The following is a 144,179-nucleotide window of genomic DNA, read 5'->3' as shown; positions in this document are numbered from 1 at the left end:
CTCCATAGGAGTTTTTCTTTCTAATGCAGATGATGGCAAACGATTAACAAGATGGCCTGCGTATGTCACAGCCTCAGCCCAAAATTGCTTGCCCAACCCAGCATTGGACAACATACATCGAACTTTCTCCAGCAATGTTCGATTCATACGCTCTGCCACTCCATTCTGTTGTGGTGTATCCCTAACTGTGAAGTGTCGAACAATACCATACTCTTGGCACACATCGAAGAACGGATCACTTTTATATTCCCCTCCATTGTCCGTCCTAAGCCGCCTGATTTTCTTGCCAGTCTGGTTTTCGATCATAGTTTTCTATTTAAGAAAAACTCCAAGCACTTCATCTTTAGTTTTCATGGTATACACCCAAACTCTTCTGGAAAAGTCATCAACAAAAGTAATAAAGTAGTGTTTTCCTCCCAACGAAGGTGTTTTGGAAGGCCCCCACACATCTGAGTGAATATATTCCAAAATACCTTTTGTATTATGGATAGCAGTGCCGAATTTCACTCTCTTTTGCTTTCCCAGAACACAGTGCTCACAAAATTTTAATTTGCAAGCCTTTGCACCTTTCAACAATCCTTGCTTTGCCAGAATTTGCAAGGATTTTTCGCTGGCATGTCCCAACTTCATATGCCACAACTGCATTGAGTCCAATTCTTTGTTACCGGAAGCTGTAGCGACTGCTCCAATAACTGTACTACCTTGGTAGTAATACAAGTTATTTTTCCTGATGCCCTTCAATATCACAAGTGCGCCAGATGTCACTTTCAAAATCCCATCTCTCATAGTAACAACTGAACCATTGGATTCCAAGGCTCCCAATGAGATAAGATTTTTCTTCAAACTGGGCACGTACCGAACATCAGTCAGAACTCTGGTTGATCCATCTTGATTCTTTAATTGGATTGAACCTATCCCAACAGTTTTACAGGCATTGTCATTGCCCATATAAACAACTCCTCCATTTAGTTCTACTAAATCAGAGAACCACTCCCGGTTAGGGGACATATGAAAGGTACAACCCGAATCCAATATCCACTCATCTGAATGGAACGACGATGATGATGCAACCAGTGATAGTTCAGAGTCACTAGTATCATGCTTTGCAACACAAGCATCTACAGCAGCTTTTCCCTTATTCTTCAGCTTTGGACAATTTTTCTTCCAGTGGCCTTTCTCATGACAAAAGGCACATTCATCTTTCCCGAGTCTAGACTTTGACTTTGATCTCCCCTTTTGAGTTTTCTTCCGAGTGTATGAACGACCTCGGACTACTAAAGCTTCTGTATCTCTGATTGAGTTTTTCTGTTTGTCCTTCTTTCTCTGTTCATAACTGTATAAGGCCGCACAGACTTCGCTCAGAGATATATCACTCCTGCCATGAAGTAGAGTAGTTTCTAGGAACTCAAACTCCTCAGGAAGTGACCCCAACAGCATCAAAGCCAAATCTTCATCTTTGAATGTCTCATCCATATTCAGCAAATCAGTGACTAACTGATTAAATTTGGTGATGTGATCATTCATTATGGTACTTGGGACGTATGTGAAGCGAAACAGTCTTTTCTTCAAGTGGAGCTTATTTTGACTGTTTTTCTTCAAAAATTTTTCTTCAAGTGCCACCCACAACTTATTTGCAGAAGTCTCCTTTGAAAAAGCATACCTCTGCTCTCGAGAAAGGCATGATCGAATTGTGCCACATGCCAACCGATTGATCGCCTTCCAATCTTTCTCCTGTACATCATCTGGTTTCTCTTCATCAATGGCAATGTCTAGACCCTGCTGAAAAAGGGCATCTAGAACCTCACTTTGCCACATACCAAAATGGCCCGTGCCATCAAAGATCTCCACGGCCAATCTTGCATTTGCAATTGTCGGTCTTGTCCACATGGACGATGTTGAAGCTCCTACACCGACCGTTTTCTCCATAATCTTTCAATATACCTAAGGAAATCTTTTCTGATGTGGAAGATCAGTTTAAACTGCAACCACAGAGCATACTACGATTAACCTTCGGCTCTGATACCACTTGTTGTTCCAATAGGGTCGGAAGCGTGTAAATTATTGTACTAAAAAATCACACAAAGTTCAATTCCCAGGGAAGAGAGGTGGATCACATGGATCTCTTAAATACCAAGTCTTTCCTTAGACAGAATATCCCTTCTATAGTAATTTAATAGCACAATTAAATACTACTATTATACCCTCAAATATTGAAAGAAAAATAGGACAAGAAAGAACACAAGAGATTTAACGAGGTTCGGTAAATTATACCTACGTCCTCGGGCACTAACACCAGATGATAACTTTACTATCTCCAAAGTATTACAAACAAATAGAATTCCTTAAGAATTCTCAAATGGGAGAAGAGAGAAAACTAAGAGAGAAAGATTGGTTGGGATGATTGAAATGAGAAATGAGAAGGCCTATTTATAGTTGAGGTTCAAAGACCAAACAATAAATAGCCCATTATCTCAAGGACCAAAAAAAAATTATCCCATGCCACTTTTTCAAAGTCAACTTTAGGGTGCTAAACTTGCACCACTTTGTATTGTTTGCCATTAATGTTGTCTCCCATTAATGTTAACAACCAGAACACATTGTTCTACTTGGTTGAAAATTGAACAATATGATTATTCTACAACTAAGAAAAAAATAAAGGATTATTCTGCGAAGCAATAAATAAAATGGATTATAATGGACAAGTTTGCATACGTTGGGATTTCGAATTTTATAATTTTTCCTTTCTTGATAGGCTCTTCATGTCACCTTCCTCCTCCATTTATAGTAAAATTTAACTCAACAGTGGTAATTTCCTACTTGACATTGGCTTCCATGTTGCGTGACGCTACAGCCATTTCCATTTTTTTCTATAATAACGAAAGCGAAAGTTGTTGTTTATGCTAAGATTCTAATATTGGATTTCCTGTTAAGATACATGAGCAAAACAATTATCCTAATGATATTGGAAGACTCAAAAGATTCTTCTTCTTCCAATATATCATTTCTGGGTTCAATAGAATTCTTAAGTATAGAAAAAAGTCCTATCAAATAAATTTTTTTCTTTCGATTGTTAATATGATATATAAGGACCGCTACTACAAATAATACTACACACTTGATCGTGATATATCGATTGTTTGCTGAATTCTGTGGCTTGCGTAAAAATAGGATACTCCAAATTCGGAAGTTCAAGAGTTTTATAAAACGTTTTTAGTGGAAAAAATGTGAATGAAAGATCCTACTGAATTGAATTGGGTCCATGAATATATGAACAAAACTTGAATTTACTATAGATATATATACAAAACACTTTCCTTTACTTGTTCAGTTTTCCATTCATGCAGCAGGTAAAACGAGGATATAAGAAACATATTATGTAGTTTTGACCCTTTTCCTTGATTGTGAAAACTCAAGCACACCGTGCTCGTATAACAGTCGATTTCGAAAAATCAATATCATTGTCTATCATTTAAACCCTCCGTTTGGGCAGGGCGAAACCGCATGGATCCAGACAGCTCGAAAGAAAATCGGTGTTAAACTTGTGGACTGGTTCAATATGCCTTCCATGTTGTCATTTAATGGTCTTATGGACAATAATAGGATGTAGGAATTCATGTGCTTTCATTTATAAAGAATTGACAGCTCCTTAGCTGTATAAAGCAATTTTTATCTAACACTCTTCAAATCATTTAAAGATTGCCTAACGTATGTAGAACGTATGTAGATTGAGAGCTTACAAAAATTGTTCCGAGTACCTAACAGATTAGCTCTCTGTAAATTTGTGATGAATCATGTTAGAAAATCAAACTGAATGTTCAATGCTCGATCGATCCTCGGAACACGAAAAAAGAAGAAACTAATTCACTTTTCCTTCATCCGGAAGCTTCTCATCAGCAACATCACTTGGAAGATCAAGGCCACTAGGGATTTTTCCAGGATAGTTAGTAGTTGCAGGATCTGATCCCATCATACTGCAATGAAGAAAAAAAGACCAAAGATATTAGAAAAGTAAGTTTTCAACAATGGCCCCACAGTGATGAAACGAATTCCATTTCAAGCTCTAAAACCATCACGAATACCTTCTATCGATGATAACTGCGGACCGGAGCTCACAATTCTTGAAGCTGCAAAAGATATACCGAAATTTCTAGTTAACCAGTGAAAAAAATTCAAGGTTTTAGGTTATCCCTACTGAAATACGTTTCCCTCATATTAACATATAATTGCCTACACGCCCTTGAATTAAAAATTAACGATTTTGAGGAACTCACTGTTTGCATATTTCGTCTTTCACCGATGGATGACAATCACTACCAAAAGCACTTAACGTATGGTACAAGAATCCGCTGTGCGTAACAATTGCAATTTCCTTCTCCTTACGCGTCCACAACCTGGGCAAATATTATATGATCTAGTCATGGGGGCAGTTCAATTTGAGCATACATTTCCATTTCTTTGCTATGCTGGTCTAAAATATAGGTATAATTTGTACAGCAGAAAGAGAAACGGGTCACTTACCAGCTGAGAAACTTCATTCCTCTGGCTGCAACCTCTTCGTTCTTTTCTCTGGTGTCAGCTTTCCATAAAACGTCATCGTCATTTTCGATCTGAAGAGGAGAAAATAAAACAAGAAAGCTTGCAATCAGCCATCATCGAAATTGAAACTATATAATCATCGCTGGTATCAGCAAAATGAGCAAGAATTGACATCAACTACTTGCCAGAGAAAAATCAATTGCAGGAAAGAGAGACCGATACTCGTTGATGCTTCTTCTTCTATCACATGGATGGACTCCCTGTGGTTCAATGGTTCGATGAGGAAACAATGAAAATGAGACTAAAAAGGCATAATATCTTTAGGCAATTGGTATTAACTGCAAATTCTACAACATGAACCTACTCTTTTAAGTAAACATATAATATATATCAACTTATGGTTGGTTCTTACATACTACACCAGAATCTAAATAACAATTATTCTCTGAGTACAGAATTTCAGAAGTAAGCAATCTAAAAGATGAATTCCAATGATAATACTAAACCATTAACATTTTTTTAATGATAAAGACTGAACCATCAATTTTTTTATGCTCTATCATAACCTTGATTTCTCCTTCCAATCTTGACATCTATGAGTCTGTGACTAATACTAAGCATCTTCAAATGCATGTTTAAGTGTTCATGCATAATTCAGATATCTACAATGGATATATAGCAACATGTTATACATTTTGGGAGCTAGATCTCCCTTAGGACATAGGGGAAAATACATTAATACAGACATGAAATTGAACATTGGAGCATCAGAAGTTCATATTTTAAAAGCAGAAAAGTGGGAAGTGAACTTGCAGCAAGGAAGAATAATAGAATGGATGATTATAAGATATTGGTTATTCCGAAAGCATAGGAGTTCGATCAAGCTTGTAAGTATATTGATGGATATTGAATATCCATGTTAAATATACTGTTACTCCTTTTCATTCTCAATGGAGAAAACAGATTTCCGTATGATAGCAATCGGTGCATGAAATTGGCTATCATATCCCTTGTATGCAACAGCACATGAAAATATAAGCAGTAACATATTAACTTGCAAATGAATTTTTTTGTATGGTGCATTAGTGTCAAGCAGAAACACGTTAAGTTGCAGGGCATACCAAATGTTCTCGACAAAGTTCAACAGCTACAAATGGTGGGCAATTCAAGCTTGAAATCTCAGGACGGTCACTTTGCCCTGCATTTGCCACCATTAGTGGAGGAACTTCTATCCCATCCTTATACCCCTCACCACCAAAGACTCCCACCGCAGTTTGCATAGTCCTATAATCCCAAAACATACAACTCAAGCATGAGAAATCTGAGGAAAACCAGAAGCATAAACTAGGTATACATTAATAAAAACATCATGAATATATATGCATTTTCTGGGCAATGAAAAATCACTATTAAACAATAACAATGATTCTTACATACATACAAAAAATTGTTTTCATTTTCCCTTTGGATTAGTTCCTAGTCCTTTTCTTTTCCTAGTGTTCAAATTTAGAAAAACAGATTGTTGAATTTGCACTGACCTATTAAGTGAAGCAGACACTTGTTCTTAGGATAGGAGTCTGAACAAATATGCCTAGGCAAGTAGGGTATGACCAAGGTAGTCAATACCGGATGTAACGTTTTTGCTTTGATACTGGTATGTACCGGTATGTTTTGGAGTATCATTTCAGGTTTATCATGTTTTTTAATATTTTTCACATATATATATTTATAGTCTAATTTTTAATTTCTTGATAAATTATATATTTAAATATTTTTCCACATAATAAATTATAGATTATGTTGGTAAAATATAAATTACATTTTCTATATATATAAATATATCTCAATTATATCCACATAAATACATTTATATGTAAATACAAGTTTTAAAATTATTAATTAGATTCAACAATTCAATTTAATGACCACTAATTGTAAATAAAATTATAGAAAAGTTAAAATAATTAAAAGTAAAAAAAATTAAAAATTAATTTAAAATATCAAAATTTTGTCTCAACCAATATGGGCCATTGCATACGGATACAAGTCGATATGAATCAAAAAGGACAGGAACACATTCAAATAACTGAAACTTATTGAAATTTTAATGGGGCGAAATATATATTAATTGGTACTGGTTTAAGACTGAAATATTTAGTACCTGCCAGCACCACCTATACCAACTACATGGTATAAACTTCAATTTTTTACTACTATAAAATATGATTTTTCATATGAAAAGCAAATGGAAATTTAAATAATTTGACAAAAGAAACACTACAATAAAGGAGATGTCAAAAAGTTCTCTTTTCTCTAGAAGTAGTAGTACTAGTAAAAGAAAAAGGAGGGGAAGGACAAAAAGAAAGTACCGAAACGAGAAACAAACAAAAGTAATTGAAAAGTTATAATACCTGAGCAAAGGGGAAACAATGACCAAATCCACTTTCTTAGAAAGTCCAGTTTCATGAACATGGTTGCGCAGATGATCAACCTGATATGATATCGGTTACAAAAGTAATTATACTAAAGCAATAATGTTCCCACCAAAACCAAACAACAGCATTGTTCAAAAGTATATTCTAAAGAATAAAACTCTCTAAAAACTAACTTTAATACACCAGATTTTAGCAATCGAAAAGGAAAACACAAATCCAAAATAAACCCAATCGTTTCTGTTTGGAGGAAAAAACAGAATGATATAACCGATCATTTTGCTTTATAAACCTGTTGCCAGCCCAGAGGAGTGAGATGGGCATCGAAATATTCTTCAGATGAATAAGCAGCGTGATCTATTTCCCCTGCTACATTATGAACCCCCTGAGCATGCCTCACCTGCAAGAAAAAAAAAACATTTATTTAAAAACCAAATTGGCCAATCGACTTTTAAATCCAAATCAATCAAAACAGAAATGAATTTTTTGCAGCAACGACACGAACCAGATGGAGAGTTTTACAACGGTGCAAAGGGTATAATCCAGGACTGATCGTTGCATCCATTTCTGCAATCACCCAAAACAACAAAATATAAAAAAACGAAACACGTTTACAATGGGAAGAGAGAGAAAAGAGAAAGAGGTTACCGCGAGTTGAGAGACACACAGAGGAAAAAAATGTATTGGTTTTGGGGCTTTGAAAAGGGGAATGGGCCAATGGAAGAGAGGTATGCAGCGTGGAAGAATAACAGAGAATAAGATTTACTGAATGAAAAAAAGAATGAAACTTTATATGAATGGGGGAAAAGGGTGATGTCAAAATTTGTAGCATTTTAAGATGCTTTGATGAGTGCCCCACTTTTTAGAAGCCATTGTTTTGGACCAGAGATTCTATTTTACATCACCGACCACGCCCACATGGCCAATTGGCAGCTTCCCCCATTGCTTTGCTTCCTTATTAAAGTTTGGATTAAAATTTTTTTAGGAAAATTATGTCTGTAAAAAAATTATATAAAAAATAAATTTAAAGGTATAGATGACAATTGAGTACAAAAAATAATAGTTTTTCTATCTTTTCCTTTTCGCCAGTAAAAATAGTATCCACTTATCACAGACCATAAATAGTAATTACTGATCGTATTATATAAGCTAACTTTCAAAGGCCTGGGCCCCAAATTAGGCATGTCTTGAGCCCCCTTGTTTGATCCATAATACATTCTATCTTCTTGTCAAAAGGTCCTCATATTTTTTATTTACAAAAACAAATAGTAAATGGTATGGAAAACTTTTATCCTGGATTTCAGAATTTCCGTATGAAAAATAATAATAATATATTATTGCAGCCTTTTGCCTGTCGGCCCGGCTGACAAATTTAGCAAAATCCATTTTCAACTTTTTGACCTTTCTTGGTCAAAATAAAACTAAAAATGAATTTTTACTTGTCATTTTTTAAATATAATTTCTTTTTGGGCTTTTTTCTAAAATGGACTCAAAAACTCAAATTGATTTCATTTCATAATAGACAGAAGGTATCAATATCTTATTGTAACTATTAATATAAAGTAGAAGGTATTGATACCTTATAAGAGGTAACGATATTTTTTATGTTCTTTTTTAGCGAATTTCAGTAATGGTGATGACGTTTCTTCTTTATCTTCATATTTTTTCGCTCGACGATAAAACCACATTCAAACAAATAGTATCCATAGATAATTAAAATCTTAAATTAGCAGTACAAAATAGACTGAGAATATATAATACTTAAACCTTCTTATTTTAAAAAACCGAGTTTAGCACCATGAGAGACCAGATAAAAAGCTCAATAGGAAGCACAAATTTAAAGAAAAAGCTAGAGATAGGAAAAATAAGAGGAAAGATGAGAAAAGAAGTAAACATGGCAAGCAAAGTAGTAAAGCGTGGTGCTGGTACAGAGCTTTCAGCTGCAAGGGAATTTAGCTGGAGTTGGCAATGGTGTTGCCATGGCATTTTGATTCAATCAATGGAATGTGGCCTTAGTAAGAAAGTTGATGTCGGGAAAGTTTATCATGGAAATCAAACAGTGGAAAGCAAGAAGATTGGGGAAGAAACGCCGGTCACCATTACTAAAATGCTTAAAAATGTATTTAAAATATCAATATTTTCTATAAGATATTGATATTGTGATTTAAATATCGAAATTTTTTGTTTAGTATCAATACCAATATTGACACTAGTGTCGCTATATAATCCGATGGCATCAAAAAATAAATCTCATGAAATTATAGAGGCAAAAATTTTCAAGTGATTAATATTATGATGTAAAATAAATTTATGATTAAATGAATAAAGATTTAACTTTTTTAAATATGTTTTGAGAAAACAATTACAAAGCTTTTGTTTGTTCGGTGAATTATATTTCCTTATTCTTGCTAATTATTTAGAAAAAACACACACACACACAACGGAAAGCCTAAACAGTACATGTTTGACTGGATCTGTAAGCAGCAAACTGCACTCAAATCTTTACTTCAATTTGTCAAAATTTTACGCGCCTTCAACTGAATTTCTACCAGCAATTTATTGCATAAATGGGATTTTTATTAGTGACTATAAAAAAAATTTATTTTGATCACTCAAAATAAAATGTTTACTTACATTATATAATTTGATTCTTTTAGTTACTCCCACTAAAATTATAAACTACAAATTAATATGACAGTTAAAAAATGATTATAGTAACATCTTGAGCCCTAAAATTTTACATATTATATTAATTTAATCATAATTTTAAAAAAAATTAAAGAAATATATAAATATTTTTAAAAATATATAAAAATAAAAATATTGTTAGCAATAAATAATATATACAATTTAAAAATATATAAAAATAAATAAATGTTTTCAGAAAAATAATTTTAATGTTAAATAAAATAAAAATCTCCCATCCCCTTCCCTCTACCTCTCGGCTTCCCATTTTCCTGCGCTTACTGGTTTGATTTAGCAAAGTGCTCTTTCGTATGCTTCCTTTAGAATGGCAAAAACTTATCCACTTGTTTTTTCATGACCGAAAACAAGCCGATGGAAAAAAACTTATCCCATTTTCCTATGATTTTCGAAACTAGAACTCCAGTATTATATTGTTAACGTGTGTTTAATCGTGGGGTTAATTGAAATTTAATATCAGAAACAGAATACCATATATATTGAGGATCAAATTGATACTGTATTATTAAATTGAATTTCCTGCTGCAATTTGAGGTATAATAAAATTGCAGCAGCAGCCAGCAGAGAGGGAGAGAGACGGGTGGTAGGGGAGGGGTGGGTCCGTTGGGGGAGGGATGAGAGTGGGGTTTTTATTTTATTTTATTTAATATTACTATAAAATATAATTTTTTAAAAATATTTATTTATTTTTACATATTTTTAAAATTTTATATATTATTATATCTTGGCAACAATATTTTATATATTTTTTAAACTTATTATATCATATATATTTTAAATATTGATGTATTTTTATACATTGTTTGAAAATTTTAGAATTAGAATCATATTAAAATCATTTATAAATTTTGAAGATTAATTTTTTGAAAGTATGACTAAATTAATATAATCTATAAAAATCGAGGGTTAAATGTATTATTTTACTAAATTTTTTAATTACCACACCAGTTTTTAGTTTGTGATTTTAATGTGAGTGGCCAAAATAATAAAACTATGTAACTAGGTGTTTAAATTGCAAAACTTTTATTTTAAGTGCTTAAAATGAAATTTTTTTATAATTTGATGACTATTTATATAGTTTACCCATTTTTAATCTCCATAACCCTTCCTTCTTTTGAACATGTCTGTAGCAACGTAAAAATTTTAACTTGGCTTGGTCGCTAATTGTGGCGATTTATTGAAAACTTGGAAACTGAATTTTTATTTTAGAATAAACAATGAGTCGCCACCGATCCTTTTTCCTAGGTGTGATCGGACACCTATTAGATCTCTTTATTTTTAAAATAAAAAGAAGGCTAAGTTTAGGTCCACGTCAAAATCCATAGACAAAGTAGGGCTCGGGAGTCAGTTACGCGCGAGGAAGGTATTAGCACCCTCGCGACGCCCAAAATTGGTATCTTTTAAACATGTGTTGTCTTAATTTTCAAAAATGCTAATTCAATTTAAATTCTAATCGTGATCCGATTTAAAAGACGAGAACTTTCAATTTTTTATTTTTGAGAAGGATATACCGTTTTAACACGAGCCGACAAATTCCATCCAACATAGCGATGAAATTTACGACTTAATGTTAAATCGATATATTGCCTCGATTAGTAATTAAAACATAAAAAAATATTCACGAAATAAGAATTTAAAATAAATCAAAGATGCAAACAATGACATTATCAATGAAAAATGTTAACATAATACTAGAGCATTAGCAAAACAATAATAATAATATTTAAAAGAGAAATAAAAACCAAACATGAACGAATATAAAGTACATTTAGTAATAATAATATAAGGTAATATATACATAAGATAATATGCAAAAATATAATATATGACATATATACATGATGTATGAAAATATAATGCCTAATAGACATATATGTGCAATATTACTAAATATATACGTACTAGATACAAGTACACATAGTATAATTGAACATATGCAATAATATTAGGAATACTATGGACAAGGAAAATACATTTATACTAATAATAGTAAAAGATGTATGTACACCAAATAATAATTTAATAAGTAGCAATAGGGAAAATAATAAATACAAAATCAATAATACGACATACACAAATAATACAAATAAGAAAGGTATATATATACGTATGATAAAATAAATGTATTAAAATTAATAATAAATACAATATGGGTAAAAATAAATATATACATGATATATACGTAATGTGGTACTAAGAAAATATATATATATACACAATATAGTATTTAAAAATATATACATAAGATGGTATAAAAATATGTACATGGAAATGTATAAGAACTATATATAACTAGTAATATTAAAAATATATATAACATATATAGAACATATACAATACATACATACCTTAGAAATGATAATAATAATAAGAAAACTATTTTATACACTACACACATACTTACACATATATATATAAATAATAGTATTAGAAATATACAATATAATATTAGAAATATACATATAATAGTATAAAAAATATATAACTAATAATATTAAAATATATATAATAATATATATAATATAATATTAAAATTTTATTTACATAACATATATGAAAAACATATATAATATAATATTAAAACATTTACATAATATATACACATATGATTTCAAAGTTAAATACATATTAAAAATATATATATATATTACAGAAAGATATACTTATATATATATTAAAGCTATGTACATATATAGTAAAATACATGGACAATACAGCATTCAACATATACATAATATATAATAAAATGATAATATACATAATATATAAATTACATATATAACAAAACATGTACTATGATAATAATAATAATAATAATAATAATATTGATATATAAAGACAAATATAGCATTAAAATATTAAAATAAAATAATTAAAAGACTAAATACAAATACATACATACACATGCATATATGAATAATTATACATTAAGACATGCAATAAATACATTTAATATAATAAATATAAATATTAAAATCAATAAATAACAGAAAATGAAAGCGGGTAGATTGAAAATAAAACAATAAATCGACAAAGAGGACTAAATTGAACATAAAATGCCATTTTGGGGTAAAATTTAAAAAATAAGTAAACAGGGAAGGACTTATTAGAACACGCGAGGAACGTGAAAGGACCAAAACAGCAATATTACCTGATCCTCAAAACGCAGCGTGGCAGTAAGGACTAAATTGAAAAACGGGTAAGATTCCAGGGCCGAATTAAAATAACGAAAAACTTAATTGCAAGATGTTTAAAAAGCGGAGGGGTTAAACGCGAAATAACCCCTCTCTAAAAAACACGCGGATCCTGTTGGAGAGAAAAAAGAAAGAGAAAGAAAGGAAGAGAGAGGAGGGGGGAGGGGAGAAATTCGGCCAGGGGGAAGGGGACCGTCCGGTCACCGAAGGCTCGCCGGCGCCGGCGCCAGCCACCGTACACGGTGGCAGGAGTAGGTAATTTCTCTCTCTCTCTCTCTTTTTTAAATTTTTTCTTTATTTCTTTTATACGTTTTAATATATGTATTTGCGTATAATTACTGATACAAATGAAATCTTTATGTATGCGGTGTATAGATGTAAGTATGGGAAAGAAAGGACATTGACTACCTTAGATTCGGTTTGATTACTGCTTACTGTTCCCTCTGAGTTAAATCTGCTCTGCTATTGCTAAAAAATCCCTAATTTCTATCGTTTCTTGTATTGAGAATGCCGAAAATCAGAAAAGAAAAGAGGAACCCTATTACACTCTTTCCTTCGGGTTTTTATAACCCTTCGACAAATACTTGTTTATTATTTGCGTGTGCTTGTCTGATTGCAGGGTATGGCCAGTGCTGATGGTGGCAGAGCAGGTGGCAGACGTGACCGGTGGGTGGGGTGGTTGTGGCGCTGCTAATGGGATTTGGGGTTAGGGTTGTTTTGGGCTTAGGGTTAGGTTAATCGTGGGCTAGTAGGATTTGGGTTGGTGTTGGGTTGTAAGTGGGTTAAGGGTAAGGAATTGGGTTAGTTAGTTGGGTTTGGGTAGTAAATGGGTTTGATGGGTTTGTAAGGGTAGTGTTGTAAATGTATTTGGGTCAAATTTGGGCTTCTACAATTTCCAATGCTATTTTTTGTTTTTTCATTATAAACATAAATAATTAAAATTTTCTGATTCCTTTATTTTATTAAATTACATATAAATGATGATATTTAAATTTTAGTCTTTATATTACACTCAAATTTAAGATTTAATATTCATAATTTATCTTTTTACATTATTTGATACCTCAGTGCTTATAAATTCATTAATTATTTATATAAAATAAGGTTCAAAGCGACTTTGTCATATTTTTTTCTTTTCTTTCTTTTTTTCATATAAGAGAACAGTAAAATTTTAGTATTGATCCCTCTAAATTGCTAAATTTTAAGATTTAGTTTATATTTTAATTTGACATAATTTGGTCATCTATTTTATCAAAGACATTATTTGGTCTAATTAACATCTTTAACTATTCCGGTTAAAATGTTGTCGTGAATTTTTCTTAAAAACACTTTTCCAATACATACCAAAAATATATATTTTAGTATGATAAGTACACATTTCTAACACATAAAAAAAGTTTATTTTGATATGGTAAGTTTGGAATGAGTATTTTCAAGAGAAACTTCAGCCTAAGCATTCTAATCGAAATAATAAATTATTTGGACTAACTAAAAACAGAAGAACCAAATTAAGTCAAATTAAAGTATATATATAAAATCCTAAAAATATAGTAGAGAGACCATAATCATAATTTGACCTGTCATTTGTTTTAATAAAAATGTTTACTTTATAAAAATATTTTTAATCAAAATAAAGATAATTACAATAATAATTTTTTAATAAATGTATATAAAAATTGAATAAGTATTTAATAAATAATTATAAATATAATTAAAAAATTGAAGCCCAACCATAGCGGGGAAAACATTCTAGTTTAAATTCAAATTACCAGCAGCTTACAATGTTTTTATGGCTGTTTTGGATTAACATTTAAAACGTCAGAGTTTTCAAAGGCGTCCATGTCTTTGGCTTCTAGGATGATGCCTTCTTGAAGGGCCAAGATTTTATCAAGCCCGAACTCTAAACTAGTAATAAAAACGCTTAAAACCAAGTTCTTTTTTGGATAAATTTTCATAACTAACTTTTAATAATAAGAAAAATAAATTAATTCATCTTTCAATAAAATATTATTTCAAACCTATTAAATATAGGTTTATTTTAATTTCTACGTATAAACGAATGACAAAATTTATTTCTTATCATTAATTTTTCTAAAAAAAAAAGTATTCACATATTCAAGAAAATTGCTAATGTTTTCAACCTGATTTTTTTATAAATAAAAATATATTCACAAATATAAATATACATATAAATAATCTAAATTAAAATCAAATCAATATAAAATATAACTAATGAAAAAATAAAAATAATAGGACAAATCTCACACATGTTAGAATTTGGTCTTAACCAATGCTAAAGCATCATTGGCAAACTAAAAGTGTCATTTTTTGTTCATATAACTACACTTAAAAATAGCAATTTTTTTTTATTTTACGATTTTTAGTGTGTATATAGTTTTCCTTCGGGAGAATATCACATGAAATGAAAAGGGTCCAGATATTGATGTCGGCAGATTTTCAAGTAAATTCTTTCTATTAAGGTTGAGTTTAGATGGGTGGTGTGTTTACCTGCGGTTAATTTAAAAACGGCAGTGGTGGTGAGATTAGATATTATAGCGTGAGATAAAAAGTAAGTTAAACGCACCGCCGCCTCAAACGAAGCCTAAGTTTCCTTGTCAGGGAAGCGGTGAGCAGTTATATGTATATAAGAAGAAGAATGGTATGGAATAAGTATATTGTTTATTTTTAATAGTTTAATGTAACACAAATAATTTCATTCTGAATTTTAAGATTTTCATTTTGATTTGATTTTTTTAAAAATGAGAATATTAATGTGACAGTAAACTATTTAAAAAGAATATTGTTTCATACAATCCTTTTTTATGTAAATAGATTTAAAATATATTTTTATTTATACGTTATGATTGTATTTATGAGATTTGATTTCGTTTATTTTTCTCTCTTTGTTTCAACAATGAATGATAAACTAAAAAAATAAATGTTGAATGATATTAAACTTTATAACTGTTAAATTGATATAAAAAAAATTATTTAATAAATGAGTAAGGATTAAGTATAAAATATAATCATGTTATTCAAGAAAAGTAAATCTTGAAATTAAAGATTATTTATTTCTTCATTTTAATATTATCAATGTAATATTTTATATTATTTTGGTTGAAAGTTAAATAGGAAATATAAAATTTTCATCATTTTGTCTTGGTCGTTAAGCATTTAATACAAGTTTAAATCGTGTGACCTTTTATCTCTTATTCTCGATAAAAAAAGTAGATAATTTATGATTAATATAATTAAAAAATAATCAAATCAATTTGACAAATTCAACCTGTTAAATATGAAATGAAAATTAATATAATTATCAAATATAAATTATTAAATTAATTTTTTTAATAAATTATCAAACATACCTCAATAGGTGGAATATATGCAACAAAAAAGAATTTGCTTTTGTTCGTTAATTAAGCAAGATACCGATATTGGATTAACAACGTAAACAACATTGTAATCTTTGTAAAATAATACTTACGGCCTCAAGAGTTGAAATTTTAAAATTCCTTCAACTATTTCATCAGTTTTGTTTTAATTGCACCCAGACGATGGTTATTCTTTGATTAATTTTTAATTAAGTCAAAGCTCCATTGACATAGTTGATAAAGGCAAAAATTTTCGGTCTTGTTAAGCCTCGTTATTATGTGAGTTTTAGCCCAAATCATTAGTTTTACTTTTATTTTTCCTTTGCACAACGAAAATAAAATTTATTAATATCCAACGGGTTGAAAACTCACTAGCAGGTTAATAGAATAGGAAAAATCCAAATGTAGCCATTTCATTTTACTTAGTGATTGTGCCTAAATAGTTTTATTCTACTTAGTGATTACACAGAAAGTCTATTTATATTATAATAAATTGATATTTGGGATTACTTAGATATGTACTTGTATTTGTACAAATTAAGGTAGTTTGATTCATGGAACCTAAAATTATTTTTGGTGATAAAATTTTTACAATATAAGATTACTTATTAAATTATCGGTATGTTACATTATCTTATTTGTTTCATTTGACTGAACTGTAAAATTCTATTATTTAGTTGATAAAATAAAAAATTTAACTAAAAGAATATTTTACTATTTTTTAAAAGAAGCACATTTTACTAAGTTGAACTTATGGAATTTAATAAAATAAGGTTTTATTATTATTATGATTAAAACTTGTTATTTTGATAAGATTTAAGCTCAAATTTAATCAAAATGATATAGAAGAATGGTAAGATTGGTGTAAAATTAATATTCCAAGAAGAATATAGTAGACAAAATGTTAAGTTAGTTGAAATATTATTTGAAGAATATATTAAAAAATTTAATTTAATTTTTGTTATTTTATTTTGGTTTAAGAAAAATAAATTAAAATTATTAAAAAAATATATATTACCTAAGGAAGCTGTTTTTTTTTATACAAATTAAAGCCCAAGATATCATTTTGCTATAAACTTTTATATATATATATATATTACGATTAATATTTTAATGATTCCAACTATCATATTTCATATTCTATTTATATAGATTTGGTATGTTAAATTTGATATAAATTTAAACTTTCTAACTATTTGCTTATATAAAAAACTTTCCAACTTAAATAAATATTAATATATATGATATTTTGGATTGATGTAATAGAAATATTAAATAAGTTTAAAAATTTACATGTATAACAAGTACAATTATATCGATAATTTTAACGATTAAATTATTAAAATATTAAACCTAAAAAATATAAAAAAAATAAAACTAAAATAATTTTACTCGGATGTAAATGAAAAACTCTCATTACATAAATACATATATATATTGATGTATTTTATGGCTAAACAAAATCAGTCCCTTGATTAGTCAAACAATTAAATCGTTTCGTATCCTGTATCTCCAAATAACGTGGGGGGAATTTGTATATATGTTTAAGACAGCTAATACCATATCTTAAGCTCATAATTAGTCTTCTAGAAATGGAAATTGAAGTCGCCAAATAACATTTAGCTTCAAATCCCTTTTTCTTTTTTGCTTTTGAAAGTTCTACTATTATAAATAGAGTAGATTTTACAAGTATGATACAAAAGTAAATATATGCTGAATTAATTTATATAACAGTACAAAATATAACTAATAAAGAATTGAATAACATGGACAGACTATCAATTCAATATTTCATCTGCATTCTCTCTTTTTTAGTTTATAGATATATTTTGTGGGTATTTTTGTTGTTTTCCTAAATTGTGATGAACAGATTACAACGTTTGTTGGTTGCTAAAACTCCACCAGCCACCAGTAATTTTTCTTGGAAAGTGAGTGACTCTTTGTCAGCTTCTTAATATGTTTCTGTTCTGGGAGTGTTTCAAAATAATAAATGATTTCACGAGTTGATTTGGACCCTCGTTGTCTTATTTTATATATATATTTTTTATTTGTTTTTCCATTGTTTGACAAGTTTTAAGTTTTAGAAGTTTTTGTTTGCTCTTGTAGCACGTTTTTAGTCTTGCTTATGCATGCAACATTAGTTTTATGGGTGGTTTTAGGGATGGTTTTGTTATCATCCTTTCTAATTTGGTGAATGCTCGATTCTTTTGTCGATTTAGACTGTCCAGAGTTGATTTTCTTATTGAATTAAGTGCTTGTAATCACTCCAGATATATTATGCTTGAGCTGTGACGAAGCCAATTATCAATGTGTCATGATATTCTATTGATGCTCAGACTAAAGCCTTTGTTATGTTGATGGAGCTTGTCCTTCACCATCTATGACGAGTGTTTATTGTTATTTTTCCTTAAATTATATGATTTCATTCATTGAACGAATTAATGAATTTATCTTTTTTAAAAAAAGAAATAAATAACATTAACATATGATGAAACTGACCTAATATGATGGTAAAAGTAAAAATATATATTTAAATTCTCTCAAACACTATACTTTAGGAAACCTATCAACAACATTATGTTATCAAAACGATACTGAATTGCCAAGATATCCATCTTTAACTAAACGACATTATTAAAAGAAAAATACAAATTAATGAACTTAATCATTAGATATATATAGTCATAGTCAGATATTCAAAGTTGAATTTAGCCAGCTGTGCAAATCAAATTACGAGACAGTCTAGCAAATCGGATTTTGGGGCTAAAATTTAATTTTATGAAACAATTAGGACGTCAAGTTGCAATTTTTTTAGACTTTGGACCGGATTTTGTTCGATAAAGTTGGTGGACGTAAACAACTATAATAAGATTTTCATATATGACAAAAACATATATATGCTATAATATATATATATATATAAGAGGAATCATTAATATTAGCTTTGTTTTTTATTTTCAAAAAAGTTTATGTATTTAATTAAATCAAACCAAACTAATTACAAATTAAATCTATATTTGTAGAATTAATATTTTCAATCTTTGAACGGACAAAAAGATAGATTTCATGTAGTGCGACTCCCAAACATAGAACCAATTGATTTTTTTTTATTGGTTTAAAAGTTAATGGATTCCTTAAGAAACATATAGTATGCTTAGATATTATTACAATTGAATAACATCCCATTTTATTTATAAATATAGTTTTCTAGTGAGTCGTTTCAATCTTCAAGCAGTCCACACATATAATTGATCTTTCTTTATATATAAATTTTAATTATTATACGAAAAGGAAAAAAAAAATAAAAGATTGCTAAGATTATCCACAACTCGTACATAGAGAGGGTATGATTTTGTCTTTATTCCGGGTCTTTTTATGTTTCTTGAAAAGCTATATAAGAAATCTAGATGCGAGTAGCTTTCCAAGATTCTTGAAATATAATATGTTTGTAATTAAGGTTAGAGGTTAATAAACATCTATAGTAAAATATTTAGAAAATAGATATTAAAAAAAAGGACACGTGTCAATTTTAGAAAATAGAGCACTAGTTTTATTATAAATTATTATCATATATATTCTTTTTTATACAATGTTTAGTATTATTCATACCCTTTTTCAGCCCTTAAATAAGAGGATATTGCACTTCAACGCACTTGAACTTACAACCTCCTATACTAGCAACAATGACAATGGTAATCGAACTAAGACTCAATCAACATACACTACTAATATACTAAATATTCTACCTTTTTAAATATAATGTCGATGATTTTGAAAAAAACACATGTAAATCGATGGGATTAACGTAAAAAAAAAAAAGACAGAAGTAAACTAAATAAAAAGTAAAAAGACTTGCTCAAGTATCAAGATTTGGATTTTACCAATAATTCTAATTTTTAAATTGGAGTGTTAGTAATTTCTGAAATTGTGTATATATCTTACCACTAAACAGGATGAAACACACACCAATATTTATTATTATTTGTTATTTTTAACAAATTTAAAACAGATTTTATGATTTGTAGTCAATGTAGACTCAACCAACTAGTATTCGCGATCTTTGATTTTTGTTGGTTTATGGGTTAATTCATAATTATATTCCTTAAAAGCTAATTAATTAAATCATCTATTTTGGCCAAAAAAGACAAAAATATAATATCTCAAATCATTTATATTTTTAGTTCTAATTCATTTATATACGCAAACACAAAAAACGAAATTATTTTAAAATTTACCTTTATGATCTGTTAAAATTCTTATCTCATTTTTGGTTACCCTTCTAATAATAATGTTATTTTTAAAGGGTCGAATTTAGATCATAAATTTTTTGAGAGATCAAAGTGTCATGTATTAACTTATGATTTCATCATTTTTAAAATAACTAAATAGAAATCTTTTTATTTTAGGAGGGCTAAAGTTCAATTTTATCATATGTAAATTTTTAATTTCATATATCATAAAGGGAGTATAAAAAATATTTTTCTATTTTTGAGACTAAAACCTTATCTATCTTTTGTATTTACATCTACATATACTTTATTACTGCATCCAATATTTATCGATAAATCTATCGGATTTAAATTATATATGCCCATTAAATTAAAAATGTAAAAGAAAACCCCATAAATTTGAAATAATCCTAAGCCAATTGGAACATGACAACCAAGTGAAGCCAATACGATAGAAAAGATGGTGCGGTGACTGATGAGAGAGGTCGGTGGAGTTAACGTAAGATTGCCATTCATGATGTACTTAATAATTAAGATTTCAACTCATCATTGTGCAAACGACTGATTCAACACCGAGTGCTAAGAACAAATTTCGTAATGTCTTAAGATAAATTCAACATTAATTGGTTTTTGCCCCAACAATGAGGCAACTCAAATGATACTAATTTTCTTTTTTACTTTGATTATGCAAAAGAGTATAAGGTAGGCCGATCCACTGGTACTACAAAATTAAATACCCTTTATTATAATTATTTTTTTCCAAGTTTTTATCAAAAGATAGCTTAAACGTCAAATAGGGCTACATTTTATGTGGGCACAAAATAACTCAACATTCAAACAAGTTAGCCAGGCAGGATGATGGGCAAATAGGACCTTCAATTTTGGTCAACAGTCACATGTTAGATATAGCTAAGAGTGGTGGGTAAGTAAAAAACTAAGAAGAGGATAAGAATTGTAGCTAGACTTGGCTAACAAATTTAAAGCCTTTATTAGCAGCTTTCGAAGATTGTCTAAATTTCAGCATTTCTTAATTATTTGCAACAATTAATCTACTATCTCGATAAAATTAAATTTAGATCTGAATTTACATTGAGCGCAAAATTTTTAGCCAACCACACTATCGTTTCAATAATAAATTTGTGTAGGTTTCGAATTGATTAATATGAAGTTCAAGAATCGATATTTGTGTTTGTAAATTCTTTCGTACTTTTCATTTACGATATACTTGTTTACAAGTATAAAAAAAAACTTTTACTATACCTTCAATTATTCTTTCTTATTTAAACAATTGTTAGAAATTAATAAAATTTTACTAAAATCAGTAAATGAATATTATTTTAACCGGGTATTTTTCATCAAACCTAACCAAGGGGTTTGGTTTTTTTTTTAGTAACTTTCCCCCAACTTAATTTGTATGGTAGATGAGAGTTTGATATTGACACGTCTTTTAATAAGTGTGGTTTGTGGGGTTGTGGTAAGCCCCAGTTTTTAATTTGCCTTAGCTACAAAATGACTCGTGAAACCAATTGAATTAACCCTCCCTTTTCAAACCTCCTAATCATATCTTTCCATTTTTATGTTCAAAAGCAAAAATTATGTAGCCCCCCAATATTTAATAATATTTATTTATGTGAAAAAATAAAATGGAATCTCTCTTTCTTTCACATGCAATTCAATGAGAGTCCCATACATTGTATAAACGTTACACAAACCCTAAATAGAAAAAAGAAGAAGCTTAAAAACAAATAGATAACCATATGTGTATTGAATGATCAAAAGCCTGTATTTGGCAGCACTGTTTAGGATTTTCTTTGGATCCCTTCCCCATTGAATATCCCACTACCCAACAAATCACTACCTGACAAATTCCACCATCATAAGTAGAAGAAGAAGATGATGAAGGGAAATAAATAATTAATTAAATAATTTTTTTTTTTGAGTTTAGAGCTGAAAATAACAAAACCCTAAATGAAGATATCGTGGGCTGTCAAGTTGAAAGTGAGGGAGGAATTAAAACTGGTATGGTATATTTTGCTGTTAGGAAACCGCTTAGTGTCGGGGCGGTAGGGAGAAACTGCCCGTGGTTTTCTCATTTTACCACCATTTTTTCCCACTTCGTTTCACTTTTTTTTTCCCTCTATTATGTATCTCGTGGATGTGAGTCGTTGTCAATTTTAAATAATAAATATTGCTCTCTTTTTTTAATTTTATTTTCGTCCCATTCTAAGGTTTGTTTCCAATTAAATCTTTTGTTAATTATCATATTAGTTGTTCTTAGTGACAATTTTTTTTTACAAATATAATTTGAAATTTAGTATCAAATGATAAATTATTATGAATATCGATATATGTTAAATTGAATGATAAAAATGTTCAATGTCTTTTAAGTAAGATTTTAAGTTTAAATTTTGTGAATAAAGTACATAATATAAAAAGAACTTTGCCCAAAGAAAGAAAATGATAATTTGAAAGTTGAAATTACTAATAATATTGGTTAAGATAGTGTATAATAGGAGGTTAGAGATCCATAACAATGGGAAAGAAATCCAATATATATTCTACAATTAGCTACTTGGACAAATTAATTAAAGAGTGTCAAAAAAAAAAACGAAAGATGAATAGTATTTCGTCATTTTACAATTAGGTTTATATTATTAAGATTATAGATTGATAATTTTGATATTATTTAGTTATTTTACAAGATATGCATCAAAAGTTAATTAGTGGAATCGATTAAGATAATGCACATTCGATAAGACTATGATCTACTTGTGGAAAATTAAGTAATATCGTATTCATAGTTGTACGATTTATTCATAAAATATCAAAGCACAATCTCTAAAGCAACCTCAATTATACATAAGTATATATACCTCAATCATGGATGCATAATAACCCATAAAAAGCAATGATATCACCTGCTTTTTATTTATTTATTCCGATGTATAAATTATGCTGGGTTGTTTCGAGAAAAATCATCCATAATTATTAGTGATATTATTTGAAAAGAAGAAGAAGAAGAAGAATGGATTTAACATGATGACTAGCAGCTTATATAGTTAAATTTTAATTATGGGAATATTAATAATTTGACAAGCTAATATTTTATATGTATATTTATAATGTTGTCGCATTAAACAAATTCAGTTTGAGTTTTCTTTGTGTATGTCAAAGTTATCGATGGTGAGATGATTGATGGAGAGATGAAACACTTCCATATATGTTGATACAAAGAATCAAAAAGATGGAGGTCTTAAAATGAGAGAAAATGGTCCCTTTGGGATTTAAGGTTTTCTTTTATTATATCGAGTCAGACTCGAGGTCGGGTTATTTTTATTTTATTATAATTATATAATAATATATATGTTAAGAAGTTAATAAATCATAATTACAATAACCAATTAATTAGCTATTAGCAAAGGGCGAGGAATAGCAGCCACAACTTATAGTACGACCATGCACGTGTACATGTCTTGAACGATACCATGATGCCATGAAACAAGTAAACAATCATTTGTTGTATACAAAGTCAAGTTCAAAGCTCTACTTATTCAACCAAATAAAATGAAATCATCCTAGCAACAACTCCATATATAATATTTGAGTGGACAAACAATTTATTTTAAGTAAAATTTTAACAGATTAAAGTGAAATAATAATGTTCCATCCGTGATGATGTCTGATAGATAAAAATGACATTTCCAACATGAGAAAACTATATATGCCGTATCATGCACATGAAAGAACAAGTTAATTCCATCATACATCTACGTAAAATTAAATAATTTGATAATTAAAAATAATTCAATACATGCATGTTAAGATTAAAAACTCTATATAAAAATTATACATAATAAATTTTGAACTTAAGTAGACTTTTAATCTTTAACAATACGAAAGCCTCGTTAGCATTTATATAACTTATGTAATCACATTTATGTTAAGAGTAGTGATTTGATATATATTTTTTTAAAATTTTACAAACCAATGTTTTATTTATGTTAATATTCAAAATATAGAAAATAGAAAAAGGTTAATTTGGTTTATATTCCTTTTAAGTAGGCTAGACTATTAGCCAAGCTTCCTTTCTAAAGAGATTCCTTCACTTAACAGGTGGGGATTTGACAATAGGCCACACGTCTATTGGTGAATTTCACTTGAGGGGGCTTCTCCTTGTGTATTATTATAGCTACTTTCAATCTCCCTCCAATTATTAGTATAGTAAAAAGGATATAATTAAATTAAAATGAATTACTTATTAAGAAATTGAAAAGTAAACAACATTTTTATCAAAATTCTTATAATTTATAATTTATAATTACATGGTTCAAGACTATATCCAAGGTCATTTAAATATTCGAAAACTTTCACTTAAGTCACTGGATTGTTAAAATCGTTGTTGTAGAGTCTTCTCTATTCACACCATCTACACCATCAAAAGTCCTTCTTTTTATATATTCTCTTCTACATTTCAGTTTTTTTTAGTGAAATAACTTTAAACATCACGAATCTGTGAACCAAAATTCAAACAATTTTATTCTTCGATCTTTGACATCGACTTGGATCTAAGTTATGTTCTTCAACTCATCGATGGGTATTGATCTACTGTGCCGATCATCAAATCATCACTTGGAGCTCTTTAGTCAAACTTAATAGTCTAGTGACTTAAATAAAAACTTTCGACTAGTTCAATGACTTAAATAAAAAATTTTGAATAGTTCAATGATTGTTTTGTAACTTATAAAAATTGAGTGACCAAAATGTAAACTTATTAATAATTTAGTAACCTTAAGTGTTATTTACCCTAAATTAAAATACATTTGAACAATTTATCAAAAAAAATTTAAAACTAAACTTAAACGTTTCCAACGCCGTTCTTTACTATTAAATATTTAAAGTTATGATTGATTCTTAACTCGAATGACACGGATATTATTTTCATTGCTATCCTTACTTTGCCAAACATCTTCTAGCATGGCAATAATAACCTCGGTTATCATATGATATAGGATTCAGAGTTTGTCCTTTTTCGTAAACTGGGAACAACAATGTTTCGTACAATTCATGCAAAGCATACGGGGGGTTTGGATATATTAATTTGTGCAACCCTAAATAATTAGTACAAACTTTATCCTTAAACGACTAACCTCTTACTATATATTATCTTACAAAACAGTAACATAAGAGCAATAATTGTTAACTAATAGTAATGAAAATAAACCTACCTCTAATGATTTGATGAGAATTACTGTTTTTCTATGATTATAATTAGGTATAATTACAGTTACCCCATCTTGTTCTTGTGGGGTTTATGTTATCTTGTCAAGGATCCAGAATGGGGTTTGATTTATTTATATATTTAGATGGCTGAACCCCTGGTTAATTGGGATAATTTCAATTCTAACCCTTGTTAATAATTAATTATGCAATTTAAGTTTTTTTAACATTTTGATTAATGAAAATAATATTCTTTCATCTTTCAAAAACAAATTTAAATCCTTTTAACAATTCTTTTTTTGGGGTTTCTCTCTTAAATTTTAATAATTTTATTTCAATTACCTTAAGAAATTTTTTACTTTCCCATATTTATGGATCTTAAATTTTCACTTATCACAACCATTTAATTTTAAAAAAAAAATTACAGCACATAGATTCATTTCATGTGCAAAGGAAAAAAAAAGGGTTTTGACTTGGCAGTATAAAGAAGAAGAAGCATCGGAACTTTAAATAAAACCCTACCAACTTACTACAAACATAATAAAATATTGCAATTTCATAGCCTCAGCCTCAGGTTTGGAAAAAACAAAGAGGTGTTCTAGCTTTGCCAAATGCATTGTTATTTTATAATTTACATATATACACATTTACATTGTATTGTATTTATTATGGGTTTTTTCCCCTCGCCTTTAAGTTCCAATAAAAACCTGCAGTTCGTGATTCTCTGCCATCATATAATTAAGTGAAGCCTGCAGAGTCAAACATCAAGTTCCTTCACTTGACAGCTTCCTAAAAAAAATAAAAACTGGTACCATTAATAGATAATCAAAAAGTAATAATAATGAATATATTTAACGCAATTTTTTTAAAAAATTATAAATTTGTTCGATGTTTCAATCGAAATACAAACAGGATATTATAAAAAAGAAAAAAGAAAAATCCAAATAACAATGATAGAATTAGGAAGGGGACACGCATATAAATGCCACATTCAAGTTAAGCCAATCCTGGTAGACCAGACAGATGAGCCTAAATTATAGAAGAAAAAAAAACAGCAGACATAATAAAATTAGTGTAGACTATGGAGTATAGAGTGAGTCTACATGTTCATGCACTGAGTAAAGCCATATGAATGTGCCAAAACAACCCCTTTATCACTTGTAGACACTACATTGGTCGGGTTCTTAATCATGTAATTTTTTATAGAAAATACTGGTGTTTAGTTAAGGCAAGTGAGAAGGTGAGAATGGGATAAGATGCCACCATTCCTTTTTGGAAAATGAGAAATATGGTAGATGTGTAGGTCTAAGTTATATAACAAAATGGGGGATAATAATTCCAAAATGAGTGATTAGGAAAAGATTAGGAAACAACAAAAGAATAAGGCCCTACCAACTAATTATGAAGTATGAAAATTTGAGCTGAGGTAACCCCAACAATTCTAGAGGCGGAAAGAAATGGGACCCCGTTGCAGCATTCTTTTCTGTGCATATCAGAGACTGGAGCTCAGTGAGTATAATGAAATGGATTTTATTGCTAATCAAATTTTTATTCGAATGAAAAAAGAAATTGGAGACGAGTTAAATAAATTTTAACAGGGATACACATTTAATTATACTTAATATGTAACCAAGAAAGAATTTTTAATAATTAAGTTAAGTATATATGTAGGTCAAAGTTTTGAGTGGAATTTATACTTGAATATATTATGTGTTTCATAAAAACAATAATTGGAGAGATTTCGGTGAAAAAGACTTGAAATCATCCCTCTTTGAAAGTGACTCCTCCATCAATTGGACTGTTTTCTTTTCAAACCTTAATTTTTGGTATAAGGCTCTAAGATTATTCCAAAAACCAATTTTATTTTTCTGTAATAATATTAAAAAATATATATCGAACCAATTAAGTGAAAAATAGTGATTTGAAAGTGCTTAAAATACAATATATTGCAGTGGAGAAGTTGCCAGCTGCGAGAGAAAAAGGCCAAAGCAGATTCCATCTCAATCTTAGGCTTCTTAAAAGACTAATAATAAATACGATTTAGTTTCATACAATAATCATATACTCAATATTTTATTATCAACTATACTCCCACTTCTAATGTGTTTGTAGCTATAAATTGTGAGACTTGGATTTTCTCAAGGCATTCACCCCCATAGAGAAAACACAAGAGAAACTAACGGAAAAGGAAAAAGAAATATACATATAGAGAGATGGAGCTGGATATTAATGAACAAAGTTTCTTAGAGGAATTATTGGCTCTGAGAAGAGACAACTGGGACACAGTTCCACCACAAATGAATGACATTTTCTCTAATGCCTTCGACTTCGATTGCTTTGATGATGCTTCAGCAGCTGCCAGTTTTCTTCCTCAGTCTTTCTGCCAAGATTTCTCACTGCCGTTGGAGCAAGATTTAAGTTTCAACTTCAATGAAGCCTACGGATCATTTGGCGATGAATTCTCTGCAGCGCCACAAATGACTGATACATCGAGTAACACGTTCGATACACCGCCGTTCCCGGTTCAAGACGATCATCATCACTGGATGAATATGGTGGAGGAAGAAGAATGGGGGACCCTTGTAGATGAACTCAACATGTTGGATCCACAAGCACCCGCTTGCAAAGTAGAGCCTATTCGATCACCCGAAGCACCGGTTTTCAACGTTGGCAGCTGCAGTGTAGACCGCAGCAATCGAGCCAAGAGATTAAAGGGTCAGCCATCGAAGAATCTAATGGCCGAGAGAAGGAGACGAAAGCGGCTAAATGACCGCCTTTCGATGTTACGATCAATTGTTCCTAAGATAAGCAAGGTAAAAAAAAAAATCAAGGAGATTGACAGTTCTTTAGTGCCAAAATGCAAGTTCTTACAGAGGACTAATCTGGGTTTGTGTTTATTTAACAGATGGATAGGACATCCATACTTGTAGATACCATAGATTACACGAAGGAGCTCCTTGAGAGGATCAAGAGTTTGCAGCAAGAAATGGAAGCAGGTCCAAATGAGTTAAACATGTCTCACATTTTCAAAGATGTAAAACCAAATGAAATATTGGTGAGAAAGACACCAAAGGTATGTTCTGATTCTGCTGCAACATTCTTAGAGGTGTATATAATTTCAAAAATACCATGAACTAAAAATAAATTCCATTGTTAAACTGGTTCTTGCAGTTCGAAGTGGAAAGGAGAAATGTGGATACGAGGGTTGAGATTTGTTGCACGGGGAAACCAGGATTGTTGTTGTCGACACTAACGACGTTGGAAGCATTAGGCCTTGATATTCAACAATGTGTTATTAGCTGTTTCAATGATTTTGCAATGCAAGCATCTTGCTCAGAGGTAACCAAAACGTCAGACAGAAATTGTTGATTGTCTCTGCTTTTAACTTGCAATAATCTTACAGACATTTTGGTCATCATTGCAGGACTTGGAACAGAGAACATTGATAAGTTCTGAAGACATAAAGCAAACGTTGTTTAGAAATGCTGGATATGCAGGAAGATGTTTGTAGGAACAAAACTGAATGACTACAAAAGAAGCAATTTTCTAGTGATTATTATTATTATTATTATTATTTTTGGGTTCTAAATTCTCTGTTTTATTTCTAAAATGAGCTTTTGAATTGATTGGATTGTTAGTAAATTTTGCCCTCTTAAACTGGAGTTGTTTATTAATGAAAATTCTTTATTACAAAATTCTTCTCTTCGGTGTGTTAGTAATGTTTTGGCCTTCCAAAAAAAAATATAAAAATAAAATTCAGCATTGATGTAAAAACAGAAGCAACATGAACAAGTCCAAGAGAGTGGTCTGTTCTGCAAATCCCATGAATTGGAGAACATCGACAATTATCATAATGCTTTTCAGGGTTCAGTTGCAGATGTCTCCAATCCATGGTTTCTTCATGCAGGAGACACCTCTGCATACACACAAGTTGACTTTTAATGGTTATTGGTTTTTAAAAAAAAAAATTGTTGTAAATTATTACATGGCAGAATGGTGTTGACATATGGTGATAAATGACAAGAAATAGAGTTCCAAAAAATGGAAAATCATTGAGTTTGAAATAATGAAGCTCTGCAGATTTTCTTGCAAGCAATTCTATCTGGGAATGTGAGCCAAACCCATCAAATATAATATATACACATATTTATTTATAGATGCAAACAAAATTTACAGGCCTTTTGTACCAACAATTAAATTCCATTCATGGTGTATATAGATTCTTAATGAAGTCATCACTTTGCGGAAAGGCACAATAATGAAATCCCATGTACAGCAGGAAGAAGGTGCTGAGTTATTTCGTAGGAAGAAGAAAACAAGAATGAATGAGGAGGTTTCAATTTCACGTGCCGAAAAAGGGATTTAAGGATATTTCTTTATGCTTTTAGAATACCCTCTAATAATTACTACTGTTTATCAAAGCCTCAAAAATAGGGGTATTTATTATTTAGTCTCTCAAAAAGTTACATTTTTTGATTAAATGCCTTTTTTCTAGCAAGGAGTAGTGTAGTGGAGGTAGCTGAAGCCGAGTGATGATGGAGCACTAAAATTTGGAAGTACGGTAAGTAAATTATTCAGAGCTTTGTTCTAAAGCTTGGGGGCATCCACTATTTCATGTTAGCCTAATTTAGCGCTTTCGTTTTGGATGGACCTGCTAGTGACTGATTGATGAACTATCACTTGTATGTTGTTTATGGGTCGAATATTGAACCGCTAAGACTTGATTTTGGATAAACCATGCATGTCGTTTGTTTGATTGAGATGGGAAAGGTGATGGTGGTGTTTGCTTTCCTCTGATCTATACTGTCTTTGATCCTTCATTGTTAGATTCACATTGAGCCTTACTTGTTGCAGTACGAGGTGTTGCGGCTTTCTTTAGAGCCGATTTTTATTTATTTTTATTCTTTATGTTTATTTGATAGTTTATTTTCAATATTCGTGGTTGTCCTCTTAATAATGTCGTCTTTAAGATTTAAACTTATATCTCATTTTGAAAATACAATGTGCTTTACCATTTCACCCGTCACTTGTTGGTAAAATCAATTTTACTTTAAGTTTTAATCCATCTATACTTTATATTGAATAATTCAATTTTTTATGATTGCTCCAACTATGCTACAATCTACCTCTACTCACTGTTGATTTTGAATTATTTTACCTACCTTAGTTCAATTATTTCAAATATCCAAACCAAAGAAAAATGAGTAAGAGAATATTCAATGCACTGTGGATTTATAAATTTCATATAAATAATAACATGTTATTAACCCATCATTATTAAAATTAACATTCGATCATTTAATATTAAAAAAATAAAAAATAATCAAAATTAGCACTAAGGTCATTTAATTAAAAAAAGAACTCCACTAACAACATAGCAAATAATTTTTCTAAGGAAAATATATTTGTTAAATTTTTAATAAAGCTTAAATTCTAAGAATAGTTTAGTGTCTCTATTTTTTTTTTTTGCTGCTCAAATTGGGCATTCTACTTTTTTTGAATTGTTCATTTTCAGTCCAAATTGGGTATAATAACAACTTGTGTAATTTGATTTCAGAAAATGTGAAATTGAATGGCAAAAATTGTGATTATACCTATTTTTAATAAAATTGATGGAAATTAAATAGAACGAAAAGATTGAAAATGAACCGTTGGAAAATAGAGGGACTAAGTATGAGCAAGGGAGAGATTAAATCTGCATAAATTGATAATGTTACAATAATAAACTGTTTGATAGTACGTTAAACATTTTTAAAGTAAAGACTAGATCGATGAAGAAATTTGCTAAACGTGAAAACCGTGACAGAGAATAGTTTGCATTCCACTAAATCTTTTATGTTAAAATTACTATGTTTGGCATAAATTTATTGCGGAGACATTCATGACATTCTTTATTTCTTACCGTCTCTCAGCTGCTAGGGAGAGACACTAGTCCTTGCAAAATAATTACTTTGCCTTTACTCCATTTCAGACAACTGTTGGTCATTTAACAGAGCCTGTTTTCCATATATCTCTCCACACTAGATTTGTACTCGAATCCAAATTAAATTAAATAGTTTTTAATAATTTGTTTAAATTTAATAAATATTAGCATAGAATTATTGTTTGTAATCAGTGAAATAGTTATTGGAGGTTGAGTTTGGAATTTTTTTTTTTAAATTGAACTATAGTTTGGGTCCGATCAATTCACAAATATTTTTGGATCCAAATTTAAGATTATAACATGAAAACGGATGTTATATATATGGGGGGAGAGAGAGAGAGAGAGAAGAATTAAGAGAGGGACATTGAATGATTGCACATTCCACTTTGGGATGAGAGTGGAATGTAGAAGCAGCCGAATTGGTTGGTGCTTAGGCAATGAAAAAGACTAGCACCTAAATATGTTTACAATTAAGGAACAAAGGGATCCAATTCGAAGCTCTATTTTATATATTATCACTAAACGTTATGTAAATTCCATCTTCCACTGGGAAGTTTGAAATCAAAATAACATACTATAATTTACATTTAAATTTCTCTGCCAGGACTGGTGCAGCCACCCTCGAGGCCTGAACTTCGTCTTTATATACAGGTCGATACGAAGATTATAGTATAAAAAAAATTGCATGCATATAGAGGAATACGAGGACCGAAATTTCATATCTGTAGTCATTGCTTTAATAGGAATAAAAGTCAACGAGATCAATTTATGAAGTGCTTTTTGGAGCTGTAGAGCACCCATATATATATATGATGATGATGATGAAACTGAAGTGATCTGTAAGATTATAAGTACACTGAAAGGCTATGATTACTTAGGAAGAATGAATGGGATTGAAAAATGTGACAATAAGTTTGAGAGAAATGCGTAAAAATCCAGGTAATAATGGGACTCCTGGAGTTTATTAATTTGTAGGTATTAAAAATGGTGGGGCTAAAGCATCTTCATTTTGTTTCCAGAAACACAGTGGATATAATTACGTCTAAACTTATAACTGTTTGACATGTGATGCTAAAACTAAAGTCAACAATCAATTTCGGATTAAATTCGAGTTAAATTGCATGATTTGATATTCGAATCGTAACATTTACAAATTAATCCAATGAACGAAGAGAGGTATAACAAGTCCTTTTTTGTTTAAGTAAAAATTAAGTAATTGCTACTTCCCAAACACCCAGCAACCCCATTAAAACTCTTTATCAATTTTAATCCAACTCACCCATTTAAAAAAAAAAACAAAACAAAAAAAACTATATATCACTATCTACGACTACTATTGATATATATCTTGCACCACCTAGCTTTACCTATTTTGCCTTTGTACGTATCATTTTTTATAGAAGAACAAGAATGATGAAGAATGAAGAAATGCTATCGTCAACTAGGCCATTGACTATAGGGTTCCCACTAGGCTTCGCCTTCCTTTTGATCTTATTGTTTTGCATAAGCGGGCTTGTTATCGGTTGCGTCAACTGGGACAAGCTTCGTGCCCTTATCTTCCAATCTTCCGGTCACGACCACGATGACAACGACGATACTCGACCAGATATCGATCGCTCACCCGTAGTTGGACCTGCACCCCTTCTCAAGGTTTGTATTTTCCTCTCTTATCTTTTTATTGTATATCGTAATTGTTTTGGTTATGGCTAATGGCATAATGTATGAAAAGGCGGCAAGGCCAAAAATTGTAGGGCAAAGCCTACCGGTTTTAATGCCAGGGGATGAGGTTCCAAGGTTCGTAGCAATGGCTTGTCCATGTGAAGCACCCACAATGGAAAAGATTAAGGACACCGTACAAAAGCCGCCACCTCTTCCGGTGCCGTTTCATTACTCATAGTGATTTTTTGATCGGATGTTTTTTAAATTGCGCTGATTAATGAAATTAAGAACCCCAACATATTACTCGTCACTGTTTTCCATCGTTATACATCTGCTGCTCCTATTCAACGTTTTATTATTTAGGATAATTATGGTAGTGATTAGAAGTGAAAGTAAATGCGTAGGGATATTAGGGGGCAGAGCAATATTTGCGTGTTTCATGCTTTGCAGTTGAGTGTTGGTATGGACTATTGATTAGGACAATGCATTAATGTTTTGAAGCTCAGACTGTAGTTTGGAGACAACAACTATGTTTGTCGTATTTTGGTTCTCGTGTTCCTTCTTACCAGAATATATGTAGTTAGTATTTAAAACTTCTTTTCTGAGCAGATTATGCTTTCACCTGTTAAACGGTTGAATGCCATTTTTACCTTTCTTCTATCGATCTCAGTGGATTGCTACTAAGTTATTTGATTTGGGCTAAAAAAATTTAAATTTAGTTTCAATCATGTATCTCTTTCATTAAACTTTAATTGAGTTCTTTTAATTTTAATTACTATTAAATATTTTAGTTTAAATTCAAAATTTTAAAAATAAATTTAAATTGATGAGTTTAAATACTTATATTCGAGTTTAAAAATAGAAAAATGGTTCAACCGACTTTTAGTCTAATTTGCAATTCAATCAATTTGATACCTCTCTTCAAAGCCGTATTCTAACGAATTTATGTTCAAACACATGCTCGAATTTTGTTTCCTGTTGAATAAATCGTCGGAGTGCATGGAGCTTACCACTATCAATTTTCATCTTCATCGGCTTTCCATTGTCGTTTGGTGCTAATTCTAAGAGCATTTAAAAGCATTTAGGATTCCGTGGGAGACGTCACTATAGAGATAGTTTGTAGAGCGTTCTAGAGATTTTTTTAAAGCTTGCACAAAGGCCGACCACATATTATTGGGCAGCCAGTTGCCACCTTCACTCGTCACCTTGCCTTTTTTGTTGGCCACCCACCATTTATTCGGTGTGAAGAGGCTCGATCGGAATAATTATGTTGTGGTCTTGGGTTAGATAGTTGCTTTCTTTGTTGGAGGTTCTTTTCGCGTAGTGTTGACTAGCTTGCTTCATTCACTTTTTCTCTGGTTTGTTTTCTTGGATAGTGGTCTTCAACTGAGGGTGACGATTGGGGCTTTTCGCCGAGTCAATGGTAGCTCGTTTTATTGTTCTTTGAGCTCTCTTCATAATCGTTGCTCTATATTATCAGTGATGTTCCTTTTGCCACAGAAGTGAGACATGGAAAAAAAGCATATTTTCGCATCAAGGTGATTATGCTTGCTTTGATGGTTGTTGTTATTCAGTTTTAGGATTACTAACCTATTGTGCAAAATGCTTTAATTTTTTTTATTGCTTATAATCTTCTCTTTTTTTTCCTATCTATGGAATATTTTATTTTTATTTAAAAAAATTAATGGTATAATTTTTTTTGATAGAAGCATTAGTTAGAAGCATAATATCATCTCTTAAAAATAATAATACAAATGTTATTTCTGACCGAAATTCCCACCAAAGCAATCAAGACGAAACCTCTCAAGGAAACCCTTCTCGACTAATAACTTGCACGATAAGCAAGGCAATTCATTAACAGTCGCAACAAAAGACTATAGAGTTAAGTAGAAGTACTTAAGACACAAATGGTATCACTTAGGACCCTCGTAATACCATCTACTTAGCCTTGTAATATTTGGTTACTTGCTTTTAACCTCTTACTCGTTAATATCAACTTATTATATAATTTTTCATATAACAGAAATAATTTATATATGTAAGACTCAAAACTTGAAAAAAAAAGAAGAATGAAAACAATTTTAATAAAAATTGAATAAATTTGATCTATCAATCAAATCCTTTAGAAAAAATAGTTCCATGATCTTATTATAACCTTTAATTATAATGTCCCATGAACTTTTCGGTTCTCAGTCTTAGGAATTTCATCATTCATGCAAACGTAAAACTGTCCGAAATGGATCACTAGCCTTACAGATTCGGCCCATCTACCCCCATGTCCTTTTTCTAACAGAACATTATCGTTTTTTAAATATTTGGTGCCTAAAAATACAACGCAACCAAGAAGACATTGAAGACAACCTCAATTCTCAGTTACTGACCTTTTAACGCACTGATCAGGGGTGAAAGAAAACATAAAAATCGGATCATTTATTAAAAAAATTGAAAATAAAAATGAATTTAAATGAACAGCTAAGCATGATAAAGTACGATTAGTTTACCTTTTATTATACGTTATAATATTTAATTACATCGTTATTATTATTTTTATAATAACTTCTATCTAAATTTATTTTAAATGTTTAAAAGTATCATAAATTTACATTGAAATAAAAAAAATAAAAACATTGAAATCAAATGATGTTGGAAATTATAACAACAAAAACAATAAATATAGTTCAGAGTATAGCTTTTTGGAACAATAATATTATCCATTTCTGCTTTGACCCGTTTTGGGACTCACGACTGACTGCCTGCCTGCCATGCAATAAAAGACTGTTTAATTTTTTTCTGACTTAAGTTAAATGGTTTGAAACCCAAAATATATATATTATTTCATTTTCTTAGAAATTTTATAGTTTTTTATTTTATTGATTATTTAAGAGTTAATATGAAAATCTAGAGCTGATTTGTCAACTTAATTACCGAAAGTTGATTAATTAATAATAACTGACCAATGGAATCTCTGTTATGTAGCATGACCATATGATGATGCCGTGCAAATGACGTGGAGCAAATCGTAAGGAGATGCTGATGATGATGTGGCGAGATACCATACATGACTGGTGATATCCAAATGTATGTATGTAATGTAGGGATTAAAGGGCAAAGCGTGCAACTGATAGTGGTAGCTAAATTATGGTTAAGGATTAATAAAATAATTACGCTTGAGATTTTTTAATGTAAACACTCTTAATAATTTATTAATAAAATAATTATATTCCACACACAAAATGATTAAAATATCCCCCAAAAAGAAAATTCACATGAACGCGCGTGCCTTCCCCTGCCTGCGAAACACCCATGATCCAACTTCCGCCACCATGTCACTCACAGATCTCACTTGCTGCAGAGTGGAGGTCAGTGATTGGTGCGTGAATTTCATTTCCAGAGCATGGAGAGTATAGCCTGAGAAAGGAAGTTGGCTAAACTACATCACAAGTCATCTAACTATTTCCCTTTTTTCTTTCTGGTGACCAAACTATCAATTTTTTTAATTTAGTCATCCAACTATCAACTTTTTTAACTTGATCACCAAATTAATGGAGATTATTTTTTTGGGTCCATTTTTCTTTAAGGATATTAAATCGTGATATGGTAGTTAAAAATAGGTATAATAACAAATTTAAACCTTAATTTTTACATATTATATCAATTTAATTATAATCTAGAAAATTCAACTCTCAAAATTTACAAATAAAAAATAAAAAATCTCAATTTGATTCTTCAAATTTACCTTTCTCCCCCGTTTCCCTCACCACCACTAACATCGTTCCCTCCACCTCCACCTTCTGCTTTCTCCAAAAACAAGCAAAAACTTCAACACTAAAACAAGTACAGATCTCAAAGACGAAACACAAATTAAAATAATCATTGTTAAAAAATAAAAATGCTCGAGCAATATAGCTTCTGATTCCATCTTGTTTCCTCAACCAAAAAAAAAAAGGTTTTTATATTGCAGACAGTTTACCCATTAGTTCATAGTGAAATACGAAGCTTTTGATATTTTTCCCATTATTCAAAAGCTTCTAAAAACATATAATACATAAATGATTCATTGACTTTTGCATTGACTCTTTGTATAGGCAGCAACTTCGGGAATTGAAGATGGATGGGATTACAGTTCTCATCATGAGTATGATGTTCTTTATATGCTTTATTGCGTGGGGATTTGTAATTGCATTTTCATATGGAAATATGAAAGGTGATGATGAGCAGAAGGAAGATGGTGTAAAAAAGGAACCTGAAGATGGCAGCGATGCAGATGAAGTTTTGGAAGCCACCAAAGTTATTGTTGAAGTCAACAACAATATTGCTGAAGCCATTGGTGATATTGATGGTGATGAAACTGTAGATGTTGGCGTGCAGGTCTGTTGTATCTTTTGTTCATGATATTTGGGGTGAAGGTGGAGGTGGAGGCAACGATGCCAATGGTGGTAGGGAAAGTGGAAGAGGAAAGTAAATTTTGAGGATCAAACTGAGATTCTTTGTAAATTTTGAGGGTTAATTTTAAAAATTATGATTAAATCTATTAAGGGCTAAATTTATTATTATATCTATTTTTTAATTGTCAAGTCACCATTGTAGATTTAATGGCACTTAACCTTACTTGAATGACCAAATTAAAAAATTGATAGTTGAGTGAGCAAAAAAGAAAAAATGTAATAATTAAGTGATTATTTTAAAAGAACTGATAGTTGAGTGACAAAAAATAAAATAGCAATAGTTGGATGACCAGTGATGTAGTTCATCCAAGGAAGTTATATGTCTCGTTCTGTGGCCGGCAAACCAAAATTAAAAGCCGCTTTCTTGTCCCCCCAACACATCATATCACTTCACTCTGTTTTTCTTTGCCTCCTCGTTAATGCTCTCCCTACGTAACTTACACTCTTTTTATGTCTTCCATTTTCTTTTTGCCCGGTTAGTGTTTCCGTTTTTAATTAATTGATTAAATTTTGTAATTTAATAAACTATTATATATTTTTAATTTATATTTAAAAGTTAATAAATAAATAAAATAATGATAGTTTCTTTTTCCCACTTATATATTAAGAAAAAACATTAATATTCAGTATAAATTACTATTTTCAAACTTTCCTGTTATTGATATTTAAAAAAATAATAAATAAAATGTTTTTGATTTTAACATAACTTTTCTTTCTTCTAGCCTAACAATAGCATAAGAGAGCAATGCTTAAGTTTTTTTATTGGCACCCAACAACTAAGGTTTAAACCCTTTTTTGTTAACCCCTTTCTCTAATTTGTAATATGTACTAAAAAAATCCTTTTGGACTCATCTTTAACTTTTATTTTCTGATTTTGTTTTACATTGAAAAAAATATATTACATAATTGGAAATACAATTATTTATACTCATGAAATCATATTATTTTAAATATATTAAAATATTTTTTGTGTCATTGAAAATCGAATAATTTTTTATATGAATGAAAATCATATATATATTTTTGTTCTTTTTTATATAATGCTTAGAGTTGTCTATAGTCTATTCTTTTAATCTTTAACTAGGAGAATAATACTCTACGATACACTAGAATCTATATCTTCTCATACCGGTAACAATATCGATACCAATCAAACTAAAACTCAATCCATCATTTATATATATATATATATATATTCTTAAACTAAATTATATTTTTCTGGCGTTAATAACTTTGACAATAGTTAAACATATTTTAAATACGTAATTAGAAAAAAATGAAAGCCAGGGTTGAAGTGTAGTTTCCTAAGGGAAGGCAATAGGAATGGCATACTCCTTGCGCGTGCCTTTGAATGAATAGATTTAACAAATTTCAAAGTAAATATATAAATTCAACGAGATACGACCAATAATATTAAAAATATAAATTATAGAAGAGTTTTAGTTAAAATAAAAAAGCTGGGTAAACTAAAAATATAACAAACATTAGTTTCACTGGAAAATCGAAAAGTGGATCACTTGATTAACCAGGCCACTACTTGCGATCTTGCGGGAAACATAATAATGAGAAGGATAGATTATATTGGTACAAGAATATATTAATTTATAATTGTGTCACGAATTTAAAAAATTAAATAAATTGAGGATTTTTATGTTTCCATCACTACTTTATATCACATACATTGCTATTTTTGTTGTTTTAAATTTGTTTTTAGGAATTAATTTTGAGATTTTAATTAATCTATAATGTAAAATTTAATTTTTATTTTTTAGTTAAATTTGATTACCAATGTTTTTAAAAAATTTAAATTGTCCTTTTTAAAAAGATTATTAACTAAAATTTTATAATTCATATGTAATTCATGTTATTTTTTAAAAAATTTATTAATTTTTATAATTTTTAAATTTTAAATTTTTATCATTTGAATATTTTTATAAATTTTAAATTATTTATTGATGCGACATATAATATAAATAATGTCACGTCAGAATGAATTATATATTACCACATGAATAGAGTTAAATAATTATTTTTTTAATCAATATTTTTGTAAAATAATTATTTAACTCTTTTGAAAGGTTGAAAAATTAAATTTAACTAAAAAAATTACATTAATCTAGGTAAAAAAAAATCTCAGATTTAGTTCTTCTTTTCTTTTGATTCGGGTTCCTTTGGCGTTCTTCGCCCTTTCTTTCAGTTTTTGACTTAGATCATTTAATTTATCCGGAAGATCTTTCTCATTCAATAACTATTCCTATTTAATTTGATCTTCAAAGTCTTTTTTTCAACACCTAATTTGCGTTGAAATGGAATAGAAATTCTCCGGACAGTGATTCGAAAATCTATGATTTAAATGTGAAATTGAGTTAAATAAAAACTATGATCAATGTGACTATGATTTATATATCTTATATAAATGACTTTTATGTTATTATATGTCAAAATAATTAATTTAAAAAAAACTACCTTAAATTTTAAAAAATGGGAAAAAATGAAGATTAAAGAGAAGGGATATTTTGTAAATAAATTTTTTATTCCTAGCACTGATCTAGGAACTGAAAAGAAAATATCAACGCCTGTGATGGAATCAATTAGTAATCCATAGCCATTGATTTGCTTTCCCTCGAAAGTTTTGGCGGACAATTAAAATAAACAAAACAGAATAATAATAGAGCAAAAAGCAGGGACAGAAAGTAGGGGAAAAAAAGCAAGGAAAAAAAGGAATAATATATTTTTAAAAAGTTATTTTTTTTTTGAGACAAAATGATTTTTTTATATTTTTTGAGTTTATATTTATTTTAATGCATGGAGTTTCACATCGGACAGCAAATAAACTTTTGTTACTTTGTGACAAATGGAGGGTCCTTAGCTTTCTCTCTCTATGCAAAAAAAAAAAAAGGAAAAAAAAGTTTCTCTTCTTTGCTTTCTTTCAAGTAAAAATCAAACGAAAAACAACTTAAATAATATTAAAAGATATTGATTTTGATCATCAAATTTTCTGTTTCTGATCCACCAATCCAATCAGGTAAATTTGTTTTTGATCTCATCCCCATTTCTCCTTTTTTTTTCTTTTTCTTTTTTTGCTCTTCTGTTTTTTTATTCTTTCTATTTTTGTTGTTATTTTAGTTATTGCTTTATTGTTTCCTGGTGTTTGTTTCCTGAGAAAACTGAGGAAAATATGTGAAAGATAAAAAGTGCAGGAATCTCGCTTCTGTTGGTAGTTCTCCGTACAGTGTAAGAGTGCAGGCTGCGCCTGCTAGCTCACCTCTTGACTGTTGGTCTTAGTGTAAGCTTTTGGAAAAAAAAGCTTAGCTTTAAATCCCGATTTTCTAGCCATTTTCTCAGTAACCAAACAAGCTACAACTATTTGCTTTTTTTTTTCTTTTTTTTTTGTATACTTCCATATTCTTCTTTTAAAAAAATTCTTAACACTTTCTTCTCTTCTTTTGGCGCGTGCATGCGGTTTTGTAGTTCTATTTTTTGCACGCATTTACAGTTGAGCTGTCAACACTTAACAGAACAGAAAATACTTGAAATGGCAGCTAAATAATTTTCAGTAATATAACAATTTCGTTTGATGTTACACGGTTTAATTTATCATTGTTTCACTTGCAAGGATGTTCGAAGTCTCTTCAGCTTTCGCTTGTTTTGGGGGGTTTTTTTTAAACGTTGATTCTTTCTTGGATAAGCCAATTATTTTATAATTGTTTTTTTCGGCTCATAGTTGTTTAATAAGATTGTTTTTCATTTAAGAAAAGAGAAGGTGATGTTTCAAATCCTTAAGGCTTTCTCTGTTTTACTTTGATTTATCCCTTAATTTCTCATATTTCTTAAGGAATTATTTAAAACATTCTGCTGTTTTTATATGATTGGGGATAGTTTATAATGTCAATCAAAGGTTCCTCTTTTTAAGATAGTTGTATATATGCAGCTTGGCTTCTTTAATTTGTAGGATATTATATTTGATTAGCTTTAAATTTTGCAGAGTGTTGAAGTATTGAAGCTGTCTGTGTTCTGTTTGTTTTTTGAAATCTGATGTCTCCGCCGCTTCTTGGCGTGGAGGAAGGGGGTCAGAACAATGTGACTTTACTGGGTTCTTCTGGCTCTATGGATAGTGTGTGCCAGAATAATGCTGAATTGAAGGAACGCAATTACATGGGCTTGTCTGATTGTTCTTCTATTGATAGCTCTGTTGTCACCCCTGGTTCTGACGATGGCAACGTAAGTACGAATCTGAAGGCAACAGAGCTCAGGCTTGGGCTTCCTGGATCACAGTCTCCTGAAAGAAATCCTGAGCTTTGCTTGTTAAGCTCTGCTCAACTTGATGAGAAACCCCTTTTCCCTTTGCATCCTTCAAGTGATGGTCACTGCTTTCCATCTCAAAAGACTGTAGTTTCAGGCAACAAAAGAGGCTTCTCTGATGCAATGGATGGTTTCTCAGAGGTAGTGACTATTATTAGTGAATAGTGAGACTAATTAATAAGTCTAACATGCAACTAACCTAATGTATGTTGCAGGGGAATTTCCTTTCTAATTCGAAAGTAGATGTGATGTTGACACCCAGGCCTTCGTCAAACTTGGGACTGAAATCTGGTTCTATGCTTGAGAACCTTGGGGTTCAACCAACAAGGGCCAAAGAGGTCACGAACCAGAAGGTGGTAAAGGACTCGTCTCATGCTGCTAATGAGACGAGGCCCAATCATAATGCATCTGCAAACAATAACAGTGGAGCACCTGCTTCCAAGTAAGTGTACATGGTTTTCTTTTTGCTATAAGTTTTATTTTATGTTAACCATGAGAAGATTCTATGATCCTCTTCCATTTGTAGGGCACAGGTTGTAGGTTGGCCTCCTATTAGATCGTTTAGAAAGAACTCATTGGCCACCTCTTCCAAGAACACTGATGAAGTAGATGGAAAGACAGGGCCTGATGCTCTTTTTGTTAAGGTCAGCATGGATGGTGCTCCTTATCTGAGGAAAGTGGACTTGAAAAACTACTCTAAATATCAGGATCTGTCTTCTGCACTTGAAAAGATGTTCAGCTGTTTTACCATAGGTGAGCTATTTCAATATAAAGATTTTAGGATGCAGGCTTTACATGTATGTAATTCAAGCTACTGCGATTTGTTTTCATGGTTCAAGTTACTGCTATTTTATCACGATTTCAGGTCAATGTGGTTCTCATGGAACCCTGGGTAGGGAGCTGCTGAGCGAAAGCAAGCTGAACGATCTTCTGCATGGATCAGAATATGTTCTCACTTATGAGGATAAAGATGGTGATTGGATGCTTGTGGGTGATGTCCCATGGGAGTAAGCTCTAAACCCCTTTTTGTATATGTTTGCTTCTAATGCTGTGCTTCCCACCATACGATTATTATGATATTTTTCGTAGTTTAGCAATTGAGTTGCTGCTATAAGAATATATTTTCAGGTTATTAGCTAAATGTCAGCCATTTTACTTCTGAAGAAATAAAAACCTTCTTAATGAAGGTATGCTTATACAAAATGAACTCATTGCAGTCGATTAAACCAAAGGAACACACGAAACAGATATTGTTTCTGCCATAATACTTTAGCAATCTGTTGTTAAGCTTTCTGGTCTGTCTTGAGCTTTTGCAGAAATGCTATAAGTAAGAAAATGTTTTGAATTAATAAAAATAATTACCATGTTTAAACGGTTCCTCATATAGTATCTTTAAGAGTTTTTATAAGCCCTTGAAAAATGGAAAGGAGCCCTGGTCATTAGCTGTGGAAAAAAAAAGTGCATAAATGTGCAGAAATGCATAATTATTACATGCATGCATAATTATGCTATTGCTATCTGTAGATAGGAAAAAATTAAAATTCGTGTTGCTTAGACCTGCAATTATCTTCCCAATAGTTTCCAAATTTTGGCATAATGGTTCTTTTGTTTGCGTCAATCTGAGTCAGAACAAATTGGTACATTATGCAGTTAAGCTTCTTAGTATTTTATTGCTCAATTTTCTACTCAAATAATGGCAGTTCACTGCAACCTAATTCAAAGTTTATGCTTGTTTCAGGATGTTTACTGATACCTGCAAAAGGCTGAGGATCATGAAAAGCTCTGATGCTATTGGACTCGGTAAATAATTTTATGTTTTTATTATGCATGAGATGAAGCTAATACAGGAACCAGTTTCTGTATTTTCATTTTTCTAAAAAAAAAGCCTAAAATACATGCTAATAGTATAGAGAATGCTTCTCTTGACAAAAGCCTTCTTATGTGCTTCAATCTTCTTGCTGGACATCTAAATTTCTAAACCGATGCATAAATTTGGCTCTATTTTATGGCATTTAAATTTCATGGGGGTGTTCAAGCTTTTAAGATTGAGGAACTCAAAATGATACATGAATATAACGTCATCATAATTTCTTGCCCCTTCTGTTTTCAACTTTTCTTTTCATGGTGCTTTTGTTTTTGCGTACAGCTCCAAGGGCCGTGGAAAAATGCCGGAACCGGAACTAGCTAGTTTAATACATGATTTTTGCTATCCGAAGCAGTTCTTTCTGAAGAAATAAGAGGATGTTGGAGCGGGCAGGAGATCACAGGGTATCTGCTTTCACATGGTGCTACTTTTTATCTTCTATTTGCATGGGAATTTATATCATGTACGCTTGTTTTTATCTACTAAAATTATAAAACCATCAAGGTCTAGTGTTTTAGAGTCTCTGAACGAATCGCTGTTCCCAATCCTTTTTTAAGCTTGTAAAGTGCATTGTTTCTTGAACTTTCATCGTGTGTGTGTTTTGTATGTTGAAAGACCCCCGACATTATCTGTAAACCCCTGACTTTGATTGTATTAATCCTGTGTGCTGCTGCTTTGCGTGTTATTCTGCATAACCATTATTTTTTTCAAGCATTATATATGTGTGTGTCTGGTATGCCGGCTTGTCTGAATTCTGTTTGGTTTCAAGTTTTATAATAAGTAAAAAACTATAGAGATGGTTTCAGCCCTTGGGATGTGTTTGTCGGGGAGTAGGCTTAACAAGCATGTGAGGGACTGCATTATTGTTATGCACTTGCTCAGAATAAATAATGTAAGGCTAGGGGAAGTGAGTAGGGTGAGGGACCATAGACTAGGTTAGGTTGAAGGCTGGTTTTAACTGTGTATTGTAGGGGCACAAATTGTTGGGTATTAGAGCATTGACCAAGAGAAAGGAGCTCCTGGTACCACAAATGCCCCTTTTTTTTTTAATTCAGATTGTCCTTTAACCATGTTTTATAGTAACAATACTTCAGCTTATGCACGTGGACGATATAGGATTTTCTTCAACTAGGGAAATATATACATATAGTTACAAAAAAAAAAAAGAGGGGGGGGTCCGGATAAAGATTATGTACATTAATTGAGGTATTGCAGTAAAAACAGAGTAAAGTAAAGCAAAGATTCTGAAAAAGTAAAAATTACTTTGATAGGGGTGTGAGAAGTGATGGAGAGGAATTGAAAGAGAAGTGGAAACTGATAAGATGATGGATCTTGTCTTTATCCGATATTTATTGCAATAAAGAAAATGGTAAAAATGAAATTTGTCTGCTTTTGTGGCTTAGCTTCTGGGTGTTGCTGGATGGGGTCCTTCCTGGCTCCTGAAATTGACATTGTTGGTTTATTTTGCGAGCGCCCGTTCATGTTTCTCCGCTCCCCGTCTGTATCAAAAATACTAATCCTACAGTCATGGCGTTTTTTTTTTCAAGATCACTCACATACGAGAGTAGTCTTACATTAAATTTTGGTTTGATTGAGCTGGACTGGATTTTTAATGGGAGTTCTTCTATCTACAAGACTTGAAATCCAAAACCTTCATCAAGTTCATTATCACTTGGCAAGTATTGGTCGAGGCTAAAACCATGCTTTTTGCTTCGTTGATGAAAATTTCATACTTTGAAGTTGCTAACTCTCTAAGTTTTATAAAGCATTTTTACTTAGAATCGAGTTGGGCTAGTTAGATTGAAAATTGACTGATGTATTTATTCGGATTGAAGAATTGAATTGACTTTTGAGCTTTGAAACTGATAAAAAAAACAAAAAATGATGGCAGAATAGGTTTATAATTTTATTTATGAATTTTTAAATTATTTATTTAATTATTATTGGATCGATAGTTGAACTATTGAAATCGAAGTAGGTTAATTGACTGGTTTGACTATTAATTTTGTTTTTAAAACATTGATTTTTAATGAAGTCAAATTTTTATTGTTTTCTTTATATTTTATTTTTCACATGTTATTTTTATTTTTATTTTTAAATCATATTTTAAAAATCTAATTTATGCATGTTTTCTTGTGATTTTTCATTTTTCAATTAGATGAAAACGAGTCATGTTTCTAAAATCAAATGAGGAACATATCTTTAAACTATTAAAAAATTAATAAGTGACAAAAAATGTTTTATTTCTCTTTTAATAAGAAAATGGTACAGCCCAAACAATAAATATCTTAGCAATTCTAAAAGGTGTTTTATTTTTTATTGGTTCCTCTCTGAAAAATATGTTCAGTCATTGGAAGTAACAAATAGCTCTCAGGATAAGTGAAACCCTGAAGTAAGGATGGTATTATTCTTGCAATTCCTTTTATTATTCTTGATTTCCTCAACCTAAATAATCAAGGTAGTAAAAATCCAATGCATCTGTTACTAAACTATTAAATTACAAATAATTTATGGGAGAGCAAAGCTGTCTCAAGTCATGAGCTTTGTCAATTCCAAACATCTTATCCAAACTGCTCTGCCAGTGCCAATGGCCCTCACTCAATTTCGAGGTTTTCATTTCCCCTGTATTTTTCAGGAACTGTTTTCCTTTTGAACCCTACTTTCAATCTTTGCATATTGTAAACATGAGATTCTGATTTTACAACTTTTAGGACTGTGTATCCTTGGAAATGAATGTCCCTCTCTTCTATAATTGAAGTTCATTCCATATTTTTTAATTCATTCCTAATTACATTTAATTATTTATTTCTTGCTGGATTATGTTGGGGTGTTTTTTTTTTAATCATTTCTCTCTACAAAACTAGTTCAATTTCAATCTCAAGTTTAAAAGGGTATTTGGAGATTTCATCATTTTTAGTCAAAATTCTCACTCATTGCAGGACTTGACTGTTGTTGGGATGACAGGCAAAGAGCAATGATACTGCAAATTTGTCTTTGCACAAAAACTGTGTGAAAAACCTTATAGAACAAAATGGTTCTTGTCCTAACTACCCTACAATGGATGCTGCTGCTGAGATTTCCACATTATTAGTACATTTGTATTGTGAGGGCCCATTTTTGTTGTATTTTGTTTACTACCTTTCCCACCCCCACCCTACCACTAACTTTTCAGAATAAATGTAGGCCTCTTTGTCACTTTGTTATCCACTCTTCTTCACCTTTATCATCTCATTATTAACCACTTCAGTGTGTAATGCATCTTGGTTTTTAGAATCACATGAATAAAATCATTACGTTTTGTCTCTATGAATAAAATAATGCCAAATCCTCATGCAAATATTAGCAGACGACTGAGAGAGGTTGCCAAAGACAGAGAAAACACTCGTTGATGTTTGGTTCGAGTGAATAACGTCGGTATCTATTGTGTAAAAAGATTCCATTCCCATTCACTGTTACTTCCCAAAGTATTGATAATAATTTGACAGAGAAATGAATGGAAAGTGGGGGCAACTGAAAGGCTCTTTCTTCTTTACTATTTTGTATACAGCAACTGGTAGCTTTTCTAAAAGTTTGGAAATCAATGTTTTTCTTTTTTCTTCATTTTCCGATTTGCCATTCATTTGTAAATCATTACAAGGAAAAGAGCATAAGCTGTGGTAGATTAGAAATAAAGCTCTCGGAAAACGATATGAAAGTCAATTTATACCCCAAAAACTGTCCATTTCAGAGGCTCCTGCACCATCATTACACATTAGCTGCTAAAAACAATCACATTAATCTTGTTTATTTTTAAAATCCTTCAAAACCTCAGAGATAGGCATAACAAGCCGGTCTGGACTCAAGAAGAGCATAAAAAAAAATCCTACATAAAACTTTCTCTCCGGGCTGATGGATGTGGTGGCCACATTCTTCTTCTTCCATAATGCTGATTTTTACTCTTTTAAAACAAAATTATTTGTCAAATTTCTTATCTAAAAATCGAATTATTTGTCTGAACCCAAGTCTTGTGAAAGGTTTGGAAAAGAAAACATTTAAACTTTAGAATGGGCCTTGAGTAATAAAATTAAGCCCATTTTAAAAAAGCCCAAGAGCACAACATGTAGGACATGAACTTGGTGTAGATTGAATACTTAACATATTAAAAAAATAATATATAATATTGTAATAAAAACATTAAAAAATATTTTTTTTAATATTGAAAGTAGTGGTAAAGCAAATATGTTCAAACCTCAAAAATAGATAACACGAATCTCTACCCAAAAAATAATGATATGTTTTGTGTGTAAAATTTTAATAAAAGAAAATACATAAAATTACTAAAAACCAAATAAGAGAATAACATTTTGGCTTTTTTTTAACCTCTTTTTATTTTTTAAAAAGAAAATTGATGGAATTTGAAGTCTATATCCCGAGTGAAACCAAGGTCATACATAGACCAGAACTCCACTAACAGAAGTGTATACTCCTTTCAATTTCAAGCCTACCCTTTGGTTTTGGGCTGCAACTTTTTTCTTTTTCTAAAAGTTATTATAACTACACGACGGTAATCAATTATAAAATAGGATTCAACTCACACAGGAATTGAATACAAAAGGATGACATACGCACGTATTAGCCTCATCCACTTTGAACTGCAACCTTTAGAGTTAGACATGAAATTCTGTACAAGTACAAGGACATAACACTAATATATATATATAGCTAGACACAGATCCACACCAATATGTTTATGGTGTCCACTCCATCCACAACCAACATGGGAGTTATTGAGTTTACCAGTTTTGCTCCTCTCTTTGACACTGATATCAAATCTCACTCAATACTATTTGTTTAAAAGTCTTATCTAAAACAATCCCACATGCCTTGTTTTGTTCATTGTCAAACTACTTTCCCACCATATCCCATTCTTCCAACCTTTTCAAACCCACCTTAACCTCCTCATTCCCATGACTTCAAAGGTTGCTGTTAGAAGATTGGAAACGCAATCCCAAAGAGAATATTAAATAATGTAAACTAAAGTGAAATAAAGTGGTAGCTACATAGATTCACTGGGATTTGGAAGGTAAAAAGCAAAGACGTTTGTAACTAAACTATAGGGTATTGTTCGTTACGTTGCGGTTCATTCAACTTCATAGTTATTTGGTTCATAAAAAGATTTTCACGAGTTGAAAATGGTGTGAAAGCTTTTATATATATATAAAGAAATACAGCTTTGTGTTTGCATGCAATAATGAACTTGGTTTGAAAAGTAGGTACCAAAACTGCTTAAGAAATATGAATACTTTTTTTTTTTTCAAAAGGTAATTTCAAGGTCTTCATCGGTTAAAGGCAATGATAATTTAGATTATCTTATGGTTTGGTTTTCCATTATTTTAATCATCTAACTTTACCTATATATACCACTTTTAAAAAAAAAGAGAGAGCTACATTTACCTGTCCTTGTGACTTTTTACAAACCCAATTACTGGGGGCATAATTTTCTTTGGTTTTGATCCACTTTTTTAACATCTAGAAGATTATGACAACACCATGCTCATTAATAGAAAAAGAAAGCCAGAAAAAACAAATGTTTAATACTAGCTTATTAGATAGCTTTAGCAGCTTTTATTGTAGAAAGACAGCAACATACCAAAAAAAAGGGTTATCTATTTGGCCAGGTTGCTCTACCGGAGCTAAAGAAAGGAATCTCTGCAGAGAGAGTTTTGGACCCAAATTTTGTTGGTGCAAGCTTCTAGAGTGCCCCAATCATGGAAGGACTCCTTGGTAGGGTACAAGTACTCAATGGCTATCAGAATCTAAATGGGGCCAAACATTATTTATATCCCAATGATTACGATTTTAAGCAACTAAGCTCCTGCCAGTTGTATATCATGGGTGACAACTGAAATGCTTGTTGTATATATGATAACACCAGTCAATTGTATCCCATCTCTGTTAGGTGATAGCCAGAATTTTCATCAAAAAGGGTTATTTTGAAGCTAGCTATTCCACTTTTATTAAGTGATATTGAACTAGTTTAGTATATGTAACTCCTTGCTTTATCCTCTTTTAATAAAAAAAACCACCTAGTAGAGTAAATGGCAAAGGGTAAAATCAGAGGAAGTCTTAGAAATTAAGTACAGTGGTAGGTGGTAACGATGGAGGTTGGTGAAAGCTTTGGTGATTGTAGAAATAAATAATAGCGAAGAAAGTTGCACAGGAAAATTTTAGCATACTTCAGTTTGCCAAAAAATTTCAAAAAAAAGTTATAAATGAAATGTTTAAGTATTTATTTATAGGCTTAAAAATTATTAAAAATTGGTTATAATAATTTTTTTAAAAAAATGTGTGCTAAAATAGTGAATTCCGAATAGTGGAAATGGTAGAATTACATAATGAAAGATAAATTATAGGCATAATGACTTGTTAAGTGTTTCAACTTTACAAATAAAATTAATTTAATTTTCTGTCTTTTTTAACTCTTATATTTATATTATTTGTTAAATTATCTCAAAATAAACGAAAAAAATTAACTCCTAATGTTTCTTACCAATATTAATTGTTCTAGACATAATCTTATTACTAAAGTTAATTAATCCCAAGATAGTTTTGTTTCCAAAGTTAATCCCATAACTTTTTCAGTATGAAAAGCTGTTTCCAAAAATTAATCTACTAACAGTAATTTGTGCAATAGAATGATGTTTGGAGCTGGAGTATGATATGAAAACTACTTTCTTAGTCCAAATTATCTGCCTACTTCCAGTCCAAATTATCTGCCTACTTCCTTCCCCATGACGAATATATATAATATTAACAATCTATCATCTACCCATTTTGGCATCACGTTTTGAGACATCACTGCATTAATTCAAGTTGGTACATATCTGCTGCACTCTGAATTATAAACTTGATTCACTGTCTTGGTTGATGAAGCCAAAATTTCCATGATCCTAGCAAATCCAAGTCCTTAATAACAAAATCCCACCTTCCTTTTAGATGCAAGTAAATGTTTGTTTCAGCTCCATCTCTTCACCAGATTTTCAGAAAAAAAATAAAAAAAATAATGCCAACAAGTATTGCACTGAATCCCAGCAGCCCCAGACATTTTTATAATTCCAAGAAGTGTAGCCATGCTGGTCAACCCAAAAGAAAAAAAGTGTATGATTGATCGTTGAGGGATCCCAGCTAGTAGTTATAGTAGTTTATTTATATATATAAATAGCCCATAACATGTGCCCCAATAATGACAACAATCTCAACAACCAAACAGCTCAAAGGGAAGAAAAGAAAATAAATAAGAGTTTTCAGTTTCTATTTCATGCAAATTGAACCTACTTTTTATTCATGAAATAAACATTAAAATCAACTAGTCAATTTGCAGAATATTCTGTCAGAAATTAATCAAATGTTAATTCACCAAATCGTCCTTGGATACATGGTATCACCATCTTCCTATTTTGTTTTCTATCATCGCAAAATGTGGTCTACAAACTGTTTTGTTTATAGTAGTTTTTATGATGATGGTAGGCTGGTTGCCAACGCCTCATGACAAGGCCACGCCGTCGCCAGCGCACTAGTTTTTCCACCATATACTCGGTCACAAGGAAGAAAGGGAATGTCCCTTTTTTTTTTTTTTTAACCATGAAGATTCTATTCTATTACAGTAAAGGAATGGTTACACGGTAGTCTAAAGACCAAAAGAAACTATCAGAATGCATAAAAGCATAAGGGAAGCCCAGTGAAAACACAGGCTAAAGCCATTATAATGCTAAAAAGAAAAGAAAAAAGAGTGGAAGAGGAGAGACGGTGAAGGTGGAGGAGAAGGGGTAGCTAGTGGTCGGCTACCAGCCCGAAGGCCAGTATCGTTGCCAACAAGGCAGAAAGAGAAGAGGTTAGGGTTTCTGTTGTGAAAAGTTGAGAGTGTTTTGCTTCATAATATTGCCAATTGCATATAACATGAAATCTGAGAAATCAATAGTTGTGTGTTACTAAAATTTTACAAAAATATATTTTGAAATATTATTGTTATTGTCAAAGACATGTGTACAAGATTTGGTCAATGATTTGAAGTACACATCTTCCATATATGATTTCCATTAAGTTAGGTTGTATTTTATTACTTTATAAGATTGCATCTCTAACTAGTTGCAGATGCTGATTAATTAATTTTAATCCAAAATTACCCCTCATCGAATCAATCAGCCAAATGAGACCCTAAAACTTTACTCAAGAAATGGGTAATGTCTTAGGTAGAATCAAGGACTTGCTAACCTTCTTTATTATATATTTTCTCTTCAAAATATCCACTTTTCTATGTAACTGAACATGGGTGACCCAATACAGGTGGTCTAAATAATTTTTGGTCAAAACCATCAATTATTTTATTATGATGCCTTTTTCAACCTTTTTAATATCTGCGAATGAAGTTTTAATTTGTAATTTGATTTAAGTTAAATTATTTAATTCTAAAATAATTGCTTGTTACTTAAAAATATAATAAGCGTAAGCAACCATCCTCAACTTGGGGGTTTAGGAAATGATGGGATCTTTCCCATATGGGTTGTCCAGTTTGTTCATGTGATATGATGGCCATTTCCCCCATTTTCTAATATCAACTTCATCACCCAAATACAAAAATTTAAATAAATAAATCTAAGTTTGCTAATTTTCACCTACTTACTATGCATATAGAATACTTACTCTTGTTGACCAGCATTTAAATCTATTAACCTTTTGTAAAAAAAAAAGAAAAGAATATATCATTTACCCTGTGATGTAAGAGCAATGAATTTTTACTGAACTCAAATTGTATTTTGACATAAAATAATCTTAAAGTTCATCCTTTACATTCTCCTCTTATTAAAAAGAAGAAAACTATCCATCATTTGCATGAAATAACGCGAGGGAACTTAATTAAGCTTAACCTTGATAAGTTTCTACATTTAATCTTTTTATCAACTTATCAAGTTTTTGGATATGCATACTAAAAAACTTCAAAATCACCTTCTCAAAACATTTTTCTTTTCTTTTTTTCAAGCTGTGCAGGAAAATAGAGAAGCTTTTTCTTTCAATTTCTTAATTTGTTATGGATTAATATACTATTTAGTTACTAAGTTTAGTTTCAATCTCCAATTCAACACCTCAATTTTTTTTTGTCTTAATTTAGTATTTAAGTTTAACTTCGATATTCAATTTGATACTTAAACCAAATGACATCATGTTGCCTAATGAAGACTTGACACATGTGCTCTAGTAAAATAAATATAAGTATTTACTTGGGACAAAAAAAAGAAGCCAAACTTAAATACTTTACTAGGAAAAAAAAATTCAAGTATTAATTTAAAAAAATTCAGATACTAAATTGAACATGATAGTCAAATTTAGATATCAAATAGCATATTAAACCATTTTTTATTTATGTTATTATTAATTAAAGCAAGATGTTATGAAAGTAGGTACATGATCTTCTAATAAAGAATATATATAATGTTGTCTTCTCAAATGATAAGTTTCTAATGCATTCACATTCTAAAAATTTAACACGCGGCAAGGAAAGAAAGTAAGCATTGGTGGAGGGGAAAATCCAACATAAACCCCTCCCCTTTATAGGTTATTTTTAATAGTTGTTCTGTAAATTATATTTTCATAATATTTTTTAAATTTATTTATTTTAAATAATTAAATTAACAATTTTACATTTGTCAAACATTTCATTTTAGGGTACATAAGTTTATTTATTTGGTAAATAAATAGATAAAAATAAGAGTTAATTTATTATTTGGTACATAAGTTTGGCTTCAATATTTAATTTGAGATTTCAGTTTTTTTTTTCTTCAATTAAGTATCTAAAGTTGGCTTCAATGTTCACTTTGATACTTGAGGTTTTATTTTCCAATTTGATAGTTGAGTTTTTTTTTGTCTCGGTTAAGTATTTTTAAGTTTGATTTCAATATTCAATTTGATACCTAAGTGTTTTTTGTGTCCTAATTAAGTACTTATATTTTTTTACTAAAGTACACATGTCAAAACATTCATTGAGCCACATGATGTCATTTGGTTTGGATACCAAATTAAACATTGAAACCAAATTTAGGTACTAAATGATATATTATCCCTAAAAATAACTATATTTTACTTTTATAAAAATAGATGAATGTAAAAAAGATAGTGTAAGTAGGGTAAAAAAGAACCATTCATTTTTATTTAAATTGTTAATAAAGACAACTTTGGTATTTTGATTGAATTGATAAGTAATATTAATATTTTAAATGATTTTTTCAATAAATAGTGTTGATATTATGTTAGCAAGGGAAGAGACAAAGAGGAAACTGGTTCACCTAAAAAGATAAAAAGTGAAAAAAGTGTGAGGTATGGAGGGAGAAGGAAATTGTATGTTGAGGAAGATATAGGATTAGAGTGGGTAGGAGAGTCCAAGACTTGATTGCTTCTTCCTCGTTCTTCAGGGTATTTATAGGTGGGAGGTCTTTGTCCACTTATACCATGTCATCAGTTAGGTGGTAGGTTGATTACACATTGATTGTCGTCAAGCATGATACTACACTGACATCCTCCTTGTTGAGGTAATACAAGATTTTTATGCTTCAGTGATTTCCAAGTGACCCCTCTTAGAGATAAGGATATTCCTACTAAAAGCAGGTGGCTTGATAATAAGTGGCAAGATAGCGTACGATCTACTCGAGTGATGGCTCACCCAGTGACCATCTAGGTAATGCGAGATAGAGAGTTGTTTGCATGTCATTTTCAAGTAATTCCTCGTGATTTCATGCTTCTAGGCCAGATAAGAGAATAACAAATACCATATTCTGTATAAGAGAATAATAAATACCATATTCTATCTCTCTCTATAATTGTATTTTCGAATTTTTCTAAATCGATTTAAATAAAATAAAGTTGAAAGAGACTAATCCATATAATTTTAGTTAGTTCTGTAGCAAAGTAAACGGGAGATGCTAAACTTTGAGAATTAAATGAAAACCCTAAATTTATTAAATAATTAGAAAAAAAATTATTTTGTTTTAACAACATTTAGAAATAAAAGAACGCAGTTATATGTCAAAATTGAAGAGCATGTTGATCATGTTAGTTTGTTCAACCATTATTATTTTATTAATTTCCACTCTATGATTACAAACCCAAAACAATATTTAATCAATACTTTTTCAAAAAAAGAAAACCTTTGATTGAACTAAATAATATATATAGATATATCTTATTCCAAACCTAACCTCTTCTATGATAAAAATCATGTGCTTTGTCAGAAATATATATAATTGAGAAATAAACCTAATTAAATCAATTATGAACCTAAAAGTAAATTAGAAAAATAAAATTGAAAGTAGGGGTTTGGATTTTTCTTACTAAAGACAGGAAATTAAGACCATGAAAACTTATGATCTGGATCAATCATTATGTGTTTTTTTCTAATTTTTGGTTTTATGTTATCTCCAAAAATTAAATAATTAAATAATCCATTAAATTGTATGTAGTAAACCATTATGCCCTCGGAAAATGAATAACTAATGATAGTCTTACATATATCGAACGAAACCCATAAGTCAGACATGGGTTCATGACCAAATGGTTTGGACTCACACGTACATAAAAATAAAAAATAAAAAAATAGGGTCCCTATTGAGAGATAAAACTAAATCGAACTAAATTAAAAAAAACAAAAAAAAATAAATGACCCATTATTTATTATGATTTGATATTTATCTCTTTGAATTTTTTAATTCAAAGTTGGCTCAAATTTAGTATTTAAAAATAATAAAATTTATTTTATAATAAAAATTGAATAAAAAATGGAGCTAAATTGAATTGTGACTTTTTTTTATTCAAGATTCGGTCATATAAATTGAGAGATAATTCAACCTAAAAAAAATAGTTATTAAAAAAAGAGAAGAAAAAGGCCTTTTCAGCCTCATCTTTTAGCTTTTATCAACATATATAAACGATTCAATTGTGAAATTTTATTAAAATTTCAGTAAATGACAATGTTTAAAAATGCTACCCATCATTTTAATTTACAAGAATAATTTTTTTTTGAAATTTAAGATTATATTTTTTTTAAATAAATAAAAATAGAAAAGATGAATTAGAAAATGTTTTGTCAAAAAATGGGATAATAACTTTGCTTGGCGACGAAGAAGAGGATCAGATCAACAAACAGATACAAATACAGCTGATAGTCAAAATATCTTTGACTCAGACACGTGTAAGCTTAAGACGAAATGGACAACCCACATGACATGATAGTGCCACGTGGGATTAAAAAGGAGTGGGTCCGCAAGCTTTTTTTACTACCTCGGTACTCACAGTAACCTACTTATTTTTAGTTCTATGCAATAAATATTTTTATTTTTATTCTAATACCCTCAATAATTTTTTTTTATTCTAATACTTTCTATATTTTATTAGTATATTTATATATTTTTTATTTTATTAATATTTTATTTTTTAATCTCAAATCTAATGTCTAAAAACGATAAATGAAAAATAATAATAAATTGACGCTAGCAGAAATTTTAAATTAAGATTAACTGCATCGAAATAGAGAATTAATTTTAGGTTTTATTTAGTGGAAACCTTTTTACTATTTATTTATTTATGTTTATTCTTGAATAATTTTAGATTATAAAATTTTAATAAATAAAAATATCTACATGCATGCATGCATTCCCTGGGGATATTATTGAAAAGGTGAGTGATGGTGAAATGGAGATGTATTAATTCATCAAATCTTCTATTTGTCCAATCCAATCTCAAATGTAACATCAAGCATCAATTTGTCAAAACCTCATACTATCTCCTTTTTAATTGTATTAGAGTATTGCATTAAAGTCCAGTTATTACATGAGTTTTTATATAATAAATATTTTATATAAATTTAAACTCAACCAAAATTTTATTAAAAAAAAAAACTCGTAAAAACTTCTATCCAGTGGCCTTGATTGTATAATTGCCTTTAAGTCCTTAAACAAATTGTAAGATTATATTTAATATGTTGATAGAATTGTAATTTGGCTCTTTTAACATTTATAGTTTACTTTTGATTTCACGAGAAATTTTTTGGCTTCAACTTTTATTTGAGTGTCAAAAATTACTAAAGGGATTTAATTTATTACTAATTTATATATTAAAATATTTTTAAAAAATAATACACTAACTTATTCATATTATTTTATTATATTACTATATATAAAATGTTAATTATTTATTTGAATTCCAACGTATTAATATTTCATGTTGTATAAATTTTATATAATGGTAAATTCGTGACTTTTCAAAAATTATTTTTATTTTTCTTACAGTATAAATATTGTTGTATTTAAATGAGGAAATCTACTTCAAAAGCATGCGATTTTAACTAAAACACATAACTTTTTTTTTGGGTGATATATAAGTTCGCAATGCCTAGAATTAAATATTGTTTAAAGAAATTTGCAGAAATGTATTGGTTTCTGCTTTTCTATTTATGGCAGTGAAACGTGACTAGAAGTTGAGTGTTGTCCCCCTAAACTAAACCTAAGCATTTTAAATATAATTAAGATATTAAATAACTATTGGATGGCAATGAAGCGAGACAGGACAAGTAACATGTTATTAAATTTATGACCACTCCGTAATCGACATTATATGTTTTATCACCTATCCCGCTTCATTATGAATATATAATATTTAAAACCATTGCCAATTTCATGCATGTTTGTTACATTCATCCTCGCCCCACTTGGTCCATTTCAATTTAAATTTTGCTATTTATCTTTAAGGGTGAGTATTTGGTACACTAATAGTGTATTTTTTTTATTTCACATGCAACTTTAAAAAGTTGACATATATCTCCTTTTTTAAAATATTTATTTGTTAATATTTTACTATATTTTTATAGAACACATATCGACCCCTTAAAATTGCTTATGAAATTTAAAAACTCTACTAATAGTGTACCAAATAAATTCCCTATCTTTAACGTTTTCAAATTTTAAAATTAAATAAATATTTAAACATGAATCTTAATAAAATAAACATAAATATATGAATTTTTCTATTTTACATTTTTACCCTTTTAACATTTTATATATGTAAGGATAAGATTGTAATTTAATATGGTGGAACGAGTCGGGATAGGGCAAGCAATTGTTATAACTAACTCCATGCCCATTATCCAAAAAAAAAAAACCTCCATTTAGAGCTAATAAGTTTAAAATCCATCTAGTGATTTAGGATTTTCTCATCTCTAACTCCTACGATGACATCTATTATATTTTTATGAACAAGGTAAATATAATATATATATAATATATAAATTATTAAAGATAGATGAAACAAAGTATATTTGAGAAAGTGTTGTAAATTATGGTTTAATAATTTTATGAAATTAAATATAATTTTTTTAATTTAAAAAGATGTTAAATTAGTCGATTGAGCATTAGTTTGATTAACATGAGTCTTGTTGTTAATACAAGAAAATGTGAGTTTAAATGTGTTAAAGCTTATTATTCTCTGAGTTATAAGTAGTTTTAAGTATTATGTTAAAAAAATAAATATAATCAAAATTTATAATTAAAAAATTAAAAAAAATAAAATCGCAAACCGACCTCATTCCTTAAAAGCATAAACATTTGAGATGTAGCGTTATTTTGGAAACCAAGCTTTCGTCAACTAACTTTTAACTAAAGGAATGAATCATTTTAATCGTATTTTTTTTATAATAAATGTAATTTCTAAATTTATCTTTAGTCTAATAACTGAAGCAAGCGAAAAGGAACTTATTTTCTTTTTATTCACTTATTTTTAATTGAAGGCAGTAAAGAAAAAAAAAAGTGAGATTATTTAATTACTTTGCCTAACATTGATTATTTAATTACTTATAGATGCATGTATTTACTATGTAAAGCACTCTAAACCTTTTATAACTAAAAAGATATACTCTAAAACTGACGTATTTTTAAACAATAATAAATTTAAATGGTAATGATATTATTATTTTTGGATAAATTGGAAGAGGGAAAGGACCCTAATCTAGAACATTAACAATTATACTAAGAATTGTCAAAAAAAAAAAAACACTAATTATACTAAGAAAAGAAATAGTCATGGCATCAGCTAACAACAAACTAGCAATGGCTCTAGGAGGTACAACCTATTCCCTAACGATAATCGGTTTTTGAACAACCAATCATCAACAAATTTATTTATTTATTTTATCTTTTGGGATGTGATTAAATTTTCAACATTGATCATATTGCTTCCGTATAAACTATAGTGAGGATGTAGCAGATTAACTCCTTTAGTGATCATTTGCACCGCAGTAAATGAATTGGATTGAATATGTACTTTTTACAAATCTCTGCATTAAATATATTTAAGTAGTGTGTATATATACATATTAAAATTTTTATTCTTGTATTTTAAATGAAAAAAATTGAAAGATTTGGAAAATTAGTCCTAATTTAAAAATCATTAATTATTTAGCCAATAAAATTCAATGTTTGTATTTGGTTCAAATGTTTTACTCTCTGAGTGTGATGCTGTTTTTGGGAAGGTAACAAAATCTGTGATTCGAATTTAATTTTCATTGTTGGGATTTGGTTTGCTAACTTCGATATCTCATTTATTATGCAGTCAGAGTTGTTTTAAATTCTACAATATTTTTACTTTTTTTTTTTCGGGTATTGATGTAAAGGAATTCATCAGCCTCCATCAAATAGCAAAGCTAAAAGTTAACAATAATAATAATATAGGCATTAGTTATGGGGGGTATTAAAGGACGAGAGCCTATGCATTCACGTGCTTCATGACTTCGTTATCTGATGATGACGATCATCAAATTAATGCATAAAATCGTTGAATCCCATTATTATTTAAATTTTAAAAAAATAAAGGCAAATTAATTCACAAGCATGGCCTGATACCGAGCACCACCCCCACCAAGGGGCAAAGCAATTAGGTTGAGAATCCCATAAGGTCGAAGCACCCTAAGCCATCCAAAGGGCCAATGGGGGACCTTCTAGGCCATGGTCTCTAAACCACAGACACCCACACCATCATACAAAAGGACCCAACATGTGGGTGTCTAAGCCAACCCCACCTTTCCCCGGCCCCTACCCTTTACCCCTAAAGTCCCAGATGGTTTTTTCTGATTGCTTTTCAGTTGCAATCAATGTGTTTCACTATCCTACTGTGATACAGTAATTAATATTCAAAGATTTGCCATTGCCATAGGCTGCTCTTTGTTGACATCAACCTTGTTTATTTTTTACCACTAAGATTTACTTACTCTAGCCTGCCTCCTAGGCTCCTACTTAAATCATGATTAGCACTTTAGCACTTTTGGTTTGATACTTGTTGGTTTCAAACCCCCCCCCAAAAAAAAAAAATTGAAAACTTGGGGGTTCAATGATGAGGTGGTATTGGTTAAGACTTGAGATCATATGTGATGAAATGATCATCATTAAATTCATTTAGCCTCATCAACGGCTGAGATGAATCGAATAAAAGGACTGATGAAAAGTATGATGAGCTGCAGAACATGCAAAAATAATAAGGGATGATATAATATAATATCCCCTGGCGCCTACCGGGGATATATGAATCATGCATGAATAACAGATAAACCCCCAAAGGTGGTTTGTTTTTTTCAACTCTGAAAAACATTAATACTCTCGAGGGACGCGGAGGAAGAGCACGTACTTTAAGAAACCACCTTGATTCCAGTTCACGCATCAATATGGCGCGTGAAGGTAGCTGTATACAAACTGCATGGAGCCATGAAAGGGGCATGATGTGAGATAACAGGTCGGTGGGATAACGTGGTGGAGACAGAAAGGAGAAGGGAGGTGATCGTTGACCGGTAACGTGAAAAATCAACCAACACGTGCCGGTTAAACAGGTTAAAATTCCTTCGAATTACCATTTCCAATGGATATAAATATTCAGTGGAAGAAAAGCTTAGCTCTGGGTTTCTCAAAGAGAGAGAGAAAGAGAGAAAGAGAGAAGGAGCAGTAGATCTCAAGCCTTGCACAGATCTTTTTGGGGTGTTATTAATGGAAAATGGAAATGGAAAAAGGGCAGAGAAAGGAGCTAAATACCACTAATTTGTCGTATTTGATCCCATGCTCTTCGTATCTTTAAAGCTTTGATCCCTACCCTTTTGTCCTCTGTCGCAACCTTAGATCGATCAAAACAAAACCCTTCATTCCTATTCCTTTTTTCTTCATCTTGTGGGTAAAAGATAAATAAAGGTGGAATTAGATAAAGAGATAAAAGAGCAACGAGAAACGAGAAAGAAAAGGGAAAGGAGAGTGAGTGTCTTTGTTACATATTTTTCTCTTTTTGGAGTGCACTGAAACATGGGTACGGGTTGGAGAAGAGCCTTTTGCACTACAATCCCTAGAGACCCTGAAAACACTGTTATAGATAAGCAACAACATCAGAGTCCAAGTCCTAGCCCCAGGAATTGTGCCAAGCTGAGCTTTTTTTCTACTGGAAGTAACCCTTCTACGCCCCGTTTCCAATCTCAACCGGTTTCTAGCCCCAGTCTTCGTTGCCGCACTACTGTTGAACCGGCTTCCATAAATGAAAGCCCCACTCTCCATTGCAAAACCACCCCTAGAGCAGCCACTAAAAGTCCTAAACCAATTCTATCCTCCAATCCTTCCTCTCCTCGTTCCCCTCTCAAGCTCTCGCTTTTCCGTAACAGCTTCAAGTTCAGGGTAAGCAATATCAAAATTCTGACAGTTAAAATGTCGTTAAATATTAAATATTTTGATGGCTTAAAGGCTGATGTTTCGGGTTTTTTTTTTGTTTGTTTGTTTGAATTTGGCAGAGTAGCTGTGGTATCTGTTTGAACAGCGTGAAGACAGGTCAAGGAACTGCCATTTACACAGCTGAATGTGCACATGCCTTTCATTTCCCATGCATCGCTGCTCATGTTCGTAAACATGATTCCCTCGTTTGCCCAGTGTGTAATACCACCTGGAAAGATGTTCCTCTTCTCTCCATCCACAGAAGCTCAGCTCCTCAAAACGACACACCTCTGATCGAAAACACCACCTCTAGAATTGAAGAGAAAAAAATCATTGAATCTTGTTCGCCCAGAATTGTCAACCAGCCGGAACCAAAACCCAAACAGAAACCCAAAGCCAAACCGTCCGATTTAAGATCCTACGATGACGATGAGCCATTGCTATCCCCAACCGCCGGTGCTCGTTTTATTCCCATCCCAGAAGCTGATGAAAACATCGAACAAGAAGAAGACGACGACGACGACGTCGAGGAGTTCCAAGGGTTCTTCGTTAATCCCAAATCTTCATCCGCCGTCAAATCCGATGACGTACTCTCATTCAACGGCCGTGATTTTAGGAATGTCCAGGTCAGATTATCTCCCGAAACGGCGGTCGTTTCAGTGGGCCGTGGATACGAAACTTATGCTGTGGCTTTAAAAATCAAGGCCCCACCTCCCCCCGCTAAAACATTGGCTCCTTCGAGGAATAGTAGCAATTCAGCGTCGCATTTGGACCCTTCGCATCGTGCGCCTATCGATTTGGTTACGGTTCTTGACGTCAGCGGTAGCATGACCGGCGCTAAGCTCCAGATGTTGAAACGCGCCATGCGTTTAGTCATTTCGTCGCTCGGCTCGGCTGATAGGCTTTCCATCGTGGCTTTCTCGGCTACTTCGAAACGGTTATTGCCTTTGCGGAGGATGACGGCTCAGGGTCAACGAGCTGCTCGGCGCATTATTGACCGGCTGGCCTGCGGTCAAGGAACCAGCGTTGGCGATGCGTTGAGGAAGGCAACCAAAGTTCTTGAGGATCGGAGGGAAAGAAATCCAGTTGCTAGCATAATGTTGTTGTCCGACGGTCAGGATGAAAGAGTCCAATCCAACGCTTCCAATCAACGGCACCATTCAAGCCACGCCTCGTCCACTCGTTTCGCCCACATTGAAATCCCGGTCCACGCGTTCGGGTTCGGGCAGAGCGGCGGGTACAGTCATGAGCCAGCAGAGGATGCGTTTGCCAAATGCGTTGGTGGGTTATTGAGCGTTGTGGTCCAAGATTTGAGAATTCAGCTCAGCTTCGCATCCGGCTCTGCACCAGCTGAAATAACAGCCGTTTATTCATGTAACGGGAAGCCTACTGTTTTAACTTCCGGCTCCGTCCGGCTAGGCGATTTATACGCGGAGGAAGAAAGGGAATTGCTCGTGGAACTGAAAGTCCCAACTTCGGCGGTTGGATCCAGCCACGTGATGTGCGTTCGCTGTCTTTACAAGGATCCCGCCACACAAGAAGTCGTGTACGGCAGAGATCAAGCGCTTCTCGTACCTCGGCCCAACGACGTTCGATCATCGGCTCCTAAAATCGAACAGTTGAGATTCTTTTTCATCTCGACTCGAGCCATAGCCGAGGCGAGAAGGCTGATAGAGTGCAGTAACGACTTGACAAGCGCTTACCATTTGTTGGGCTCGGCTCGAGCCTTGTTGATGCAGTCGAATTCGCAGTCGGCCGAAGAGTATGCCAGAGGGTTAGAAGTTGAGTTGGCGGAATTGCATTGGAGGAAACAGCAGATGATGGAAATCCAACGACGGAGGGTGAACGAAAGGGAAAGGGAAAGGGGAAGGGAGTCGATGACAGTGGTGATGGATGAAAACGGGGAGCCACTTACGCCGTCTTCGGCTTGGAGAGCGGCTGAGAAGTTGGCTAAAGTGGCCATGATGAAGAAGTCGTTGAATAGAGTCAGCGATTTACACGGCTTCGAAAATGCTAGATTTTAGTTTCTTTTTTCCTTTTAAATATTATTAAAAAAAATCTAGTTATAGGGGAACATGCTGGTGGCAGCAGACGGCGGGGGCCTTTCTGCCATGAACTATAAACTAAAAATTCAAGCATTTGATTGATGAGTGGCTTTAAATGGAAAATACTCTTCTGTTTTTGGTTCTAAATTAAAATCCCCATTTTAATTTGTTTAGGGAAATGTATGTATCGTCATCATCAGCTTACAAAGTTGTAAATGCTTAGTATTATAATTGGGTTGCTGTTTTCTTGGCTTTTTTAATGGAGTTATTAGTGGGGTTTTAATCCTTTATTATTTTGATGTAGTTTAAAAAGTTATCCTTTGGGAAAAAGGGAAAAAGTGGGAAATGGTGTTAGAATGATAAATGATGAATGAATCATTTTCTTCTTTTTATATTCTCTTTGTTTTATTTTTATATTTTTACTTTTGGATCCCTGAATTATAACCACAACTGAACCTTCTTTCTTGTGTTTCAGAGTTCTGACATATATATGATGGGCTTCACCTCCTCATTATTATTTTTCCTGACAATTGGAGTATCTTATATATACCATGTGATAACCATATATTATATTAATACAGCTTGGAAATAAAAATGGTCTGTCCAAAACATGAGAAATTGACCCTGAAACTATATGTTTTTTAAAATACAAAATTGATGGTTTTGTGGTTGATTTTCATAAGCTTGTTGAGTGTGCATTATCACAGATCGGAGTCTCCATCAACACTTTCACAATCACAAACCAACCAACGCCGGGGATTTATCTGATCAGACATGGTAACCGGCATAGATGTAGATGTTATAGTGTCCAGCCTTAAGTAGGGTCCATTTCCACAACGCTTTTCCTTTCTTTTTGCTTAGCCTTGGGCAGTAGCAGAAATAAAAGAGTTCTTTTACCTGAAATACCTTATCCTATCAACCTGTGGGCAGCCTCTGAGGAAGGGAAGGTCCACGTTTGCTTCGCTTTGTGAACATGGGTCTTACTTGTTATTGTTATAAAGTACACACATTTGTTACGTGTTTTCGAGAGGAAAAAAATAGAAAAATTTGTGAGCTTTTGTTGAATTTTGGAACTAAGAAAAAATGGGTTTTCTGGTTTTCCATATGTTGAAAAAAAGCCCCTCATTTCGCAGCTTAGGGTGCTTAGCTTTGAAGGGAGAGAGCCCTTTAAGTCCAGTTTTGTTGGAGGGGATCTAACTCTTAGAAATGGGGAAGGAGTAGGGACCCAAAAACATTTTCATGTTTTTCAATTTTGGGTCCCTTTGCAAATCCCCCAAATTCCTAAAGATTCTTGCAGGAAAGTTCCAAACTCCTAGCCAAGGTTAAAACATAATCCAGTATATAGTCCTGTAGATGGCCATATAATTGGAAAAAGGCTTGTATCAAGGAGTTTACGTTGTGCTGTTTATTTAGTATGACATGTTAACAGAATTTGGCAGTGTATTTCGTTTCAAACTGATAGATGATGTTCATGCAATTTAAACCAAAATGCCAAACCAATCACAATTTGTCTTAGCTTGCAAGTCTTCTTAGTAGCGCAATTAGCGCTATTCTTTGTCCAAAAACGTATTCAAAACATCATGGACCCAAAACATTGCAGGAATTATAATGACGGACAAGGGAACCGGTGGTTACAAAAACCTGCACGTCTTCTCATTTTCTAGCTCGGTTGTCCTTGGATTCCAAGCTCATAGCTGGTTTGTCCTGGGTGATAATATCAATTGGTGCCAAATGACAAAAATAAATGGTCCTATGTGTGAAGTCTCTGTCAGCATTATTGGTGAATAACGATAGCTGGGAGGGGGGGTCTAACCATAATTGGTTGGTCTCTCATCTGATATTTGATGAACCATGTGGTTTTCATGGACCTTAATGTACAGTCAGGGTTTCCTTTTGGAGTCTTACTGTTGTCAGTGTGATTCCAAAGGCTATAACGATGTATATCGACCATTAGACTATCTTAGTTAGCAGGCAAGGTGTACCCTCCCTAGTTTGTATGTCTTCTTCCTTTTGGTTTTGAAAGAAATTCATTGGTCATAAAATTGTCTGCCATGGAGGCACCTGTTGCACCCAATCCTCCACATATTGCTTCATTTGTCCTCTGGTGCAAGCCATGGACAACTGCAGCTCAGCTCAGCTTGGTTCCCAATCAACCTTTTCAAAAGGATTATAACTAAACTTCAAGTTTGAGGACACAAAGGCAGAGTGTTTTAGGCTGTAACTTCAGGTTTGCCCATAGATCATAGCCCATATGAATAGAAATACTTAGTATAGCCCAGAATTCAACTTCCATTGCTGCCACTGATAGTAAGATTCCCAACCTCCACTATCCTGTAATGATAAACAAAATGAATTAAGCCCATACATGTGTATAGAGTGATTCCATTTATGGCTTTTTTTAACATTTCCCGGGAATCAGACAAATACTTTATACCAAGTCTGTCACAAATTGCAGGCCAAGTAGAACAGCCAAGGTGTACATCTAGCCAATACATATTCATATTGCCGGTTCTACGGTCCACTTTCCCATGTAGTTCGTCGGTGAAACCAACGATTCTCTAAGAAATAGAGGAATGTTTTGTTTCTAGATAGATTTCTATCAATGCAATGAAAGAACCATCCCTTCCCTGTTTCACTTTTGGGTTGGCTGTTTATAGACTGTACCTATCATTTTTTGGGGGTCATAATCAGCAATGCAGTTCACTTAACAAAAAAGAAAAAATAATTTTGAATAAATAATTTCACAGAAAATTCCAGCTTGATATTAAAACAAGTAGTGAATTAATTACAATGATTTATATTGTTCAAATAGGTATCTTACATTCTATAGATGAATGATACAGGGATCAAACTCACTTCATACTGCACACTACAAAGCCGAAAGACCACTAACAATCATGTTGTAGGACTGTGAAGTCAAATGAGATTCAAGCACAAGCGTCTGAATTGCACAAATTAATGAATTGAAAGACGACCCCACAAGGACCCTAAATAGATTAGTTACTCCACTAGAAACTCATGACAATGTGAGGAAAATTTCCTCTTATTTGACTGTGAGGGAGTGTAATTGGTTGTAACGCGAGAGATTCTATATTGACACTTACTTTTGGCTTTGTTCCACCTTGGCTCGAATTTTCTGCTCGAAAAGTGATATATCTGACTCGAGGCCAAACATTCTGTTAAGTGCATGCATGTTCTCAAGGGTCTCACTGAGAGTTCGATCGTCGCTACCATCACACCTCAGGTGCTGCATTGGACCATGGAGAAGTTTATTCACAATTCCCCGGCTGAGATCATCCACAGCCCTCCTTGTTTTCTTAGGGATATCTTCACCCATCTTTGATAAGCATTTCTCCAACTCTGCAACTCGAATTCTCTCTGCATAGGCTCTCAACTTCTTGATGGTTGGAACAGTTTCCAGTGAATCCCTCCATGCTTCAAACTGTTTTGATTCCTCAGCAATAATGGCCTGAGCTTCCATTGCTTTTCGTAGCCGGTCCTCTTTATTCGCAGCTACAACCTCCTTCAGGTCATCAACATTGTAGAGACGTGCACCTTCAACATCTGAGACACATGATCCCACATTTCGTGGAACAGAGATATCAACGAAGAGCCTTAAACCGCCAACTTCAGAACTGACAGGGGGGAGATCCTTGACATGCTCTTTCAGAAACAATGGGGTTTCTGATGCGGTACTGGTGAAGACCACATCAGCTTCAGCTGAACAAGCGAGCATGTCTGTCAAGGGCCTGTAAATAATTTCAACACCTTGCATCTCCTCGCGGATTGCTGCAACTTTCTCCTCACTTCTGTTAACAACAACCATCTTGGTGCAACCTTTTGCCACCAAGTGCTTGATCACAAGCTTCCCCATCTTTCCTGCACCAATAACCAACATTCGAGCAGTAGCATGCGAGGACTCAGGCAGCTTCATTAAAGCCAGTTCAACAGCAGCAGAGCTAACAGAAACAGCCCCAGCAGCAATGTTAGTCTCTGTTCTAACACGCTTCCCAACAGTAATTGCGTGCTTGAACAGCCCACTAATGTTCCTTCCAAAGCCAACAACACCTTGCCCAACTTTGACAACTTGTTTAACTTGTGCAAGGATTTGACCTTCTCCAAGAACAAGAGAGTCAAGACCAGCAGATACTTCAAAGATGTGCTGTGTAGCATCCTTGTTGTACAACAAAAACCGGTGCTCGCAAATCTCTGAAACTGGGATACCACTAGTCTGCAACCAATTTGCAGTTACTTAAACTACTGCCAATTTGGAGTTTTCGTAGAGGTAAATATCACAAACTATAGAGTCCAACGAATAATGTACCTTTGACATCCATTCAGTTACTTCTTTGACTCCACGATGCTGTGATAGAGCCACAACATATATTTCCATCCTGTTGCAGGTGCTGAGAACAGCAGCCTCTTCTATGTGATTCAAACCACATAATTCGGCAATGGCTCGTGGCCATTCTGCTTCAGGAATGGCAAGTTTCTCACGCATCTCCACCGGCGCAGTGTGAACACTAAGTCCTATGACCACAATGCTGCTCCTTTCCTTTGTATACCCTGGTATGGACCAATAGCAAGATTTTCAGGAATATTAACAAGTATATTCTGCAGAAAGGATTATACAATGTACATTTGATTAAAATACCTGAAAAAGGGCCTTAAATACAGTGAATTCTAAGTTAGAGATAAAAGGGTCCCATATCAAAATTTTGTTCTTAAAATCTAGAAGTTTCCAGACCGTACAGGCATAAAATAGGGAACCATCAGTATTAGGAGTTTGTTCATGGAGACAATTTCCTTCTATGTTACTCCGACTCTTCAGTTCTTGTGATAGTACCATGTCCCACACATTCTCAGACGAGAGTATCGGGATATGATCCTCCAAGGACCCTCCAATTACATGAAGACTTCAGTAAAAAATTAAATACCCGTGCTGGACATATATCCATATTTGACACCCCTGAGTTCAACCAACATACCTTTCCTCCCTCTTCTTCAAAGCAAATTCAAGAAAAATGAGATTGATTATGGTTTTATTCATACAATTCCAAGGTATATATAAAGTAAAGAATAGGTTCTATATTTCAAGGCATAGCAAAAAGTTTGAAATTTTTCCCCATTCAACCACCTAAAAGAAGCAAATGCATGCTTAGTAGGTTGAAATAAAGCAATTCTTTTGCATAATATTTCTGTTTAGCTCATAAAGTATAAAACTATACAAATATACCAAATACAGAAATAAAACAATTTTATTTTGTGGGTATCTTAATCTCAATTACCATTCCTAGTTAATTGATGCTCTAAAAAATCTAAATATTATAACTGGTCAAACATGTCTGCTTCTAAAAATTGAAAATTTTCAGTCTAATCACATTATTAAGCAGCAATTCATCCAATTACAAATTCACAATTCAATCTAAAACTGAATAACACAAAATTCAGCCAAAACAAGTGAAGGAGGAAGAAAAAAAAAAGGAAAATTTAGCAGAAATTAAGGGTAAACGTACTGTCAGCAGCGGAAGTCTTGAGCTGTTCAAGAGCGGAGAGTGCAGAAGCCTTGGAAGGATCCAGTTTTTCGCCTTCGTTAATGGCGTCGGATTGAGCAACTTCACATCTAACTCCACCAGTCCTCTGAGCCAGAGCTTTTCTGCCACGATTAGGCTTGGAAAAGGCCTTCATTTGCTGGTGAGAAAGAGAACAAGCCCGCAAAGAAGAAGCCGAGGGCGATGAGCAAGAATTGATCAACAAACGCTCCAATTTAGCACCGGAAAAAGTCGAAGAAACCGCCATTGTTTTGGAGAGAGAAAAAAACCCGAAAGCTCACGATCCGAAAACCCAAATTAAAGGGAGGAACAGAGCGTGAACTCAAGTATTTGTTTTTGTCCAAGAAAAAGGATGAAAAAGGGCCTCAGGGTAAAGGCTGGAGGTGAACTTAGTTTAATGGGTATGAAATTATAAGCAGAAAATTCAGAATTGACGGGTCGGGTCAATTCAAGCTTTCTGTTTGGGAAAAAGAACAAAAAAAAAAAGTGGGAAAATTCGAGTTATTAACTTACGAAATAAAAATGGAAGATTGGGATTGAGATTGGAGGATTCTGATTTTGTTTTCTGAAATATGATTGGCTGATGAAACACACGTTTTATCCACACTCCTTTTGCCTTTGATTTTCATCCTTTTATAGGGTCCCCATCTCCTCACCCTACTAATTATTACTTGTTTGGAGGGCAAGAATTTTTAATTTTCCTCTCAAACGTTTTTCTTATTGCAATTTGTTAAAACCAGATGTGGTTTGGATTGACGTTTCATTAATCAAGCAAGATTATAGTTTTTTGTTTTAAAATTTTCTTTAGAGGTTGCAACTTGGAAAATCTGTAAATCTTAAAATTAGAACCTCAATTTTACAATATACTGCATTTCTAATTATAACTGTATAAACTAATCATATTTGATCCTAAGTTCTAACTGTATTAACTTTTAATTAGTTATGAACCAATTCTATTTTTTTTCTTTTCTATAAAATTAGACCTCAATTTCAAGTAAAATAATATACATTTGAAAGCAGGTAAAATATAATCTAGTACTCAAACATCAAAGTGGTTTTTAATGCTTTAATTGGTAAACTTTGTGACCTAAAATTTTAATTTTTATACTTCAATAAATAATTGTACATATAAATATTATTTTATACATTTAATTTAACTTTAACTAAATTGACAGAGTAGGGCTACTATTGTAATAACAAGAAAAATATGAATTTGAGTATAATACAAATAGATGTATAATTACAAGTGTTTTTATCCGTTTTATGGAATCAACAATGTCGCTTACTAGATTTAAGCTTAATTCAAATGTGGAATCCGCTCCCACTGTGTGTATAATAATACTTTAATTGCATATCAATATATCACTATTATTTAAATAAAAAATGGATTATATAATACTGTAATTCTACCTCATTTTATTCATTTTCAATAAGAGAATAATAAATTAATTTTTTCTTCTGATTTTTAGTATTTTTAATTGAATTTGTTTAAATAAAATTTTCTTTTATTTTACCCTTTGCCTAACTTTATTATAGGTAAAAAGAGAAGGGAAAAAAATATCAAAAGGAGAGTATCAAAGCATCGTTATAAATACGATCTTCGAAATTGTCTACATTTACATTATCGTCGTCTAGCTGATGCTAACTAAAGATTGACAGCTTCACATCGTGGACCTCTTCTGGCCATTAAGTTCTTCTTTCCACATAGGCTATATGTATGCATATATTTAATAAATAGAAAGATAAAATGAAGAGAAGAGATAAGATGGGGGGAGCGGCCATTTGTGGTGGACATTGGGTTTCCAAGATTTCAGTTCAACAGGGATCTCTGGTCGCCACAACTTTTTTTTTTCTTACAAGTACTGACTACTGAACTGCCAACCATTTAATGATTTGCTTGTACAAATTTTTCAGTTCACTCTTCAAACTTCAACTCTTAAATGTTACATGAATGAATGATCATGTTACTCATCCAACATGACCCACATTTAAGATGGTACCATACATAATCCTATACAACTTCTCAATATATTCATTGACAAATCACATAAAATTAAGTTATGTGAGATTAAACACTGATACAAGTTTATTCAGAATCACTTAAGTAATGGATTATGATTTTAGCTTGAAAAAAAATTAATAAATTAAATTAGGAATACATATTTCAATTATATCTTGAAATATCGTATACAAAAAGTTTTAAAATATAAATTAATGTATATAGTATCCGTTTTGATTACGGTTTTTATTTAAAGTTACTTAAAAGTTATGATGGATATTCAAATATTTCCGTACGCACAATTGTGATTGATTGATACTCATAATCAATAATCAAGTGGAAAAATGGGCAGTAGGCACAACTTGGAGAATGTTCCAACCAACTTGAGGCAAATAGTTTTAACAACTCTATCGAATATCAAGGATTTATTAGCCTATCTAAATCTAATCCGACAATCTTGCCTTGATGCTAAAGGATATGCCTATATAATATATATAATTAAATAGATTTTAATATGGAAATGCTTTCTTCATCTTGTTTGTCTTAAAAACTCCCATGGCACAAGACAAAGCACCTGCAATTTTGTGTTCTACAAAAGCAAAAACAGATGTCCAATTAAGAGTCAGACTCGTGCAAGTGCTTAACATGGTGTTATTGGGAAGGTTTTGCTTGGTGTGAAGATTAGGGTTTTCCCAAATACTAATAAAGGAAAGCTTTAGCTTGAAAAGGTTTGTTTTTTGTTTTCATTTCAGGTACAAGGTTGTAGTGCATTCCAAGAATCTTACACAAGTTGTCGCTCATAGATTTTAGTTCCATGAGTTCTGCTTTTTGCAACACTGTTCAAGAAAAAAAAAACCAGGACTCGGTATTTGGTAAAACAAAATGAAAACCAGCCTATCTTTTTTGATGTATAAAAGTATCTTTATAAGAACTTTTTCCACAAGCTTGGAGCACGGGTCCCGACAAAGCTGATTAAACTATGTGTACAGATTTGAATGAAGTTAAATAGTAATAAAAGGTTTAAAACCTCTAGTCGACAGTAATTAGCATCCATATCAGGTTGTTGGATTCTTCTCACTCTTCCCAGCCAGTTAATGGAATGACGAGTACTAGTTCAGCTGCATATACTTCTAACTGGCTACATCTCTTTGGTACTCTCGGATTCGTCGTATACATGAGTACGAGGTATACAAGAAGTAAGCTAATAATAATGATAAGGGAGGCCGAAATTAGAGGCATTTACAAACCATATTGCTATCCATATTTAGAAAACATTTTACCCAAATTTGACTTAGGTTTTGGTTAACCATCAAAATAAAATTTATTAGTGGTGTGTCTGTTTCACTGAATCTTAAATTATGTTTCGTAATAAAATTATGAAAATATTAAACTATTAGTGAAATGCGAAATTATTTTATTTGATTCATTTGATTAAAATATAATATTCAAATATCGGTTGATTGAAGGTAAGATTACCTAGAAACACAGTTTACTCAACTATCGTTGTTATAGAATTTAGTTTTTTTAACAAGTATAGTTTTTTAACAATTTTAATTCCTCAAATATTTTGTAATTTCAATTTTCAAAAAATTATGATAAATTATTACATTTTTTTTTACTTTTTATTACTGATAATTAAATATATGATATAGAAAGGAATTCATAAATCATACTTACAACAATTCATAAAAAGTGACACCAACCATAATTAATAAATTATTAAGGAAAATAAAATAATTATAATTGTAATGTATGAGATTGGTTCCCTATTAAAAAATTTATTTTTTAATTAGTTTTAAACTTTATTTTATAAAATGTTTAATTAATTAAAATAATAAAATAAAAATAAAAGACAAATTGATCTAAAATTTAAAATTATGGTCATAATTTATATAACTTGAAGAATGAGCCGTAATAAAATTACAACTTATATTACAGTAATAATTCTGTAATGTAAGATTTACTTGATGATCAGAATATTAACAATTTAAGCATATTAATCTTATTTTGAAATGTAATATTGAGAATCGTAATAATAGATTGAATGAATAAATGTTTTTTCAAGTGAGAGAATAGCATTTAACTGCAAAGGCTTAATGGCCGAAAACATATATATACAACGGCCCAAAGGCAATAGAAACAGAAAACAAAAAAGAACCATAAGATGATAGGGAAACCTCAGCGAAAAACCATGCAAAAATAAGAGATTCATGATTAGATGAGACAGGGATCTAAACTTAAAAGTCTTGCCTTGATTTAGGCTCTGCTATTAAAATCTTTTTGATGCGTTGAAGGTGTTTGGATTTGAGAGTCTAGAAAGGTGAATCTCCCTTCCGGCAGCTAGCGCAAACAAAAAAGGAGGAGCTAGCCCTACCCAAACCATAAGCAGGTAGAAAAATGACGCTCCCAACTGAAGTAGGTATTGCCCCTTACCTTAGATGAAATCATTGCCATTAATGGAAATGGTAATAGAGGGTGGTATTACCCCCAGTCCTTGGATGATGAAATCGCAAGAAACACAAGTAATGGTTAGCAACAAAAAACATTTGTAACACTATGATCTGTCGTTAGAAAGGCAATCAAGGTAACGTTCCCTCCCTTGACTGCGAAAAATCCAATCAACCAATTGTAATACCCAACCAATAAAGCCCAATCATATTTGTAAGAGTTTTGACAAAAAGCCCATGAGTAAATAATATGCGAGGGTTTAAAAGAAAAGGAAACTTAATATTACTAGATTTTTATCTATAGAAAATGATAAATGATGATATATAAAATTAATTCCTAATAATATGTCTCCATGCATTTCAGGAAAACACAATATTTTAGGAATTACAAATCTTACATTATTTATGTAAATTGGTATATTTCTAGCTTTAAATTGGATTAAGGTTTCTTTACCATCAATTCCTATAGCTCTAATTAGATTTTTCATTAATTCCCATTTTTCTACAGGAATGGCATTTTCTCTACAATTACTTGTGGTAGCTCCAATATCTAATAAAGCATGCAAAGAATATGTTTTATATTCTCTAAATTGAAATGTAATTTCTATATATGTATAATATTTCCTGAGTTGGAAATTTGAAAATGTAATAATTTCATTTTTTCCCATTTTCATTTGTTGAATAATAGTAGTAGACTGTATTTCTTCCATTCTAGTATTTCTAGAATTTCTGCTAGGTTCAGTAGGGAAAATAGGTATTTGAACTGTTTTCATACCTATAGGTGTTGTTGAATTTGTACTAATATTATCTTCTTCTTCTATTTGAGTATTAGAAGGTAAAACTAAATTATCATTTGTATTTGTTATAGTATTATTTTTAAAATATAGTTTATCTCCAGATGACATATATTCTATAGTACTTACGGGTTTTGAAGTACTAGCACCACTTATTCTATCAATCATCCAATCTTTTGGTATTGACAGATCTTTTAAATGTAATAATTTTGGTTGTATCTCTGTAGTAAATTTATTGGATTCAAATAACTCAATTATTTTATTATTAATTTCTTTAATTTCTACTTCTGCCATGTTGGTATATTCATTAATAGAAGTCCAGCTTATCGCTAGATCTTCTGCTAAATCGCTAATTTCAGAATTTTTTGTCTGAATTCTTAAACATAAACATTCTTCTATTAAATGATCTGTAATAGATATAAAATAGTTTGGTTTAACTTTAAATCCTATTACTCCAGTGTGTAAATTAGACTGAATTCCACCAATAAGTGCTTTTATCGGGTTTTCAAATCTTTTATCTAATAAAACCGCTATTATGGGTATATCATGTCCTTTCCTGAATAAAGCTCTAATTGTTATCATAATTATACCTAAATGTATATATCTAACTTGAGGGTATTTCTTTTTAATTCTCTTAATTTTTTCTTTAGTAAATAATGGGATTTCTGTTAATTCACCTCTAGTATCTTTAGCGACTGTGTTGCCACTAATTTTTTCTATATGCCTTTGACTCCATATTTTAAACTTAGAGATTTTATATATTTATTCTTTAGAAATATGATTTTTATTTATTTTTTCTATCATTTCATCAGAAAAGTCTTTTTCTTCTCCAATCAAATTTCCTAATTTTATATCTTGTTGTTCAGACTTAGGAATTTCTTCTAATTGATTTTTAGAACTATTTACTACATTAAGCATAAATATATATTCTTCTTCATCTGAATCAGAATCTGTTTCTGATATTAACTCATATAATATTTCTTCAGGATTTATTTCCTCTTCATAACAGATTTCTAAATCTTGTTCTTCAAGACTTTTAATCATTTTTTTAGCACTTTTTCGTTTATTAGGACAGTTTGGTGCTATATGGCCTTCTTCATCACATATAAAACATTTACATATTTGTTTTTTAGATTTTCTAGAAGTTTTTCTTCTAATAAATTTTTTCTTTTTCTTATTATTATTACCTGTATATTTTTTATTTCCTGGTTTCCACCTAATAAATTTATATTTTCTATTTTTCTTTTTATGTTTTTTGTAAGTATTAGGATGTATTGTTTTACATCCAAATTCCCATTCATTTTCTAGAATATTTGTACAATAACTATAGGTTAATTTATTTTTTACTTGTTTAGCAGCTTTAGTCTGTAAACAATGTAAAGTTATTCCTTCTTTTACAAAATTAATTCTATTTCCTATAGAATCTATATTTTCTCTTGCTATTCCTAATTCTTTGCTATGTTTATCTAAATAAGACACATATTTTTTATACATATCTCATCCCATGGTGGGGTAATTTATGAAAGTATTGATTTTTCCAAAATTCTATATTTTCATTTTTTAATTTTTGATATTTATGAACAAATTTTTTAGAAAATTCTTCTAAATATCTTATATCACATAATTTAATTTTTGACAAAGTATAACCGGCTATACTATCTTGATCTTTTTTATCAAAATAATCACAAAATTTTGTTTTTAGAATATTTGTTAATCCTTTTAAAAGATCTTTAAGAGTACCTATTTGATTAATAAGTTGTCCTTTTTGGACTTTTCCTACTTCTGATTCTTCCCAACGTCTTAAGAATTGTAAAACATCTCCTTGAAAAGTTCCTACAAAATAATTTTAAAAATTTTCTTTTGACCAAGTACCGTTGTTGTTTACAACGATTGTCATTGACTGTGCCCAATCGTCTATGGTTTTTTCATAATCTGATATTGAAATATTAGTCAAGTCTAAATATATTCCACCTTGAGCCACATTTCTTTTATTTAAATCATCTATCCTATGTGGTATAGGTATAGTTTGACTTGGTTGTTGATTAGAAGATTCGCCTGTATATTCAGTTTTAACTTCATTAGTAGCTATATTTTCGATTTGATTACCAAAAATTCTTGTTGTATTTTCAACTGTCTCAAAGTCTTTATTTAAAGCTCTCAGATAATCATCTTTTTGAATATCTGATTCTAATTTTCTTTTACCATAAGGATCTGTTTGATCAGTATCCATAGGTTCGGGGACTTCTATATTTTCATCCTCATCTGTTGAAGTATTTTCTTCATCAGATTTATAACTAGTTACATTTAAATCTTCTTGATTATCTGAATTACTGGAACTACTACTTTCTGTAGTATCATAATTTAACATATAGTGATAATTAAACTGAGTAAATAGATCTTTATGTTTTTCATAAAGTTCTTCTATTAATTTTAAGCATTCTAATCTTTCATTTTTATCAGTACTTTTAGTAAATTTGACTTTCCAATGTTCTATTAATTCCTTATAAGATTGGAAATCATATTTTTGTTGAGTAATATTTTTTCTTCTCTGTTTTTCAGATTTTTTATTTCTATTAATAGTAGAAGATGACTCTTCTGAAGAAGTTTCTTCTTCTTCATCTGATAAAGTTAAAATTATATTACTATTACCATAATATAAGGGACCTAAATCTATATCTGATTCCATATTATTATTAATAACCTGATCTAATTTATTATTAACTTCTGATAAAATTTCTTTAGATTTGTTGTTCAAATCTAATTCTTTAATATCTCCCATGTAATTTACTTTTTCTTCTATATTACTGACTTTATTGTATATTTTATTATAATATATAGAGGTTATATCCATTAAACTATTAAATCTTTTACTAAGGGTCGAAATATTATTTTCTTGTTTAGAATCTATATGCATAATATGATTGTAGGTTTTATCTTTATATAAATAATCTGTTTCTTCCATGTTATTTATCTTTGGTACCTAAAACCGTCTGTTATATTATTTTGTCTTAACTCACAAAGGCCTATCGTCTCTCACCTAGACTTAAAAAGGCAAAAGTTAGACAAAATAATAGATATATGGGTTTCAAGATAAATAACCACGAAATTAACTGGATTGTAATTAAAGATAAGAACTTACAATGAGTATTATGATATGAATTCCTCCAAGAATCGTTACTCCGGGGGCCTCTGATACCAACTACCAATTTACACAAGTGTGGAAGATCGTTATTTTATTAAAAGTAAAAGGAAGATTTTACAAAGAGAAAGTGTTTACAAAGAGAGAATATTGAAAGTAAAAGAAAAGATTTCTAAGCTATTTTTCGATGCCCCGTTTAGGCTCTTTACATTGCTATTTATAGTAAAATTTCTAAACTCTATTTGATTTTTCTTCAATCCCGCACAGTGTTTCTGATAAGGATGAATTTATTGTTGCCTCCACGTATGTTGTCAGTTGTCTTTGTCATATCTTTGTTCGTACATGGATGCCTTGAATTTTTGTTTACCGCCAATCTTGAAAATCAGCTTGAAAGTCTTCTTGACTTTCCACGTGGTCTTTGTTTTGTTTTTATCCTTCTTGGATGTTGTCCAGGTTCCATGCTTCTATTTCATCCAGGTGTAAAGATTCTGGTGATAGTCTTGGTGAATTCCAAGTCTCCCACGTGTTCTTGATTTCTTCAATTATTTCTGAAGGGAAATCGTCTATTTCCATATCTGCTATTTTCTTTAGCAGTTGTATGGATTCTTCATCTCTTGATTTCTGAATCATGCTATTTTTATCAGCTACTGTTCTTCTTCCATCAGTAGATAGTTTGTATGTTTGATCTTGAAGTACATATCGAGCTGTTGACATTTAATCAATTCCGGCTTGGATTTGAAAATATTTTGGATTATTGTAACACTTGTCAATGGTTTTGGTCAAGTGTTTTTTATCTTCTTTGGCTGCTGATAAATAAGGACTATCAAACATTCGTTGAATAATCCATATTTGATATGGTTGATAGAATCGCTCTTTTTCAGCAATTCCAATAAGACTACTTATTTGGATATAAAAATAGTAATAAAAATCATCTTGATATACTAAAAGTGACAATATAGCTTTTATAATAACGGGAAAATCTTTTAATAAGTGAAAAGAAAAGTTTTGTACTACAATTTCTCTAACAAAACCCCATTCAATACTGTTTATATCAAATGGTTCATGATCTAATCTGAATTTTATAGTAGGAATTTCTTTTCCTATTTCATTTAGAAAAACATATGATTGTAAAAAGTATTTAGAAAAAACTTTTTGAAATTGAGTCTGCTGGTTGCAGATAATTTTATTGATTTTTTTAAAAATTTCTGCTGGTAGTATTTTTCTAGCTTTATTATATAAACATATTCTAAACATTTTATTCATAATGGGACTATTTGTTCCTTTATGAATAAAATATTGGAATATATCAATAAGATTATTTATCTCATTGATATTTGTATACTCTATTTCGATTTCTTCCCAATCTCTATATAAAACAGCTTTTAATAATAAATCATATGCTTCATTTTCTTTAGTTGTTTTTTCAACTAAAAATTGTGAAAACTTTGTAAGAGCTCGTCTAAAATTTGCTCTTTGTTCTAAAATATGGGTTTTCCATATTTCATTAATATATTTATAAATTTCACTTGGTAGGCCTGGATTATAAAAATCTTTTATTTCTGGAATTTATTGTTGTTTCAACAAATTTTCTGCTCCTTTTATAACTTCAGAATAGCTAGCTTGAAAAGCTGAATTTGGATCTTGAGACCAAGGAGATTGGCTTATTGTTTTTGGATGGTATTGGCTTACCATTCTTGATGCATATGATGAAGGAGATCCAGTTGTTTGTCTTACCATTGGATAAGGAACATAATGTCCTTGATTAGGATAGTATGATGTTAATATAGGAGTAAATCATTGGTTAGGAGTAAATCCTTGATTAGGATTTATCTGCTTTCCTTTATTGGGTTTTTTATGGACAGTAGTCCATTCCCCGACTTGTTCTAGAGGTTTTTTACCTCTATCCATAAGGCCTGCTAAGATAATCAGCAATAATATTATTAGTACCTTTGACATATAAAACTTCAAAATTGAAACTACATAAATCATTGTACCATTTAATTCTTCTTGGTACACTTTCTAGACTATTATTAGTCAGAAATTGTTTGACTGCCTGATTGTTAGTTTTTATAATAAAATTTTTAGATGCTAGATATATAAGAAAATTTTTTATTGCCTTTTTAATAGCTAATAATTCTTTTTCATATATAGCATAATTAACTTCATTTGGTTTGAATTTTCCGGAACTATATCCACATATTAGTTCTTCGTTTTTTGCTGTTTTAGCTTTTAAAATACATCCCCAATAATTTTGTGATGCATCAATTTCTAAAATTAATTTATCACCTTATTTTGGTAAATAGACTTTTGGGGTATAATTTATTTTTGATTTTATATTTTTAATAATTTTTGAGTCTTCTTTAGACCAGTTAAAAGTTTTATCCTTTTTTAATTTTTCATATAAGTCGCCTATTTTTTTAGATAAGTTAGGAAATAAGTTTATTCCATAATTAACTATTCCTAAAAATTGTTGAAGTTATTTTTTATCTTTAATTTCTTAAGGAAATTCTTTTATTTTTATTATAATATGATCTTGTAGTTTAAGACCATCAGCAGATAAATTTAAACCTAAAAATTCTATTTCTGTTTTTTCTATTTCTATTTTCTTAGGACTCAAAATAATTCCATGTTTTATGAATTCTTGAGATATAATATTTAAATGTTTTCTATGTTTTTCCAGTGTTTCTGAAAATATTAATATATCGCCTATATAGACTACACAAAATTTTTTATATTTATTAAATATAGAATCCATCCATCTTTGGAAGATTTGAGGTGCATTACATAACCCAAATGGCATTACTCTCCATTGATAATGACCATTAGGTGCACTAAAGGCTGTTAATGGTTTAGATTCATCAATTAGCATTATTTGTCAAAATCCTGATTTACAATCAAATTTACTGAAATATTTTGCTTGTTTAGCTTGATTAATTAAAACATCTTTTCGTGGAATAAAGTATCCATCAAAACTAGTATTTTGGTTTAGTCTTTTATAATTAATTATCATTCTAGCTTTTTCTCTTTTTATTTCAGCATGGTTTCTTACCATAAAAGCTGGACTTGAGTGTGGACTATTAGTTTTTTCTATTAATCTTTTTTCCCGTAGTTCTTTGATTTGTATATCAAATTCATCTATATCTTGTTTCGTATAAATCATAGGTTTGATTCTAATTATTTTATTAGGTTTTTTTAATTTTATTTCACAATATCTTGGACTATTTTCCCATAATTTTAATGGTTCTTCACTAAAATTATTTTCTAGAATTTTAAACAACCAATGATTTGTTTCTAGTTGTTTAATTTGTTCTTTTCTTATTGGTCTAAATTCTTTATCACATATAAATTTAGACTTGAGAACTCAATTTACACATAATTCTGAAAGGAAGATTTTACAAAGAGAAAGTGTTTACAAAGAGAAAAAACTAATAGTCCACACTCAAGTCCAGCTTTTATGGTAAGAAACCATGCTGAAATAAAAAGAGGAAAAGCTAGAATGGTAATTAATTATAAAAGCTATATTGTCACTTTTAGTATATCAAGATGATTTTTATTACTATTTTTATATCCAAATAAGTAGTCTTATTGGAATTGCTGAAAAAGAGCGATTCTATCAACCATATCAAATATGGATTATTCAATGAATGTTTGATAGTCCTTATTTATCAGCAGCCAAAGAAGATAAAAAACACTTGATCAAAACCATTGACAAGTGTTACAATAATCCAAAATATTTTCAAATCCAAGCCGGAATTGATTTAATGTCAACAGCTCGACATGTACTTCAAGATCAAACATACAAACTATCTACCGATAGAAGAAGAACAGTAGCTGATAAAAACAGCATGATTCAGAAATCAAGAGATGAAGAATCCATACAACTGCTAAAGAAAATAGCAGATATGGAAATAGACGATTTCCCTTCAGAAATAATTGAAGAAATCAAGAACACGTGGGAGACTTGGAATTCACCAAGACTATCACCAGAATCTTTACACCTGGATGAAATAGAAACATGGAACCTGGACAACATCCAAGAAGGATAAAAACAAAACAAAGACCACGTGGAAAGTCAAGAAGACTTTCAAGTTGATTTTCAAGATTGGCGGTAAATAAAAATTCAAGGCATCCATGTACGAACAAAGATATGACAAAGACAACTGACAACATACGTGGAGGCAACAATAAATTCATCCTTATCAGAAACACTGTGCGGGATTGAAGAAAATCAAATAGAGTTTAGAAATTTTACTATAAATAGCAATGTAAAGAGCCTAAACGGGGCATCGAAAAATAGCTTAGAAATCTTTTCTTTTACTTTCAGTATTCTCTCTTTGTAAACACTTTCTCTTTGTAAAATCTTCCTTTTACTTTTAATAAAATAACGATCTTCCGCACTTGTGTAAATTGGTAGTTGGTATCAGAGGCCCCCGGAGTAACGATTCTTGGAGGAATTCATATAATAATACTCATTGTAAGTTCTTATCTTTAATTACAATCCAGTTAATTTCGTGGTTATTTATCTTGAAACCCATATATCTGTTATTTTGTCTAACTTTTGCCTTTTTAAGTCTACGTGAGAGACGATAGGCCTTTGTGAGTTAAGACAAAATAATATAACAGACGGTTTTAGGTACCAAAGATAAATAACATGGAAGAAATAGATTGTTTATATAAAGATAAAACCTACAATCATATTATGCATATAGATTCTAAACAAGAAAATAATATTTCGACCCTTAGTAAAGGATTTAATAGTTTAATGGATATAACCTCTATATATTATAATAAAATATATAATAAAGTCAGTAATATAGAAGAAAAAGTAAATTACATGGGAGATATTAAAGAATTAGATTTGAACAACAAATCTAAAGAAATTTTATCAGAAGTTAATAATAAATTAGATCAGGTTATTAATAATAATATGGAATCAGATATAGATTTAGGTCCCTTATATTATGGTAATAGTAATATAATTTTAACTTTAGCAGATGAAGAAGAAGAAACTTCTTCAGAAGAGTCATCTTCTACTATTAATAGAAATAAAAAATCTGAAAAACAGAGAAGAAAAAATATTATTCAACAAAAATATGATTTCCAATCTTATAAGGAATTAATAGAACATTGGAAAGTCAAATTTACTAAAAGTACTGATAAAAATGAAAGAATAGAATACTTAAAATTAATAGAAGAACTTTATGAAAAACATAAAGATCTATTTACTCAGTTTAATTATCACTATATGTTAAATTATGATACTACAGAAAGTAGTAGTTCCAGTAATTCAGATAATCAAGAAGATTTAAATGTAACTAGTTATAAATCTGATGAAGAAAATACTTCAACAGATGAGGATGAAAATATAGAAGTCCCCGAACCTATGGATACTGATCAAACAGATCCTTATGGTAAAAGAAAATTAGAATCAGATATTCAAAAAGATGATTATCTGAGAGCTTTAAATAAAGACTTTGAGACAGTTGAAAATACAACAAGAATTTTTGGTAATCAAACCGAAAATATAGCTACTAATGAAGTTAAAACTGAATATACAGGCGAATCTTCTAATCAACAACCAAGTCAAACTATACCTATACCACATAGGATAGATGATTTAAATAAAAGAAATGTGGCTCAAGGTGGAATATATTTAGACTTGACTAATATTTCAATATTAGATTATGAAAAAACCATAGACGATTGGGCACATTCAATGACAATCGTTGTAAACAACAATGGTACTTGGTCAAAAGAAAAATTTTTAAATTATTTTGTAGGAACTTTTCAAGGAGATATTTTACAATTCTTAAGACGTTGGGAAGAATCAGAAGTAGGAAAAGTCCAAAAAGGACAACTTATTAATCAAATAGGTACTCTTAAAGATCTTTTAAAAGGATTAACAAATATTCTAAAAACAAAATTTTGTGGTTATTTTGATAAAAAAGATCAAGATAGTATAGCCAGTTATACTTTGTCAAAAATTAAATTATGTGATATAAGATATTTAGAAGAATTTTCTAAAAAAATTCTTCATGAATATCAAAAATTAAAAAATGAAAATATAGAATTTTGGAAAAATCAATACTTTCATAAATTACCCCCCACCATGGGATGAGATATGTATAAAAAAATATGTGTCTTATTTAGATAAACATAGCAAAGAATTAGGAATAGCAAAAGAAAATATAGATTCTATAGGAAATAGAATTAATTTTGCAAAAGAAAGAATAACTTTACATTGTTTACAGACTAAAGCTGCTAAACAAGTAAAAAATAAATTAACCTATAGTCATTGTACAAAAATTCTAGAAAATGAATGAGAATTTGGATGTAAAACAATACGTCCTAATACTTACAAAAAACATAAAAAGAAAAATAGAAAATATAAATTTATTAGGTGGAAACCAGGAAATAAAAAATATACTGGTAATAATAATAAGAAAAAGAAAAAATTTATTAGAAGAAAAACTTCTAGAAAATTTAAAAAACAAATATGTAAATGTTTTATATGTGATGAAGAAGGCCATATAGCACCAAACTGTCCTAATAAAGGAAAAAATGCTAAAAAAATGATTAAAAGTCTTGAAGAACAAGATTTAGAAATCTGTTATGAAGAGAAATAAATCCTGGAGAAATATTATATGAGTTAATATCAGAAACAGATTCTGATTCAGATGAAGAAGAATATATATTTATGTTTAATGTAGTAAATAGTTCTAAAAATCAATTAGAAGAAATTCCTAAGTCTGAACAACAAGATATAAAATTAGGAAATTTGATTGGAGAAGAAAAAGACTTTTCTGATGAAATGATAGAAAAAATAAATAAAAATCATATTTCTAAAGAAGAAATATATAAAATCTCTAAGTTTAAAATATGGAGTCAAAGACAGATAGAAAAAATTAGTGGCAACACAGTCGCTAAAGATACTAGAGGTGGATTAACAGAAATCTCATTATTTACTAAAGAAAAAATTAAGAGAATTAAAAAGAAATACTCTCAAGTTAAATATATACATTTAGGTATAATTATGATAACAATTAGAGCTTTATTCAGGAAAGGACATGATATACCCATAATAGCGGTTTTATTAGATAAAAGATTTGAAAACCCGATAAAAACACTTATTGGTGGAATTCAGTCTAATTTACACATTGGAGTAATAGGATTTAAAGCAAGCATACAAGAAGGAAGAAAGTCGAGTGAAAAAGAAGAGAAGCTGTAAAGAGAAGAGGAACGGGGGAGATTGATTTTTGGTCTTCCAATTTAAAGATAAAGGTAAGAGAAAGCTGTCATTTGATAAATAATGAAATTATTTGGACATATTGTGATGATACGGGTAAACATTATTATGGTGGTAAAACTACTGGGTTTGTTGTATTATCGATTAAGAGATAATATAAATATGATTTTGGATTGAAACTAAGGGTTGGTAGATGAAGAAAGAAAAAAATTGCATGAATAATGCAAGAATGAAAAATAAAGGAAGCGAATTTTGAGTTTTCTAAAGAAAGCTAATCAATTTTTACTAAAGAATGTGCATGCTGTTTAAGAAACAACAGAAGTGATATATTACGTAAATTACTAAAAATAATTGAGATATGAATGAAAAGATATTTAAGGGTTGTTTTCAATGGTTTAAACGAAACTAGAAAACGAGTGTTGTAATTTAAAATATGAGCTGGTAGGGAAACCTCTATGGGCAACCTTCATGACCAAACAAGGTAGGGCTCCAAACTTAAAGTCTTACTCTGATTTAGGCTCAGTCATCAGAATCCTTTTGCCGAGTTGAGAGTGTTTGAATTTGAAAGTCCAGAAAGATGAATCTTTCCTTGACCAACTACAATCCAATGAATGGGGTTTAGACCAAAAGTATTATCAAAATTATAATTTCAAACTAATTATTTTACAATGACCCAAGTTAAAAAAAAAAAATCTTTTGAGGGATAAAACATCATATATCTAATTTTTAAAGATACTTTAAGATAGAAATTTTGTGGAGTCAAATGCAAATAATTTAAAATAGGGTTTAGAAACTCGGTTTAAAAACAGTGTAAATTGAGTGATAATACACATGCATATTCTTGATTATCTATCAAGTACTTATATTTGTTGAAGGCCTATTTAATAGTAATCTTGAAATTCTTCAGGAATTTATGAATTTGACAAATTCAAGCGTTTTACACTTTCCAAATACTTATTATATCATAATATATGCCTCTTTGATAAAACTTAAGCCTCATGAGCTCGTGTATATATATATATGGAAGGGATATATTTACATCCGTTAGTTTTACACCATTTCGTTTATTTTCAATGTCTCATTTGAGACATACATTATTAATTTGTGTTTTTATTACGGTACATGTACTTTCATAAAATATCAAATGTGGTACATGAATTATTAATATGTGTTTTATTATGGTACTTGGGGTTGACACTATTAATAAATTGCTAAACCAGTCAATAAAATTTTGATAGGTAGAATTATTTTTTAGGTCAGTCCACATTGATAATATAATATTATATGAAAAACTAAATAAAAATAAATTAAATAAAAACAAATAACTAAGCATATGATTAATAAAAAAGTTATATTGATAGTTCAAGTAACATTTTCAAAATACATGTACCACATTAGACATTTTATGAAAGTACATATGTCATAATAAAACACGTCTTGATAGTTCAGATACCACGTTGAACATTTTCAAAGTACAAGTACCAAATGTTACATTGTCCCGCATTTTAATGATCTAACTATCATATTCTATATTTCTTTCATATAGATCACACACATCAAATTTGACGTGATTAAAATTTATGTTTACTATCTAGATAACATGAGTTAAAACCTTGTAGATCATAATAGATACGAGATGGCCTAATCGATCATGTCAAATAGATCATAATGAAAAAGGATGCAGTCTTTTCCATACACATTTCTTTCCACATTTAACAATTGTGATATATAAGTATTCAATATTTTTCTCATTCATAGTCTCAATATGATATCTATTAAGGCGAATATCTTTAAAACTCAATAAATTTTTTTTTAGATTTAGTTGAAAATAAAGTATCATCAATGACAATTTTTATCCCTTTAGATAATAATATAATAGCTCTTTCAGAGCTTTCAATAATTTGAATTACCTGATATTGTATTAATATAAGCATCACTCTTTGTCAAATAAGAAGAATATATATATATTATTTTAGTATAGCATGTATTGTTCCACTATTTGCAAAACACATGTTTCCATCGATCTTGGATCTAATAAAATTATAGTGAATATCTTTAAAACTCAATAAATTTCTTTTAGATTTAGTAGAAAATAAAGCATCATCAGTGACAATTTCTGTCCCTTTGGATAATAATATATTAGCTCTTTCGGAGCTTTCAATAAGTTTTGAATTACCTGATATGGTATTAATATAAGCATCACTCATTATCAAATGAGAAAAATATTTTTAATTTTTTAATATAGTATGTATTGTAGCATTATTTGCAAGACACATGTTTCCATCGATCTTGGATCTAATAAAATTATGATGAATATTCATGTTTTTCATAATTAAAACAAACAAAATTCACTATAAAAAGTTAAAAAAATACGAAAGACATTAATTATTAACTAATTAATAATTTAGTCCAATGACTAAACAACTATATTGTCAATTACTAAAACATTAAGTATTAAAAATAAAAATATTTCATCTACGTAAACACCATAGAAAATAAATGAAGGAAAGACGAGATTGAAAATATTTGATAAACATAATTTTACCAATACATATTTTATAGAATCATAATTATAATAATGTCTTTTAAGAATGAAAAAAAATTTAAGTAACGAAAATTAAGAGAATTAAGAGAGAATAGTAAAAAAATGAAAGGATTATTCAACTTTTACTTTAAGATATCAAAAAAGTTTTTTAGGGATTACAAGAGTACAAAAAAAAATATTCTTAGAAGTTATGGGAGTAATATGGACATTCATTTTATAATATAAACAAGTAATTTAATCTATTTACCTTTAAATAATATTAATTAAAATAAATTTAATGTGTATTAGTTGTAGTATGTTTTAAAATTTAATTCAATAGTATTTAAAATGAATTTAAAATTAAATATATTTTTTAGAGAAAATGTATTGTATTAAAATAATAAAAATAAATAAAAGGAAAAATTTTGTCGGGAATATAAAATTGAACATTCCAATTATATAGGAAAGCTACTTATTCATCATTATTCAAAGTGACGACATTTTGAAGATAAAATGTACATAGGGGTAAAATTCAAACAATCAATAACATTTATTGTTAAATTAATTTCAACCTATCAAAATAAAACACATCGCTCTTTCATCTCACAGAAATGAACATATGGTTCTTTCATACTCAATTATTTAAGCTTTAAATTATTGAGATTTGTACACGTATTTATTTACGTACAAAACTGTTCTCTTTTTCGATCACAAGTTTAAAGCAGATATCGAACGGTACTCATTCAAAACAGGTAGATCTTGACTTAGCTTGTTGCCAGAGGTCGTCTCCCTCACATACTTTCTCTTTATCACCTATTCCTGTGTCTGCAACTGTCTCCTCACTCACTTTGCTTCTGCTTTTCTCCTTCGCAATCAGCTTCACTCTCATTCAGGAATGGAGGTGGCTTCCTTAATTGTATCACCTCTTCTACAGGTGATCTATGAGAAATTGGCTTCTTATGTCAACGGTGTGGAAACTCCTAAAGTTCAGAAGAAGAATATCAAGAAGTTACAAGATAAGTTGTTCATCATTCAAGCTGTAATTCAAGATGCAGAAGAAAGACAACTAAAAGATAATAGGGTGCAGATTTGGCTGTCAAAGCTTAGGGATGCGGCTTATGATGCTGATGATCTCTTGGATGAGATCACTACTCAACCTTTGCTGAGGCGTTCGCTGAAGCAAAGGGTTCCAAGTGAATCCTGGAAGTGGAAGGATCCAGTCAAAGACCAGCTTAGAAGAATTCAGTCATCGATAAGTAAAGAAACTCGAAGGCAGGTTCGGATCACTTCTTTTGCTATTCAATCCATTTTAAGTAGCTTTGAAATGCGACGTAAGCTTACAGATATTATTGAAAGATTGGACGATATAGCAAGAGAGATGTCTGCTTTCAGTTTCAAAGATGTGGTAGCTTATAAAAGATCAGATACTAGAGAGAAGCGTGTAACTGGACCTGACGTGGATGAATCACAAGTTCATGGTCGAGCAGAAGACGTGAAAAAGATTGTTGATTTGTTATTATCATCCGGTGCTGATACTTGGGTGATTCCAATCGTTGGGATTGGGGGAATCGGGAAGACAACCCTTGCTCAACTAGTTTACAATGATCCGAGGCTGGATGGTCATTTTGATAAGAAAATTTGGGTTTCTTTGTATGACAGTTTCAGCACAAAGAGGCTTCTGACTGAGATTCTGGAGTGTTTGACTGAACATAAATGCGAATCCTCTCAGATGGGTGTTCTTCAATCCAAGCTGCGAGGCTCATTATACGGAAAAAGATATCTACTTGTGATGGACGACATGTGGGCCGATGATCAAGAAGAGTGGGATAAAGTACGGAGCCTGTTAAGATGTGGAGCAGAAGGAAGCAAGATTATGGTCACCACCAGGACTGAAAGAGTTGCTTCTATAATGAGTAATGCTCCTTCCCACTTGTTGGAAGGCCTAGCCAAAGATGATTGCTGGACTCTGTTTAAGCAGCAAGCTTTTGCATATGGAGAAGAAAATGACTTTCCAAACCTATTGCCTATTGGTCTGCGGATTATAGACAAGTGCCAAGGCGTGCCTTTAGCAGCTAAAGTACTTGGTGGTTTGTTACGGTCCAAAAGAGAGGAAGATGAATGGTTGCGTCTGCAAGAGAGTGATCTATGGAGCCTTGATACAGGTGAGAACAGAATATTGTCAGTCCTGAGGTTGAGTTTTAATCACTTGCCATCAAATTTAAAACGATGCTTTGCATACTGTGCCATATATCCTAGAAATTATCATTTGAATAAAGAGAAGTTAATCCAACAGTGGATTGCTGTGGGCTTAGTTCAATCTGCTGGTGATAATCTTCACATGCTTGAGCAGATGGGCAATGAGTGCTTTAATGATTTACTGGATATGTCGTTTTTCCAACTCACAAGCAGTAGTGATGCAGTGGAGTTCAAAATACCCAGTTTGATATATGATCTTGCAAAACTTATAGCTGGAAAAGAGTTCCTGACAATAGAAAACAGTGATCAACCACAAGTGGTTACTGGTCGTAATCTTGCAGAAACTCGATACGCATTGGTAGAGAATAATTTCAGGTCCAGTCTCCTACCAAAAGCCTTATTCAAAGCACATAAACTGTGTTCCCTCAACTTCTTGTCTTCCGGAGATATATCAATGGAAGCCCAAAGAAACATAGTCCAGTGTTTTAGGCACCTTAAAATTCTGAATTTGAGTGGAAGTGGCATCGAAAGGTTGCACAGATCAATCGGTGATCTGATATATTTGAGATATCTTGATCTCTCAAATACTCCTCTCCAAACATTACCGGAGACAATTGGTCATCTGTGCAATTTGCGAACTCTTGACCTCTCAGGATGCACCAATCTGCTAGAGTTACCTGGAGAAATAGTAAAGTTAGTAAACCTGATGCATTTAAACGTAAAGGATTGTACAAGGCTTGCCAGCTTGCCTGCTTTTTGGTGGTCTATGGTGAGTCTCCGGACTTTACCAATAGTTATTCCTGGAAAGAACATAGCTATGCTTGATTGTCTAAAAGATCTTCAAGGTGAGTTGAAAATTAAGTACCTCGTGAATTGTACAGACTTTGCACTTAAGGTGGGTCCCGATGGCATAAAATACGCAGGACCTTTTCTGAAACATTTGCAACTTCACACATTAGATCTATTTTGGGGTGATGGCGGCGAGGACAAGTTAAATCGAAACACATCCAGACAAACAAGACAACCTGGACATGATTCTCAACGTCTGATACGTGAACTTTGTCCAAGTCCCAATATAAGAAGGTTGTCAATAAATGGATATTTGGGACGCCAACTCCCCGGCTGGATGAAGTCCGATGCAATCCACAACTTGACAGTACTCGAGTTAATCAATTGCAAAAGTGTTGAAACTCTCCCCATGCTTGGCCAACTTCCAGTCCTCAAGTGTCTCAACATTCAAGGGATGGACAATGTGGTGAAAATCGATAACGAGTTCTCCGGTGGAGCTATGTGGCCGTTTCCATCATTGAATGAACTTACCCTTCAAGACTTCCCTGAACTAAGAACTTGGGAAGACATGGGTTCAACAGAAGCTTTCCCTTGCCTCAAGAAACTATCCATCATGAATTGTCCACTCTTAAAAACAATGCCATCCTTTGGTTTCCCTTGCCTCAAGAGACTATCGGTCATGAAATGTCCACTCTTAAAGACAATGCCATCGTTTCCAACTCTTCAACACTTAATGCTGCAGGACTGTGATCCATTGTTACTTAGATCTGCAGCAGATCTAAGAACACTTTTGACTCTTGTTATTGATTCTTTCTGTGAGTTAGATTTCATACCAAAAGTACTACTGGAAAACTGTCTGTTTCTTGTATCTTTGACAGTCATATCTTGTCCCAAGCTTCCTACATTGCCCGCTAATTTGGGGAGGGTCACGGCTTTGAGGTCATTGAAAATTGGCTGGTGTGAGATGCTAGACAGTTTGCCTCATGGATTAGCAAATCTCATCTCTCTAGAGAATTTGGAAATCATCGAGTGCCCTTCTTTGATTGCTCTGCCAGAGCAAAGCTTAGAAAGATTGAGCTCACTCCGATCACTCTCTATCGAAAACTGTAATGGCTTTACTTCTTTACCGAGAGGAATGCAGCATGCCACGGCCCTTGAGCGCCTAACAGTTATGTATTGTTCGAATCTGGCTTCTCTACCTGATGGCCTTCAAAATCTCTTGGTGCTTAAGAGCTTGACCATTTTAAGTTGTCCAGATTTAGCATCTCTCCCAGACGGAGTTCAACATATGAAGATGCTACAAAATCTGGAAATCCGTATCTGTCCAAAACTCATGGCACTGCCGAAGGTAAAGGACCTCATTTCTCTAAGATCTTTGGCAATTTCAGACTGTCAAAATATAAAGTCTCTCCCAGAAGGCATCGAGCAACTGAGTGAACTGCAGCACCTGTCCATTCAAGATTGTCCTGAACTTGAAAAACGATGCAAGGAAGGAAAAGGTGAGGACTGGCTGAAGATATCTCACATCCCATATAAACATATTGGAGCAATATCAGTACTTCAAAACCGACAGGACACTGCAGCCAGCTCCTCAAGTTCTTAGGTATAATAAATTTTCTCATTGCTCCTTTGCATTGTAACTGTAAAATAATGCTTAATTAGATTTAGTTCATTCTCTTCTCTTTTAATACATCTCCATAATTAATTATCCGTCATGCTTGTATTGCTGCAGACGCTTTTTTACATGGTTTTGGTAAATTAATATTCCTGTGAAACTAACCAATCTATGTTCTGACATTTAAGCCAATGAATATGGTATTTGGTAAGTAGTTGTTTTCGATAACTTCAATAACATGAATCCTGCAGAAAATTGGTGGAATTGCGCCATTTGTACAATTTTCCGTTACAAAAAGTCAGAAGCACGTACTTCCTCCAGCAAATAACGCTTGATCATGTTCTTATTGCTGGTGATACTAGGGTGGCAAAAAGATATGTCCCATTGCCAACCATTTCCGTTGTGAGCAGCTTCTATGATTTACTTCACCACAGCCACACAGAAGAGGAGGCTAAATTTTCTAGTTTTATGGATTTCTGTTCTACCAGGTTTTCTAGTTCTTAGCTTTAGTTGGCTTCAAGGTTAGCTGAAACCCTCCTTGTGCAGGTTCTTACTGATTACGTATTACAGCATTTGTTATAGTCCGTATTTGGAAATAATATTCAATTCTTGTATTATATAAGTGGTTTGGGGAAATAAAACTGTAAAATGACTGTTAACGATGTATTTCCTTATTATGTGTGGCAATGAATCGTTGATGAATAACTTGTACAAAATTTCCTTTTACTTGCTTCACACTGGTTCATATTTCGAGTAGTTTAAGAATTCAAGAAGTTTCAACATTATCCATCTCATCACAAGACAGATGAGCTGCAAGAGATGTAAATATCTTCCTTTGTTAGGTCAACTTCCCTTCCTTGAGTTCCAGTATTTGCAAGGGATGGATGCAGTGAAGAATGCTATGACAAAGGCATGGGTCGATTTCCCATCTTCATGTTGTTAAATTACCTTATTATTTAGAGAAATTTTTTTTAATATAATCTTATTTACAAGATTTACAGTTAAAAAGGGAAAAAGTAACTTCAATAAAAAAAGATGATGATACTGGTAAATGATCTTTAATTTATTTTTTGGCTTGTTTTTGGCCATCAAATCATTTGAAAATATAAATAAAAAAATCATAAAAAATAATTTAAAATAAAAACGCGGCACTTTGAAAACAATAACATGAACACTAATAAAAGGAAAAATCAGCATATCACCGAGAACGGCTGTCCTACCAATGTTTTATCAGTTGAAACTTAAAACTTGGAAATGGATTTTTATTAATGCTCAGACATGTGCCACCAGTTGAGTTCTCCTTTGAAAAGTCATGAACTGGAGCTGAAAATGATGTGTGTACGTATCTACAGTTTGTATATACTGAGCAAAAATTGATTCGAAAAGATTAAAAAAAATAAATTTTGAGTTAAATAAATTGAATTGTTTATTTTTATTTTGAGTCAATTCAAATAATTAATTGGTGTTTTAAATTTGTATCGAGTTGAATTTAAAAAAAAAATAATCAAGGAGAATTTAATTGCCATAGGATTGTACTACTAGCAACTTGAAACCTTACTTCACCGTCGGTGTGAAGAGCAAGAAGGGCTAGACTTCTTTGCAGCAAAATTATGGCGGAGATAGTTTTGGCCCCTCTGTTGCAGGTTGTGTTTGAAAAGGTGGCCTCTCGGGTCTTGAAAGAGATTGCTCATCGTTGTGGGTTCAATGATGAGATCCAAAAGCTTCAACGTGCATTGCGGATGATCCAAGCTGTACTTGAAGATGCAGAAGAGGGACAAGCTACCGATAAAGCTTTGAAGTTGTGGTTAACTGAGCTTAAAGAGGTAGCTTATGATGCTGATGACCTGCTTGAAGAATTTACCCCGGAGGCTTTGCGGCAAGAAAATGACAGCACTTTTACTCAGCAGGTAAGCAACATCATCCCCTCTTTGAATCCTGTTATAACATACCTCAGAAAGTTACCTGAGCTAACACAGATAAGGCAGAGATTAGACGTGTTATTGGAAGAAAGGTCTTGTTTCAAGCTCAAGGAAAAAATTGGAGATAAAGATATGAAACGTGGACAGAAAAGAGAGACCGGGTCATTTGTGATTGAACCTGAAGTTATTGGACGAGAAGAAGATAAAGAACAGATAATAGGGATGTTACTGTTAACTACTGAGAGAAGAGCCGGCAGATTTGTCTCAGTTATTCCCATAGTGGGTTTAGGGGGCATTGGTAAAACTACTCTAGCTCAAACAGTCTATAATGATGAGAGGGTGATGAGAAACTTTGAGCTGAGGATGTGGGTCTGTGTTAATGAAGATTTCAATGTGAGAAAGATTCTTAACTTGATGATAGAATCTGCGACTGGGAGAAGATGTGATGATCTCCTGGGAATGGATGCTCTTCAGTTTCAAGTACGAGATTTATTGTTGGAGAGGAGATATTTGCTTGTATTGGATGATGTATGGAACGAGGATGAGGATGAATGGGATAAGCTTAAAATGTTACTGAAGTTTGGTGCAGAGGAAAGCAAAGTCATAGTCACAACAAGAAGTGCAAAGGTTGCAGCAAAAGTTGGAACAGTGTTTTCTCACCCTCTGAAGGGTCTGTCTGATGATGAATGTTGGGCTTTGTTCAAGCAACGAGCCTTTCCTCATGGCCAAAAGGACAATCCAAACTTGTTCCCTATTGGGAAACAAATTGTGAAGAAGTGCGGGGGAGTTCCTCTAGCTGCAAAGACACTGGGTGGTCTAATGCGCTTCAAAAGAGAGCCAGCAGAGTGGCTATGTGTGCAGGAGAGTGATCTGTGGAATATTTGTGAAGAGGAGAGCGGGATATTGCCTGTCCTACGGCTGAGTTATAGTCGTTTGCCCTCACATCTAAAAGGGTGCTTTATGTATTGCTCAATATTTCCTAAAAATTATGTCATCAAGAAAGATGAGTTAATTCATCTTTGGATAGCAGAAGACCTGATTCATCACACTGAAGAAAGAAAATCTCTAGAGGACATTGGAAATGAATACTTCAATAACTTATTGTGGATGCTTTTCTTTGAAGATGTGAAGAAAAACGACGTTGGCGATGTAATAGAATGCAAAATGCATGGAATTATTCATGATCTTGCAAAATCTGTTGCAGGAGAAGAGTACTTTGTATTCGAAGGTGGGTGCATGCCAAGAAATTTGACTAAACTGCGATACTTATCCGTGGTCTGCGATTCTGGATCATGTTCTATTCCAGAAGCATTGTACAAAGCTAAGAAGTTGCGAACTCTCATTTTGTTATATCCAAAAGGTGATCTTGGTGAAATCCCAACTCAGTTGTTCTCAAGTTTCAGGTATCTCCGAGTCCTAGATTTGGGTAATTGTGGCATCAAAAGGGTGCAGAACACAATTTCTTGCTTGAAATATTTGAGGTACCTCAACCTTTCAAATACCTTCATAGAAATATTACCAGAAAGCATATGCAGCCTTCATAACCTACAGGTGCTAAACCTATCAGGCTGCTCTGATCTCATTGAACTACCAAGGAGCTTGGCAAGACTGCTTCAACTAAGACATCTTATAATAAATGGTTGTGAAAGATTAACTCGCTTGCCAGGTAACTTTGGTAGACTTCATTTTCTTCAGACATTGCCATTGTTCATTGTTTCAAATGAGACTGATCTCAGGGAAAATGATAATCTAGTTGGGCTGAGACGACTGAAGCTCAAAGGTGAGCTGACAATTAGAAAACTGGAAAACGTAAAACGTGAGTTTTTAGCTCAAGCAAACTTAGTAGAGAAAAACCTTCATTCTTTGGAGTTATCATGGGGAGATGATCATGAAGGTTTGAACTTGAACATGAACAATGATTTTATTTGCAAAATGGGAGAAAATGTGCTTGAGTGTCTTCAACCACCTGAAAATCTCAAACGTTTGTCCTTAAAAGGATATCCAGGATTCTGCTTCCCAAGGTGGATGCGCACTCTCATACTTCTTGGCTTAACTAAATTGGAGTTGATCAACTGCAAAAGATGTGAACATCTCCCTACTTTAGGGGAACTTCCATTTCTAGAGATTATCTACATGCGTGGAATGAAAGCTGTGAAGGTTATTGGCAGAGAGTTCTATGGAGAAGACACAAGGAGATTGTTTCAATCACTAAAGGAGCTAACCCTCATAGACTTCCCTGATTTGGAACTCTGGTGGAGCATAAGTGGAGGGAAAGAATACCCGTCACTCGTTAAATTAACAATCAATAAATGCCCTAGGTTGTTGAATTTGCCACAATTTCCATCAATTAAGCATTTAGAGTTGCGGAACTGCCACGAAGCTTTATTAAGATCGCTGGTAAATGTATCCTCACTTTGTATCCTAGTTATTGATGTTTTTACAGGACAGTTGGTTCTATTGGATACCTTGCTTCAAAACAACGTTAATCTCATGTCTCTAACTATCAGCTCTTGTCCCAAGATTCGGTACATCCCTCCTAGTTTGGGGAACCTCGTCAATCTAAAAACATTGACGATCCGTTGGTGTGAGGAGCTCGTATCTTTGCCACTGCAATTGCAAAACCTCAGCTGCCTGCAGTCCTTGGAGATCTGTGAATGCCATAGTCTTTCTGCTCCACCCCAGAGTATAAGTGGGTTAATCTCTCTTAAATATTTATCCATTGAGAACTGCAGTCACATAAGATCATTACCGATTGGACTGGAACATCTTAGCTCTCTTGAACATCTAATGATAATGTATTGTCCAAGTCTGGTGTTTTTGCCAAATGAGTGGCAAAACCTTTCCATGCTAAGGAGTTTGTGCATTTTAAGCTGTCCACAACTATCATCTCTGCCTGATAGTATTCAATATGTAAGGACACTGCGAAATCTGGAAATCCATGGTTGTCCTGGTTTAAATGTGTTGCCTCAGTGGATCATCAATCTCACACTTCTAAGATCATTGGCAATATCAGATTGTCCTAATATCACATCACTTCCAGACAGCCTTCAGTGTCTTACCAATCTCCAGCGTCTTTCTATTCAAGAATGTCCAAGGCTTGAAGAGCATTGCAAGAAAAATATAGGTGATGGCTGGCCAAAAATAGCTCATATTGCGCATATTTACATTGGATCACCAGAGCTCAAGAAAGAGAATGTTGCTAGCAGCTCGTCATGCTAATTAGAATAAAAGCCATCTATCTGGTCATGCTTTTGGTAGGTTAACTTCTTTCTTCTCTTTGGAATAAAGGCCTGAACTCTCTTCTTCGTTGACAATTGAGTAGTAAACTGGTGTCCTTGCCAGTAGAATTGCAATTTCTAACAGCCCTTGAGCACTTGACTATAATATGCTGTCCAATATTGGTTTCTCTACATGACAGTTTCTGATATTTGTCCACTATCAAGAGTTTGTTACCTCAATGCAGAATCTAGAAGCTGCCATCGTAATCGTCCTCACTCGGATCTTACTTCTCCCAGTGATCTGCAATTACTAGTTGCATTCAGCATTTATCTATTCCTGGAATGTCGCGCTCCAGAAGAGAGGTGCAAGGAGGACGCAAGTGAAGATTGTTTAACAAGTATTGTTACAAATGTCGATATTGGATCACGAGAGCTTGAGAGCAGCCCATCTCATTAAGGTCTGAAAATTCCCCCGGATTGCTACCTGTTATATCAGTTCTTTCTTTTCCATTACTTCATTTTAGTTGCTCTCTTTGTCTTGAGGGAAGATGCAGATTGAGAACTGCCATTGATTAACGCAATTGAATCAAGAGTCAAGACAAATGAGTTCAGCATTTGAAGTTCCTGAAGGTAAGCTCTGCTCATTTCCACCATGTTTAAGAATTTGTGTGTATGCGTGTGTTCCTTTTAAATCTCCATTACTGTAAATTATGAACATTCAGTCTCTGCCGGGACAAATACAGGTAGCCTTGGCCTCCATAATGCGGCTTTCTTACACATCATCAGTCAGGTTGTTAAACTATATATTTATTCAGAATAAAATTTTGCATATAATAATAATCTTTTTCAAAGTGTCAGTATGTAATCAAATTATTTATTTATGGAATAAATATAAAAATTATATATAATTTAATTTGATAATTTTTAATTTTATTCAACCTTATATATACCACATTAAATTTAATTCAATTGTTCACATTTGAAAAAAAAACTAATTTAATTTATTTTCTCTTTGGATGATTATAATTATTTATGGTACGCAATAAGTAATCATAAAATAGTGCAATATGATATTAGTGTTGGTAAAATACGAAAAAAGAATCAAAATCAAAATATTATGCATACAGTTGAACCAAATCAAACATATGATATTGCATATTAAATAAAATACATGCTTAATTTTGATATTTATCTTTTTATTTATTTGTTTTTAATTATCGGTTAGTAGATGTATGTTTATTAATATTTTCTTACACTTGAATTTTTGTCCTATGTCATTTTTAGGGATGATACTGAATTCGGATATTTGTAATTTTTGTAAAATTTGAATTTGGTAAATCTATTTTAAAAATCGAATTCATTTATTATATCATTAACTCCTAATATTACTATCCGAATCTAAATTAATTAAAGTATTCGTCGAATATCTAATTGTTGAATATATGTATTTAGAGAACATAAATATATTTTTTAAATAAAATTTTCCAAATGTAATTGATTCATTTATCTTAATCCATTATAAGTGGATCTGAATATACAATATTAGAACCCATATCCATATTCGTAAAAAAAGAGACTAGATCCGAATAATGGATATTCGAAGATTAATTATCCATATCTACTCAAAAAATCATTGCGGATAATAATTAAAATATCAAAATCCACAATATCCAAATTCACCAACTAATTAAATATCTACAAATATCCAAATTCACATAGGTTTTCATATCACTAATTGTCTTGAATATTTCTACATCTTAATATACTTTTTAGAGTTAATTGCACCAAACATCACCAAACATCTCTAATTTATGACCCTCATGTTAGATTGATCTCTAAACTTCAAATCATTCTAATTACGTCCTTAAATTATCGAGATTATATCAATTAGGTCATTCCATTATTAAAAGTATTAATTTAACTACTAAATGACAAATAAGATTTTATATGATATAATTTAAAATGAAAAATTTAAGAAAAAATGAATATTGTAAAAAGTTTTTGTTTTAAAAATATTAATTCAGAATCTTATAGCTTTTACAAAAGTTTTATTGTTCATTATTTATTTTTTAAGTATATTTTATTTTTAGTTTTTACTTTTAAAAGTTATGTGATAAAGTTCTATTCTTTAAAATTTTTATTTTAAATTTAACTACATATTATTTAACATGTCATTTAACAGTTAAATTAATTATTTTATTAATGAAAGAAGCTAATTGATATAACATCGATAATTTAAGATATAATTAAAATAATTTAAAGTTTAGAGACTAAATAAAATAAAGATCATAGTTTGGGGATATTTAATGCAAATAACCCTACTTTTTATTCAATAACATTCATTGAAAAGGCACAATTTACCAAGAGTGCATGTTAGTGAATCATGTTGTTAAAGAAGAAGCCCAGTTAAGGAAGCCCACACATTGATCCTATCCCCTTAAAACGGTATCTCGACCTCACTCTCCCGCGATTCCGATTTACGTTTTCCCCCCAAAAAAACCACAATTTCTTTAAAAAGAAAAAAAAAAAATAGAAACATCCTCTTCAATCTCTTGCTCACATCCCATATCAATGCTCCTTCTACTCCAAACCCCTCACAGTTCAAAACCTTAACCTTCCAACGGTTACATCCCAAAAACCCATCAAAAGTCTTCAGGGGAAGCCGAAGCGATGGCCATTGCAGATTCTAGAGACCAAGCCTTCTCTCTCCTCATCGCCGCTAACAACCACGCCGATTTGGCGGTGAGGCTTTCATCTCTCAAACAGGCCAAAGATATTCTTTCGTCACTCTTTCCTTCCTCCGCTGCCGATCTCTTCCCTTACCTCGCTGACCTACAGGGTTCCCCTCACAGCCTCGTTAGAAAGTTTCTCGTCGAGTGAGTTTCTAATCCTAATCAGCTCCAATTCTGTGTTAATTGTTTACGATTTTGTTTTATTTTTAAAAATCGCGCCAATGCATCCTTAACTGCTTCTTTTCTTGGTTTCACGACTAGGTTGATTCATGAGCTGCAAATTTGCAGGTTTTCGTGTATTTTGAATTTATTAAAACTGACACTTTTTTTCACTATTAAAAATTTTACAATTAAAGGATTGCGCGTTGCTTTCTCGTCTAATTTTTTGTTGCTAGGTTTCTATTTTATAGGTGGAATTTCATGCTATTTTCTGTCAATTGTTGGCAGGATTATTGAAGATATTGCATTGAAAGCAATAGAACATTCTTCTTTACTAGTACTTGTGCTGGTACCGTTTTTGAGGGATGTTGACTCTGATGTTGTGAAACAATCTATCGTTAGTGGCAGGAATTTCTTCTGCTGCGTCTTGGAAGAAATGGCATTACAGGTTGTTTGTCCTTTTATACGTAAATACGTAGTCCTAACTTAGTCAGATGCATTTGTATATATATTATGAGTTCTTTTCCCAATTTCAAGAATATTTTATGTCTCTATGTACAATTTGTGATTTTGAGCATATTTGTTTTGAATTATTGAAGATGTTTCTGGGTACTTTTTTCCTGAGTGCATAACAGTAACCACTTAGTGCTGGTTTCTTTTAATTCATAATCTCAACAACTCCAAAACATAAATGATGATATTATCCTTTATTTGCGTTTGTTGTATTTCTTTATTTGATTCATCTGTCAAACTATCTGCCTTTCTTACCTACATGTAAATCCTTTCCTTTTTTTCCTGGGAACTTATAGTTTCAGCAGAATGGTAAAGTTGACCAATGTCTCGAAGAACTATGGATATGGATGGTTAGGTTCAAGGACGGTGTGTTTTCCACTGCAATGGAGGTATGACTTATTGACTGGGCTTTCCAAATTCTAAACAAGTGTGGGCTGATTTTCAATGGTTGACCGCGTTGTAATATTATAAACTAGTTAAAAGCTGTTGATAAACAGAAAGTTACTACCGAATTAACTCTAGGCAAACTTGTTTCTTTGTTGAAAATATTTATATGCTAAATAGATTTTGGTTGAATTTTTTTTAAAAAAAAGTAGATGTTTGAGCAAAGACTTCACACCTAACAAGAGATACCAAAAAATGGAATAAAATGAAATATATTTAAATAATATTGTTAATTTAATCAGATGACATTTTATTTAAAACATTATTGATGGATGAATGCATTAAGTAGGTGTTTATTGCTTAACATGCTTGGCAGGTTCCAACTAAAATTTTTGATCAAGTGGTGTCCAAAATGAGTGACCTAACATAGTTGAAATCTTAATTCGTTGCAAACCTAAAAATCCTACTAATAAATTTTTTTTCAATGATTTGTTGGAAAAATACCTTTGTGGTATTTGTTTGATGGTTTTTATGTGCTCATGTGCTGAAATATAATTGTTGTTTTCACTTACATTTTTGTTCTTTCCCCTCACTGTTGTAACTCCCGTCTATTGTGGATTATTTAATTTTATAGTTTTAGGACTTTATGTTCTCCATTTGCTAATCATGTATAATTGATGTTTCTTTGATTTAAATCTGTAGCCTGGTCCTCTTGGGGCGAAGTTGCTGTCTCTGAAATTTTTGGAGACGTATGTCTTTCTTTTTACATCAGACAATGTTGATTCTGCAAATTTTCTTGAAGGTATTGCCTTCCTATTGTCAAGGGCCCAAAGTTCTCTAGGACTTCCATAATAATATATTCTAGTGGCTGGCTTCATTGGTGACTTATATCTTTATATGTTTCTCTAGCTACAAGAGGAAGTAGACAGACTTTTAATGTATCATGGCTAAGTGGTGGTCATCCTATCTTGGATCCAGTTGCACTAACATCGGATGCAAACAGGACTCTTTTCATTTTATTGGGCATGTTGCAATCAGCCAGTAGTCTCCCTGTCTCTGTGACAATTACCATTGTCAATTGGTGAGTTTTCTGCCACCAGTAGTCAATTGTTTTTATTTGTTCTGCAGTTTATGAGCCTTTACCCTCCCAAAAAAAAGGAGAGAGAGAAGTTTTGTTTTGTTTTTTTAAGTTTTTGATAAAATCTGGGAAGTTGGGGTTTAATTGCTTAAAGAAAAATGTTTCTGTGGAGATTCCCAAATTCGTGAAGAATCCAAACTTGATTAGTTGCTAATTTGTCGGGGTAAAATCTTGGATAAGTTTAACACCCTTGCCCCCAATTTGCCCAATTTATTGGTAATTATTTTTTGTTTTTTTAGTTTCATAGGTTAAGATGTATAAAATTTTGAATGGAATTGGAAAAGAAAAACTGTTCCATTTGTTTTGTACTTGATAAGCATTGGTATCCACTCTAAGTTTTTTTTCTGTTTCCATTGATTTTAGTGCTGAGATATAGCATTGGTATCAACTCTCTTTATTCCAAACTTCATCGTGTTTTCCTTTTACTTGTATCTTTTGAATCCAATAGGATATAATACCCTGTCAGATCAGAAGAGTACTTACATTAAAGCTAGAAGGTGACTGTCTTGTCATGCTATTTCTGCTTTTGCATATGCAAACTTATTAATTGCATTTATTGTCCATATCTGATCTTTAATATTAACTTCTATACATACAAGGACTACACTGCATTTAGCATTTTCCCTCTGCTTTACTATCTTTAAAAGTTTTGGAGGGTGCTGAAGATTGGAAGCAGGTTATAGCACACATTCAACAGCTTGTTTTTGATACAATTTCGGCATGCTGTCTGACTCTGTTTTGAGGAGTTAATGGCCTTGGATGCTGCTGCATTGCTGGTTCAGATACTGGGAGCTACAGGCCTAGACAACGGTGCACAATTATGTGTACTACGGAGCACCATTGGCCAATGATAGGAATTGTTAATAGACGGATATAATGGTCAGTCAAATTGTGCTGAGAAACTTGGTGATCAGGCAACGCAGTAAACTACTAGGAGATCATATTATTATTTTGGTATCTGCTGTATATTTGTACAGCTGAAAATGTTCAAGATACTTTAAAATGTATTGGTTATTTTACAACAGTTGATGCACATTAAGTAATTTAATAATCAAAATTATTTTTTAACTGGGGATTATCCTGCTAAATCTTCCATTTTCCATTTTGTGACTTCTAGTTTTCTTTATACTTACCCTTGTGATGCTGCATTCTCTTCATCATGCTATGTTTGTTGGTTTTGTGGTCGACAGTAAGACTCAGAGTACATTTGCAAGCTCTTCAGCTATTAGATATTGGCGTAAATGCCTGTTTCTTGTTTTACTTCTCTTGGTAGGTAATTGATTGGCTGTCTTTGGACCCTGGTCTTTGAATTAAGTTGTAATGTACAGGCATGAATGTGGTAGGATGCAAAACATTTTGTTTTCCCAGTTTAACCAGTGACACTTCCTGTCGATGTCATGCCTCAACTACTTCCTATGTGCATGAAGGCAAGCATTTTGATTGTGTGCAAGGATTTTGCTTGTTGCATGGTGGCCCTAAGTTATTATATGGAGTGGTATTTTAAGCATTTCGAATGAGCATTAACAAAAAGCTCAGGATTTTCTTCTTTTCTTCTTTGTTTTCAAATGTTCACTTTTTTAGGTTGGCATTGTAAGGGGGTTTGTTATTTTTCAAAAGGGAGAGGGCATCATAATCATTTTTTGTACCATTATCATCAAAACTACCTAGTTCCCTCTGAGATATTATCTTAGAAACTTTTTCTTTCCTTTATATCGCTCATTATTGCTTCTGAACTATTATCATCAAAACTACCCAGAGTGTTTTTTTTTTTTTGGCCAGAAACAAAGAGAACTGTAAGGGATTTCAGAATTTCAAAGTTCCTAAATCTTGTCACTTGCAAACTTCTTTAGAAAATTATTCAAAATTTTGTTTGATGGCATGGTGTGTACTTTTGGGCTTGTTTTCACCAGTATACAAATTATTTGTTTGGCATGCACTCCTATTGCGAGACGCAAGTGCAGTTAAGTTTGCAGGTTGCACTGTGCATAAATGGTTGAGGTTATGTGAAAAGTACGGACAGTGTTTTCTTAAAGGATAACATCTTCATTGAAATTGAGATCCTAATTTTTTACATGATGGAATACGCAGCTGGGAAGTTGGGGTATTGAATATTTTGGAGCACTCAACTCTCCAGAATTATCAAAGAACAAACAAGCTTTGAAATGGTCCAAGAAACTTTGTTAGCGTAAATATTGTTGTTTAGAAGTAGAATATACTAAGCTTTAATTCAAATGTTAGAAAATATCATATTGCAAAGGTACAATTTATTGAAATCTGTCAAATGTTTTGGACTCAAATTCATTGGAAATATTGTGATTTTGCTTTTCTGCATGATATGTAATTATATTTCTGATATACCTGGTGCATGAACTAGAAAATTTCTTGAAGGCACCTTATTGCAGTTTGAACATAGAAATATCTTCAGATTTTTTACAGTGCTCAGAACCATGAAGAACTTTGAGTACTACTTTTGGTAGAAGCTTTTTAAAGATTCTTATTTATGTGATGTTGCATATGTTTGTTGGCCTTAATGTGTGCTGAATTCTTCTGTGTATTTGTATGATATATAGAACAGGTGTGGTTGGTAGACATGCATAGTTGTGTCTATATGGACTTGGTTTGGTAGTAAGTTAAATGTTATTTCTTCAAGGTTTCCGTGGTTGCATTCATTGAGGCACCTTATTATTGGGAACTCAAGAGTAAAACATAAAGTTTTTCTGATTTCTTAGTAATATATATATACGTGTATATATACGTGTGTGTGTGTGTGATTCCCTTGAGGCAGCAGATGATACGGTTCACTGCATGCCTGCTGATATAGTGATGCGTAACTGCATATTGCAACTACAGGTTGATTTCCTCTAGTTTTCAGTGAGGTTGGAATCTAATATCCATGAAAACTTGAGTTATTTGCTTCCATTGTTGCTAGTAGGATTTATCATTTTCCAATTTTTTCTCCCCCTAATTTTTAACTGGATTGCAATTCCTTCATCTGTTGAGTTTTAGGGTAATAGTGACATTTTAGGGCAATTCCTTCAATAATGGTGATTGAACTTTTATTCATAAAGTTGTATCCTGCCTATCGGAGCATGTCCAATTTTGAATTATTGCTTGACATCTCTGGTTGAGAACCTAGAAAAATATATAGAAAAAACTAAAATGGCTTAACTTTGTAAATCCATTATTCTTGAAACCTATTATGAAAGAGGGTATCTCATGTGGAAGCACTTGGATTAACAGGATGATAGAGATTGTAATGATTTTGACAATGATTTTGACAATCAACTATTAAGAGCTGTTGGGAGCATAATGGTGTTTGGTTGTTGCATGCTCTTTGCTGGTGATAGTATTGGGGATGGTTTCTTCATTCCAATGCATGTCAGAGATCTAGAATTTTGGATTTTAAATTGACTGTTGTAAGTTTGAAGAGATTGGTTATCTATGGATCATGAGATATGGTGAAGTTCTAAATATTGAATTGTTTAATGTTCAAATTAAAAAGTAGTCTGAAAGAGAAGTTTGTTTATAGTAATAATATTATACGTTTGTTGAATTAAGTATTACGGTATTGCTCAGTGTGCTTTGTTGGTAAGCACACCACAGTCAAGTATTTACTGTCACCAGCTTTATACTCTGTTTCTACCTTTTATTCCTGAATATCCTGCTGAGGAGTTAAGATTTATTGCCCAAAATTAGTTCGTTCATGACATTTCAAATAAGATTCTAAAATGATGCTTGCTACCTGCTGATGTAATACGGATGAATGTCAAAGATTAGCTTGATCCATAAGCTTGGTTTTGTTCCAGTGGTTTAGTGGAGCGAATTTGCAAATCTTGGACATAAGCATTGAAACGAGTAGTTGATTTAAGGAAAGGTTCTCTTGGGTGAAGACTAGTGATTGAAACAGAGATTTATGTCAATAATGGATGGTTAAACCAATGTTTTTTTCTTGTCTTTGTCATGAAGGCTTTTGGTTAAGTCTTTTTCTAGTTATCTTGTTTTCAAGTGAGTTAGACGTGTTACTTCAGTTTTCTAATTTTCTTAACACTGTACGATTGCTTTTCTGGTTCCCTTTAGGCTTGGTTACATCTGTTTACATTCTTCTTAAAAGCTGTCACTAATAAAGGGGATTATGGTTCTAATTGTGGCTCCTAGGACAGTTGCACTTCATTGTGACAACTAACAAGAGGTCTCAAAAATTAACATAGATCTCAGCAATTAGTTTCGCTTTCTTGTATTTGTTTGGTTTTGGGAACTTGTATTATTTTTTCACTGCTAGAGCTTCCATTACTGTTTCTTCTCTATAATTAATTCCCTTTTTGTTCGACAGTCTTGCTGCCATAGCAAGGAAGAGACCCCTCCATTATGGCACTGTTCTATCTGCACTGCTTGATTTTAATCCAAACTGTGAGACTTTAAGAGGATGTCATTATGTCAGCATTCAGTTTTCCTTGAGAACTGCATTTTTGGGATTCCTGAGGTGTACTTATCCAGCAATTGTAGAGGTAATATTTTAGAATTTTTGGACGACACTGACACCAATTAAAGGAGCTAATGATTTCTTCTTTTAGTATCTATCTTATCTGTTATTTATATTATATGAATCTGTAAGAATTAATAGAATTGGCAGCCAGATATCACTGGTTTCTAATAATTCAGATTTTATAATAATCTTCGTTATCCTCTTTTTATATGTCATGGAAATATGTACTTCAAAGGTTGATTTGACAACTCCTAGGTTGTTGAATGACAAAAAGATACTGAGGCCCGTAAGGCTGTTCACTGCTCATGTACCTGACAAGTTGGGTATTATTTTTTATGATCAGTCAAGAGAGAGATTGCTTAGAGCTTTAAGAGCGATGAATGCTGGGGATGCTGCTGATCAAGTCATCAGACAGGTTGAAAAGATGATAAAAAATAGTGAGCGTGCTTCACGGGAAACTCGGTCAAGCAGGGTAATGATCTTTCACAAAGCTGTTTTAGCATATAGCAGTTATAAGTTTCTGTCAGTCGGTAAGAATTAGTACCTGATAGCTTTTACCAGTTTCTCATGGTAAATATATATATTTTTTTGTCAGGATGATCAATCATCTCGCCAACCATATGTTGTAGGGGATGTGTCAAAGAAAAGATTTATGCCTCAGGATAATGAAGAACTAACAAATGGTTTTGAGATGGTCTCCAAGTGTATTCGCTCTGGTTCCAATTCCCACCCAATACCACATGCTCAAATAAATGATTCTGGGCAGGATTTTTCTTCTGTGAATGGACAATCGCCTAGTTTTCCTCTTTCGGATGGTAATTTAACTGCTGTTGAGCAAATGATCTCAATGGCTGGTGCTTTACTAGCTGAAGGAGAAGGAGAAAGAGAAAGAGGTGCTGAATCTCTTGAAATTCTTATTTCAAAAATTCATTCTGATCTGCTGGCTGATATTGTCATCACAAATATGAGCCACTTGCCTAAAAGTCCTCCTCCATTAACAAGCTTTGGGACTTTGCTTATAACTAAACAAACAGATTATGTAAATAGTGTGACTCAAGCTGTGCAGCCTCCTGGTCCAACAAATTCTTTAGATGCTCCCGTAGCACAATTGCCCTCTACTTCAGCTGCTACAACTAGTTCATCAATATCTGATATATCTATTGTCAATATTGCTGCTGAAACCATACGTGACCCGAGAAGGGTAACCACTTTGTCTGCCACCATTTGTTTATTTTCAAACTATGTTAACCTTTCCCTGATAAAAGATAAATAATTTCTTTTTATCAAATGGAAGTTAACCCTAACTTTTTCAGGACCCTCGTCGCCTAGATCCACGACAGGCTGCTGTATCCGTTGGAGTGTCATCTTTACCAGTTTTGGAGGACACTGGCACTGCTATGGCTGAGTTTGATGGCTCTATTTCTATCAAGCCTCTTTCAGTTCCAGTTGTTGAAAATCTTCCTGTGCATTTGACATCTAACGTCCAAAGCTATGATAAGGTAATTGAAGGTCCATCAGTTTCTGCTATTAAGCAGCCAGCTCCTGAAGGGGATGTTCTGAGTGTTAATGAAGACATTGTTCCCATTCTAGAGGTCAATACTTCTTCCAATTGTGCACTTTCTCCTCCTGGTATGGTTGATGAAAATGCAGCTGAGATGAAGGTAGATGCTGAAGCGAAACATGAGATTGATGCGTCATCTTTTCCAGAGTCTGAAGAAAACTATCTGGCTTCTACAACCATATCTTCTTTGGATGAGACTGGTCGGGATTTACCTGTGCTACCACTATATGTTGAGCTAACTGATCGCTGAATCATACTTGCATCTTCATTGGTCAGAATGTAGCCAAACACATATGGCATTACTTGGTCGATTGGTTGGTCAGGCAAGAGGCTATATTTTCAGATTTCTCTCTCTTCTGACTGTTTTCTGCTCTTTATCCTACGCTCTTCTCTAACTTATGATTGCATGTTTATTATGCCTCTGCTAAATAAATGTAGAGTTTAATTCTTTCTTGACGTCAGAATGAAACTTATATACTGCATAATGTATGGGGGTTAAGGGGCAGATTATCGTAATATATTTATATTTTTATAAGTAAAGGCATAACTTTTGTTCTCAGTGTCACCTGCTTGAGTTATGGGCCTTAAACATGTACCTTCATCACCATCTAATACTTGAGAAGAGAGAGAACCACCTTGCTTAGAGCAAGACAGATAAAAATGTTAAAGTAGATTACATGCCAGAGATTCTGAGAGAATAGCAGTCTGCTTCAAAGGCCAATAGGCCGATGACAGGTTTTATAGTAGAAGCCTTTCCATCTAAGCGGTTTGAAAACATGCTTCACTGTTTGTTGCCAACTATAAACACAAGGCAGCATTGGAGCAAATCTGCCTGTGTTACTCTTTTTGGAGCAAATTACTGGTATGTTTTCATTTGCATATATTTAAGAAAACAAGGGATTCTTATGTTATGATGGGAAAATGGGTTGGATTTGATTAGGTTGTGATGGGAAATGCGGATGAATCCATTTCTGGGTAACCTGAAATAATTAGTTTTATCACTTCATGGATGAAAAGCCTTCTAAATGGGTACACATTTGTCCCAAACTGAGTCTTAGTTTCCTTTCTGAGATATCCTGAAGTAATGTTCTCTTTTTTGGATGTGTTAGAATCCTTCTTTTCCCCCATATCCAAATTGATATTCCTTTGCCCCAGTCTTGACTAATTGTGATTATGCTCATATCTTGTGCAAGTTGTGCTCTTGGAAACTTTCTGAGTTGCATAACTATGTCTATCAAAAACATCTAGAATCTTGATGGATGATTTCACAATTTCAGATACTTAGACAATAGCATTCAATACATGTTTTATTAAGTGCCTATCTGAAGTGACATGCAAAATCACGTGGTTTCTTTTCAGATTTATGCTGATGAAGAAGTTGTTGTCATGTTGGGAAAACAAATTGTTGTGGATTACCAACAACAAAAGGCATTCAAGTTGTAATTTGTTACTTCTTTTCTGCTTTCAGTCTTTGCCTATATCTTCCATTTGTTTTCTTCTTCCATTTTTGAAGTTCTAGCAGGTGTTATAATAGCTAGAAATCTCTCTGTCTCTCTCTTGACACACAGACATTTTCTAAGCTGGTAGCTCTGTTCATCTCCCAATTTATGTCATTTGATCGATTTGGTGTTATTACTCTATAGTGTGTGGCAACCAGTGGCAGACAGTATCTTGTTTGTCCAGATAATTTGCTTTGGATTAATTTTACAATGTTCTCATTGTACTTTTATTCTGACCTGATGGCTGCTTCTTGTTGATTGTTTAATTGTCTTTGCAGTTTTTGTGCCATACAGTATGGTTGAATCTTGATTCTTCGTTTTTTCTTGTTTACTTGTTGGTCTAGAAGGAATGTATGCAAGCAGTTTTCTTTTTCATTTCAAAAATTCCCTTAATGGATCTCAGTGCCTGCTATATTGGATGTTATCCATGTTTAGTACAAAATTTCATGGATTGTTGTTTTGATATTCACAATGGTTCTAGGCTGTTTGTCTTGGTTGGATCAGCTTGTTGGGTCCAATCGATTCTGAACTTATATTACATTCTGATTTTTGCATATTGGATCCTCCCTTTCAAACATTTTTAATGTTATCTTAAATTCTGCTGCTTGTTAGGGTCACAAGATTGTGTTGCACATTCTCTACCATCTGTATTCTTTCACAGTTTCAAATGCAGATGATACCTCTTCGTATTCTGGTGTTATTTATGAAAAATTTCTCCTGGCAGTGGTAAGCTCTTATTGAAGTGAATCGGCCTAGTAATTATTTTTATCCTTCAGAGTAATATTTTTATCTAATTTAATTTTCTGCAGGCCAAATACTTGCTGGATACTTTTCCAGCCTCAGATAAGTCATTCAGCAGACTTCTTGGTGAAGTTCCATTCCTTCCTGACTCTGCCTTGAAACTATTAGATGATCTCTGCTGCTTTAATGTGTTTGATGCTACTCGGAAAGAGACTCGTGATGCTGAGCGTGTGATGCAGGGCCTTGGCGTAGTGTGGAGTTTAATTTTGGGTCGTCCAAATAATCGGCAAGCCTGCTTAAGTAAAGCATTGAAGGTTGTAAACACTTGCATGACAATAATCTTTCTGATTTCTGGGCTATATTTTTCTACATGAACTGGTGAAGCATCATAGAATTCATTTTGCCCTCTCTCTTGTTTTTATGCATGACTTTCCTCTTTTTATTGTTTTCTTATCTTTGTTACCTGTTCCCCCATGGCAATCTGCTGTTAATTCTCAAGATGACATTCGAGGTAAAGCCATCCAGCTGGTATAGAACTTGCCCCTTTACAATGTCCTGTGTTTCTGCTATCTAGTGTTTCAAGATTTCTGCTCAAGCAAAAATCCGTCCTTTCTCAATTTTCTATGTTTATACTGCACAGGTAGCAAACAAACTTTATCAGCTGGACTACATATCTGGAGAAATTGAGCAATTTGCAACAAATATGTTGCTCTCTGCTGATGATCGGCATGCTGCAGGTGCAGAGTTTTTGCATTCTGGGTCCGCTGATGAAAGAGGTGAAATGGAGGTTAGGGAGAAATTCTATAAGCTCCTTCTTGTTTGTGTTATGCGCCTTGGCGTAAGATCTAGTCACAGGTCTAGACGAGAAAGTATCCTTGCTTCGACCTATGGTTACTCAAAGGCAGATTCGTCTTTGACTGAACCACCTTCCCAAACTAACGTTTGTGATAAAAAATAAACCCCCCTTTTATTTCATATTGGCAGCCTTTTTATAGGCTGTTAATTACAAAGGAAAATCCTAATCTAATTCCTAATTTAAAGTCCTCATAGAATTCCTAATTTAAAGTTTATAAGGAAATAAAAAACCTAGTAAAACTAAAACTCCTAAAGAAATTAAATAAATGTAGAATTCTAATTCCTATTCCTCCGTTGATATTGTTTTCCAATGAAAACATCTATATCATTACTCTCCTTCTCGGAGTTGAGCTTGTCCTCAAGCTCAAATTCAGGATAAGCTGCTCGAAAATTATCAATTGGTTCCAAGTGGCATCTTCTTGAGGGCATCTTGCCCATTGCACTAATAGTTCCCACCGACCCCGATTAAGCCTGGTATTAATAATAGCTTGTGGAGTAGGCAAGGCCTTGCCATCATATACTAAGGGCAAGTCTCCTACCGCATCTGGTTGAGGTCCCTTGTATTCTTTGAGGAAAGAAACATGAAATACATAATGTATTCTGCTGCCTGTAGGTAATTCAAGCTGATAGGCCACTGATCCTATTTTGTTCAAGACTTTAAAAGGACCAAAATATTTTGGCAATAACTTGTGATGCTTCTATTTAGTTATCGTCAATTGTCGATATTGTTGAAGCCGTAACCAAACCCAATCCCCGACTTTAAAATTCAACTCTCTGTGCCTCAAATCATAAGTGGCTTTCATTCGTTGCTAAGCTTGTAAGAGTCTATCCCGAGCATTGTGTAAAAGTGCATCTCTATCTTGTAGAGCCTTATCCACAGCTTCAATCCTTGTAGAACCAGCTGAATAGGAGAGAAGTCGAGGTGGATCCCTAACGTATACTAATTGGAAGGGAGTGGCCTTTAGGGCAGTGTGATATGAGGTGTTGTAGCAATACTCAGCCCATGGAACCCAATCGACCCACTGTCGTGGACGATCACTAGAGAGGCATCGTAGGTACATTTCTATTGTTCGGTTAACTACCTCTGTCTAACCATCAGATTGGGGATGGTATGCTGAGGAAAAAGCGAGCTTAGAACCACTTTGACGAAATAATTCCTTCCAAAACAGGCTGAGGAAAACTTTATCACGGTCTGAAACTATGGATTCAGGCAAGCCATAAAGTCGGAATACCTCTGCAAAAAAGACGGTAGCAACAGATATAGCAGTAAATGGATGGGACAAAGGTAAAAAATGAGCGTACTTCGACAGTCTGTCCACAACCACCATAAGTACCGATTTCCCTTTTACTTTGGGTAGACCCTCCACGAAATCCATAGAAATATCAGCCCAAACATGTTGTGGTATTGGAAGAGGTTGAAGTAAACCTGCGGGCTGTAAATTTTGCCATTTGTGGCGTTGGCATACTAAACAATGTTGCACAAATTCTGAGGTTGCAAGCTTCATTCCTTTCCAAAAAAAATCTTGGCGAAGACGATGCAATGTTTTCAATTCCCCTTCATGTGCCATAGCATGTATAGAGGAGATAAGAGTAGGAATAATTGGTGAGGTAGGTAAAAGGTACAACCTCCCTTTGAAGAAAATCAACCCATCTTGTGCAACCCAATCGGGCCCCAACTCTCCTTGTAGAATTCTTTGCTGGAGTTGTGATAATTCTGGGGAAGCTTCTATTTCTCGTCTGATGGCTTTAAGAATTTCAACTTGAGGGAATGAAACAGTCATGAGGTGTGGTAAGTTTTCGTCTTTTCTAGATAAAGCATCTGCAGCCCTGTTCAACTTCCCTACTTTATATTCCACTCGGAAATCAAACCCCATTAGCTTGCTGATCCAATGTTGTTGTGGAGATGTCGTAAGTCGTTGGTCTAACAAATACTTAAGACTGAAGTGATCAGTACGGATGAGGAAATGCCTTCCCCAAAGATAGGGTCGCCAATGAGTCACTGCCTTTGCCAAACCAATTAATTCACGTTCGTAGGCAGCCAACTTAAGGTGTCGATCTGCAATCTTGCAACTGAAAAAGGCAATGGGGTGTCCCTTTTGCTGTAGTACAGCTCCAAACCCGCTGTCCGAAGCATCACATTCAACCACAAATTCCTCCGCAAAGTTGGGTGATTGCAAAACTGGGGCTGCTGAAAGAGAAGTTTTTAATTGGGTGAAAGCAACATCAGCTTCCTTAGTCCAGTTGAAGGCATTTTTCTTTAGAAGAGATGTTAAGGGTGCAGCCACTTATCCATAATTCTTGATGAATTTTCTGTAATATCCTGCCAACCCAAGAAAGCCTCGTAGAGCCTTGGTAGTTTTAGGAGTTGGCCAATCGGTGACATCTTTAATTTTAGTGTGATCAACCTCGACCCCTTCACCATGGATGACATGACCGAGGTAGGTTACCTGAGACTCTCCAAAGAAACACTTAGATTTCTTTAAGAACAACATATTATCCCGCAAGAGTTCAAAAACTAATCTTACATGATGCATATGTTCAGTCCATGTTTTGCTATAAATTAATATGTCATCAAAGAAGACTAAAACAAACTTACGCAAGTAAGGGCGAAAAATGTCATTCATCAAACTCTGAAATGTGGAAGGGGCATTGGTAAGCCCGAATGGCATGACAAGAAACTCAAAGTGTCCATGGTGGGTTCGGAAGGCTGTCTTTTCCACATCAATAGTTGCCATTCTAATTTGAAAATATCCCGATCGTAAATCCAATTTTGTAAAATATTTTGCCTCATGAAGTTCGTCCAACAATTCATCCACGACAGGAATCGGATATTTGTCTTTAACAGTGCAAGCATTAAGCTCTCGATAATTGATGCAAAAACGCCATGACCCGTCATGCTTCTTTACTAATAGTACTGGAGAAGAGAATGGTGATCTACTGGGTCGAATGATTCCTTGTTGTAATATTTGGTCACACTGCTTCTCAATCTCATCCTTTTGAAAATGTGGATATCGATAAGGCCTGACTACAATTGGTCCTGTTCCTGGTTTGAGAGTTATACGATGGTTACATTTGCGGTTAGGAGGTACCCCAGACGGTTCTTGGAATAAATGCGCAAATTCTACCAGTAGCTTATCTAATACTATATTAGTTAAATCCTGTCCCTGTATCAAGCTGAGTCGTGGAACTTCCTCTGGGTGCTGCCCTTGCCAGAGTATCTTCTTCTTGTTTACTGCAAATTGCATAATTAAGGAGCTGAAATCCCATAAAATTGGACCAAGGGTACACAACCATTTAACCCCCAAAATCATATCAAACCCTTCTAATGGTATTGTATAAAAATCAGCTTGAAAGTTGTCATTGGCCACAACGAACTGTACTGATTTACAAATGCCAATGCTAGGAACCCGTTCTCCGTTTGCCACACATACTTGCAACCCCCTTTTCTTTTGTATTTTCAGTCCCAATCTTGGCACTAGACCTTCGCGTAGAAAGTTATGTGTACTGCCTGAATCAACGAGAACTAACACTGTTTTTCCTGACACCTTTGCTGGTAGTTGCATAGTAGATGAATTGCAAGTTCCTCTAATGGCATGGAAATTTCAAGATCATCTACCTCATCATCTTGCTCATCTTCAATATCTGGTACTTCTATCTAAAATAGCCTTTTACATTTGTGCCCCATGGAGTAAGACTCGTCACAATTATAACACAATCCCTTAGCCCTTCTCTCCGCCATCTCTGCTCATGTCAATCTTTTGATAAATGGTGCGGAAGAACCTATTTTGTTGTTATTCCCCATTGGTTTCGTTGTTTGTCCTCCTCCCTTTGCAAAGCTCTTAGTTGTTGGAATAATGGAATTGCTGCCAGTGTTTTGGGAAGCTGACCAGTTTAGATTGGTTTGAGATAACATCTTGGAAGAGACTTTTTGTTTTCGTTCCAAAGCTCGAGCCATATTCATTGCAACTCCAAGGTTTCCCGGTTGTTGCATCTCGATATCAATTCTAAGTTCCTCTACTAATGCGGCAGTAAAAAGGTTTACTTGTTGTCGAGGTTTAAGATCAGTAGTCCTAGCCAGTAGTGATTGAAATTGACGTTGATATTCTTCTACCGTCCCAGTTTGTCTCAAGTTTGCAAGTTCCCCCAAGGGGTTATTACTCATAGGTGGCCCAAACCTGACATGACAACACTCTCTAAAACGTTCCCAATCCAAATTTGCCTTCTCTTCCTCGATTTGATCAAACCACAATTGTGTTTCTCCTAAGAGATGGAATGAAGCTAAGCTGACTTTGTCTTCTTCGTTGGTCCGCTGATTGCCAAAAAAATTTTCGCATCTTTTTAACCATCCTAAAGGATCACCAACACCATCATAAGTGGGAAATTCCATTTTGGAGTATCTTGGCACCATGCCCCCACCGTGTTGTGAATCTGAATTTCTTTTCTTGCCTCCACTGCTGCCTTGTTCTTCATTATTTTTTTCTAAATTCTCTTTCGTTGTCTTTTGGACCGAAAGAGATAAAATTGTAATCTGCTCCTCTAATGCTTGTTGCCTTGTAGCCATTTGTTCCATAAATGCCTCCAGCTTGGCTGTCAAAGTTTTTTCGTCACCCATGACAACTGGCTCTGATACCAAGTTGTTATGCGCCTTGGCGTAAGATCTAGTCACAGGTCTAGACGAGAAAGTATCCTTGCTTCGACCTATGGTTACTCAAAGGCAGATTCATCTTTGACTGAACCCCCTTCCCAAACTAACGTTTGTGATAAAAAATAAACCCCCCTTTTATTTCATATTGGCATCCTTTTTATAGGCTGTTAATTACAAAGGAAAATCCTAATCTAATTCCTAATTTAAAGTCCTCATAGAATTCCTAATTTAAAGTTTATAAGGAAATAAAAAACCTAGTAAAACTAAAACTCCTAAAGAAATTAAATAAATGTAGAATTCTAATTCCTATTCCTCCGTTGATATTATTTTCCAATGAAAACATCTATATCAGTTTGCTTTTCCAAGTGTGCTGAATTTCAACATTTAATCGGTGTCTTTTATAAATTTCACCATCATAGGATGTGAGATAAAGTTGGATTAGTATCTTGTTGGTGTTTGGTGCATAATTTATTAGCTATTTCTGTTGTTTATTCACAAGGTATTTTGTGTATGTTTAAAAATTTCATACACTTTTTGTGTTATGCGGTCAACTTCTATTTTGTGAGTTCTTTTTTGCAAGCCTTGCCCTGAGAACGTAAACCATTATTTATAGCATATATCACCAAGTTACACAACCTACACATTTCTGCATGTCCTGCTTCATAAAAATCTAGACCTTTTGCTAGTATTAAATTTGTTTCAAATTTGTATTTTCTTGCCCAAAATTCTTCTCAGGTGAGAAGTGGATACACATCCACTACTGGCAGCCAATTTCAAGAGCCCAGAGTTTCCGGAATTGACTCCATGACTGCAGAGTCGACAACTAATAGTGCTTCAGTAGTGTCATTTGCTGAAGCTCAAAGACTCATTTCTCTGGTTTTTTCTTTATGCACGAAGGTTTGCCTCTCTTGACTATTACTGTCTTTTAATGCTTATTTGTGGCATGTGTCTTAAGGTTAATGGTCTTTTTTCTTTTTCTTTTTGGTTTCAGAAGCCTAGTCTTCTTCAATTCTTATTTGATGTTTATGGGCGAGCACCAAAAACTGTAAAGCAGGTATCTCTTTTATGTTTTTATATTACCCATTATATGTTAGTACAAAAGTCCGGTAAGGAAAAAACTCGAACATACGATCAGAACTCGAAAAGAAAAAGAAGAAATAGGACAGGCTCCAAGGCGTGTATCAAGCCACTATCTTTAAGGTTATATTCGCCCCCACTTATCTTCAGTGTGCAAACGAGTTCCAAGCAAATTAACCTCGAGGACACAATGAAGCCAATGACTATTTGCGTTTTGCACTGACGAGAATAGTCCACTATGCACTGAGTAATGTATAACAAAAACTCAATTTCTACAAAGGATTTCTGCAGCAATACTTTATAGAATAATCTAATAATATTAGAAAATGAAGGAAGAGAAGAAATAATATTAGAATTTGTTGATATTATTTCCAAATGAAATCCCATTCCTATTTATAGGAATTTTCATGTCTCTTCATAGAGACATCTTTCAATAGGTGTCTTTATGAATAAATAAATAATAATAATTATTCATTTAATTTTATAACTATTCAAATAATATTTTTTGAATAGTTATAATTCTTTTTTAAAAATCAAATGATATAACTTTTGACCAATGACCAAAAGTTTTATCTTTTGATTAATTACACCCATTCTTTTATAGTTATTGGGATACTATAAATATTTAAAAATATTCCAACAATCTCCCCCCATTTTCAAAATATTTAGATTTTGATATTCTTGGAAATCAATTTGCATAAATAAAGGTGTCTTACGATTGAACCTTCACTTAGTGAAAACATGTTAAAGTTAATCGAAATTGTATGGTAGACTAAGCTTTGAACCAACTATTCCATTTGATTAACTGAACACATCTCACACAATGATTTCAACATCAGTCAATGCATAGTATCTAGGGACACTATTATAGCCATGTGTCTATGTCCTCTTTTCATGAGTGCTGTCAGAGCCAAGCCCTTAAGCTCCTAGAAGCGGCCACACTTCCACTCACATAGGTAGATCCCATCAAAAGTGTTCCCGTAATTATAACACTCTAACATATTTATGTTATGGGTCCATTAAGAGTACATTACTCATCCTTCCCTTATCATTACGGGTACCTAGCACTTTAATCTTAGGATGGATATATTTATAGTGCTAACAGTCAGATACTAATGATGTACTTTGTCTCATTGAACTCAAGACTTGACGTTATACCAAGCGTTGAGTCGAGTTTCCATCATGGGTGACTCTAATTAATAGGCTTGAGTCCCATCCCTTTTGAGGTCCTTTTTACTGCATCTCTAGCAAGACTTTTTGTCAAAGGATCTGCCAAATTTTCACTTGACCTCACATAATTAATAGTGATCACTCCATCAGAGATTAATTGTCGGACATAACTATGTCTTAATCCAAAGTGTCTAGACTTTCCATTATATACTTGGCTATATGCCTTTGCTAGAGTAGCCTCACTATCACAACGGATAGAAATAGGTGAAATTGGCTTAAGCCATAAAGGTACATCATAAAGCAAATTTCTTAACCATTCTGCTTCTTTAGATGCAGCGGCTAATGCAATAAATTCTGCTGCCATGGTGGAATCAGTAATACATGTTTGTTTCTTGGAACCCCAAGAAATGACTCCTCCACCAAGAATGAAGATCCACCCACTAGTAGATGCATGATCTTCCAAACTTGTAATCCAACTAGCATCCGAATACCCTTCTAAAACTGGAGGATATCCATTATAACACAATCCATAGTTAATAGTTTTCTTTAAGTACCTAAGTACTCTATTTAAAGCTTGCCAATGCAAACTACTTGGATTACTTGTGTATCTACTCAATTTTCCAATAGCATATGCAATATCTGGTCTTGTACAAGTCATTATGTACATAAGACAACCAATTAGACTTGCATATTTCAATTGATCAATTTTCCTACCAGCATTAGATACTAATTTTAATTGAGGATCCATGGGTGTAGATGCTGGTATACAGTTGAAAAGATCAAACTTTTTAAGCACATTTTCAATGTAATGTGATTGTGATAAAGCTATAGTGCTTTCATCTCGGGTTATTTTAATCCCAAGAATAACATCTGCTACACCCATATCCTTCATAGCAAAGTTGTTTGACAAGAATTTCTTTGTGTTTTCTATTTGTTCCAAATCCGTGCCAAAAATGAGCATGTCATCTACATATAAGTAAATTATAACACCCTTTCCATTATCAAATTTACTATATATGCACTTGTCGGATTCATTTATTTTATAGCCATTAGCTAAAACAACCTTGTCAAACTTTTGGTGCCATTGTTTTGGTGCTTGTTTAAGCCCATATAAAGATTTAACAAGCTTACATACCTTATGCTCTTGTCCTGGAACAACAAATCCTTCCGGTTGCTCCATGTACACTTCCTCTTCCAATTCACCATTTAAAAATGCAGTTTTAACATCCATTTGGTGAACAACCAAATTATATATAGAGGTAAGTGATATTAATAGTCTAATTGTAGCAATTCTTGCTACTGGAGCATAGGTATCAAAGTAATCAATACCTTGTCTTTGTGTAAAACCTTTTGCTACCAACCTTGCTTTAAATTTATCAATGGTTCCATCGACCTTCATTTTCTTTTTGAAGATCCATTTACAACCTATTGGTTTGGAACCTGGTGGAAGATCAACTAAGATCCAAGTTTGATTTCCCATTATTGAATCCATTTCATCATTTATTGCTTCTTTCCAAAAAGCAGAGTCTTGAGATTTCACTGCTTCTTCAAATGTAATAGGATCAGATTCGGTATTATAACAATAAGGTATCTTATTGCATATACTTTCACCTTTTCCTTCTACAAGAAACATAATGAAATCTGGTCCAAAATCTTTGACCTTTTTAATCCTCTTACTTCTTCTTAATTCTTGACAAGATTCATTATTATTATCAATTTGTTTCAATGGAATCTCATTCTCATTTGAAGAATGAATCAATTGTTGTGGTTGTAATTGTCTTGATATAGAATTAAATCTATTTTCATCAAAAATAGCATCTCTTGATTCAATAACCGTATTAATTGAAATTGAATCATTTGGTTCAATTACTATGAACCTATATGCCTTGCTATTATGTGCATAACCTATAAATATGCATTCAATTCCTCTTTCACCTAACTTTTTACGTTTAGGTGTTGGAACTTTTACAATAGTTCTACAACCCAAACCTTTAAATAATTAAGGTTTGGTTTCCTTTTCTTCCATTGTTCATAGGGGGTTATTTTAGTTTCCTTATTAGGAACTCTATTCAATATATGACAAGCTGTTAGAACAGCTTCTCCCCAAAAACCCTGTCCAAGACCTGAATATGATAACATTGAATTTACCATTTCAATCAAGACTCTATTTTTCCTTTCAGCTACACCCTTTTGTTGTGGTGTGTAAGGGGCTGAAACTTGATGGACAATTCCAGTGAGTTCAAAATAACTTGGATTATAGTATTCTCCACCTCTATCCGATCTTAAGCACTTGATAAATGATTCACACTGAAGTTCAACTTCAGATTTATAAACTTTAAATTTATCAAGCGCTTCATCTTTTGAATGCAATAAATATACATAACAATATCTAGAACAATCATCAATAAAAGTAACAAAATATTTCTTTCCACCTAATGTAGGAGTATTATGCAAGTCACATAAATCACTATGTATCAAATCAAGCAATTTTGTTTTCCTTTTAACCTTAGGGAAAGGATTTCTTGTAATTTTAGTCAACATACAGGTATTGCATTTTTCAATATTATTATTAAAAACAGGAATTAAATCTAATTTATACATGTCATTCAATTTTCTATAATTCAAATGACCTAATCTATAATGCCACAAACAAAATGATTCAACCATATAAGCAGAAATAGTATTTTTATTCTTATTAATAATATTAAGTTTGAACATGCTTTCGTACATATACCCTTTTCCCACAAAAATTCCTCCCTTAGACAAAATAAACTTATCTGCCTCAAAAACAAGTTTGAAACCAAACTTATTCAACAGACTTCCAGACACTAAATTTTTCCTAACTTCTGGTACATAATATACATCATTTAAGGTTAAAACCTTTCCAGAAGTGAATTGTAGTTCAACAGACCCTTTGCCTTTAATTGTTGCGGTGGAAGAATTTCCCATGTACAAGACATTGTCATTTTCACATTGTGTGAACTTTGTGAACATGCTTTTGTCTTTGCACACATGTTTGGTTGCTCCGGTATCAATCCACCATGTATTATCATCTTGTGCCATATTAATTTCAGATATCATTGCAACGAACTTTTCGTTATTATCAGCCTTAGAAGATGATTTCTTCTTTAAAAATCGACATTCATTCTTGAAATGTCCCGGCTTTCCACAATGATAGCATTAGCCCTTTTGTTTCTTTTTGAACTTAGGTGCTCTATCAGTCTGATTGAACTTTCTCTTGAATGGTTTAGTAGTCTGTACTTCCTCCGTAACATGTACTTTGGCATTTTCAGAATTTAGGTTCTGATCTTGTTTTCGATACTCTTCTTCAATACGAAGATGATTTGCCAAAGCCTCAAGAGATATTTCCTCTTTCTTATGTTTTAGACTTCTTTTAAAGTCTTTCCAAGATGGAGGAAGTTTGTCTATTATGGAGGATACCACAATCATTTAATCCATTTTCATATCATATTGCTTAAATTGATTCAGCATCTTTTCAATATCACGAAATTGTTCCATAACAGAACGACCATCAACCATTTGATAATTATTGAAACGATTGACAAGAAATTTCTTACTTGTAACATCTTCGGTCATGTATCTTGCCTCCAATTTGTCCCATAATTCTTTAGCGGTGACGTCGTTTTGGTAGGTGTCGAACAAACCATCAGATAAACCATTCAATATGTGGCCCATGCACATGTAATCAGCATTGTCCCATTTTTGTCTTTCTCGGGTTGCAGCAACAGATTCATTTTCATTCTCTTCAGGTCTTGGAGTATCCAAAACATAAGCAATCTTCAAAGTTGATAACAAAAAGTGCATCTTTTTCTGCCATCGTCGAAAATTGCCACCATCAAAACGATCAAGTTTAACAAAGTTGGAAGCCAACTCCCTTAGTGTTCCACTTTCATGTGTTGTGGTAGTCATCATGAAATATAACCTTAAAATTGTTAGTACAAAAGTCCGGTAAGGAAAAAACTCGAACACACGATCGGAACTCGAAAAGAAAAAGAAGAAATAGGACAGGCTCCAAGGCGTGTATCAAGCCACTATCTTTAAGGTTATATTCGCCCCCACTTATCTTCAGTGTGCAAACGAGTTCCAAGCAAATTAACCTCGAGGATACAATGAAGCCAATGACTATTTGCGTTTTGCACTGACGAGAATAGTCCACAATGCACTGAGTAATGTATAACAAAAACTCAATTTCTACAAAGGATTTCTGCAGCAATACTTTATAGAATAATCTAATAATATTAGAAAATGAAGGAAGAGAAGAAATAATATTAGAATTTGTTGATATGATTTCCAAATGAAATCCCATTCCTATTTATAGGAATTTTCATGTCTCTTCATAGAGACATCTTTCAATAGGTGTCTTTATGAATAAATAAATAATAATAATTATTCATTTAATTTTGTAACTATTCAAATAATATTTTTTGAATAGTTATAATTCTTTTTTAAAAAATCAAATGATATAACTTTTAACCAATGACCAAAAGTTTTATCTTTTGATTAATTACACCCATTCATTTATAGTTATTGGGATACTATAAATATTTGAAAATATTCCAACATTATATAATTATTAGTACCAAATTAGATCATGCTGTTTGTCCTTGTAATCTGTTTTCTGGTGTGTGACATGTTGATGTAGCTTCATAGTGCACGGTTTATAACTTTTTATAGGCTCAGTGAAAGTAATAGCGTAGCATATGTTTCCTGAAAGTGACATAGTTTGTATGTGACTTAGGGTATGTTTGGTAAATCTTTGAAATTTTCAACATTATATTTTTCAACGTGTTTGATAGCTCATATTAAATTTTACATAATACAAAATTTTCAACAAACTAGTGTTGAATGGGATAATTAGCCAGAGAGCTACTTATCACTTATTGTGGAAAATGCTTTTTCATTTTTATTTTACTTGATTTTGACATATATTATCTCTTTCTTTCTTTTACAAAATATGAGAAATATTCTATTAATAAGATTAAAATTATGAAATGAATAATTTTCAAAATTAAAGATTTACTGTTAATAATATGGTTATATTTTGATACTTAATTTTTACTTACAGGATTGTAATATAAATACAACACTTCCAAAGTCCAGCACTTAATTTTTCAATTTAATTAAAGGCCCCATAGTTCTAGTAATTTCCTGGCCTCTAGTAATTTTTACATTGGGTCTTTCTGAGCTTGCAGCAGTTAGATTGATTTGAAAGTTTGAGTTTGGTCCTGGAGTGTGTCTTATACAAATGTGAGATTAAAGTGCTTGTAGGTAAGATTAAGTTCTAAATCCAAGGTGGTTTGATCTCATTGAAAGTAAACCATGGTCTTGGTTTGTCTGCTGTCTAACAAGTATTCTTTTTAAGTTGACTTCTTGGTTGTAAATCAGGACTGAGTTGAATTAGGTCTAGCTACCTTGAAGTTCAATGTTCGTGGTCCTTGGCTGAAGTCAACTTACCTCCATGTTGAATAGAATCCCATTCGAGTGAAACTGTAGGCTGGATATGTCATTATCTTTTCTCTGAATACTAGTCTGGAATGTCACGAGAATCAGTGACTGGCTTTTATTCTGAACTGTAGATATTGTGTAGTTACATGAGAAAACTTAAGATTCTGCCAGATGCTGGATTGGCCACCTGCTCTATTTAAACTTTCTTAGAAATGTGATCCTTTCTTGATCAAGAAAATTACTTCTGGTTGAATAAATGAACCTCTATTGCAACCTATTTGTTACTTCATTTAATCATAAACTGTTACTGGTTTCTTGATTTGTATTCTATTTGCTGCTGATGCAGGTGTTTCATCGTCATATCCCTATTGTAATTAGAGCCTTAGGTCAGTCTTGTTCTCAGTTACTCCAAATAATATCTGACCCACCACAAGGAAGTGAAAATCTTTTGACATTGGTAGGCTCCAGTTCCATTTCCATTTTGAAAATCTAGTTTACATTAGAAGTTTATTTTGTCTGTTTATTGTTGAATAACACTGATAGCAGTTCTGTTTCCTGGTAAGGTGCTGCAAATACTGACTCAAGAAACAATTCCTTCTCCTGATTTAGTAGCTACTGTGAAGTATTTGTATGAAACTAAGCTGAAGGTTTTTTTTCCCTAACACTTACGGCTCCTATGTTTTTTTTCCTTTTGCAGTCTATTATGATCTTTTTTCTGCCATATGAACCTTTGTGACTGATTACTTGCAGGATGCCACCATCCTTATTCCAATTTTATCTTCTCTTTCCAAAAATGAGGTTTGTTTAGAATTTTCCGTTTCTTTTTTCTTCCTTTGCTTATTTACTTAGCATGATTGTATGTTCAATGCATTTGAAATATAAAGACTGGTGGTGCTGATGTGATTTCACATTGCACATCCATGAAATGGCTTGTACTATCTGCTAAATAACTTAATTTTCTTGCAAAAGTAACATTATTCAAGTTGGCTGTATTCATTAACTTTTATCAGGTGTTACCTATTTTCCCTCGGCGTGTGGACCTTCCATTGGAGAAGTTCCAGCTTGCGCTTGCTCACATATTACAGGTACATGTGAATGATACAATTTTGCAATTTCTTCTTTGGTTGGAGTATGATAACATATTCCAGTCATTTTCAGCTCCTAGGTATGAATTGTCAGGAGACATCAGGTCTGCATATTTATGTACTTCCACAAATGACTTCACATTACTACATTGTTTTATCATTCTGAAGGAAGAACCAGGGCAGGTTTGGGATCAACAAATCTTGAAGATAGTAATTTTAGCATCTTTTTTCTTCACTAAGTTATGTTTATAGGATCTTAATAATTATTTGGGTTGATAAAACATCAGCTGGAAACAATATTGTCCACTTTCTTTCATGAAGCTGGACCTTTATGTGCAACTCTAATGCTTGTTTTAGTTTTGTTCTTCTTGGGGAAGTGAACTTACTTTCAAAGTTTAGGCCAATGCCCCTTGTGATTGCTCTTTCTCTACTGGGTTTTTGTATTTACCATTTTCTTTCTCAAGTTTCACAAAAAGAAAAGAGAAAATCGCATTGTATTTGGTTATAAGAGTAAACAAATGATTAAAGTGAAACACGATAAATGTGCGTTAAAAAGAACCTATCTGTATATTAGTTTTAATTTAAGTTCAGCAATATTTGTTGCACTATGTCCACATATTAGTATACACATTCATTTGGTATCGCAAGCAAAAGAACTAGTAAAAGTAGCAATCAAGTTGAGTCTTTCTTTATGGATATTTTGCAAGCCATTGCTCAGAGTTAATATGTTGATTAGTACATTGTAATTTGAGGTTTTCCTTTGGCTCTTGGTTCTTATAGGGTTCAGCTCACATTGGTCCTGCTTTGACCCCTGCCAAAGCTTTAGTTGCCATCCATGACATCATCCCTGAAAAAGGTGGCCTTCCACACAAGAAGGTAAATTTTTATTTCCCTCCTGATCGACTGATTTTATATATGATATTATATGCTCCATACTTACAAGAGATTAATTTAATACTTAACCAAATAGGGAGAAATAGAACTTTGGACCTGTAAACCCTTCAAAGTATTGTTCATTTTGAGGATTTATAAATGGTTGTATTTATCACACATTGTTACCATAGTTGATATTTATATATTGTTCTCTGTTAAAAATTTTCCAGATAACGGATGCTTGCTCAGCTTGTTTCGAGCAGAGAACAGTTTTTACGCAGCAGGTCTTAGCTAAGGCCTTGAATCAGATGGTATGTGTCTGCACTATGTATCTGGGGTTGATACCATGCTTTTACATTTGTAGTAATGTTTTCCTTAATGGAATTCAGGTTGATCAGATCCCTCTTCCTTTACTTTTCATGAGAACAGTTATACAGGCAATTGATGCTTTTTCCTACCATGGTAAGTCTTAATATTGTTCATTTCATTTACACTTCGGTTCTAAATCATGTAGACTTCCTGGAAAAAACTCGAATGGCAGATTCAGATTGTTTTTGTAGTTGGCGAGGTTTTTTTTTTTTTTGTTTTTTGTTCAAGGAGTCTGTGTGAGTTTGACCTTCTTAACCTGATCAAAAACCATATCTAAATGGTGTTTTCATATGTTTATTGAATCATTTGCGACAAACTACTGCTGCACCTATTTTAGATTCTCAACTCCAAAACAAAGTAAGAGTGCATGATCAAGTCATTTGTGTTGATTGTAATATGGTTTCATTTCTTGTTCCTATGTGAATATTTTAAGGTTTTGTTGAATAGATTTTCTTTTGTAAACCAGGAGCTACTGCCATGCTTGATTCTTTATGGCTTCTATCAGTATATGAATGAAATCACATAAAGCAAAGATTGACCAAATAATTTTCTGAGTCATATATTGTGTATCCAGGTTGATTTTGTCATGGAAATCCTATCCAAATTGTGAGTAAACAAGTCAGTGACTCAACCCATCATTTTCTTTGTAAGCTTTAGAAATATGAACACCCATGCTGTTTAACCTTGCCAGGGGTCAACTAATATTCTGTCTGCTTGTTGAGTGTAGGTCTGGAGAATGCCAAAGTTGTGGGTTGGGTTCTTGAAATGTGTGGCTCAGACACAACCACATTCTTTTCCTGTTTTGTTACAGGAAAACTACAGGATCCACTGCATATGAATTCCCCATTTCCCAAGTGCATATGAAGAAGCTGTGGTTCTTTGTTATTATGTTTACGTTTACACTGTTCTTTTCCTGTTTGGCGTTTGCAGTTGCCGCCTCCACAACTTGAAAGTGCACTGAATAAATATGGTAGTCTCAGAAGTTCTCTGGCTGCTTATAAAAACCAACCAACTAGAAAGGGTTCACTGCCTAGGTGCAGTTCATCTTATTCTAGTTGAGAACCAAAAACTTGAAAAGAAGATAATGTAATACTGGTTCCTATTCTTTTTCTCTTCTTGGTTCAATCAAGATTTTAAAACAAGTTATTACTCGGACAGAGTTGCATACATTTCTAGCTTTTAAAAGTTTTTGACCTTTACTATAAGCATCTTTCTTTTTTTGGTACATATGGTGCATATAATTTCTCATATCTCTTTGTATATACATTTTGGCAGATCAACACTAGCTGTTCTTCATCTTGCAAATGAGTCCCATATGCAGCAACCGCATGTATCAACCTTGCATCCTTCAGATACTTCTTCAGCCCAGGTAGCAACTCTGGCGTGATAACTTCTAGATGTTGAGATTTTAAGAAATTGACCGGCTGCAGCACCTCGAGCATTATGCAGATCTGAGCAACTCCCCATGCAAGGTTTGATTCACTGAGGAACATATGACTGAACCTCTAATATGACCATTGCTTGAAATCAGTATGAGATAACATGACAACCAGTTGCTCATGAAACAGCAAGGGGTCACCATTCAAGAGGTGGTCTGTTTCTTCCCTCCAAGCTCCTTCAAAGGGTGCACCATAGCGCCCTTTACATTTGAGAACCAACTTACTGCTAATTTTTCCGGCACATCTGAACGCCAGTTAGATTAGGTGCGCATTAGCTTATCAATGGTTCCCTCGTTTTGACGAAAGGGAATCCTTCGATTTTGAAGGAAAAATCAATGTAAACATATCAAATGACTCGACCCTAAACTTTTAATATGGTTTAAAATTTAACCAATTAAAGTCCGTATCTAAATTACACATGAAAAAACAAAAGAATTTGAGCAATTATATGTTTGCTTCATGTCAAGATTTTCCGAATGCAGCATGGACATCAAATTTGTAACGCCCCGTACCCGAGACCGTTTCCGGAGTCGAATACGAGGTGTTAACGGACTTAATTCATTACTTAAACAGCTCATACAATTCATTTTAAAATTTCCAAACAAGCTGGCTAACTGCATCACAGTCGCTTTAAAAATCATATCTCGAGTTTCGAAACTCGAAATTCAATTCTGTAAATTTTTCCTGAAACTAGACTCATATATCTATCTACTAATTGTTTTTTAGAATTTTTGGTCAGGCCAATTAGTACAGTTTATTAGTTAAGGTCTCCCCTGTTTCAGGGTTCGACTACTCTGACCTCTGTCTATTACGAATCAGATATCTCCCTGTACAGAGCTTCAATGACTATGCTATTTGTCTCTAATAAAACTAGACTCAATAAGGAATCTGTACATATAAAGCATGACTTCTAATTATCTTTGTAAAATTTATGGTGAATTTCCAAAGTCAGAACAGGGGATCCAGAAATCGCTCTGGCCCTGTTTCACAAAAATTTAAACATCTCATAAAATATAGCTCATATACCTGTTTCGCTTCTTCCATATGAAAATAGACTCATCAAGCTTCGATTCCATAACTTATTCATTATTTAATTCTATTTCTACTATTTTTAGTGATTTTTTAAATTCACGTCACTACTGCTGTCTGAATTTATTTTATGGTAAATTTTACCTATTTCATGATTTCCATGGATTAGCTAGCAATTTGACATACATAACACCAAATATGATCATGATTAGCCATTCCAATGGCTAATCATTACCAAGCATTTCCATACCACTCAATAACCATATCATAAGACCATATATACAAAATGATTATAATGCTATACATGCCATACTCAAAATATACAAGCCATTATGCCAAGATGGTATACGGATAGTGTGAGCGAGCCTCCGACCGTTCCCGATTTCCGAGCTGGCTTGTCAAAACTACAAGGAATGAAAAGGAGGGAGTAAGCATAAATGCTTAATAAGTTCACATGCAAATAGCAAGTAACATAACCATATAAGCAAACATAAAACATCATTTGCATAATCATCACCAAGACATTCATATCACATTTTCATTTATCATCTTACCATATTGTTGTTATATCGATTTTTCAACCCGAGGGTTAAATACATACCTGTTCAAAGTACCCATTTCACAACACTTACCAATACGTCCCTTTCATCTTGAGTATTCCTCCATTTCAGTAGAACTTTACCCGTTGAACACATCGGAATATAATTCGGATACATGGAAAGTTTGCACATAAGTGCCACATATGTAGCTAAGCTACCATGTAACCCGCCCATAAGCGAACTCGGACTCAACTCAACGAGCTCTGGCGTTCGCATCCATAGGTGAACTCAGACTCAACTCAACAAGTTCGGATGCCTAGTTACATCTCTCGAACTCGGACTCAACTCAACGAGTTCAGACATTCGCATCCATAAGTGAACTCGGACTCAACTCAACGAGTTCGGATGCCCAAATATCCTAGTGACATGTCACTTGTATCCTAATCTATTCCTAAGGTTCAAACGGGCTTTTTTCCTTGATCTCACATCTTTGTCGTCTTCCACGGAATATCGGAACCGATACTCGGTGATAGTTCATACTCATCAAGTAATTCACATAATTACATATTATTCAACAATGACACAAAACATAACATTTCATGATAATAATAAGCATCATATCATATAAACAACATTAAATTCCTTAAAACAACAATTATGTTACTACATTTACACATGAACTTACCTCGTATGCGAAAATGACTACTTTTACCATTTCGTCCACAACTTAGTATTTTCCCCATTTTAGCCCGAATTTCAGTTTTCCTTGCTCTATCATTTAAAATATAGTCTAATTAGGACTCAAATTATTCAAATTGACCCCAAATCATATTTTGGAAAAATTGTAATTTTGCCCCTAAAATTTTGCATATTTACACTTTTGCCCCAAAGCTCGTAAATTAAACTTCAACCTATTTTCTTATGTTTTATGACATGCTGATCATTTTTCCCTTCTATGGAAACATCAAATTCTCACTCTAACATGTACTTATGACTATTAGGTATTTTTACCGATTAAGCCCTTTTGCTCGTTTTCACTTAAAACCGAGTAGCACAAGTTGTCTAACATAATTTAAAACCTCATATTCTATCATAAAACACCAAAATACACAAATTTCACCTATGGGTATTTTTCCAAATATAAACCCTAGGTTAAATTACTGCTAGCATAAGCTAAATCGAGTTACCGGGACTCCAAAAACGTAAAAATCATTAAAAACGAGGCTAGAACGGACTTACAATCGAGCTTGGAAGCTTGAAAAACCCTAGCCATGGTTTCTCCTTGCTATATTCGGCCATGGGGTTGAAGATGAGCAAAATTGGCTTTTAATTTTGTATTTTAATTCATTTTACCCCTAAATGACCAAAATGCCCTTACTACTAAACTTTCCAAAAATTCCATCCATGTCCAATTTTTGTCCATAGACTTAGAAATTGGTAAAATTGCTATTTAAGACCTCCTAATTAATATTTCAAAACAATTTCATACTAGAAACTTCTAGAATGCAAGTTTTGCAAATTATTCGATTTAGTCCCTAATTTCAATTTAAGCACTTTATGCATAAAATTTCTTCAAGAAATTTTCACACAATCATGCAATCATATCATATCCCTTAAAATAATCATAAAATAATTATTTCTATCTCGGATTTTGTGATCATGAAACCACTATTCCGACTAGGCCCAAAATCAGGATATTACAAAATTAATCGGGTATGTGCATGTTGTGTGCCTCTGTAGTATCTATTGTCCACTGCTAAAATTTGAGATTGACATGAAACTTGTCTTAGGTCCAACGCTGTGGGCTAAAGTTGCTATAAATTTGTAGCTGATATCTACTTTGTGTTTCTTGGACTCAAAAGACAACGGCTGGTAAATATCGTATTGTAGTAAATAAATGACTCGTGCTTTTTCATCACTATTTCTCTACTTTTCTGACTTCTCTATTTTTTTTTTTAAAGAAATCTCAGCCTCTTGTCCCCCCCATCCCTCTGTTGTTCTAATTTCATTGGGTCTTGGTGTCACAGATGCTGCAATTATTTGTGGCATTGCGTGCTATATATGTCGTACGTTTTCTGAGTCTGGCATAAGAACTGTGTTCATTAGTCAGCCTCAAGGTCATATATTATATAGGTTCTTTGAATTGTGAGAGAACCAGACAATTCTAGCGGTAATGTCAAATAATCTCAAAATTGCCTGCAGACATTTTACCAAGGTAGAAACTTAAGTGAAAATCTCAACTCTTAACTAACCTTATCATGACTTGTCTCTGAAGTTTTCCTCCTTTTATCTTATTAGCTAGGGTCTTCTTCAACTAGGTCCATTATTACCATTCCCAGACAGAGTGTTGATTTGATTTAGCTTAAAGTTTTATCAATTAACCAATTAAACTTGCTGCTAGAAAAGACTTCTTTGGCTTCAAAATTTACGATTTACATTCTCAAATTGTTAAATGCTGAGTTTTGAGGTGGAAATTTATGCCAATCAATTCCTGATTCACAGAAGAAATTGATGAGTAACTTATCAGCTAAATGTCATCGTTTTAATGAAATGTAACTATGATGATTGTAACTCAAATGAGATTTGAATGTAAATGCAATAATCTGATACAGATTTTTGGTAATCGTAGTAAATTGATAGGATCTTTTTTGTTCATGCTCAATTGAAGATCATATACACAAGTATATATCATATCTGTTACTTGACTTAAAAGCTACGAACTTTGACTTGTCTTGCCATCAATAATTTGTTTGACAATAATTGTATTGGTAGTATACTTTCGTGTCATTCGTTGCCAAAACCATCGCTTAAAGTCTAAACATCAAACCTCCAATGTTATGGTACTTTACTTGAAGGAACTTGTCGCTTGTATAATAACAATTCATCCAAAGGATTAGTGTTGATCGAAATGGGCATGCTTTCGTATTGCACGTTGCCAATGCTCAAAGGCCCAAAACTTTTTCATTTTCTATCTGTAATTGGAGAATCTGTTTTTGAGTGAAAATGGTCTCATGGTCTTCAACATGATCATCAGCCATTACAGGCACTAGTGTTTGAAAGCTTTTGCAAATACCCCCCCCCAAACTCATAATGGGAATGTTAACAGGGCAAGTTTTAGCATCTTTTCCTTTTATTCCAATGAGATTATGTCTCATAATTTAACAGGTTCTCGTTGTACCAAAGACTTTTTATATGGCTTGTTGGACTGAGTTTTCTCAATCCCTCCCTTATTGGTTGGGTGGTTGAAACAAGAAAGGGAGAAATGAAGTAAAACCACCTAAAGCTTACATATAGTCAAACCACAAAAGAAAATCAGGTCAAAGTGTCAAAAACACCATGAATCTCCCAAATAGCCAACCCCCCCCCCCCCCAAAAAAATGTCAAAAGTCACTAAGTCAGAAGTGGGAATCTCTTTTTATTGCTTGCTTAGCTTTCACTTCATTGCAAAAAAAATACTTTGCAATAATAATCAAGCAAAGCAAATACACACTTAAATAAAAAACATAGTTCTCCCCCACTCCTTTTTAGCCTTATCAATCCACGTGTTTATCAGCTGAAGAATTTAGTGTTTACACAATTTCTTTTCACCCAAGAACATATATAAACAAAAAACCGATATATTGATTAATCCTTTATCCTTATAAAGCTTTGCTTTGCACTCTTTTAGTGGTAAAAGGCGTGTCTTATCTTGGATCATCAAGGGTGGCTGGCTTCGGTGATAATTGCTTTTCTAATTCATTGACTTTTACATAAACAAAAATATCATATAAAAGTGCCAAGATTGACTTTTTTGTTGTTGGGGGGAGCTATTAGACATGTTTGAAAACAATGAAAACAAAAAGAGGGAAGGGTTTGATTGGATGAGTTCTTGTTTAGAGGAACTGAAATATATGGCTCTCCACAAAGAGACAAAACATCAAATACACTTACTATTTGTCAAAACTTTACAAACCCAAATTGCCCTACACAACAATTGACTATTCTCGTTTCCTCCTAGTGGTACCACATGCCGTTGACATCCCCACACCAAAATAATACACATATATATACTAGTCATTTGGGAATGGGAACGTGTCGGTCCCATAGTGCATATACCCTACGGACATGTATATATACACGCATACTTGTGTGTGTCTATATATATATGTAAAGCAAAATGCATTTGCAACATGCAATACTTGTAATAAATATATAGGGGATACTTATATAGGGATACTTTTGGAAAAAGACATTACCATAACTGTTCACTGCTGTGCTTTTTGATGTTCCTTGGTGACCATCCAAACGCCACAGAAGTGGCATCTTTGAAGGAGAAGTAATTTGACATGATCCCAAACAGCTAGCTAGCTAGCTATGGCTACCTATCCTAACATCGTTCATTGGCCAACACAGCATATTTTGATCGCTTGCTAGGCTGGCCATCTCATTCACTACATAATATATATAATAGAATCACCCCCCCCCCCTATAGGTTAACCTTTTAGCTTTTTTGCACTTTCTTTCCCTAGTTCTAAAAAATGCTCCAAAGCATTAATTACATCCATTATTCAAAATCATGTACATAGATTCTGTAAGAAATGTAAGAGTTGTTGATTTTTTTTCCCATACAATAATTCAGGAACTCATTTATCTGAATATTCCTCATTAAACGCCTAATTTTTATCTTAATTTTGATGCAAATGCTGTATGTATAAACTATATATGTTACGTAGCTAAAGTTGGAAATCCATCTTCCAAATAATAAGCCATGATATCTCACATCCACACGAAAAACTTATGTTCACTTTATCAACTTGATTGACTTTTTATGTACTGGTTTGGCATCTGTCAATATCGATCAAAGAAGGAATATCATGGCATGGAAATGCACTGCATAGGTCAAAAGGGTACACTTAGATATATAGGGTTGCATGCAATCCCAAAGGTGATGCCAATGGCTGCATGGAGGGAGGGGGGCATGAACCAGGACAAGACAATGCAAATTTATTATTACTTTACGAAATTTCACAATCGTAGCTTTGACAATATAGGCAATAACTGGCAAACGAAAAGCACGTATCAATAATATGGATCATTGAGGAGAAGACCTTTTTTGAAGGCTTTTTTATAACCGCAAAAAAGGGGTGCCTTTCGGCCAAGGGTCATTGAAAAAATAATAATACTCATACTAGTAGGGGTTTCCAAGCTTTTTTTTACACAAATTCAAGGCCCTATAAACACTTGTTATGGTTTTAAAAGATGATGGCCACTGGCCACCGCGGCATAGCTTAGTTTCATTTCACTGAAATGAAAAAGAAACCAAGAAAGATAAAGGGCCGACCACCCACCACAGCTTCCGCCCATAAAGGATGGTGAGTTGGTTTCTTTGAAAAGACGTTGTTACAAGGCAAAAATATAAGCTAAATGGCACATATACCTTTACAAGTTTTAGGTACTAATTGTTTGTTGTGGTGGCTTAATCAATCTGTTTATATACTGATTAGGACTTGAAAAACCCTTTCTTTAGTAACCCTTCTTAGTTCTTTTAGCTTTTCTTTTTTGGTCACTTTCTTTAGTGCATTAACACTCTACTCCACTATTTTCAAGCAATTGGGGCGGTTTGATTAATTTTTAGGTTTCTTTTCTTTGTTTTGTTTAGAAATGTTGTTTTCTTGGGGGATTTTTTTAATAGGTGAAAATGGGATTCTTGTGGCACTCCAAATGATGCCATTGGTGGACTACTAAGTTCAAACAAAGTGGGTCGACATTAGAGACTCGTGTCACGTTTTCAAGGAGCCACTTGTCCTATAAAGAAATGGAAATGGCTACCAATGAAACATGGCATAAATTTATTCGATTTAAAAGTTCACATTGATTTGCTGGAATTCAAATGATGACTTGATAGATATACCCCATAATGGGTGGCATTGTGTGCAGATTCTCCACAACATGTTCTTTACTTCAAATGTTCATAAGATAATTAAGTGATAGTTTATTGAGAAACAAATTCTAATGCAAATACATATAATTATAATCAATTTCGAGTTTAATTCTTAAAAATCCCTACTTTTAAAAATAATCAAAGAAAAGAAATCTTAATTTTAGCAGCTTTATTGTGCATAAAGGAAAGGTATATACTTAAATAATTTAATTTGCTCCAAAGGATGGCTTCTCTTTTTCAGCTTTTGACTTTGTTTTTTTTTTTCTTTTGATAAAATAGAAAACCAATTTTTATAACTTGGTTTGAAACAAAATTTACCTAAGTTTTTAGGTGAAACCTAATCAATTTGTTTGGGGATAAATCTTATTTTATTCAAGTGGTTAATATTGTTTTCCTCAATGGATTTGGTATAATATATTATCTTTAGAATTAAAATCAATATTTAAATAGAGTCACTATTTAGTACATTTTTGTTATTCACCAAACCTAATTTCATAGTACATACATCAATTAAAATAACTAACTTTTTAACCATTACTTAGCGCATTAGTTGAGATAACATTAATTCAAACACACAAAAATTAAATTAATCCTTTATTTTTTTGCTGAAATTCGTACTTATATATAAAACAAACCCACTCACAAAAGAATTATTGAGTGAAGAATGCTATGATGATTGTCACATTTTGTAATTTCATTACGAAATTTTAACATAAGTTTGAGACCATAATGGAAAAAAATCAGAAATTAAATGTGTGATATTATATATATACACAAAAATATCTAGTGTACTGATGTAATTTTGAAGGGTTCCAAATCCATCTAAGGCTAAAGGGTAACCTAAGTTGGCTACTATATATGGGACAAGAAAACCTTTGGAAGGAGATGGTGGCCTTGCATGGATTTTACTTTCATTGTCACATTGGAGTGGGACTCTGATGGGAATCCTGCATTGTCATCATGACAATGGTGAATTTATAAATTTTTAGTAGGGGGTGCATTTTATATTTTTGAAATTTTTATTAATTTATAATTTCATATTTTTTAAGAAATTAAACAATTTTTTTTTTATTTTAGGAGATGAAACCCCCTGCTTGCCCCTCTTTAGACTTGGCTGTGAACACCGACCCATTTCAATCCCGATGTTAAAGCAATTCTATATTAATTAATTTGACAAGTTGTTTAATTAAAATATTAACATATAAATTAAATTATCAAGATGATGAGGATATGACATTGTAACTTTCTATGTAGTACTTTACAACTTTATACGACCAAAAAGTCCAAAAGCTACAACTTTTTGGAATATATATACAATATATATATGAATAAATAAAAAAGAAAAAAAGAAAAACAGTAGAGCATATATACAAGCATAACCAAGTTCATGGAGTTGAAATATTTAGAAGAAAAAAAATGGTGTGCCACACGTTTTAAAGGAAATTCCTTACCACAGTTGCATGCTATATCTGATGTATGGGAGATACGTAGTAGATAAGAAGATAAGGAAAACCAAAAGAAAGGTGGTGTATACTGTACAGGAAGAGCTATATATATATATAAAAAGAAGAGGTTGAAGGTACCACTCACAATGGAGCACTTTGCATGTTATATTTTTCCTCTTTTCTTTTATTTTACTCATACTCTAGTGTTGCATGCACATGTTATATGGACAAAAAATAAGAATGATTAGGAGGTGGTGGTGGTGGAGGAAGGTGGTGGAGGTGGAGGTGGTGGTGGTGAGAAACTGCCAAAAGCAGAGGCAGCAGTGTGTCATGTGAGAAGTAGATGAAGCAGAAGAAGCAGGGGACCCCCCTTAACCAAAACCCCTTCTCTTACTTCACACCACTCCCAATTATTACTCTTTTCTTTCCCTCTTTCTTGTATTCCATAAATATTCTCTTCCCAAGGTTTTTTTATTGGTTTAATTATGACCTTGGTCCTTGTACTCTTTGGGTTTTTTGAAATTTAATTTTTCTTTTTTTTAAGAATTTAATCACATGAAAATTAAAGCCTAAAATTCCTCAATTTTGAATTGTGTGACATTCTTATATTCAAGTCACCAAATTGTTAGAAAATCATTGTTCATTGACTATATCAATTGTGATGCCCTCAGACATTGAATGTAACATATCGAGGTCGTTGTCGACTCAAATTAAAGTTGTTATATTTAATGGTTTAATTTAAAATTAAAGTTCAATTGATATCACTTATTCAAATTTATTGATGTTATCAATTGGATTTTTATTTTTAAATCGAATAAATAAAGAGATTAAATTCTTCCAATTAAAAGTAGAGAGTTGATTTTCAAAAATGTCTAAAAAATACAAGGATTCAAAGCATAATTAAACTCATTCTATTTCATGTTTTCCATGACATATAAATCCATCATAAAATGAGTGAAAAAATTGTAAATTATTTAGTAGAAATTTTTTTATGATGAAATATTAGTGTGAAATTAATTGAAAAATAATATTATACTGAGTTAGCAATAGAAAAAGAAAGATATCCACCTGTTTATATTTAATTTCCAAAGTGAGTATGAACTTTAATTTAATGTGGTGATGGCACTTAATACACCCAATTATTCCACTTTACAATAAATACATATACATATCTCCATTGAGTAGTAAATGGATGGCCTTACAATGAGAGATTCTAGCATGAGCTTAGACTTGGCCTTTTTCATATTAAAACACAACATGTATATATAATAAACACAACTATATATTAAAATCTTATGTCTGCTTTTACAAAATTTCAGTGGAAGGAAAAAGAAATTTTCTTCAAAATTTGTTGTTAATTTTAAAGCAAATCAAAGCTTTAAGGGAATAAGGAAATAAACAACTAGAATATAACAGATAATAAATCTATACTCAACGGAGCATTAATTTAATTTAAATATTATTATTTACAGAAAATAAATTATATTATTTTGGAATTTTTTTTTCTACTTTTTTATATAAAAAAATAGAAAATATACACATAATGCAATTTGTAATTTTAAACACCTTTATTTTTTTCTTTTTTAGTGAACAAAGAAGCTAAATACAATTAGTCATGAAAACTCTTCTCTATAAGACTTCCAGAACAATAGACTTGGGGAGAAAACTCATGGAATTTCAGGCCAATAGAATCGTTCTTGCATAAAGTTATCATAAAATCAACAACCATATTTACTGTGTGTGGAATATACATCACCTTAATAGTCCATTCCCTAGCTAACAGTGCTTTAATAATTCACCCTAAACTTACATCGGTCTCCAATGTTTAGCCATTAAATATATTGACAACAAGCAAGCAATCACTTTCCACTAACAATAAGAGGTTTGTTTCAAAACCACCAAGGAAAGTGGATTACAAATTATAGTCAAAATATAAGTGTGTACTCAGCTCTTGATACGGAACTTTAGTTAATTATGAATGAGTTGAATATAAGTATCTTTACTTTATCATTTCAATCAAAAACTTAATTTATTTTTTATAGTAATATATTTATATTTTCACGAGTGTGTAAATAACAAGTTATAAAATGGAAGCGGAGTTATTAGCATCTGTAACATTTGTATTATTATTTTTGACTTGGTGGAATCATTTGTATTATTATTTAAGACTTTTTGCATATATGTTATTATGCTAAATTTCCCTTTTAGGAACTACTCAAGCAAATGGGTTTCCAGCCTTAAAAAGGAAGGGAACAAGAAGAAAGGCAGGCAGAATCACTTTCCACACATCTTTAAAACAACCGACAGCTTAACCCTTTATTTATTATTTTATTTAATTTTACTTTTCTCAATCGGTCGGTCCAAAACATATATACCAAGGAGAAGTAATTTAAATATATCTATCTCATTCTACATTCATTATTAAATACATAATGGGGACTTAAATAGAAAAAGGGAAAAATGGAAGGGAAAAAAAATCAAGTTAAAACAAGAAAATATAAGTAAAAGGGCTCTCTTGTACAGTAGAAATTAAGAGTAGGAACAGTAAATGTTCAGATCAAACTCAATTTATGTGATGGGGTGGTGGCAAAAATGAGGCAAAAGGGTAATTGAAACTCTGGTTAATGCTCATCAATGTGCGAGTTAGATAGGAGAGGGTGTGTTTCAAGTGAAGTAGGCTTCACAAGCTCATCATTGATGCACACTATGATCTCTTCAACAACATCATCACCCATTTTCTTGTTGTTAGTTTCTTTAGGTTTAGGTGAAATCAGCAATGGAGGGACTGGTTTATTGTTGCATGTATTTGTTGTTTGTGTGAGCACTCTTGCTCTCTCCACTTGGACCATCCAATCTGTTCTCCAAAGAACTACTAGCATGAGGGAAGCGCATGATGCTTGAGCCGCAAGCAAACCGAGCCAGAGTCCGGCGAACCCCATTTTTATTATGAACCCCATTAGGATAGCTACTGGCATCCCCACGAAGTAGAATGAACCCAAGTTTATGTTGGCTCCAATGGTCGGCCTGGCGCTACCTCTCAGCACACCGCAACCGGTTGTTTGTGGGCAATTGCCGAGCTCGCAAAGCCCGGCAATAGGCAATGCAACGGCTGTAAGCTCGAGGATTTCGGTATCGTTGGTGAAAAACTTGCCCCATTGGTGTCTCATCAAGGTTGTAAACAACATGGCCGAGAGGCCGATCGATACTGCGCAAACGAGGGAGACGATCATGGAAATCCGAGCTTTCCCGGGCCGGTTCGCGCCGAGTTCATTCCCAACTCTTGTGGATACTCCAACGCTTAAAGCTGAAGGGAAACAATAGACTAGAGAAGTTGTTTGAATAAGGATCCCCATGGAAGCAATGGTAGCCTTGGGGTTAACAAGCAAACCACACATCAATATCATGAACTCGTACCACCACCATTCAAGGCAAACCGAGGCACAAGTTGGTACAGCAAGAGCAAGCAGAGAGGACCATCCCCTGAGACAATCGGTGCTTGGAGTTACCCAAGAATCTTTATATACCCCTGAGAAGTAGACGAACGAAGAGAGGAAGAGGAAGACGTTGAGGTTGGTCCAAACCATGGATATAGCCACCCCTGCAACACCAAGCTTGAAATGGAAAACAAGGAGGTAATTCAAGGGGACGTGGAGAACAACAGAGATGGCTGAACAGTAAGTTACGGGCAATGTAATGCTTTGAGTCCTGAGGTAGATTCGAAGCGGGTGAAGAAGTGAGAGGAAAAAGAGGTCGGGAATGGCGAAAAGGATAAATGTATGAGCCACGGATGATATTTCCTGGTTTTGACCACACCAAAGAAGGATAGCTTTCATGTTGACCCACATGAAAGAGATAGGGATAGAAGCCGAGAGGAGGAGAAGCACCGTTCTTTGCAGTGTTAACCCAAGGAGTTTCCATTGTTTGGCCCCATAAGCTTGTCCGCAAATGGGTTCCATTCCCATGGCTAAACCAGAGATTACAGAGTAACCAGTAATGTTGGCAACACCAATGGCAAGAGAACCACCAGCGAGCTCAAGTTCACCAAGGTATCCAAGAAAGAGCATGGAGATCATAGCTCTTGAATATAGCAGTAAACTACTGATCGCTGTCGGGCCTGAGATCTTCCCAATGGCTTTGGTCTCTTCCAGGGCCTGAAAACAAACAAAAGCAAGATAAATAAGCCATTGGGTGATATATTGATAAAAAAAAAAAGCATCCTTTTCTAAACAGCTACAGAAACATGATGATATATAAATTTTAAGCTGTTTTTATACCTCAGAGAGAGTAGGGAATCTATGTAGTTCAACATCATCATCATTGGGAATAGGAAGATCCGCAGTTTTGTTCAAAACGGTTTTTGTACAAGGGAGAAATGAAGATGTTGGAGAAGATGGTTTTTGGTTATACATAGCTATAGAGGTTGGCTATCTTAAGGTTTTATGGATAAAAGAAGTTACGGGGAAAAAAGGGAAAGGAATGGATAAGTTAAATGAGATTGATTGCAATGGTAAAGAACGTCGACCCTATTTGTGCTTATTATGTTGCTTGTGCTTATTATGGGGGTTGGAGATGATGGAATGAATGTCGATATTTATACACAGGCCATTGGGGCCTACTCTTTGGGGTTCTCAGAACGTGTCGATGTTACAACAGATCGAAGCAAATGCCAGAAATACGTATACTCAAAAATGCTTTGGAAGTTGGAAGGGGGAAGAGGGGGGGCCGCCCATCCTATCCTTTCTTTAGCTTTTTTGTTCTTTTTTCTCTCTCTATCTCTTGAATGTGAAGGTTAGTCACTTCGAATTTGAGTTCCTTTTGTTCAGAGGTCAACAGTCTATACTTAGAGAGAAAAATAGGTTCAAGTTAATAAAGCCTTGTTACTCATCTTTTTATTTGTATGATATAATATTATATCATTAAGAAGATGTGGTGAAAACCCCCATGATGATTTCGCATAACATTTTTTTTTTGGTGTCAATGAAATTTTGTTTGGTATAATGATAATGGACAATTTTTTTTTTGGTTATTCTTTAGACCATTTGTGTGTATTTCTGTATTACTTTAGTTTATCTTGAGTTTGTCAAGTGGGATGGATCGACAGGCAAATTAACTTCAGCCTCTAGTTGGAGAAATGACAGTGGCATATATATCGGCATAAAGACATATATTTTATTTATATTGGCAATGGCTGCTATGTTTGTGCTATTATATATGTGTGTGTGTGTAACTTTTGTAGGCAGGTAAATTGTTTTATTGCATGTTCTACGGCAGCCATGCATATGTCCCTTTTTCACACAACCCATGTGATGAAACCCATACCAAGCACCAGTGGGAAAAACCGAACATCGATCTCTTTGAGACTAGTTGTTCAATATGTAAGGTGACAAAGCTTTGGCTGACATCTGTGTTTTGCATATATGGTCCCATCTGTTCTGGCTTTTTCTTTTTACTTCATCCGTTTTCGAGGGTAAGTGATGTAGAGATAAACCGGCTTGGCATTCATTGAAAGCAAATAAAATAAAACTTTAACATTACAAAAAGAGAACTTGTGGTGGAGTTTCTTTCTCTAACATAACTGGCTAACACTCCATAGGTGAAAACAAAGTATAAAAAGAAAATTGTTTGTAGTTGCTCCATTAAGAGCCTACTTAATAAATATCGTCTTAAGCAATTAAAATAATACAACTATCGAGTATTGGAGTAGGATGAAAGGCTTTTATCATGCAACACCAAGTTGCAAGGTCTTCAGGTGTCGTCGGGATTTGCAAAGAGATGGGCTTAAGAAATAGTCCGTTTTTTTTCCAAATAGGGGAACAAAATCATGCTTTGTTTGCGGGAAACTAATTGAGAGCTCAAGGAAATGCTAAACAACATGTGGGGTTTTAACTTTCAAGTGACCAATGTGTCATATCCAGTGTTTTTTTTTTTTCTGAAAAAAAAGGGGGAGAGGGGCCTTTGTTTAAAAAAGGTTATCACCATGGGTATGTGGAGGTAGGTATTGTTTCATGAATGGGACCACCAAGTGTGTTAATGGAGATATGACAGTAGATATGGCTGTATGGAAAACCAGCAGATGGTAGAGAGGGTGTTGGAATATTTTCAAATATTATAGTATCCCAATAACTATAAATGAATGGGTGTAATTAATCAAAAGATAAAACTTTTGGTCATTAGTCAAAAGTTATATCATTTGATTTTTTAAAAAAGAATTATAACTATTCAAAAATATTATTTGAATAGTTACAAAATTAAATGAATAATTATTATTTATTTATTCATAAAGACACCTATTGAAAGATGTCTCTATGAAGAGACATGAAAATTCCTATAAATAGGAATGGGATTTCATTTGGAAATAATATCAACAAATTCTAATATTATTTCTTCTCTTCCTTCATTTTCTAATATTATTAGATTATTCTATAAAGTATTGCTGCAGAAATCCTTTGTAGAAATTGAGTTTTTGTTATACATAACTCAGTGCATAGTGGACTATTCTCGTCAGTGCAAAACGCAAATAGTCATTGGCTTCATTGTATCCTCGAGGTTAATTTGCTTGGAACTCGTTTGCACACTGAAGATAAGTGGGGGCGAATATAACCTTAAAGATAGTGGCTTGATACACGCCTTGGAGCCTGTCCTATTTCTTCTTTTTCTTTTCGAGTTCCGATCGTGTGTTCGAGTTTTTTCCTTACCGGAGTTTTGTATTAACAATTTTAAGGTTATATTTCATGATGACTACCACAACACATGAAAGTGGAACACTAAGGGAGTTGGCTTCCAACTTTGTTAAACTTGATCGTTTTGATGGTGGCAATTTTCGACGATGGCAGAAAAAGATGCACTTTTTGTTATCAACTTTGAAGATTGCTTATGTTTTGGATACTCCAAGACCTGAAGAGAATGAAAACGAATCTATTACTGCAACCCGAGAAAGACAAAAATGGGACAATGCTGATTACATGTGCATAGGCCACATATTGAATGGTTTATCTGATGGTTTGTTCGACACCTACCAAAACGACGTCACCGCTAAAGAATTATGGGACAAATTGGAGGCAAGATACATGACCGAAGATGTTACAAGTAAGAAATTTCTTGTCAGTCGTTTCAATAATTATCAAATGGTTGATGGTCGTTCTGTTATGGAACAATTTCGTGATATTGAAAAGATGCTGAATCAATTTAAGCAATATGATATGAAAATGGATGAAATGATTGTGGTATCCTCTATAATAGATAAACTTCCTCCATCTTGGAAAGACTTTAAAAGAAGTCTAAAACATAAGAAAGAGGAAATATCTCTTGAGGCTTTGGCAAATCATCTTCGTATTGAAGAAGAGTATCGAAAACAAGATCAGAACCTAAATTCTGAAAATGCCAAAGTACATGTTACGGAGGAAGTACAGACTACTAAACCATTCAAAAGAAAGTTCAATCAGTCTGATAGAGCACCTAAGTTCAAAAAGAAACAAAAGGGCTCATGCTATCATTGTGGAAAGTCGGGACATTTCAAGAATGAATGTCGATTTTTAAAGAAGAAATCATCTTCTAGGCTGATAATAACGAAAAGTTCGTTGCAATGATATCTGAAATTAATATGGCACAAGATGATAATACATGGTGGATTGATACCGGAGCAACCAAACATGTGTGCAAAGACAAAAGCATGTTCACAAAGTTCACACAATGTGAAAATGACAATGTCTTGTACATGGGAAATTCTTCCACCGCAACAATTAAAGGCAAAGGGTCTGTTGAACTACAATTCACTTCTGGAAAGGTTTTAACCTTAAATGATGTATATTATGTACCAGAAGTTAGGAAAAATTTAGTGTCTGGAAGTCTGTTGAATAAGTTTGGTTTCAAACTTGTTTTTGAGGCAGATAAGTTTATTTTGTCTAAGGGAGGAATTTTTGTGGGAAAAGGGTATATGTACGAAAGCATGT

At 32.6% G+C, this 144,179-nt stretch overlaps 9 protein-coding genes, 1 long non-coding RNA gene and 1 pseudogene across 19 annotated transcripts; 7 read left to right on the top strand and 4 right to left on the bottom strand.

Annotated features, from left to right (window-relative positions):
- Positions 1-3,602: 3,602 nt before the first annotated feature.
- On the bottom strand, positions 3,603-7,869 carry LOC121229474 (phosphoglycerate mutase-like protein). The gene is made up of 10 exons (XM_041113936.1): positions 7,617-7,869; positions 7,474-7,535; positions 7,261-7,368; positions 6,948-7,027; positions 5,658-5,820; positions 4,722-4,796; positions 4,519-4,607; positions 4,272-4,391; positions 4,080-4,124; positions 3,603-3,971 (listed from the first exon to the last, which is right to left on the bottom strand). The coding sequence occupies exons 1-10, from the start codon at positions 7,798-7,800 to the stop codon at positions 3,857-3,859; spliced, it is 1,041 nt and encodes a 346-aa protein (XP_040969870.1). The 5' UTR covers positions 7,801-7,869; the 3' UTR covers positions 3,603-3,856.
- A 19,799-nt stretch (positions 7,870-27,668) lies between these two features.
- On the top strand, positions 27,669-29,380 carry LOC107957853 (transcription factor bHLH93). Its single transcript, XM_016893451.2, has 4 exons — positions 27,669-28,498; positions 28,591-28,758; positions 28,857-29,024; positions 29,110-29,380. Exons 1-4 carry the CDS (start codon positions 27,899-27,901, stop codon positions 29,194-29,196), a joined length of 1,023 nt encoding a protein of 340 aa, XP_016748940.2. The 5' UTR covers positions 27,669-27,898; the 3' UTR covers positions 29,197-29,380.
- Positions 29,381-32,823: 3,443 nt separating this feature from the next.
- LOC107957854 (uncharacterized protein At5g65660) lies at positions 32,824-33,925 on the top strand. Its single transcript, XM_016893452.2, has 2 exons — positions 32,824-33,258; positions 33,338-33,925. The coding sequence occupies exons 1-2, from the start codon at positions 33,019-33,021 to the stop codon at positions 33,503-33,505; spliced, it is 408 nt and encodes a 135-aa protein (XP_016748941.1). The 5' UTR covers positions 32,824-33,018; the 3' UTR covers positions 33,506-33,925.
- Positions 33,926-40,517: 6,592 nt separating this feature from the next.
- On the top strand, positions 40,518-44,563 carry LOC107957855 (auxin-responsive protein IAA8). Of its 5 annotated transcripts, none has more exons than XM_016893453.2 (7): positions 40,518-40,737; positions 41,698-42,155; positions 42,230-42,456; positions 42,541-42,767; positions 42,880-43,021; positions 43,753-43,814; positions 44,161-44,563. In XM_016893453.2, the coding sequence occupies exons 2-7, from the start codon at positions 41,748-41,750 to the stop codon at positions 44,196-44,198; spliced, it is 1,104 nt and encodes a 367-aa protein (XP_016748942.2). In that variant the 5' UTR covers positions 40,518-40,737; positions 41,698-41,747; the 3' UTR covers positions 44,199-44,563. The 5 variants fall into 5 exon arrangements, with proteins under 5 accessions (XP_016748942.2, XP_016748943.2, XP_040969868.1 ...); XM_016893454.2 differs by having other exon boundaries at positions 40,735-40,946; XM_041113934.1 differs by lacking the exon at positions 40,518-40,737 and adding an exon at positions 40,816-40,998.
- Positions 44,564-60,802: 16,239 nt separating this feature from the next.
- Positions 60,803-64,062, top strand: LOC107957856 (E3 ubiquitin-protein ligase WAV3). Its single transcript, XM_016893456.2, has 2 exons — positions 60,803-61,592; positions 61,706-64,062. The coding sequence occupies exons 1-2, from the start codon at positions 61,230-61,232 to the stop codon at positions 63,647-63,649; spliced, it is 2,307 nt and encodes a 768-aa protein (XP_016748945.2). The 5' UTR covers positions 60,803-61,229; the 3' UTR covers positions 63,650-64,062.
- Positions 64,063-66,447: 2,385 nt separating this feature from the next.
- Positions 66,448-69,827, bottom strand: LOC107957857 (glutamyl-tRNA reductase 1, chloroplastic). Its single transcript, XM_016893457.2, has 3 exons — positions 69,187-69,827; positions 67,995-68,236; positions 66,448-67,901 (listed from the first exon to the last, which is right to left on the bottom strand). Exons 1-3 carry the CDS (start codon positions 69,467-69,469, stop codon positions 66,771-66,773), a joined length of 1,656 nt encoding a protein of 551 aa, XP_016748946.1. The 5' UTR covers positions 69,470-69,827; the 3' UTR covers positions 66,448-66,770.
- Positions 69,828-73,241: 3,414 nt separating this feature from the next.
- On the bottom strand, positions 73,242-77,794 carry LOC121229473 (uncharacterized). Its single transcript, XR_005927241.1, has 2 exons — positions 77,602-77,794; positions 73,242-73,714 (listed from the first exon to the last, which is right to left on the bottom strand). It is a non-coding gene; the product is annotated as an uncharacterized lncRNA (long non-coding RNA).
- A 10,278-nt stretch (positions 77,795-88,072) lies between these two features.
- LOC107957858 (putative disease resistance protein RGA1) lies at positions 88,073-92,682 on the top strand. Its single transcript, XM_016893458.2, has 2 exons — positions 88,073-91,959; positions 92,223-92,682. Exon 1 carries the CDS (start codon positions 88,267-88,269, stop codon positions 91,957-91,959), a length of 3,693 nt encoding a protein of 1,230 aa, XP_016748947.1. The 5' UTR covers positions 88,073-88,266; the 3' UTR covers positions 92,223-92,682.
- Positions 92,683-93,181: 499 nt separating this feature from the next.
- Positions 93,182-97,953, top strand: LOC107957859 (putative disease resistance protein RGA3). 6 transcript variants are annotated; one of them, XR_005927240.1, is made up of 4 exons: positions 93,297-97,144; positions 97,354-97,566; positions 97,663-97,738; positions 97,852-97,953. XR_005927240.1 is itself a non-coding variant. In XM_016893459.2 (2 exons), the coding sequence occupies exon 1, from the start codon at positions 93,582-93,584 to the stop codon at positions 97,107-97,109; it is 3,528 nt and encodes a 1,175-aa protein (XP_016748948.1). In that variant the 5' UTR covers positions 93,297-93,581; the 3' UTR covers positions 97,110-97,144; positions 97,354-97,953. The 6 variants fall into 6 exon arrangements, 1 of the variants encoding a protein (XP_016748948.1); XR_005927239.1 differs by having other exon boundaries at positions 97,657-97,738; XR_001700546.2 differs by having other exon boundaries at positions 93,182-97,144; positions 97,663-97,953.
- Positions 97,954-99,544: 1,591 nt separating this feature from the next.
- On the top strand, positions 99,545-127,897 carry LOC107960680 (uncharacterized; annotated as a pseudogene).
- A 10,721-nt stretch (positions 127,898-138,618) lies between these two features.
- Positions 138,619-140,812, bottom strand: LOC107957860 (protein DETOXIFICATION 48). The gene is made up of 2 exons (XM_016893460.2): positions 140,505-140,812; positions 138,619-140,381 (listed from the first exon to the last, which is right to left on the bottom strand). The coding sequence occupies exons 1-2, from the start codon at positions 140,637-140,639 to the stop codon at positions 138,852-138,854; spliced, it is 1,665 nt and encodes a 554-aa protein (XP_016748949.1). The 5' UTR covers positions 140,640-140,812; the 3' UTR covers positions 138,619-138,851.
- Positions 140,813-144,179: the final 3,367 nt, after the last annotated feature.

The sequence above is a fragment of the Gossypium hirsutum genome, chromosome A05, assembly GCF_007990345.1.
Source record: "Gossypium hirsutum isolate 1008001.06 chromosome A05, Gossypium_hirsutum_v2.1, whole genome shotgun sequence".
In the NCBI taxonomy this organism is placed as follows: domain Eukaryota; kingdom Viridiplantae; phylum Streptophyta; class Magnoliopsida; order Malvales; family Malvaceae; genus Gossypium; species Gossypium hirsutum.
Note: the sequence above shows the minus strand (reverse complement) of the source record. Positions and strands in the feature narration are given on the sequence as shown.

What these genes read in the sequence shown, in the direction of transcription:
- LOC121229474 (XM_041113936.1), bottom strand. Translation starts at nt 7,800, where the DNA reads ATGCTACAAATTTTGACATCACCCTTTTCCCCCATTCATATAAAGTTT. An exon ending in GTTGTAAAACTCTCCATCTG is followed by an intron (nt 7,369 to 7,473) that starts GTTCGTGTCGTT and finishes TTTTTCTTGCAG; the next exon opens with GTGAGGCATGCTCAGGGGGT. An exon ending in GGAATGAAGTTTCTCAGCTG is followed by an intron (nt 4,392 to 4,518) that starts GTAAGTGACCCG and finishes ATATTTGCCCAG; the next exon opens with GTTGTGGACGCGTAAGGAGA.
- LOC107957853 (XM_016893451.2), top strand. Translation starts at nt 27,899, where the DNA reads ATGGAGCTGGATATTAATGAACAAAGTTTCTTAGAGGAATTATTGGCT. An exon ending in TGGTGAGAAAGACACCAAAG is followed by an intron (nt 28,759 to 28,856) that starts GTATGTTCTGAT and finishes TGGTTCTTGCAG; the next exon opens with TTCGAAGTGGAAAGGAGAAA. An exon ending in TGCAAGCATCTTGCTCAGAG is followed by an intron (nt 29,025 to 29,109) that starts GTAACCAAAACG and finishes TCATCATTGCAG; the next exon opens with GACTTGGAACAGAGAACATT.
- LOC107957854 (XM_016893452.2), top strand. Translation starts at nt 33,019, where the DNA reads ATGATGAAGAATGAAGAAATGCTATCGTCAACTAGGCCATTGACTATA. An exon ending in GACCTGCACCCCTTCTCAAG is followed by an intron (nt 33,259 to 33,337) that starts GTTTGTATTTTC and finishes ATGTATGAAAAG; the next exon opens with GCGGCAAGGCCAAAAATTGT.
- LOC107957855 (XM_016893453.2), top strand. Translation starts at nt 41,748, where the DNA reads ATGTCTCCGCCGCTTCTTGGCGTGGAGGAAGGGGGTCAGAACAATGTG. An exon ending in CAATGGATGGTTTCTCAGAG is followed by an intron (nt 42,156 to 42,229) that starts GTAGTGACTATT and finishes TGTATGTTGCAG; the next exon opens with GGGAATTTCCTTTCTAATTC. An exon ending in AGTGGAGCACCTGCTTCCAA is followed by an intron (nt 42,457 to 42,540) that starts GTAAGTGTACAT and finishes TTCCATTTGTAG; the next exon opens with GGCACAGGTTGTAGGTTGGC.
- LOC107957856 (XM_016893456.2), top strand. Translation starts at nt 61,230, where the DNA reads ATGGGTACGGGTTGGAGAAGAGCCTTTTGCACTACAATCCCTAGAGAC. An exon ending in GTAACAGCTTCAAGTTCAGG is followed by an intron (nt 61,593 to 61,705) that starts GTAAGCAATATC and finishes TGAATTTGGCAG; the next exon opens with AGTAGCTGTGGTATCTGTTT.
- LOC107957857 (XM_016893457.2), bottom strand. Translation starts at nt 69,469, where the DNA reads ATGGCGGTTTCTTCGACTTTTTCCGGTGCTAAATTGGAGCGTTTGTTG. An exon ending in CAAGACTTCCGCTGCTGACA is followed by an intron (nt 68,237 to 69,186) that starts GTACGTTTACCC and finishes GGTCCATACCAG; the next exon opens with GGTATACAAAGGAAAGGAGC. An exon ending in TAACTGAATGGATGTCAAAG is followed by an intron (nt 67,902 to 67,994) that starts GTACATTATTCG and finishes AATTGGTTGCAG; the next exon opens with ACTAGTGGTATCCCAGTTTC.
- LOC107957858 (XM_016893458.2), top strand. Translation starts at nt 88,267, where the DNA reads ATGGAGGTGGCTTCCTTAATTGTATCACCTCTTCTACAGGTGATCTAT.
- LOC107957859 (XM_016893459.2), top strand. Translation starts at nt 93,582, where the DNA reads ATGGCGGAGATAGTTTTGGCCCCTCTGTTGCAGGTTGTGTTTGAAAAG.
- LOC107957860 (XM_016893460.2), bottom strand. Translation starts at nt 140,639, where the DNA reads ATGTATAACCAAAAACCATCTTCTCCAACATCTTCATTTCTCCCTTGT. An exon ending in GATTCCCTACTCTCTCTGAG is followed by an intron (nt 140,382 to 140,504) that starts GTATAAAAACAG and finishes GTTTGTTTTCAG; the next exon opens with GCCCTGGAAGAGACCAAAGC.